Source organism: Oncorhynchus masou, chromosome 9 (genome assembly GCF_036934945.1).
Source record: "Oncorhynchus masou masou isolate Uvic2021 chromosome 9, UVic_Omas_1.1, whole genome shotgun sequence".
NCBI lineage: Eukaryota > Metazoa > Chordata > Actinopteri > Salmoniformes > Salmonidae > Oncorhynchus > Oncorhynchus masou.
The window spans coordinates 78,009,160-78,153,338 of record NC_088220.1 but is presented as its reverse complement, the minus strand read 5'-3'; the positions used below and the strand labels follow the sequence as shown (position 1 = coordinate 78,153,338).

Here is a 144,179-nt window from a genome sequence, read left to right as displayed (position 1 = left end):
GCCGTCTTTCAGATGGGACGTTAAACGGGTGTCCTGACTCTCTGTGGTCATGAAAGATCCCATGGCACTTATTATTCAAGTATGGGTGTTCACCCTGGTGTCCAGTCTGAATTCCCAATCTGGCCCTCATACCATCACGGTCACCTAATCATCCAGGTTAGAGTTGGCTCATTCATCCCACCTCCTCTTCCTTGTAACTATTCCCCAGATCATTGCTGTAAATGAGAATGTGTTCTCAGTCAACTTATCTGGTAAAATAATAAAATACTGCAAACAATGTGGCGAGGTGCAATTAACTTTTTGTTCTGAATACAAAGTGTTATGTTTGGGACAATTCCAATACAACACATTATGTGGACTATGAATATGTGGACAACTAAAAATACCTAGGTGTCTGGCTAGACTGTAAACTCTCCTTCCAGACTCATATCAAACATCTCCAATCCAAAATCAAATCTAGAATCGGCTATCTATTTCGCAACAAAGCCTCCTTCACTCTCAGCTGGCCCTAGCTACATATTCGTCGCCAGACCCACTGGCTCCAGGTCATCTATAAGTCTATGCTAGGTAAAGCTCCACCTTACCTCACCGGTCACGATTACAACACCCACCCGTAGCACGCGCTCCAGCAGGTAGATCTCACTGGTCACTGGTTCCCAAAGCCAACACCTCCTTTGGCCACCTTTCCTTCCAGTTCTCTGCTGCCAATGACTGGAACAAATTGCAAAAATTGCTGAAGTTGGAGACTTACATTTCCCTCACTAACTTTAAACATCAGCTATCTGAGCAGCTAACCGATCGCTGCAGCTGTACATAGTCCATCTGTAAATAGCCCACCCAATCTACCTACCTCATCTCCATATTGTTTTTTATTTACTTTTCTGTTCTTTTGCACACCAGTATCACTACTTGCACAACATCATTTGCTCATCTATCACTCCAGTGTTAATCTGCAAAATTGTAATTACTTCACTACTGTAATGGGTTTCTTCCAACTCCTCCTCTGACGCAGAGGTGGAACAAGGATCGGACCAAAATGCAGCGTGGTTCGTTAGATCCATCTTTAATGATGAAGAAAACACAAACAATACAAAACAACAAACGTCGAAAACTGAAACAGCCCTGACTGGTGCAACAAACACAGAGACAGGAACAATCACCCACAAACACACAGTGAAATCCAGGCTACCTAAATATGGTTCCCAATCAGAGACAACGATAATCACCTGACTCTGATTGAGAACCGCCTCAGGCAGCCATAGACTAATCTATATACCCCACACAACCCCAAGACGAAACACACTACAAATAAACCCATGTCACACCCTGGCCTGACCCAATAAATGAAGATAACATAATAAATATAGACCAGGGCGTGACAGAACCCCCTCCCTAAGGTGCGGACTCCCGGACGCACATCAAAACAATAGGGAGGGTCCGGGTGGGCGTCTGTCCATGGTGGCGGCTCCGGCTCGGGACGTGGAACCCACTCTATGAATGTCTTAGTCCCCCCTCCTCGCGTCCTAGGATTGTCCACCCTCGCCGCCGACCATGGCCTAGTAGTCCTCACCCAGAACCCCACTGGACTGAGGGGCAGCTCGGGACAGACGGGCAGCTCGGGACAGAGGGGCAGCTCGGGACAGAGGGGCAGCTCGGGACAGAGAGGCAGCTCGGGACAGAGAGGCAGCTCGGGACAGAGGGGCAGCTCGGGACAGAGGAAGCCAAGCACTGAGAGGAAGCCCAGCACTGAGAGGAAGCCCAGCACTGAGAGGAAGCCCAGCCAGGTAGTTGAATCCGGTAGATCCTGGCTGGCTGGCAGTTCTGGCAGATCCTGGCTGACTGACGGATCTGGAAGAGTCTGGTTGACTAGCAGATCTGGAAGAGTCTGGTTGACTAGCAGATCTGGAAGAGTCTGGTTGACTGGCAGATCTGGAAGAGTCTGGCTGACTGGCAGATCTGGAAGAGTTTGGCTGACTGGCAGATCCGGAAGAGTCTGGCTGACTGGCAGATCTGGAAGAGTCTGGCTGACTGACGGATCTGGCTGCTCCATGCTGACTGGCGGCTCTGGCGGCTCTATGTAGATTGACAGCTCTGGCGGCTTCTTGCAGACTGACAGCTCTGGCTGCTCCATGCAGACTGGAAGCTCCTTGCAGACTGACAGCTCCTTGCAGACTGACAGCACCTTGCAGACTTACAGCTCCATGCAGACTGACAGCTCCTTGCAGACTGACAGCTCCTTGCTGACTGACAGCTCCGGCTGCTCCATGCAGACTGGCAGCTCCGGCCGCGCTAAACAGGCGGGAGACTCCAGCAGCGCAGGAGAGTAGAAAGGCTCTGACAGCGCTGAACAGGCGGGAGGCTCCGGCTGCGCAGGAGAGGAGGAAGGCTTGGGCTGCGCTAAACAGGCAGGAGACTCCAGCAGCGCAGGAGAGGAGGAAGGCTCCGGCAGCGCTGGAGAGGCAAGGCGCACTGTAGGCCTGATGCGTGGTGCTGGCACTGGTGGTACTGGGCCGAGGACACGCACAGGAAGCCTGGTGCGGGGAGCTGCCACCGGAGGGCTGGGGTGTGGAGGTGGTACTGGGTAGACCGGACCGTGCAGGCGCACTGGAGCTCTTGAGCACCGAGCCTGCCCAACCTTACCTGTTTGAATACTCCCGGTCGCTCTGCCAGTGCGGCAAGGTGGAATAGCCCGCACTGTGCTATGCAGGCGAACCGGGGACACCGAGCGTAAGGCTGGTGCCATGTAAGCCGGCCCAAGGAGACGCACTGGGGACCAGATGCGTAGAGCCGGCTTCATGGCATTTGGCTCGACGCTAAATCTATACGCGGAGCTGAAATATACCGCACCGGGCTATGCACCCGCACTGGGGACACCTTGCGCACCACTGCATAACACGGTGCCTGCCCGGTCTCTCTAGCCCCCGGTAAGCACAGGGAGTTTGCGCAGGTCTCCTACCTGGCGTAGCCATACTCCCTGTAAGCCCCCCCCCCCAAGAAATTTTTGGGGCTGATTCCCGGGCTTCCATCCACGTCGCCGTGCTGCCTCCTCATACCAGCGCCTCTCCGCTTTATCCGCCTCTAGTTCCTCTTTGGGGCGGCGATATTCACCAGGCTGAGCCTAGGGTCCTTTTCCGTCCAGTTCTTCCTCCCATGTCCAATTCTCCAAGTGGTGCAGCCTCTCCCACTGAAGCTGCTTCTGTTGCCTCTCCTGTGGCTCCTGCCTGTTAACATGCTGCTCGGTCCGTGTGTGGTGGGTGATTCTGTAACAGCGTTCTTCGTTTGTCGAAAGAGAGTCGGACCGAAATGCAGCGTGTTGGTTACTCATGTTTTTAATGAATGAATCGCGGTACATGAAATAACTTATAAATACAAAAAACAACAAACGGAATGTGAAAAAACCTATACAGCCTGTCTGGTGAACACTAACACAGAGACAGGAACAATCACCCACGAAATACAAAGTGAAACCCAGGCTACCTAAATACGGTTCCCAATCAGAGACAACGAGAATCCCCTGACTCTGATTGAGAACCGCCTCAGGCAGCCAAGCCTATGCAACACCCCTACTCAACCGCAATCCCAATAACTACAAAACCCCAACACGAAATACAACAACATAAACCCATGTCACACCCTGGCCTGACCAACTAATTAACGAAAACACAAAATACTATGACCAAGGCGTGACAGTGTGCATGAGATAGCGCAGAGGCTGTTTAACCTAACAAATATCACTGTAATGCCTACCTCTGAAAATCCTCCCAGTAAAGCAAAAAAAATATAATTAATCTCAGAAAATTGCAAATAAAATGGTTTACATTAACATATGTAGCCTAAGAAACAAAGTTCATGAAATCGATAACTTGCTACTAAAAGATAACATTCATATCCTGACTATCTTAATTAAGCATTAAGGCCTGAGGAGGTGTGGTATATGGCCAATATGCCATGGCTAAGGGCTGTTCTCATGCACAACACATATCACAAACCCCTGAGGTGCCTTATTGCTATTCTAAACTGGTTACCAACGTAATTAGAGCAGAAAAAAATATTTTGGGGTCATATCCGTGGTATACGGTCTGATATACCATGGCTGTCAGCCAATCAGCATTCAGGGCTCGAACCACCCAGTTTATAAACTCACTTAGATAGTAAAATCTGTTAAATCTCTGTGGATGGTACAGATGAGAGGGGTGAGGCAAAAGGAATGGCAAATAATTCTGGCTGCATAGCCGATTGGCAAACAATGTTAACTGAGAAATCGTTATTATACTGAACAAAAAGTAGAAGAAACTGTACTATGAAACAAAGATATATGATTTAAAGGATTAATGCTAAAAAGCTTTGGAACACCTTAAATTACATTTTGGGCAAAAAGGCAAACTAAGCTCCATCCTTCATTGAATCAGATGACTCATTCATCACACAACCAACTGATATTCCCAACTACTTTAATAATTTTTTCGTCAGCAGGATTAGCAAATTTAGGAATGACATTCCAACAACAAATTCTGAACATACACATCCACGCATAACTGACAAAATTATGAAAGACAATCACTGTAATTTTGAATTCCAAAAAGTCGATTAGAATAGCAAAGCACACTTTACTGGCTCAAACAGCCGACCAATCCGCCAACCCTTAGTAAACCCCTACAGTCGATGTCGATGTCCATGGCCCCACGGTAATCAAATTAGCAAAATAAAAAATCCCCAGGAAAATGTGTCAGCTGTCATATACATGTCGACCCAGAGCATCCCAAATGTGCTCGATGGGTGACATGTCTAGTGAGTATGCAGGCCATGGAAGAACAGGGACATTTTCAGCTTCCAGAAATGGTGTACAGATCCTTGTGGCATTGGGCCGTGCATTATCATGTTGAAACATGAGTTGGTGGTGGATGAATGGCATGACAATGGGCCTCAGGATCTCGTCACGGTATCTCTGTGCATTCAAATTGCCATCGATTAAAATGCAATTGTGTTAGTTGTCAGTAGCTTATGCCTGCCCATACCATGACCCCACCGCCACCATGGGGAACTCTGTTCACAAAGCTGATATCAGCAAACCGCTCGCACACACAATGCCATACACACTGTCTGCCATCTGCCCGGTACAGTTAAAACCGGGATTCATCCGTGAAGAGCACGCTTCTCTAGCGTGCCAGTGGCCATCGAAGGTGAGCATTTGCCCACTGAAGTCGCATACGATGCCAAACTACAGTCAGGTCAAGACCCTGGTGAGGACGACGAGCACGCAGATGAGCTTCCCTGAGATGGTTTCTGACAGTTTGTGCAGAAATTATTCAGTTGTGCAAACCCACAGTTTCATCACCTGTCCAGGTGGCTGATATCAGACGATCCCGCAGGTGAAGTAGCTGGATGTGGAGGTCCTGGGCTGCCGTGGTTACACATGGTCTGCGGTTGTGAGGCCGGCTAGACGTACTACCAAATTCTCTAAAATGATGTTAGAGGCGGCTTATGGTAGAGAAATTAACATTAATTTAACTGGTAAGAGCTCTGGTGGACATTCCTGCAGTCAGCAGGCTAATTGCATGCTCCCTTAAAACATTGTGTTGTGTAATAAAACTTCACATTTTAGAGTGTCCCTTTATTGTCCAACGCAATGGATGGATTATCTTGGCAAAGGAAAAATAATCACTAATGGGGCTATAAATACATTTGTGCCCAGAATTTGAAAGAAATAAGCTTTTGGTGAGTATGTAGGAACGTTTCTTGCATCTTTTATTTCAGCTCATGAAACATGGAACACTTTACATGTTGCGTTTTTATTTTGTTCAGTGTATGAAGCTGTTATTGAATGCATTTATATGGGCTAAAAGCAGCAAGTACAAATTCAATGATTCATCAAATCATTTTGTCATAATTTTTGATACCTTAAGGGGTCCTAAAATTCCAAATGAACAACAGACTTTCAGCTAACAGGGAAGGGCATTCAACATGTACAGTACGGCACTTACACAAAGTGTTAACTGGCTGAGAGAAATTGAAAGTAATAAGATTTTGGGAACTTTTTTGTTACGACTTCAGTGCGGCTTTTGACATCGGTCATACTGCTTGAAAAACAAATGCGTTATGACTTTACATCCCCTGCTATATTGTGGATCAAGAGTTACCTGTCTAACAGAACACAAAGGGTGTTCTTTAATGGAAGCCTCTTCAACATAAATAATTTGATTTACAAAGGAGCGTATCTTTCTTTTATTTTGGAAGGCCTTAAAAATTGTCCCTAAAGCCCATGACATGTATTATCACATTCATGTGCAGTATTTCTTCTCATTTAACTGAAGATACCCTTCGTTTGCAGATACCCAGAATCATTTGTTGAATTTCTTTAGTTTTTAGACCATAAATGAGGAGATCCAGAATGGGTGGGAACACCATAACTGATACTCAAAAAGCCCTCCTCAGAGATGGAGCTGATTGATAAAATCAATGAGCTATCAAGGCTAAAGCAGGCATTGAACTCTAAGAATAACAACACTACCAGATGTGTACCACATGTCTGACTGGCCTTGCTCCGGGCATCGGTCGACTTATTCACAAAACAGGTGAGCTGGATCAGGATATATGTACATATAACCACTATCAACGTTACATCCTGAAAGACAGCTGTTATAAACAAACCATAGCAGTTGTTTATATGTGTGTCATCACGGTGTAATGACCAAGAGCCACTGGTCAAAACACTGACTGCGGTTCTGACCAATCCGTCGTTGGTGAGGCTCATTTGTTACGACACACGTATAAACAACTACCAATCATATCAAATCAAAATCCGGTGGTACCGAGTCAATGTGGGGGTAGAGTCAAGGTCATTTGTACATGTCGGTAGTGGTAAGGGTATAGATAGATAATAAGGGTATAGATAGATAATAAACAGCGAGTAGCAGCAGTGTCAAAACAAAGGGGGTGGTGTCAATGTAACCAATCCGGGAGGCCATTTGATAAATTGTTCAGCAGTCTTATAGCTTGGGGGTAGAAGCTGTTAAGGAGCCTTTTGGACCTAGACTTGACACTCCGTTACAGCTTGCTGTGTGGTAGCAAAGAGAACAGTCTATGACTTGGGTGACTGGAGTCTTTGACAATATTTTGGGCCTTCCTCTGACAACGCCTATAGGTCCTGGATGTCAGGAAGCTTGGCCCCAACCGTTCAGGATGCTCTCGATGGTGCAGCTTTAGACCTTTTTCAGGATCAGTGTCCCCCTCCCATTGTTTGGCATTCAATGATGATAATGATATGTTGTGAGTAGGTAAACTAAGCCACGTTTTCGGGTGCTGACTTTCATAATCTTTATACTTGCCAGTTATCTGTACATTTGAAATTTGTCAGAACTATCCTTTAAAACAGCCCAATGTGAGTGAAACCAGTATGCAAATGGGAGGGGGGGGGGTTGTCGTGCCCTCTTCACAACTGTCTTGGTGTGTTTGGACCATGATAGTTCATTGGTGATTTGAAACTCTCGACCCGCTCCTCCACTACAGCCCCGTCAATGTTAATGGGGGCCTGATCGGCCCTCCTTTTCCTGTAGTCCACAATCAGCTCCCTTGTCTTGCCCACATTGAGGGAGAGGTTGTTGTCCTGGTACCACACTCCCAGGTCTCTGACCTCCTCCCTATAGTCTGTTTCATTGTTGTCGGTGATCAGGCCTACCACTGTTGTGTTGTCAGCAAACGTAATGATGGTGTTGGAGTCGTATTTGGCCACGCAGTCATGGGTGAACAGGGAGTACAGGAGGAACTAAGCATGCACCCCCGAGGGGCCCCAGTGTTGAGGATCAGCTTACAGATGTGTTGTGGGCTTTGTGGGCACTATGGTGTTGAACGCTGAGCTGTAGTCAATGAACAGCAATCTCACATAGGTGTTCCTTTGTCCAGGTGGGAAAGGGCAGTGTGGAGTGCGATTGAGATCGCATTATCTGTGGATCTGTTGGGGCGGTATGCGAATTGGTGTGGGTCTATTGTTTCAGGGATGACGGTGTTGATAGGTAGGCCAGTTGAGAACAAGTTCTCCTTTACAACTGCGACCTGGCCAAGATAAAGCAAAGCAGTGCGACAAAAACAACAACACAGAGTTGCACATAAACAAATGTACAGTCAATAATGCAATAGAAAAATCTATGTACAGTGTGAGCAAATGTAGAAGAGTAGGGAGGTAAGGCAATAAATAGGCCATAGTAGTGAAATAATTTCAATTTAGTGTTAACACTGGAGTGATAGATGAGCAGATAATGATGTGCAAGTAGAGATACTGGAGTGCAAAAGAGCAACAGGATACATAACAATATGGGGATGAGGTAGTTGGGTGTGTTATTTACAGATTGGCTGTGTACAGGTACAGGGATTGGTAAGCTGTTCTGACAGCTGATGCTTAAAGTTAGAGGGAGATATAAGACTCCAGCTTCAGTGAGTTTTGCAATTCGTTCCAGTAAGTGGCAGCAGAGAACTGGAAGGAGAGGCGGCCAAAGTAAGTGTTGGCTTTGGGGACGACCAGTGAAATATACCTGCTGGAGCGTGTACTACAAGTGGGTGTTGCTATGGTGACCAGTGAGCTGAGATAAGGCGGGGCTTTACCTAACAAAGACTTATAGATAACTTGGAGCCAGTGGGTTTGCTGACAAATATGTAGTGAGGGCCACCCAACGAGAGCATACAGGTCGCAGTGGTGGGTAGTATGGGTGACGCAGTGGTGGGGCTTTGGTGACAAAACAGATGGCACTGTGATCGACTACATCCAGTTTGCTGAGTAGAGTTCTGGAGGCTATTTTGTAAATGACATCGCCGAAGTCAAGGATAGTCAGTTTTACAAGGGTATGTTTGGCATCATGAGTGAAGGAGGCTTTGTTACGAAATAGGAAGCCGATTATAGATTTAATTTTGGATTGGAGATGCTTAATTAATGTGAGTCTGGAAGGAGAGTTTACAGTCTAACCAGTTGACAGTCTAACCTAGTTATCTGTAGTTGTCCACATATTCTAAGTCAGAACTGTCCAGAGTAGTGATGCTAGTCAGATAGGCGGGTGCGGGCAACAATCGGTTGAAGAGCATGCATTTCGTTTTTCTAGCATTTAAAAGCAGTTGGAGGCCACGGAAGGAGTGTTGTATGACATTGAAGCTCGTTTGGAGGTTAGTTACCATAGTGTCCAAAGAAAGGCCAGAGGTATACAGAATGGTGTCGTCTGCGTAGAGGTGGATCAGAGAATCACCAGCAGCAAGAGCGACATCATTGATATATACAGAGAAAAGAGTCGGCCTGAGAATTGAACCCTGTGCCACCTCCATAGAGACTGCCAGAGGTCCGGACAACAGGCCCTCCGATTTGACACCCTGAACTCTACCTGAGAAGTATTTGGTGAACCAGGCGAGGCAGTCATTTGAGAATCCAAGGATTAGTCTGCCGATAAGAATGTGGTGATTGACAGTGTCGAGAGCCTTGGCCTGGTCGATGAAGACGGCTGCACAGTACTGTCTTTTATCGATGGCGGTTATGATATCGTTTTGGACCTTGAATGTGGCTGAGGTGCACCTATCACCCGCTCGGAAACCAGTTTGCATAGCGGAGAAGGTACGATGAGATTCGAAATGGTCGGTGATCTGTTTGTTAGCTTGGCTTTCGAAGACCTTAGAAAGGCGGGGTAGGATGATTAAGGTCTTTAACAGTTTGGGTCTAGAATGTCTCCCCTTTGAAGAGGGGGATGACTGCGGCAGCTTTCCAATCTTTTGGGATCTCAGACGATACGAAAGAGAGTTTGAACTGTCTAGTAATAGGGGTTGCAACAATTTCGGTGGATAATTTTAGGAAGAGAAATTCCAGATTGTCTAGCCCAGCTGAATTGCTGGGATCCAGATTTTGCAGTTCATTCAGAACTTCATCTGTCTGGATTCGGGTGAAGAAGAAGCGGGGGGGGGGGCTTGGGCAAGGTGCAGCAGGTGGTGCTGAGCTGTTGCCCGGGATAGGGATAGCCAGGTTGATAGCATGGCCAGCCGTAGAAAAATGCTTTTGAAATGATCGTAGATTTATTTGTGGTGATAGTGTTTCCTAGCCTCAGTGCAGTGGGCAGCTGGGAGAAGGTGCTCTTATTCTCCATGAACTTTACAGTGTCCCAACACTTTTTGGAATTAGTGCTACAGGATGCAAATTTCTGTTTGAAAAAGCTAGCCTTAACTTTACTAACTGACTGAGTATATTGGGTCCTGACTTCCCTGAAAAGTTGTATATTGTGGGGGCTATTCCATGCTAATGCAGAAAGCCAGATTATAGTTTGTTGCTGGTCAAGGGCAGTCAAGTCTGGGGTGAACCCAGGGATATATCTGTTCTTCGTTCTACATTTTTTGAATGGGGCATGCTTATTTACGATTGCGAGGAAAGCACTTTTAAAGAGCAACCAGGCATCCTTTACTGACGGGATGAGGTCAATATCCTTCTAGGATACCCGGGCCAGGTCATTTAGAAAGGCCTGCTTGCTCAAGTGTTTTAGGGAGCATTTGACATTGATCAGGGTGGTCGTTTGACCGCGGACCCATTACGCACGCAGGCAATGAGGCAGTGATCACTGAGGTCCTGGTTGAAGACAGCAGAGGTGTATTTGGAGGGCAAGTTGGTCAGGATGATATCTAAGAGGGTGCCCATGGTTATGAATTTATAGTTTCCCTGGTAGATTCCTTAATAATTTGTGTGAGATTGAGAGCATCTAGCTTAGATTGTAGGGCGGCATGTGTTACGCATATCCCAGGTTAGGTCACCTAGCAGTATGAACTCTGAAGATACTGTAGATGGGGGCAGTCATTTCATATATGGTGTCCAGGGCACAGCTGTGGGCTGAAGGGGTCAATAACTAGCGGCAATGGTGAGAGACTTATTTCTGGAAAGGTGGATTTTTAAAAGTAGAGCACAGACCTTGTTTGAGCACAGACCTGGATAGTGTGATAGAACTCTGCAGACTAATTCCACCACCTTTGGCAGTTTTGTCTTGTCGGAAGATGTTATGGTTAGGGATGGAAATTTAAGTATTTTTGGTGGCCTTCCTAAGCCATAATTCAGACATGGCTAGGACATCAGGGTTGGCAGAGTGTGCTCGAGTTAAAATGCATGTTAACATGCATGAAACCAAGGCTTTTATGGTTATCCTGGGGAATGGGAGTGGTGCTGGGTGCTTCCGGGCCTGGGTTAACCTCTACATCACCAGAGAAACAGGGGAGCAGTAGGATAAGGGTACGGCTAAAGGCTATAAGAACTGGTTGTCTAGTGCTTTCGGAACAGAGAGTAAAATGAGCAGATTTCTGGGCACGGAAGAATAGATACAAGGCATAATGTACAGACAAGGGTATGATAGGATGTGAGTACAGTGGAGGTAAACTTAGGCATTGAGTGACGATGAGAGAGGATTTGTCTCGCATGTGTGGGGGTGAAACAAAAAGTCTATCTAAGACATATTGGGCAGGGCTGGTGCTCTACAGTGAAATAAGACAATAATTACTAACCAAAACAGCAATAGACAAGGCATTATGACATTAGGGAGAGGCATGTGTAGCCAAGTGATGGCAGATGGGCATCCGGCGACGGCGCAACGAAAGAGCCTGTTAAAACCACCCCGGACCGTTACGTCGACAGACCAGTCGTGATGGAACGGCGGGGCTCTGTGTCGGCAATAAAGGGTCTAATTTCACAAAAGAGGTATTGTAGCCCAAGTATTGGCTGGTCCACCTCTTTGGTTAGCCGGGAAATGGCCCTAGCTCGAGGCGAGTAATGACCAGCCTGTCAAAGCACTTCATGGCTAAAGACATGAGTGCTACGGGGCGGTAGTCATTTAGGCAGGTTACCTTCGCTTTCTTGGACAGCAGATAGCGATATACCTGTCATAAGCCATGGCAGTCAGGATAGTGAAGGAGCCAGCTCCGTACAGGTGGATGAGCAGAGCCTGGGGGTAGCATACAGGGTAGGAGATAGACCTATTCTGAGCCAGGATGCTCACCACCAGCTGAGAGAAGAAAGCTGTAGCACTCAGGACCGAGTTTGGGGAACCCTGATCTAATTCATGATAACATTTTAAAACAACTGTATTGCAATATTAACAGTGCCTCCAGAAGGTATTTACACCCATTGACTTTTTCCAAATGTTGTTGTTTTACAAGATGGGATTCAAATGGATTTAAATTTATTTTTGCCAACGTTTTACACATTTTTGTCAACAATTTACATAAAATACTCTGTAATGTCAAAGTTGAAGAAAAATGTTTTTGTTTTTTTATAATTAAAGAAAAATAAAACACTAATATATCATGATTGCGTAAGTATTCAACCCCCTGAGAAAATACATTTTGTAAACTGGGTTGTTTGAATCGTGAATGCTGATTGGCTGACAGATATGGTATATCAGATACCACTGGTATGACAAACCATTATTTTTACTGCTCTAATTACGTTGTTAATCATTTTATAATAGCGATAAGGCAGCTCAGGGGTTTGTGATATATAGCCAATACCGCAGCTAAGGGCTGTGTCCAGGCACGTGCCAATGGTATATTGGCCATATACCACACCCCCTTTGGTCTTATTGCTTTGGCACCTTTCTGGGTAAGTCTATACACACCCGGAACTTTTTTAAGTTGGTTGTTGATCATTGCTATACAGACATTTTAATGTCTTGCCATAGATTTTCAAGACGATTTAAGCCAACACTGTAACTAGGCCACTCATGAACATTCAATGTCCTCTTGGTAAGCAGCTCCAGTTTATATTTGGCCTTGTGGTTTAGGTTATTGTCCTGCTGTGCTGAAAGGTGAATTTCCCAGTGTATGTTGGAAAGCAGATTGAACCAGGTTTTCCTCTAGGATTTTGCCTGTGCTTAGCTCTAATCAGTTTATTTTTATCATGAGAAAACTCCTTAGTCTTTGCTGATGACAAGCATACCCTAAACATGATGCAGCCACCATCATGCTTGAAAATACAAAGAGTGGTACTCAGTGAAGTGTTGAATTTCCCCCATACATAACACTTTGTACTCAGGACATAAAGTTCCTTTCTTTCCAACAATTTTTGCAGTTTTATGTTAGTGCCACACATGTTCTACTGCTTGATCTCCTGTTCCTTTTTTAGAATATTAGCTCAAAAGTATTGTGGAGTTCCTGCACCTAAATATAAACAGTACCGGCACCCAAAATGAGCACCGGCACCTATTTCAGTCAAAGTCAAGCACTGGTTCTACCCCTCCCATTGTTTGGCATTCAATGATGATAGTGATATGTTGTGAGTAGGTAAACTAAGCCACGTTTTCAGGGGTGCTGACTTTCATAATCTATATATTTGCCAGTTATCTGTACAGATTTGAAATTTGTCTGAACTATCCTTTTAAAACAGCCCAATGTGAGTGAAAGCAGTATGCAAATCGGTAGACCAAGCTCTGACTGTTTAAGCTCAAAGTACTGTGGTGATTATAGATACAGCCCCGGAAGACAGGTAAACTGTGACAGAAAGACTAAAGGAAGTCCCCTTGGGTTTCCATGGTGCTGCTGTCCCGGTTGTGGAGTACAGCTGTCGCCACACATGCCCCCTAACAGTCACAACTCCTAAAGGAACAGTATACAACCACAAGGCCTTCCAAATGCCTTACTTAAAGGTCCAATGCAGCTGTTTTTATCTCAATATCAAATCATACATGGGTAACAATTAAGTACCATGTTGTGTTTGTTTTCAATTAAAATGGTCAAAAAGAAACAAAAATAGCAACGAGCAATTTCTCAATCAAGAATTTTGCAGAGTTTTCTTAGTGGGGAGGGAAAAACTGAAAATTAGCTGTTATTGGCAGAGATGTTTGAAACTATTTCTTATTGGTCTTTTACCGAATTTACTGCCTGGTGACCAAAACTCCATCACACCAAAACAGGCTGAAATGTTTTCGAACATGCCTTACACTAAAAGGGCATTACCATAATTGTCACAATTTCACATTATTAAGTGTGGAAATATATATAAAACACAGAAAATCACATTTTTGACTGCACTGGGCCTTTACGTCATTGGGACTGTGTAAACCATAAAGCTGTCTAAAGGCCTTATCTAAAATCATTGGGACTGGGTAAGATGACCAATGACACATACAGCTGTCTCATAGTCTGCTCGAGTACAATGACATAAGAGACTTGTATAGACTGATGCAGTTCATTTTCAATTTAATAATTCGTAATCACATTCACATTCCTAATGCCACTTATTGATAATATGTCATAGGGTTTCTTGGCTGATTGAACAATATAATACAGGACCAAGTGGTTCAGTCTGGGTGGCTTGGGAAATTGCTGGACTACTCATTCACATGACAGAATTTTCCACACTGAGGTCACCTTGCAATATATCAATTTATATGAAACAACTTTATGCATATATTAAGATATCCCATAAAATACATGAGTAAAACATACCTTTAAAAAGGCCACTGCCTAACATGTCCAGTTTACAAAATGCGATTGAATTGTATTCTCAAAACAAGTCAAGGAAGAAAGGTATTAAACAGATGTTAGGTATTTTACTATGACAGGGGATTGATCGGCCTACACTACATCAGCAGAGTAAGTGGATGTTGCCCCAAAACAGATTCATTTTCCATGTGATTAGCGGAGATATACGCATGAGCCCTAAGACACACAGGAAACCTGTATGTAGCTGACATATATGAAATATTCACTTGAACGCTATCTTTTTCTTCCTCACCACCATGAAAAATGCTTTTCTGATGTCCTTTGTTTTCATCCCGTATATAATGGGATTAATAATTGGTAAGAGCAGGTAGATCATCATACCACACAGTTTCTGTGTATTAGGAGGTATGTTCTGGAAGCGATATGACAGTATTACAAAGGTGGAAGTCAATTCAAAAAGAAGAAATGTCACTAGCTGAGCAACACAGGTGTTTACAGCCTTGCTCTTGGTGTCAGATTGTTGATTAATTATGCATATTACAATAATGTTAATATAGGAAAATAGCTGAATACTAATACTCATAATCTGCATAACCACTGTCATAGCCAAACCATAAATGTTGTTAGCTGTGACATCTTCTCCACATGAGAGGCGAAGTAGAGAGGGGTTGTCACAGTAGATATTTAGTATGTAAGCCTTGCACCTCTTAACTCGGGACTGAAGAGCAAACAGGGTCAATATCATGGCCATGTCCAGGCCCCAAGCAGCCGATATAATGACACATAGTGTAAAAGGTGTCATGATCGAGTGGTATTGCAGTGGTTTGCAAATGGCAAAATATCTATCAATTGACATCGCTGCAAGTACAAAAAGCACACCACCCCCGTACAGGTGGCAAAGAAAAGCTTGAAAAACACATGTAGGGTAGTACACAGAGTGAGTCTGTGTCACGATGTCTGACAACACCCTGGGTAGCATAGAGCTGATTCCTACCAGGTCATTCAGGGGGAGACTGAAGAGGATGTAAAACATGGGCTTGTGGAGAGTCTGCTGTGTGATGATCAACAGCATGATGGTCAGGTTACAGAAAACAGAGAACAGATAGAGCAGGAGACCCATGATGAACACAGGGTAGGTCATTGGGGTAGGGATGTCAAAACTGGCAATCTGCAAGTGGTAACTGAATGTCTGATTAAGAGTCTGGACCGACATAATCAAATACCTGTAAAGGAAGAAAAGCAAATCTAATGTACACATTTTAAAGTACTATTAAACTAATTGGTATGCAAATCTGACTCAATACTAGCAAAACATGTATCTTAAGCTAGTTAGCTCCAGTCTAGCTTAATGTAAGGTTCTTATTAACATATTTACTGAATTATCAGATTGGTTATATTCAGTCACTGTAGATGGTGAATTGAAATGTAATCATATTGTAGTTTATAATTGTAAACATATATTGCCTTTATCTTACTCTTACTCTGCATTAAAGCAATGTGTAAGTAAGTATACGGAATGTCATTCAGATGAGTGGTATAGCTTACCTGAGGGTTTACCTGTCTGTCACGTTTTGTCTAAGAGCAAACAATTCCCTGCTATGATGTTGCCAGTCTTTCTGAACTAGTTTGGACAGAGCTGCGGCACTAGCAGAAATATTACCCCAACTCGTTGTACAGTAGTGAGTTATTTAAAGGAAACCGATTCATGTGCTTGTAATCCCAGAGAACCACTCACACATTCTGACGTAACTCAAGACTATGTCATTGGTTGTTGGGATGATTGCATGTTGATGTATTAATTACTGTATTGAAATACATGATGATGTCATGGTGTAGTAAATTACAGTGTAGGTATAACATTGGCTATATTTTAAACGTTAACACAAATAAAATGTCAATTTCTTTCTGAATTCAGTAATGACCTATGAAAAGGCTTTATTGTAAAATCACAACATCAGCACATATTAACTACAACACTTTTAACATTGCCCAAAACTACAATGGGCTCTATTCAATCAATACCAGTGAAGTTCAGCTTTACTGTGTGATTGAAAATGAAAGGCAATGTTTTCTCTTTAGCGGAGACAGCATTCACAGTAAATGCTGCCTGCATACAGTGTGACGGCTGTATTGGAAAAGTACTTTTACATTTATATCGCAGAATCTGTTATGTTTCAGCTTTACAGATTGAATTGAGTCCAATGTAGAAAATAAATTGCACATTTAGAAAACAATAAAAGATTAAATACAAATGTTATGGGGAACAATACAAGCAAAATTACTCCTTGTGCTATACAAATCAAGGGCAAAAAATAGTATTTATACTATTTACTTTTAAGGGGCAATCTGCAGCTCAAACAATAACAAAGTGACAACTCACCACTGTTTTGGTAAACAGCCAACTTGCAGATGTTGTTATCCAAAGCCACTTATAGTCATACTGTCCTGGAAATCAAACCCACTATGCCGGTGTTACAAACACCATGCTTTACCAACTGAGCTAGAAAATGGGCTGGATAACTGTAAGCTTTCTCACATGTATAGACAGAGCTATAGATGCAAGACGTGACCATCCATGATATGAAAATGATAGTTTTAACCATGAGTGTTTGTTTACAATGGAGTGAAACAAGCGTATATGTTGGGTCCTGATGAGGGTACTACACTTGAACTAAGATAATGAGGCATTTATAATTATACTGTATTCTTCAAGAACCAATGGGTATTGTTAATTCATTTTAAAGTCCAAAAATGGATGTACCAATCCCAGATTAGACCTTAACATATATTTTTAAGTGTTCCCTCCCATATTTTTCCTTAATGTTTAACTTTGTATGTTTCCCTCTGGAAACACATGTAAATGCTTTCTGATGATGAAAATAAATAAATAAATACAAACAAAAAATACCAAGAAACCTTGAGATGTAAATAAAGATAAGGTAAAGGGAAACAACTTAAAAGCACAATCTCTAATTTCAACTACCAGTCACTTCCAGGGATTCAGGGACGCCAGTCCATGAGGTTGAAATGATAGTTTGATGAATGATTTGAAGCTATGTTATACTTTAGCAATAAGGCCAGAAGGGGTGTGGTGTATGGCCAATATATCACTGTTCTAACACACGACGCAACGCGGAGTGCCTGGATACAGCCCTTAGCCGTGGTATATTGCATTTCGCTACACCTGCAATAACATCTGCTAAACATGTTAAGTGACAGATAACATTTAATTTGATTGGAATTATACCACAAACTCCCGAGGTGCCTTGTTGCTATTATAAACTGGTTACCAATGTAATCAGAGCAGGAAGAATCAATATTTTGTTATACCCGTGGTGTACGGTTTGATATAACACAACCTTCAGCCATGGTATATCAGCATTCAGGGCTCGAACCACAACGTTTATAATGTGAAATGCTTACCAATACAAAGCACAGAAATAGTGATGAACTACCAATAGGAAGTATTACGTAACTATTCGTTTCATGTGTTCTGTGCAGAAACAATACACTGCCCCACATCTGGCTAAATTCTTACTGTAAACCACCATCATCACACCATGTTTATAATTGGTTCAGACTGATACTTTGTTGAGAAATACTTTCAGTAGGGTGATTCGTATTTCACTTGCATTCAGCCCGTATACAATTGGATTCAGAAGTGGAGATACTAGAAAGATGAGCATGCCCATAATCTTTTGCAAGTCAGCTGAGACAATCTTGAATCTGTGTGATAAAATTGTGAAGGTTCCTACAACCTCAAATATGAAGAATATGACCAACTGTGCCACACAGGTGTTCAAAGCCTTACTCTTAGCGTCAGACTTTCTTGTAACCAAGCAAGTGATCAGAATCTTCACATAGGAAAAAATCTGAATGGAGACACTTATAACCTGCATGACTGCAGTGTTAAACAGTCCTACGACATTATTCAGTGTAGTATTACCACAGGTGAGTTTAAGAAGGGAGGGGTTATCACAAAACACATTCATTATGGAGGATCTACACCGGGGAAGCTTTACCTGCAGAGAGAACAGCAGTAGGATCAAGAGGAGGTCAAGACCCCAAACCAGTAAAATAATGACCGCCACATTCCTGGGTGTCATAATAGTACTGTACCTCAACGGCTGGCAGATGGCAACATAACGATCAAAGGCCATAGCCGCAAGAATAAGGAGAACCGCGCCTCCGTACATGTGGAGCAGAAACCCCTGAATAACACAGAGGGGGTAAAAGACCGTGTTTGTCTCAGTCACAATGTCTGACAGCACCTTTGGGAGCATCGCAGTGATTCCTATCAGATCGTTGAGAGGAAGACTGAAGAGAATAAAATACATGGGTTTGTGAAGGTTCCTTTGCATGACGATGACGGACAGTAAAGTCAGGTTGCAGAATGCACAAAATGAATAGATAGCAATGCCCAGGAAAAAGATGGGATACTTTCCACCAGGTGGAATAAAAAATGGGTCCAGAGTTAACTTATAGCTGACGCTGAAGGATTCGTTCTCCATCAGAGCTCACCAGAGTGGTGCTAGAAACCTAGAGAGAACAATGTTAACAATGAGTCTAAGAACTATGTACTTGAAATTGGATAAATGTTTAATATACAATACAATGCATCACCTTCCAGGAACAGCACAGCATGAATCTTGGGAAGATGTAGGTGCCTCCAGGGTGGAGCACTGCTTTGTACCTATTGGACTTTGAAGAGTTCTTTTATTGCTGCCTTCTGACTGCTATGAGTCAGTCTTAGAATCCCATGAGATAGTGGAGCTTTGATTGCAAAATTAAAGGGATCAACTTAGCACGGGTTCAACATAAATTATAATAACTGAATGAATGAATTGAAATGAATCAGGGTTAGGGTTAAGGGCTTTACAGACAGGATGCGGCGCCATGGTTGCCCATTCATTTTCATTGTAGTGATCGGCAGTGCTCATGCACGTGATTTATACAATATTTTTTTGTATTATCCAGTAGTGAAAAAGGTGCTCAACTTTCATACTTGAGTAAAAGTAAAGATACCTTAATGGAAAATGATTAAATTAAAAGGGAAAGTCACCCAGTAAATTAGTACTTGAGTAAAAATCTAAAACTATCTGGTTAAAATGTATTTAAGTAGAGTGGGGGGAAAGTACTCAATTGTCATACTTAAGTCAAAAGTACGAGTAAATTCTATACCGCACATCAAAATCCTTTAATTAAGCAAACCAGACGGCACAACAAAAACATTTTACAGACAGACGGACAGACGGACACACTCCAACACTCAGACATCATTTACAGACAAACGGACAGACGGACAGACTCCAACACTCAGACATCATTTACAGACAGACGGACAGACGGACACACTCCAACACTCAGACATCATTTACAAACACAGTATTGGTTTTTAGTGTGTCCACCAGATCAGAAGCAGTAGGGGTGACATTGCTTTATATTGATAGGTGTGTGAATTGGGGGATGTTGCTGTCCAACCTAAGCATTCGAAATGTAACGAGTACTTTTGGGTGTCAGGGTAGTAAAAAGTACATATTTTCTTTAGAAATGTAGTGAAAAAGTTGTAAAAAATATAAATAGTAAAGTCCAGATACCCTTAAAAAAAACCTAAGTAGTACTTTAAAGTATTTTTACTTAAGTATTTTACACCACTGGTATTATCAACTATAAACTGTGAAATACAAAACACATTTCCCCTCAATGAATTTCATTAATTCATCCATTCATTAATTAATCCATCCATCCATTCATTAATTCATTTATTCATTCACTCGTTAATTGATTCATTCATTCATTACGATTACAGTAACATTTACTTTTTTACAGTACAATTCACTCAAAGTGAGAATTATACCATGACATTCAGGAGCGCCTCTACTGGGTGCACACACACACACTTTTTTATGGACCTAACAGCCAAACATATCAATAAAAAATTCAATATGGACCTAATAGTAAAGACATGTCAATAAAGCAAAAATATATATTGACCTAATATTAAAGACATGACAATTAAACAAAAATACATATTGACCTAATAGTAAAGACATGACAATTAAACAAAAATATATATTGACCTGATAGTAAAGACATGACAATTAAACAAAAATATATATTGACCTAATAGTAAAGACATGACAATTAAACAAAAATATATATTGACCTAATAGTAAAGACATGACAATTAAACAAAAATATAAATTGACCTAATAGTAAAGTCATGACAATTAAACAAAAATATATATTGACCTAATAGTAAAGACATGACAATTAAACAAAAATACATATTGACCTAATAGTAAAGACATGACAATTAAACAAAAATATATATTGACCTAATAGTAAAGACATGACAATTAAACAAAAATATATATTGACCTAATAGTAAAGACATGACAATTAAACAAAAATACATATTGACCTAATAGTAAAGACATGTCAATTAAACAAAAATATATATTGACCTAATAGTAAAGACATGTCAATTAAACAAAAATACATATTGACCTAATAGTAAAGACATGACAATTAAACAAAAATATATATTGACCTAATAGTAAAGTCATTACAATTAAACAAAAATATATATTGACCTAATAGTAAAGACATGACAATTAAACAAAAATACATATTGACCTAATAGTAAAGACATGACAATTAAACAAAAATACATATTGACCTAATAGTAAAGACATGTCAATTAAACAAAAATATATATTGACCTAATAGTAAAGACATGACAATTAAACAAAAATATATATTGACCTAATAGTAAAGACATGACAATTAAACAAAAATATATATTGACCTAATAGTAAAGACATGACAATTAAACAAAAATACATATTGACCTAATAGTAAAGACATGTCAATTAAACAAAAATACATATTGACCTAATAGTAAAGACATGACAATTAAACAAAAATATATATTGACCTAATAGTAAAGACATGTCAATTAAACAAAAATACATATTGACCTAATAGTAAAGACATGTCAATTAAACAAGAATATATATTGACCTAATAGTAAAGACATGTCAATTAAACAAAAATACATATTGACCTAATAGTAAAGACATGACAATTAAACGAAAATATATATTGGCCTAATAGTAAAGACATGACAGCAGAATACCACCCTGTATCCCACTGCTGGCTTGCTTCTAACGCTGAGCAGGGCTGGTCCTGGTCAGTCCCTGGATGGGAGACCAGATGCTGCTGGAAGTGGTGTTGGAGGGCCAGTAGGAGGCCCACTTTCCTCTGGTCTAAAAAAATATCCCAATACCCCATGACACTTATCGTAAGAGTAGGGGTGTTAACCCTGGTGTCCTGGCTAAATTCCCAACCTGGCCCTCATATCATCACGGCCACCTAATCATCCCCAGTTTACAATTGGCTCATTCATCCGCATCCTCTCCCCTGTAACTCTTCCCCAGGTTGTTGCTGTACATGAGTGTGTTCTCAGTCAACTTATATGGTAAAATAAGGGTAAAATAAAATGTAATAAATAAAAATGTATGGGCCTAATAGTAAAGATAGGTAGCCTAGTGGTTAGAGTGTTGGGCCAGTAACCACTAGGTAGCCTAGGTAGCCTAGTGGTTAGAGTGTTGGGCCAGTAACCACTAGGTAGCCGAGTGGTTAGAGCATTGGGCCAGTAACCACTAGGTAGACTAATGGTTAGAGTGTTGGTAGCCTAGTGGTTAGAGCATTGGGCCAGTAACCACTAGGTAGCCTAGTCGTTAGAGAGTTGGGCCAGTAACCACTAGGTAGCCTAGTGGTTAGAGTGTTGGGCCAGTAACCACTAGGTAGCCTAGTATCCACTAGGTAGCCTATTGGTTAGAGTGTTGGGCCAGTAACCTAGTGGTTAGAGTGTTGGGCCAGTAACCACTGGGTAGCCTAGTGGTTAGAGCATTGGGCCAGTAACCTAGTGGTTAGAGTGTTGGGCCAGTAACCACTAGGTAGCCTAGTGGTTAGAGTGTTGGGCCAGTTACCACTAGGTAGAATTGTGGTTAGAGTGTTGGGCCAGTAACCACTAGTTAGCCTAGTGCTTAGAATGTTGGGCCAGTAACCACTAGGTAGCTTAGTGGTTAGAGCGTTGGGCCAGTATCCACTAGTTAGCCTAGTGGTTAGAGTGTTGGGCCAGTAACCACTAGGTAGCCTCGTGGTTAGAGTGTTGGGCAAGTAACCACTAGGTAGCCTAGTGGTTAGAGTGTTGGGCCAGTAACCACTAGGTAGCCTAGTATCCACTAGGTAGTCTATTGGTTAGAGTGTTGGGCCAGTAACCTAGTGGTTAGAGTGTTGGGCCAGTAACCACTAGGTAGCCTAGTGGTTAGAGCGTTGGGCCAGTAACCACTAGGTAGCCTAGTGGTTAGAGCGTAGGGCCAGTAACCACTAGGTAGCCTAGTATCCACTAGGTAGCCTATTGGTTAGAGTGTTGGGCCAGTAACCTAGTGGTTAGAGTGTTGGGCCAGTAACCACTAGGTAGCCTAGTGGTTAGAGCGTTGGGCCAGTAACCACTAGGTAGCCTAGTGGTTAGAGCGTTGGGCCAGTAACCACTAGGTAGCCTAGTATCCACTAGGTAGCCTATTGGTTAGAGTGTTGGGCCAGTAACCACTAGGTAGCCTAGTGGTTAGAGCGTTGGGCCAGTAACCACTAGGTAGCCTAGTGGTTCGAGTGTTGGGCCAGTTACCACTAGGTAGAATTGTGATTAGAGTGTTGGGCCAGTAACCACTAGTTAGCCTAGTGCTTAGAATGTTGGGCCAGTAACCACTAGGTAGCTTAGTGGTTAGAGCGTTGGGCCAGTATCCACTAGGTAGCCTAGTGGTTAGAGTGTTGGGCCAGTAACCACTAGGTAGCCTCGTGGTTAGAGTGTTGGGCAAGTAAACACTAGGTAGCCTAGTGGTTAGAGCGTTGGGCCAGTAACCACTAGGTAGCCTAGTGGTTAGAGTGTTGGGCCAGTAACCACTAGGTAGCCTAGTATCCACTAGGTAGCCTATTGGTTAGAGTGTTGGGCCAGTAACCACTAGGTAGCCTAGTGGTTAGAGCGTTGGGCCAGTAACCACTAGGTAGCCTAGTGGTTAGTGCGTTGGGCCAGTAACCACTAGGTAGCCTAGTATCCACTAGGTAGCCTATTGGTTAGAGTGTTGGGCCAGTAACCACTAGGTAGCCTAGTGGTTAGAGCGTTGGGCCAGTAACCACTAGGTAGCCTAGTGGTTCGAGTGTTGGGCCAGTTACCACTAGGTAGAATTGTGGTTAGAGTGTTGGGCCAGTAACCACTAGGTAGCCTAGTGCTTAGAGTGTTGGGCTAGTAACCACTAGGTAGCTTAGTGGTTAGAGCGTTGGGCCAGTATCCACTAGGTAGCCTAGTGGTTAGAGTGTTGGGCAAGTAACCACTAGGTAGCCTAGTGGTTAGAGTGTTGGGCCAGTAACCACTAGGTAGCCTAGTGGTTAGAGTGTTGGCCAGTATCCACTAGGTAGCCTAGTGGTTAGAGTGTTGGGCCAGTAACCTAGTGGTTAGAGTGTTGGGCCAGTAACCACTAGGTAGCTTAGTGGTTAGAGCATTGGCCCAGTAACCACTAGGTAGCCTAGTGGTTAGAGCGTTGGGCCAGTAACCACTAGGTAGCCTAGTATCCACTAGGTAGCCTATTTGTTAGAGTGTTGGGCCAGTAACCTAGTGGTTAGAGTGTTGGGCCAGTAACCACTAGGTAGCCTAGTGGTTAGAGCATTGGCCCAGTAACCACTAGGTAGCCTAGTATCCACTAGGTAGCCTATTTGTTAGAGTGTTGGGCCAGTAACCTGGTGGTTAGAGTGCTGCGCCAGTAACCACTAGATAGCCTAGTGGTTAGAGCGTTGGGCCAGTAACCTGGTGGTTAGAGTGTTGGGCCAGTAACCACTAGGTAGCCTAGTGGTTAGAGCGTTGGGCCAGTAACCACTAGGTAGCCTAGTGGTTCGAGTGTTGGGCCAGTTACCACTAGGTAGAATTGTGATTAGAGTGTTGGGCCAGTAACCACTAGTTAGCCTAGTGCTTAGAATGTTGGGCCAGTAACCACTAGGTAGCTTAGTGGTTAGAGCGTTGGGCCAGTATCCACTAGGTAGCCTAGTGGTTAGAGTGTTGGGCAAGTAAACACTAGGTAGCCTAGTGGTTAGAGCGTTGGGCCAGTAACCACTAGGTAGCCTAGTGGTTAGAGTGTTGGGCCAGTATCCACTAGGTAGCCTAGTATCCACTAGGTAGCCTATTGGTTAGAGTGTTGGGCCAGTAACCACTAGGTAGCCTAGTGGTTAGAGCGTTGGGCCAGTAACCACTAGGTAGCCTAGTGGTTAGAGCGTTGGGCCAGTAACCACTAGGTAGCCTAGTATCCACTAGGTAGCCTATTGGTTAGAGTGTTGGGCCAGTAACCACTAGGTAGCCTAGTGGTTAGAGCGTTGGGCCAGTAACCACTAGGTAGCCTAGTGGTTCGAGTGTTGGGCCAGTTACCACTAGGTAGAATTGTGGTTAGAGTGTTGGGCCAGTAACCACTAGGTAGCCTAGTGCTTAGAGTGTTGGGCCAGTAACCACTAGGTAGCTTAGTGGTTAGAGCGTTGGGCCAGTATCCACTAGGTAGCCTAGTGGTTAGAGTGTTGGGCAAGTAACCACTAGGTAGCCTAGTGGTTAGAGTGTTGGGCCAGTAACCACTAGGTAGCCTAGTGGTTAGAGTGTTGGGCCAGTATCCACTAGGTAGCCTAGTGGTTAGAGTGTTGGGCCAGTAACCTAGTGGTTAGAGTGTTGGGCCAGTAACCACTAGGTAGCTTAGTGGTTAGAGCATTGGCCCAGTAACCACTAGGTAGCCTAGTGGTTAGAGCGTTGGGCCAGTAACCACTAGGTAGCCTAGTATCCACTAGGTAGCCTATTTGTTAGAGTGTTGGGCCAGTAACCTAGTGGTTAGAGTGTTGGGCCAGTAACCACTAGGTAGCCTAGTGGTTAGAGCATTGGCCCAGTAACCACTAGGTAGCCTAGTATCCACTAGGTAGCCTATTTGTTAGAGTGTTGGGCCAGTAACCTGGTGGTTAGAGTGCTGCGCCAGTAACCACTAGGTAGCCTAGTGGTTAGAGCGTTGGGCCAGTAACCTGGTGGTTAGAGTGCTGGGTCAGTAACCACTAGGTAGCCTAGTGGTTAGAGTGTTGGGCCAGTATCCACTAGGTAGCCTAGTGGTTAGAGTGTTGGGCCAGTAACCACTAGGTAGCCTAGTGGTTAGAGTGTTGAGCCAGTAACCACTAGGTAGCCTAGTGGTTAGAGTTTTGGGCCAGTAACCACTAGTTAGCCTAGTGGTTCGAGTGTTGGGCCAGTAACCTAGTGGTTAGAGTGTTGGGCCAGTAACCACTAGGTAGCCTAGTGGTTAGAGCATTGGCCCAGTAACCACTAGGTAGCCTAGTGGTTAGAGCGTTGGGCCAGTAACCACTAGGTAGCCTAGTATCCACTAGGTAGCCTATTTGTTAGAGTGTTGGGCCAGTAACCTAGTGGTTAGAGTGTTGGGCCAGTAACCACTAGGTAGCCTAGTGGTTAGAGCATTGGCCCAGTAACCACTAGGTAGCCTAGTATCCACTAGGTAGCCTATTTGTTAGAGTGTTGGGCCAGTAACCTGGTGGTTAGAGTGCTGGGTCAGTAACCACTAGGTAGCCTAGTGGTTAGAGCGTTGGGCCAGTAACCACTAGGTAGCCTAGTGGTTAGAGCATTGGCCCAGTAACCACTAGGTAGCCTAGTATCCACTAGGTAGCCTATTTGTTAGAGTGTTGGGCCAGTTACCTGGTGGTTAGAGTGCTGGGTCAGTAACCAGTAGGTAGCCTAGTGGTTAGAGTGTTGGGCCAGTAACCTGGTGGTTAGAGTGCTGCGCCAGTAACCACTAGGTAGCCTAGTGGTTAGAGCGTTGGGCCAGTAACCAAAAAGTTGCTAGATTGAATCCCAGAGCTGACAAGGTAACAATCACCTGAACAAGGCAGTTAACCCATGGTTCCTAGGCCATCATTGTAAATAAGAATTTCTTCTTAACTGACTTGTCTAGTTAAATAAAGGTTACATAAAAAAATAAAGACATGTCAATTAACATCTCTGTCAAATGATCAATATGAAGAGATACCACCCCAGTGTTTTGTTACCTGTGGGGGAGCTCATTTCTCATTCAGATGCCTTATACAATATCCAATACAGTAAGATGTAGTTTATTTTTAAATATCATTGACATCTAAAAACAAGTTATTGATATATGTTTTATAATTATAATACTCTGTTACAAGTCAGGATGTCTCTTTTTAACTTTTACTGTCTTATAAAGGCCCCATCTCGTATTCTGTGTTTTGACCAGTATTCATCTAATACAGTTCACTGTGGCTACTTCATTCCATGATTACATCAGCTAGACGAGACTGTGTCATCTTGGTGTAAAAAACATGTATTAATGAACACCGTAGAGAGCTGATTAAATGATGTCTCATTAACTGTCTCTTGTTGTAATTAATCCATTGGGACTTCAGAAACCTCTTGCCAGTTATTGGAGTCTCTCGCTAATGAAGCATGTTAATAAAAAATACCACTGAGGCACAAGTTCAAATTAGACCTCTGCCTTGTAGTTTGGTAGCCTTACACATATGTCAATGAGATAAATCATAATGATGATATCTCAAATGTCCAATGCATTTCAATAGAGAGAAATGTATCTGCAGAAATGTGTCTGCAAATCTGCTAATCATAACAGTGTCTTATTGAATTATCCATGCCTGTAGCCCAGGCATGCTCTAACCATAGTATCCATGTTGATGCTCCTTCAGAACAGATATCTAATCATATGTTAAAAGTGAATATTGAAAATCTGCTCGTCTCTATTCCCCCTTCCTTCCTGACGTGTCAGGATGTCAGCAGAGAGAAACATTTATTAAGTTTCTATTAAAACTAGAGGGGATAAGGGAATATGTGGACACTGACCGATGGGATTGCAGTGGAGACAAGCGGGACTCTTTACCAAAGTGCTGTATAGAACTGGGGAATGGTCAGAAGGGATAGGTTAATCATCCCACCCAGGAGAGAGAGAGCTCTATTAGACAGGGAGGTGGTTAATTAGTTGAATCAAGCTCTGGTCATTGTTAGTGGATGAATGAGTTACGGCGAGGCCACCAGAACCTCTCTCATGACTGGGGGAGTACTGTAGGATCATGAGGGATGGAAGACTCCATGCCACTGACTAACTATCCTCACTTTACCCACTGCTAGAGCATCAATCACAAACACACTGAATTGGTGAGGAATTACTTCTTCAAAAACATATATTCAAACCCCTTGACTTTTCCACATTTTGCTGTGTTACTGCCTGCATTTAAAATCAATTAAATTTAGATATTTTTTTTGTCAATGACCTACACACAATACCCCATAATTTCTAAATTATGATTGTTTTATTAATGAAAAACTTAATTACTTGAGTCAATAGGTATTCAACCCATTTGTTATGGCAAGCATAAATAAGTTCAGTAGTAAAAATGTGCTTAACAAGTCACATAAGTTGTATGGACTTGGGTTTTGAATGACTACCTCATCTCTGCACCCCACACATACAATTATCTCTAAGGTCTCTCAGTCAAGCAGTGAATTTCAAACACAGATTCAACCACAAAGACCAGGGAGGTTTTCCAATGCTTAACAAAGAAGGGCACCTACAGTGCCTTGCGAAAGTATTCGGCCCCCTTGAACTTTGCGACCTTTTGCCACATTTCAGGCTTCAAACATAAAGATATAAAACTGTATTTTTTGTGAAGAATCAACAACAAGTGGGGCACAATCATGAAGTGGAACAACATTTATTGGATATTTCAAACTTTTTTAACAAATCAAAAACTGAAAAATTGGGCGTGCAAAATTATTCAGCCCCCTTAAGTTAATACTTTGTAGCGCCACCTTTTGCTGCGATTACAGCTGTAAGTCACTTGGAGTATGTCTATCAGTTTTGCACATCGAGAGACTGAAATTTTTTCCCATTCCTCCTTGCAAAACAGCTCGAGCTCAGTGAGGTTGGATGGAGAGCATTTGTGAACAGCAGTTTTCAGTTCTTTCCACAGATTCTCGATTCGATTCAGGTCTGGACTTTGACTTGGCCATTCTAACACCTGGATATGTTTATTTTTGAAACATTCCATTGTAGATTTTGCTTTATGTTTTGGATCATTGTCTTGTTGGAAGACAAATCTCCGTCCCAGTCTCAGGTCTTTTGCAGACTCCATCAGGTTTTCTTCCAGAATGGTCCTGTATTTGGCTCCATCCATCTTCCCATCAATTTTAACCATCTTCCCTGTCCCTGCTGAAGAAAAGCAGGCCCAAACCATGATGCTGCCACCACCATGTTTGACAGTGGAGATGGTGTGTTCAGGGTGATGAGCTGTGTTGCTTTTACGCCAAACATAACGTTTTGCATTGTTGCCAAAAAGTTCAATTTTGGTTTCATCTGACCAGAGCACCTTCTTCCACATGTTTGGTGTGTCTCCCAGGTGGCTTGTGGCAAACTTTAAACAACACTTTTTATGGATATCTTTAAGAAATGGCTTTCTTCTTGCCACTCTTCCATAAAGGCCAGATTTGTGCAATATACGACTGATTGTTGTCCTATGGACAGAGTCTCCCACCTCAGCTGTAGATCTCTGCAGTTCATCCAGAGTGATCATGGGCCTCTTGGCTGCATCTCCGATCAGTCTTCTCCTTGTATGAGCTGAAAGTTTAGAGGGACGGCCAGGTCTTGGTAGATTTGCAGTGGTCTGATACTCCTTCCATTTCAATATTATCGCTTGCACAGTGCTCCTTGCGATGTTTAAAGCTTGGGAAATCTTTCTGTATCCAAATCCGGCTTTAAACTTCTTCACACCAGTATCTCGGACCTGCCTGGTGTGTTCCTTGTTCTTCATGATGCTCTCTGCGCTTTTAACGGACCTCTGAGACTATCACAGTGCAGGTGCATTTATACGGAGACTTGATTACACACAGGTGGATTGTATTTATCATCATTAGTCATTTAGGTCAACATTGGATCATTCAGAGATCCTCACTGAACTTCTGGAGAGAGTTTGCTGCACTGAAAGTAAAGAGGCTGAATAATTTTGCACGCCCAATTTTTCAGTTTTTGATTTGTTAAAAAAGTTTGAAATATCCAATAAATGTCGTTCCACTTCATGATTGTGTCCCACTTGTTGTTGATTCTTCACAAAAAAATACAGTTTTATATCTTTATGTTTGAAGCCTAAAATGTGGCAAAAGGTCGCAAAGTTCAAGGGGGCCGAATACTTTCGCAAGGCACTGTATTGGTAGATGGGTAAAAAAATTAAAAAGCAGACAATGAATATCCCTTTGATCATGATGAAGTAATTAATTACACTTTGGATGGTGTACCAGTCGTTACAAAGAAGCAGGCGTCCTTCCTAATGCAGTTGCCGGCGATGAAGGAAACCGCTCGGGATTTCACCATGAGGCCAACGGTGGCTTTAAAACAGTTACAGAGTTTAATAGCTGTGATACAGTGCCTTGCAAAAGTATTCATCCCCCACGGCAGTTTTCCTACTTTGTTGCATTACAACCTGTAATTTAAATGGGATTTTATTGGGATTTCATGTAATGGACATACACAAAATAGTCCAAATTGGTGAAGTGAAATGAAAAAAATTACTTGTTTCGAAAAATGATTTATTTTATTTTATAAATGGTAAAGTGGTGAGTGCATATGTCTTCACCCTCTTTGCTATGAAGCCCCTAAATAAGATATGGTGCAACCAATTACATTCAGAAGTCACATAATTAGTTAGATTGCACACAGGTTGACGTTATATAAGTGTCACATGATCTGTCACATGATATCATTATATATACACCTGTTCTGAAAGGCCCCAGAGTCTGCATCACCACTAAGCAATGGGCACCACCAATCAAGCGGCACCATGAAGACCAAGGAGCTCTCCAAACAGGTCATGGACAAAGTTGTGGAGAAGGACAGATCAGGGTTGTGTTATAAAAAAAACATCATAAACTTTGAACATCCCACAGAGCACCATTAAATCTATTGTAAAAAAAAAAAGAATATGGCACCAGAACAAACATCCCAAGAGAGGGCCCGCCCACTAAAACTCACAGACCGGGCAAGGAGGGCATCAATCAGAGAGACAACAAATAGACCAAAGCTACAAAGTTCCACAGCAGAGATTGGAGTATCTGTCCATAGGACCACTTTAAGCCGTACACTCCACAGAGCTGGGCTTCACGGAAGAGTGGCCAGAAAAAAAGCCATTGCTTAAAGAAAAAATAAGCAAACACATTTGGTGTTCCCCAAAAGGCATGTGGGAGACTCCCCAAACATATGAAAGAAGGTACTCTGGTCAGATGAGACGAAAATGTAGCTTTTTGGCCATCAAGGAAAACGCTATGCCTGGCGCAAACCCAACACCTCTCATCACCCCGAGAACACCCCATCCCAACAGTGAAGCATGGTGGTGGCAACATCATGCTGGGGGGACGTTTCATCGGCAGGGACTGGGAAACTGGTCAGAATTGAAGGAATGATGGATGGCGCTAAATGCAGGGAAATTCCTAAGGGAAACCTGTTTCAGCCTTCCAGAGATTTGAGACTGGGATGGAGGTTTACCTTCCAGCAGGACAATGACCCTAAGCATACTGCTAAAGCAACACTTGAGTGGTTTAAGGGGAAACATTTCAATGTCTTGAAATGGCCTAGTCAAAGCCCAGACCTCAATCCAGCTGATAATCTGTGCTATGACTTAAAGTTTGCTGTACACCAACGGAACCCATCCAACTTGAAGGAGCTGGAGCAGTTTTGCCTTGATGAATTGGAATAAATCGCAGTGCTAGATGTGCCAAGCTTATAGAAACTTACCCCAAGAGACTTGCAGCTGCAAAAGGTGGATCTACAAAGTATTGACTTTGGGATGTTGAATAGTTATGCATGCTCAAGTTAAAAAAAAATGTTTTGTCGTATTTCTAGTTTGTTTCACAATAATACATATTTTGCATCTTCAAAGTGGTAGGCATGTTGTGTAAATCAAATGATACAAACCACCAAAGAAAACACGCTTTCATTTCCATTTTGTAAGGCAACAAAATAGGAGAAATGCCAAGGGGGGTGAAGACTTTCACAAGCTGCTGCAGGAGAAAACTGAGGATGGATCAACAACATTATAGTTACTGAAAAATACTAACCTAAACAAGGCACTAAAGCAATGTTGCAATAAATGTTGCAAAGCAATTGACTTTTTGTCCTGAATACAACGTGTTGTGTTAGGGGAAAAATAATTTGGAGTGTACCACTCTCCATATTTTCAAGCATATTGGTGGCTGCATCATGTTTTGCGTATGCTTGTAATTGTTAAGGACGGGGGGAGTTAATCAAGATAAAAAAATAAACAGAATGTAGCTAAGAACAATCCTATAGGAAAAGCTGGTACAGTCTGCTTTCCACCAGACACGGGGAGATTAATTCACCTTTCAGCAGGACAATAACCTAAAACACAAGGCCAAATCTACACTGGAGTTGCTCACCAAGAAGACAGTGAATGTTCCTGAGTGTCCCATTTACAGTTGTGACTTAAATCTACTTGAAGATCTATGGCAAGACCTGAAAATGGTTGTCAAGCAATGATCAACAATCAATTTGACAGAATTCAGGCAGTAACGCAAAAAAAATGTGGAAGGGGTATGAATACTTTCTCAAGGCACTGTACTTGTCACGTTCTGACCTTTATTTCCTTTGTTTTTGTCTTTACTTAGTATGGTCAGGGCGTGAGTTGGGTGGGCAGTCTATGTTTGTTTGTTCTATATTTTGGGTATTTCTATGTTCGGCCTAGTATGGTTCTCAATCAGATGCAGGTGTCATTAGTTGTCTCTGATTGAGAATCATACTTAGGTAGCCTGGGTTTCACTGTGTGTTTGTGGGTGATTGTTCCTGTCTCTGTGTCTGCACCAGATAGGACTGTTTAGGGTTTTCACATTTCTCGTTTTTTTTGTAGTCAGTTGTTCATGTGTACATTACGTATTAAAAAGAACCATGGACACTTACCACGCCGCATATTGGTCCTCTGATCCTTTTCGCCTCCTTGGAAGAAAAGTAGGAAATCCCTTACAGTACTAAGCATTGCTTTATCGGGTTTTCTCAACAAGATGTTATGTTCTAGGTGACAGATCTGTTCTGATCTTTTACAGAACCATATTAGTTCAAGTAGAAATTCGCCCATCCACTGAGAAGAAGATACAAAGCCTTCAGTCGTGCTCAAAAGACAACATCAGGAGATTCTTCATAATTGTATGATTGAAAACATGAATACAACTAGATGTAAGTTCTTGTTAATTAATTCTAAAGGACTATCTGATTTAATGAGTGAAGGTTAAGAATCTGATTTTACAATCCTCTTTTGTTTTATTGTAGTAAATTGAGTCCCCGACTAAGTTCCCCCCAAAAATATGAAATAAAATATATTTTGGCCCGTGACGACTTATGTATGTAAAATATGTATACATTTTACATTTTTTTAGGAACTCAACTCTCTATTGAGAGTTAGAGAATTTGAATACACAAGGTGCAATTTTGAAATTTGGTAGTTCTTTTTATACATCTTTCAAAGAGATTCTCTGGCACTTTTGTATACTTTTTAGCCAGTAGTTCTGAAAGTAGCAAGCCAAAAGTGGTCTACTAAAATTGCATACTACGTCACATTATGTGCAGATATGTGCACCACGTTTATGCTCTCTCTTTCCCTCTCCTGTCCGTGCTTGATGTTCCTCTTACTAGCTGTCACTCATATGGCAAGCTCGTTGGTCAAACTCAAATTGCCAGGGGGTTGGCCCACATGGGGGAATAAGGAAGGGAAAGTGGCACCACACAGCTTCCTGAAAAACGGTTTATCAAACTAGGGATTTTGTGGGTATTGACGTAAGACAGTGATTCTGCTAAAATATTATTATGCATATTTGAACTACTATACACGTTTACACATCCATACCAAACTGGGAGGTGTCAGGAAAAGACTTTGTAGTTGCCAAAGTTCCAGAGCATGGCATTAATACTGGTAATAAGAATGTGTTGTTAGGTGTCATGTTATACGGCTACAATTTACAGTGTGATTTTACGAATCCTTATTAAAAAGCTATTGTTTAAAAACCCTAAATAGGTATTGTTTATCTTTTATATTTCTAAATACATAATGTCTATTTGTTCGGCCCGTGGCCCACAAGCCCCAAAAGTTTGAGCACTTCGTTTTTTTATATAAAACAGTTTGGATAATGCACACCTACTTTTTTATACACAAAGTGTTGCTATACTAATTTGTTTTGACATCCACTAGTGTTTTCCTCTTCATTGCATCGTTCCTTTCCCTGGTGGGAATTAGAGTTTAGGGATCTTAGATACAGTAAAGAACCCTTTGTTATTAGCCTGATTTGTTCAACGTTACAGTACATAGTGATCAGGGCGCTCATTAGTTCCACTTGTCCTTGTACAGCTTGACCAACAACGGAAAACAATGTCAGGTCACTATCACTTGACCCGCTGTCCATATCAGAAGTATGCACTTGCTCCACTTGGGTAATTTACAGTGAAATGATATAATTCAAAGAGGGCTTGCAGGCAGGCGGAAACATTTGTCATTTCACTGATCGAGGGCACAACATGATAGATCTAAGGCATTGTTGAGAGTATACCAGTACGCCCCTATGGCACCAACCATAATATTGTTACATATTTATACACATTGAGCATAGAATGCACGGTCTAGGTTACCGATAATTAAACCCTATGTACCATAAGGACTGAATGCAGCAACCAATGTACATTATCTCAGACACATACTTGGCTACAGCAGGGTGAAGGCCAGAATAATTCAATCACTTACAGTATCAATATCAAATATCAGTATTTGATCTCACAGCTAGTCTGGTCCCAAAACGTTTTGTGCTGTCTATCCAACTCCTATATGGAGTAATTGTCACACCAACCAGCCATGTTGGCCTGCATGGTGAGTCAATGAAGACAGTGGAAACAGATCCAGGACCAGGCTAACAAACAGCTACACAATATCATTCAAAATCTAGTTGCCAGATGGCTTCCGTTAGCAATCCCTCATACAATATTTTCAAAATCTTTAATGCATGACAATTTCCTTCTCAAGAGCCTCAAGATGAGTTGTCATTTCAATCAGCCTGAGTATAGCTCGAGACTATGACGTGAAAATTCACATGGTGATAACAATGGAGGATCCTCAGAGGAGGAAAGGGAGCACCATCCTCCTCAGTGAGTTTCGCAAAAAAAAAAAAATAGTGAAATGTTAAAAACATTATCCTTTTCCGATAAAACTATACTAAATATATTCACGTCACCAAATAATTAATTAAAACTAACTGTTTTGCAATGAAGGTCTATAGTAGCCTCAACAGCACTCTGTTGGGTAGCACCATGGTGTAGCCGGAGGACAGCAAGTTTCCATCCTCCTCTGGGTACATTGACTTCAATACAAAACCTAAGAGGCTCATGGTTGTTATCCCATTCCACAGACTTACACAGTAATTATGACAACCTCCGCAGGACGTCCTCCAACCTGTCAGAGCTCTTGCTGCATGAAATGACATGTTGTCCACCCAATCAAAAGATCAGAAAATGAATCCAGTAGTAAAATTATAAGCTACAGCTAGCTAGCACTGCCCTGCATAAAATGTGGTGGGTAGCTGACTCAGAGGGAGAAAGACAGTAGTTGAACAGTTTTAAATGATTTAAAAAGGAGAATCAAGAGAGAGAGAGAGCGAGAGAGCTAGCTATATTTTATTGTATTTAGTTCACTTTCACCTACTTAGCTAGCGAATGCAGCTAGCTAGTTTAACCCACTCAAACACCAAACAGAGAGGGATGCTATGTTAGCTAGCTGGCTATGGCTATCCAACACTGGAACTGTTCCAAGTCAAGGTAAGCTTTTGGTTTTATGAATTTATTGCCACTGTGGCCCGCTGGTGTGCCTGCTAAACTGTTTGCTGACTGCATGATTGTAGTGGGTTTACTAACACGTTAGTTCTCGTAGTTATATTCACTGTGACGTCACTTTAGCTAATATGGTGACAACGATGTAGGCTGTGTGTAGTGGTTAGCTGATGTGACAGACAGCTGATGTCTGTATGGTATGGGGATAAACATACCTGAATTTGTCCAATAGAAACTTCTATTCGCAACAGTTGGACTAATAATTACACCCTATATCAGCTATATGCAAGAGTGTGCAAGGCGGTACTGAATGTGTCACTGTCTATCACCTTGATTACACTCATTCTTCTCTTGACCTGTGCACCATTTACATTTACATTTAAGTCATTTAGCAGACCTACGTTGTAAACTTTCATTCATAGGCTAGGTTGTAGCAACCTCATGATGGGTATAGGGAAAATTAGAGTATCATGTAGTAGCCTAAACCTATCGATGTTACATTGAGCTAGGTGAATGGAATATGAATCACAGTCATCCAATATGCTGTAATAGAAATAAATGGCCCCGACCGCCATTGGTTGATAATCACGTGACTTGATTGACATCAAATTAAGGATGTGTTTTAGATAAAAAGGATGTGGCCGATGCCTGTGGCAGGATTCTCACTCTCTTCAGCAAGGTAAAGGTATGGCTTTAGAGGACAATCTTTCTATAGGTTTTCCTCTTGACTGATTGCAGCTGTGGTATTCTTACTAACTCTGTCAAATGCATTATTGAGGTATTCAAAATCACTAGCAGCATTAAAAAAAGGAGACAAACAGCATGTGCTAAAAGCTGTATTTACAATTGCTGCCTATAATAATAATTGTTATATATATTTGTATGTCTTCTTTTTCCAGGTTCGCCCTGCGTTGCTAACAGGATGGACAACAACGTGTCATTTCCAAGCCATATCCTTCAAATCCAGGGTTTTGAATTCTCACAGACATTCATGTATCCAATTTTTTTCTCCATGCTGTTTGTTTATCTCTCCCTCCTTTTGTCTAACATTGGTGTCCTGGTAGTCATCATCAAAGAAAGAAATTTGCACCAACCAATGTACATCCTCTTCTGTAACCTGTCTGTAAATGATCTGATTGGCAACACTGTCTTGTTGCCTCGCCTCATGGCTGACATTGTTTCAACTGAGAGGTTTATCACGTACAGTCAATGTGTTGCTCAGGCCTTTTTCAGTCACACGTTTGGATCAGCTTCACATATGATACTGATCATTATGGCCTTTGACAGGTATGTGGCCATATGTTACCCATTAAGGTACACGTCCATAATGACAACCAAAACTTTAGTTACGCTGTCTGTGTCTGCTTGGGGGGCTTCCCTTGTGTTAGTGTCTGTCCTACTGGGTCTCACCATGAGGCTTTCACGCTGCAGTTCAATCATTCAGAATGCTTATTGTGACAATGCTTCATTGTTCAAGCTATCCTGTGAGAACGTTTCAATCAACAACATCTATGGACTCTTTTTCACTGTGCTGCTCTTTACTTCATCAATGGGAAGCATCGCTGTCACTTATATCAGGATTGCTGTGATTTGCTGGACCAAGAAAAGCAAGGAGCTGAACAACAGAGCGTTGCAGACCTGTGCAAGCCACCTGGTGGTGTATCTCATTATGCTGTGGAGTGGGTTTCTAACCATCATACTGCATCGCTTTCCAGACTATCCATATTTGAGAAAACTGGCTTCTGTTCTATTTCATGTCGTCCCTGCTCATTTTAATCCCATTATCTACGGCTTGCAAACAAAGTCATTGAGGCAGAAAATTATACAAATACTCTGTCGGAAAGTTACACACTCATAATACAGATATTACTTTGTAAATCAAATCGACAGGCTTGATTATTCTGGTCCTAAAACCGCCAAAATTAAATGGTTCGTATTTCAACACATACAAGTCTTAAAAGCCGTGTTCAAGGTACTTTTCTAACATATTCATCATCTCTAGCCCAAAATCAACATACAGTATGTGAAAATGGAGCATTTCTATGTGTTGTAGTCAAAAAGATGGAACATAGGTGTTTCTGATGATGTCATCTCCTGTGTATCTTGTGATTTGAACCAATTATGTGCAGGCAATGAGCAGAAATAGTTGTGGCAGCAATTGCAATATTTCCCTCTAAAGGTTATGTTTTGCCATTTTCACATATTTTGATGTTGGGGTGGTGATGGAGATGATGAATATGAAGTTTAAATAATTGTTTTTATTACCCTTTAATGGTTATGTTCTGTCAGATATTAGGAGGTATGAATGAGGGAACCGTAAAGGTGATGATGAGCATACGTTGGTAATCAGGCTTTCCTGTCTGTGCTTAGTCGTTACCTTGTTGCCAGTCAAAGTGGTATCTCAATTGAGACCTCTTGTGTCTGTTAGCTGAAAACGCAGAGGGAAGTTGCAGGGATGCTCAAATCCAAGCCTGAAGGTCTGCAAATCCAAGCCTGAAGGTCTGCAAATCCAAGCCTGAAGGTCTGGTTTTCAGGTGAATTGAGAGATTGTCACTGATGGCCAGAAATTCCACTCACCTGTAACGGATTCACTCTATAGAGCCAACCTGGAACAGAGATACTGATAAAGAGCTTCCATCTTTAGTCTCCGCCCTGTCCCTAACTTTAGACACTGTCACTTATCGGCTACCAACAGGTACTCTACCCTGCACCTTAGAGACTGCTGCGCTATGTACATACAGTAGTCATTAAATAATGTAATAATGTTTACATACTTTATACTTTTAATATACAGGGCCTTCAGGAAGTACTCACGCCACTTGACTTTTTCCACATTTTGTTGTGTTAAAGCCTGAATTTAAAATAGATTCATTTGAGATTTGGTGTCACTAGCCTACACACAATACCCCATAATGTCAAACTGGAAATATGTTTTTAGAAATCTTTACATATGAATAAAAATAATATTCAAGCCCTTTGCTATGGCAAGCCTAAATAAGTTCACAAGTAAACATGAGCTTAACAGGTCACATAATAAGTTGCATCCACATTTCTCAAGTAAAGGTGAAAGTCAACCAGTAAAATACCACTTGAGTAAAAGTCTAAACGTACTTGGTTAAATGTACTTAAGTATCAGAAGTAAATGTAATTGCAAAAAATATATTTAAGTATCAAAAGTTAAATTCCTTATATTAAGCAAACCAGACGCCACCATTTTCTAGTTTGTTTTCATTTGCTGATTGGGGCACACTCCAACTCTCAGACATAATTTACAAAAAAAATATTTGTGTTTAGAGAGTCCGCCAGATCAGAGGCAGCAGGGATGTTCTCTTGACACGTGTGTGAATTGGACCATTTTCCTGTCCTGCCCAGCATTCAAAATGTAATACTTTTGGGTGTCAGTGAAAATGTATGGTGTAAAAAGTATATAATTTCCTTTAGGAGTCGAGTGCACTAAAAGTTGTCAAAAATATAAATAGTTACGTACAGACATGCTTTTTTTGGGGGGGGGGGTATGATGTTTGTGCATCTGTAACTTTCTCACTCATCATTATTCACGATTCATTCAGGATTATCCATAATCATCCACATTAATGTATCTAGAAACATATTATATTTCTATTTGCAATAAAAGTTACTCCAAAATTGCACAATACATTATTTTCCATTAATTTCTATTGGGCACAATAACATCTGAGACACATCTGAGAACCAAAGCAAACAGCAAATACATCCAACAAATTAGTAGAGTCACAAGATGGATGTCATTTTACATGCTATGAATATTGGACCAAATACTTAACTTTTGACTACTTTAATACACATATAAGTGAATTTAACCCAATACTTTTGGTCCCTTGAAATGTAGAAAAAGTGCTGTAATTTCTAAACGGTTCACCTGGTGTGGATGAAAATACCCTCAAAATAAAGCTGACGGTCTGCACTTTAACATCAGAGTCATCGTTTCAAATCCAAAGTACAGAGCCAAAACATAAAAAAATGTGTAATTTTCCCTAACTTTTGGAGCTCACTCTCTGTCCCTCTTGTGATGTTTTTGGTAAACAGACAGACATGAACATCATTTGCCTGGCTCTGCTTCTGTGAGAGGGATTACCAGAAGGACTGCAGGAACTGTGTCAGAGGAAAAGGCCCTGGATCACTGGTGCCTTTTGTATCTATATGACCATTATTTGATAGCCCAAGTAAAAATATTATTATATATTACAATGTATTCTGAAATGTACAAAAAAATCAAATAATATACACAACCGTTCAAAAGTTTGGGGTCAATAAGAAATGTCCTTGTTTTTGGAAGAAATGCACATTTTTTTAAATAAAATTAAAATAACATCAAATTGATCAGAAATACAGTATAGACATTGTTAATGTTGTAAATGACTACTGTAGCTGGAAATGGCTGATTTTTTAAATGGATATCTACATAGGCGTGCAGATGCCCATTGTCAGCAACTATCACTCCTGTGTTTCAATGGCACGTTGTGCTAGCTAATCCAAGTTTATCATTTTAAAAGGCTAATTGATCATTAGAAAACCCTTTTGCGTTTATGTTAGCACAGCTGAAAACTGTTTTGCTGATTAAAGAAGCAACAAAACTGTCCTTCTTTAGACTAGTTGAGTATCTGAAGCATCAGCATTTGTGGGTTCGATTACAGGCTCAAAATGGCCGGAATCAAAGAATTTTCTTCTGAAACTCGTCAGTCTATTCTTGTTCTGAGAAATGAAAGCTATTCCATGCGAGAGATTGCCAAGAAACTGAAAATCTCGTACAATGCTGTGTACTACTCCCTTCACAGAACAGCGCAAACTTGCTCTAACCAGAATAGAAAGAGTAGTGGGAGGCCCCGGTGCACAACTGAACATGAGGACAAGTACATTAGAGTGTCTAGTTTGAGAAACAAAAGCCTCACAAATCCTCAACTGGCAGCTTCATTAAATAGTACCCACAAAATACCAGTCTCATTGTCAACAGTGAAGAGGCGACTCCGCAATACTGGCCTTCGAGGCAGAGTTCCTCTGTCCAGTGTCTGTGTTCTTTTGCCCATCATAATCTTCTTGTTATTGGCCAGTCTGAGATATGGCTTTCTATTTGCAAATCTGCCTAAAAGGCCAGCATCATTAATTTTACTATATTCTACATTGTAGAATAATAGTGAAGACATCAAAACTATGAAATAACATGTATGGAATCATGTAGTAACCAAAAAAGTGTTAAACAAATCAAAATATATTTTAAATTCTTCGAAATAGCCACCCTTTGCCTTGATGACAGCTTTGTGCACTCTTGGCATTCTCTCAACCAGCTTCAAGAGGAATGCTTTTTTTTTTAGTTGTATGGCATTGAAGCTCGTCTGGAGGTTAGTTAACACAGTATCCAAAGAAGGGCCAGAGGTATACAGAATGGTGTCATCTGCGTAGAGGTGGATCAAAGAATCCCCAGCAGCAAGAGCGACATCATTGATGTATACAGAGAAAAGAGTCTGCCCGAGAATTGAACCCTATGGCACCCCCATAGAGACCGCGAGAGGTCCGGACAACAAGCGCTCCGATTTGACACACTGAACTCTATCAGAGAAGTAGTTGGTGAACTAGGCGAGGCAATCATTTGAGAAATCAAGGCTGTTGAGCCTGCCAATAAGAATGTTGTGATTGACAGAGTCGAAAGCCTTAGCCAGGTCGATGAATACGGCTGCACAGTAATGTCTCTTATCGATGGTAGTTATGATACCGTTTAGGACCTTGAGTGTGGCTGAGGTGCACCCATGACCAGCTGGAGAAGGTACGTGGGATTTGAAATGGTCAGTAATCTGTTTGTTAACTTGGCTTTCGAAGACCTTAGCAAGGTAGAATAGATATAGGTCTGCAGCAGTTTGGGTCTAAATCAAATCAAATCAAATTTATTTATATAGCCCTTCGTACATCAGCTTATATCTCAAAGTGCTGTACAGAAACCCAGCCTAAAACCCCAAACAGCAAGCAATGCAGGTGTAGAAGCACGGTGGCTAGGAAAAACTCCCTAGAAAAGCCAAAACCTAGGAAGAAACCTAGAGAGGAACCAGGCTATGTGGGGTGGCCAGTCCTCTTCTGGCTGTGCCGGGTAGAGATTATAACAGAACATGGCCAAGATGTTCAAATGTTCATAAATGACCAGCATGGTCGAATAATAATAAGGCAGAACAGTTGAAACTGGAGCAGCAGCACGGCCAGGTGGACTGGGGACAGCAAGGAGTCATCATGTCAAGTAGTCCTGGGGCATGGTCCTAGGGCTCAGGTCAGTTGAAACTGGAGCAGCAGCACGGCCAGGTGGACTGGGGACAGCAAGGAGTCATCATGTCAGGTAGTCCTGGGGCATGGTCCTAGGGCTCAGGTCCTCCGAGAGAGAGAAGGAGAGAATTAGAGAACGCACACTTAGATTCACACAGGACACCGAATTGGACAGGAGAAGTACTCCAGATATAACAAACTGACCCCAGCCCCCCGACACATAAACTACTGCAGCATAAATACTGGAGGCTGAGACAGGAGGGGTCAGGAGACACTGTGGCCCCACCCGAGGACACCCCCGGACAGGGCCAAACAGGAAGGATATAACCCCACCCACTTTGCCAAAGCACAGCCCCCACACCACTGGAGGGATATCTTCAACCACCAACTTACCATCCTGAGACAAAGCTGGTCTAGAGTGTCTCCCCCTTTGAAGAGGGGGATGAACACCGCAACCTTCCAATCTTTGGGAATCTCAGACGATATGAAAGAGAGGTTGAACAGGCTAGGGGTTGCAACAAGATTTTTGGGGACCTGTGGGCAGTCTTGATACAACATTTTGAACAGAAATACAATGCTTCTTTGTATCAGTCTAAAACGTTGCACAAACACTGCCACCATCTAGTGGCCAAGATCTAAATTGCACTATGGCTGGAATAATAAATTATGGCCTTTCTCTTGCGTTTCAAAGATGGTACAAAAAAATAATTTATATAATTATTTGAATTATCTTTCACCAGATCTAATGTGTTGAATTCTCCTACATCCATTTCACATTTCCACAATCATCAAAGTGTTTCTTTTCAAATGGTATTAAGAATATGCATATCCTTGCTTCAGGTCCTGAGCTACAGGCAGTTACAGATGAAGTCGGAAGTTTACATACACCTTAGCTGTCACGCCTTGGTCTTAGTATTTTGTGTTTTCGTTAATTATTTGGTCAGGCCAGGGTGTGACATGGGTTTATGTTGTTGTATTTCGTAGTGGGTTTTTTTAGTTATTGGGATTGCGGCTGAGTAGGGGTGTTGCATAGGTTTGGCTGCCTGAGGCGGTTCTCAATCAGAGTCAGGTGATTCTCGTTGTCTCTAATTGGGAACCGTATTTAGGTAGCCTGGGTTTCACTTTGTATTTCGTGGGTGATTGTTCCTGTCTCTGTGTAGTTTCACCAGATAGGCTGTAATTAGGTTTCACGTTCCGTTTTGTTGTTTTTGTATTTGTATCAGTTATTTCATGTACCGCGTTTGTTCCATTAAAAAACATGAGTAACCAACACGCTGCATTTCGGTCCGACTCTCTTTCGACAAACGAAGAACGTCGTTACATTAGCCAAATACATTTAAACACAGTTTTTCACAATTACTGACATTTAATCCTAGTAAATATTCCCTGTCTTAGGTCAGTTAGGATCACCACTTTAGAATGTAAAATGTTATTTCGTTCATCAAATTCCCAGTGGGTCAGAAGTTTACATACACTCAATTAGTGTTTGGTAGCATTGCCTTTTAAAACCTCTAGTGACTCCCCATCCCGCATGCAGGAGCGTAATCATCGACTGACACTAATTAGGATAACGCAACGAACATAAATATTCCTAGAAAATAAACCTATTCATAAAAATCACAAATGAAATGTATTGAGACACAGCTTAGCCTTTTGTTAATCACCCTGTCATCTCAGAATTTCAAAATATGCTTTACAGCCAAAGCTAGACAAGCATTTTTGTAACTTTATCGATAGGCTAGCATAGCATTTTGTCCAGCTAGCAGCAGGTAACTTGGTCACAGAAATCAGGAAAGCAATCAAATTAAATCGTTTACCTTTGATGAGCTTCAGATGTTTTCACTCACGAGACTCCCAGTTAGATAGCCAATGTTCCTTTTTACCAAAAATATGATTTTTGTAGGCGAAATAGCTCTGTTTGTTCTTCACGTTTGGCTGAGAAATCTCCAGGAAATTGCAGTCACGAAAACGCCGAACAATATTCCAAATTAGCTCCATAATATCGACAGAAACATGGCAAACGTTGTTTATAATCAATCCTCAAGGTGTTTTTCAAATATCTATTCGATAATATATCCACAGGTGGTGACCACAGACCACTTCTCAGTTCTTATGCTTCCTGGCTGATGTTTTGGTCACTTTTGATTGCTGGCGGTGCTTTCACTCTAGTGGTAGCATGAGAGAGTCTACAACCCACACAAGTGGCTCAGGTAGTGCAGCTAATCCAGGATAGCACATCAATGCGATCTGTGGCAAGAAGGTTTGCTGTGTCTGTCAGCGTAGTGTCCAGAGCATGGAGGCACTACCAGGAGACAGCACTGCCAGAGCCCTGCAAAATGACCTCCAGCAGGCCACAAATGTGCATGTGTCTGCTCAAACGGTCAGAAACAGACTCCATGAGGGTGGTATGAGGGCCCGACGTCCACAGGTGGGGGTTGTGCTTACAGCCCAACACCATGCAGGACGTTTGGCATTTGCCAGAGAACACCAAGATTGGCAAATTCGCCACTGGCGCCTTGTGCTCTTCACAGATGAAAGCAGGTTCACACTGAGCACATGTGAGCTCCTCCAGGTCTGGGAGGAGATCCCTCAGGAGACCATCCACCACCTCATCAGAAGCATGCCCAGGCATTGTAGAGAGGACATACAGGCACGCGGAGGCCACTCACACTACTGAGCCTCATTTTGACTTGTTTTAAGGACATTACATCAAAGTTGGATCAGCCTGTAGTGTGGTTTTCCACTTAAACTTTGAGTGTGACTACAAATCCAGACCTCCATGGGTTGATAAATTTGATTTCCATTGATAATTTTTGTGTGATTTTATTGTCAGCCCATTCAACTATGTAAAGAAAAAAGTATTTAATAAGAATATTTCATTCATTCAGATCTAGGATGTGTTATTTTAGTGTTCCCTTTATTTTTTGAGTGGTGTATATGGTAGGAGAAAATCCAAAGAAAAACCAACAGAAAAAAAATTGAGAGCCCATGCTCTTACAATGGAAAGTATAAGGAAATAATGATATCTACCTCCCAGGATGCAATTCCTATTGCTTCCACCTGGTGTCAGTAGTCTTTGGTCAAGGTTTCAGGCTTGTTTCTCCCAAAACAAGTAAGAAATATGAGTTTTTGTACAAGAACACTGTTGCTTGACATTAAGGTTTATTTTCTAATAGTGAATCTTGACTTAATTGAACATAAGAGGAGTCCTATTTCACTATCAACTGATTCCAAACAATTATTTGCTTTGGAATTTACAGTGTTGTCTAATGGTGAAACTTCTTTACCTGAACAACTATCAAACTAGCTCTTATATAATCCTCAGCCTTAAGAAAAGTCAATTATTTCATCATGTTATCATGTAACTTCAGTCACTCTTCAATTTAAAAAAAGTTTCACTATACACTGAGTATACCCCCCCCCCCTGCCCTCAGAACGACCTGAATTCGTTGGGCATGGACTCTACAAGGTGTCGGGTGTTCCACAGGGATGCTGGCCCATGTTGACTCCAATGTTTGGGTGGTGGACCATTTTTGATTCACACGGGAAACTGTTGATTGTGAAAATTCCAGCAGCGTTGCAGTTCTTGACACAAACCGTTGCGCCTGGCATCTACTACCATACCCCGTTCAAAGGCACTTAAATATTTTGGTCTTGCCCATTGACCCTCTGAATAGCACACATACACTACACAATCCATGTCTCCATTGTCTCAAGACTTAAATATCCTTCTTTAACCTGTCTCCCCACTTCACCTACACTGATTGAGGTTAATTTAACAAGTGACATCAATAAGGGATCATAGCTTTCCTCTGGATTCACCTGATCAGTCTATGTCATGGAAAAAGCAGGTGTTCTTAATGTTTTGTATTGTGTCTGTGTGTCTGTGTGTGTGTCTGTCTGTGTGTCTGTCTGTCTGTGTGTCTGTGTGCATGTGAAACTACTGCATACAGATGTTTGACATGTTCATAATAATGTCATAACAACTATACAACTTAACAATCTGTTCCTTTAAGTTACACTGTGTCCAACTATATGCTATGTAAATATATACCAGTATGTGTTTTAGACAGTGCTTCGTGGATGCATGCTCTTAGATGAAAATCTCATTCCTCTCATGATGTTTTTCAGACGTTTTCAGACGTTTTCAACCACTGGAGTTCAACGTGAGCCTGTTTTCAGATGTCCTGTTAGATGGACGGGAACTGGGTCTCAAGGAGATCTACACAGAGCTGGCCATCTTTCTTCTGTTGGTATACATCATGTTCGTCATCGGCAACAACATGTTCATCACTCTGGTGATCATCACTCCAAACTTCACACATCAGTGTGTATTTTCCTCTGTAATCTGTCTCTCACCAATTTTGTGATCACCACCAGTGTTCTACCTAAAATGATATCAGTGTGCTTGTGGATGTGTCCATTTCATTTGTAGGTCACTTCTTGCAGATACATACCTATTTGACATTTCAAACTACAGAGGGATTCCTTCTATGTGCTGTGACCTACGACTGCTATGTTGCTATCTGCAATCCTTTACGCCTCAACAGCATCATGACCATCGAGGTATATGTTCCTGGCCTCAACAACATGGGCTTCCAGCATTGAATGTCATTCTTGCATCAAAACTACCTTTCAGTAGTCATCAGATAATGTATTGGTTTTGTGATTATCCTCCGATTGCGACATTGTCAAGTTGGAAACAATATTTTTGATAGATTTAGTCCTCGCATGTGCTTTATTTGTGATGTACAGTATGTTCCATTCACTGTCATAATTTGGTTATATTGTAAAATCATCAAATCGTTTGCAAAATTGCCACATCTGAAGGGCTCCTCTCATCTCATTGCTGTCATTACCTTCTACGTTGATTATTCATGTGTCTACATCTGTGCTAAATCATATCATATTCATCTCAATGTCATCATCTTGATGTCTATTGTCAACTATGTTTTACCTCCTCTTGTGAATCCACGTGTTTACAGTTTCAGGGACAAACACAGGCTTCTGTCCTGAAACTCCTGTCTTCAATACAGTTATTCCATAATGCACCATGTTTACATCTCATTATTATTGACCCTGAGGAACATAGAGTGATGCCGAAACGTTGGTAAATACCAATGAGTTGCTGGGGGTTTGTATATGGAGTGTGCAACTTCCTTTATTTTGATAGTTTATAGATGTTATTATTTAACAATGAATGGGCAGGTCTGAATTGGAGAATATGATTCTGTTACTTAGACATGGTAAAAGGTTACTCCGCAAGGTAAAACCAATGTCTCTACATTTTGGGTAAAACCAAAGTCTCTACATTTTGGGTAAAACCAATGTCTCTACATTTTGGGTAAAACCAATGTCTCTACATTTTGGGTAAAACCAATGTCTATTCATTTTGGGTAAAACCAATGTCTCTACATTTTGGGTAAAACCAATGTCTATACATTTTGGGTAAAACCAATGTCTCTACATTTTGGGTAAAACCAAAGTCTCTACATTTTGGGTAAAACCAATGTCTCTACATTTTGGGTAAAACCAATGTCTCTACATTTTGGGTAAAACCAATGTCTCTACATTTTGGGTAAAACCAATGTCTCTACATTTTGGGTAAAAAAAACATTCAAACAAAATAACCAAAGTGAAAACGAAAGCGTACAGTTCTGTCAGGTAAAGACACTAAACAGAAAACAAGATCCCACAAAACCCAAACGGAAAACGACAACTTATATATGATCCCCAATCAGAGACAACGATAGATGGCTGCCTCTGACTGGGAACCACACTCGGCCAAAACAAAGAAATAGAAAACAGACTTTCCCACCCGAGTCACACCCTGACCTAACCAAACATAGAGAATAATAAGGATCTATAAGGTCAGGGCGTGACATCATTTAAAAGGACATGTACAACTCCCTGCTGGCAACACAACTGTTTGTTTTATATCAACATTTGCAGTTAATATCTAACTAGCCAATGGAGTTTGTTGAACATTTATCAATGCATATAGACATTTTAGAGGATCAAAATGAAGTGTTGGACATCATTAATCAGAAACAATGTGCTCCAGTCATAAGGGAAAGGAGGATACCTTCTCAGTTGTACAACTGAATGCATTCAGCTGAAATGTTTTTTCTGCATTTAACCCAAACCCCTCTCAATCAGAGGCATACATAATAATGCAACATGGGAAGGGCGGCATAGAATAAAGTAATTATTGCAGTCAGCCATGTACATTTTCCTCAGCCACCTGTCCCTCGTAGACACTGTGATATCGACCAGTGTTCTGCCTAAAATGATAGCAGTGAGTTTGTGGAATGACGTAACGATCTCCTACTCAGCGTGTTTCCTCCAGTTGTATGTGTATTTGTCATTTCAAACCGTCGAGAGCATGCTGCTGTGTGTCATGGCCTATGACCGCTATGTCGCCATCTCCAATCCCTTACGTTACAGCAGCATTATTTTAGAGACAGTGCAGTCTGTTGACTCCAGCGGCACGGGCATCTGGACTCAGTTTACCTGTCTTCTGTGTCATTTTCGCAGCACAATTGCCCTTCTGTAGCAACAAAATGCATTTTTGGTTCTGTGACCTTCCTCCTGTAGTTTCACTGTCCTGTTCGGACACAACCTTTTTGATCGACGTGGCTCTTGTGTGTGCTTAGCGATCTATTTCCCATTCACTGTCATTATTTGGTCCTACTTCAGAATCCTTGTAGCCGTCTGCAAGATTGCATCTTCAGAGGGCCGTATGAAAGCCTTCTCTACCTGCTCCGCACATCTCACTGTCGTCCTCACCTTCTACCTCGCTCACTCCTGCGTCTACATCAGTGCCAAATCTGAAAACATTCACTGTAAAGTTATAATCTTGATATCTATTGTTAACTGCTTCCTGACTAATGTTATAAATCCCATCATCTATAGTTTAAGAAACAAAGAGATAACGGCTGCGCTGAGAAGGCTCTGTTCTGGTAAGGGCGACTCTGATGGTGTACAACAGGGACACGTTTGAACCGTTGTGGGGATAAACAGTCAATTACAATATTCAGCTATACAAAATGCAGTAATTTGCCAGGAGACTTGCTGGATGTCTGAGCAGATCTAATGAAATATTTCTCTGTGGAGAGAGGTGAGATCAGTAAGGTATACAAGTTGGCACAACAAAGCAACGCATATAATTTACAGTTCAGGATCTGCACATACAGTTCAATCCACCATAAACTGTCAATAAAGACTGGTTTACATAACAGCTAATAATGAAAGTGATAATCTTTGTTTCTCTTAACAATATCATGTGCATGTTAAAGTTGAATTGTCACTTTTACTATATCAAACATACACTAAATGATGGTATGATGAGATATTGTTGGTGCTTAATTCCAGCCGAATCCTGACAGAACAGGATCCGGCACCTCTCCGTTTTGGACTATTTTGTTCCGGTACCTATTTGACCGGATCCGGTACCTCTCATGGCATGAAAAATAATTGGCACTTTTTTCAATGTAAAAATTACAATTAAATGCGGTCAAAGTTCATTCAAATCGTCTCTTCGTAAATTATCCTGTCCCAAAACAAATGCTATGTGAAAAAGTACATTTTCATCCCGGGCCTAATATTCTAGAGTAGTTTTGGGTCGGGCCGGTCAGGGTTTATGGTTTGCTCAACATTGTAAGCGATGTGTGAGACCAACGCTTGGCCGTGCCTATGTGAGAAGCGCACCTCTGTCTCTCACATAACTAGAATTAGAGTAACTTTCCATGCTCTCTCCATCTCTGATAGACATGAGCCTGCAACTCTCATCTCTCATGCACCTTATAATTGTTTCCTGATAGAACCATTGCCACGCGAATGGTTCTGAAGGAACTGCAGCACCCCCGATAAATACATTTGTCAAAATTATAGAATTACTGCTGTCTGTTAATGAAATAATTCAGAATAGCCTACTACACCACGAGAAGGCCTATAATCTAGCCACCAAGGATCAATAGCTTTTTTTTAAAATAGCCTAGCTGTGGATTGTAGCCCAGTAATAACGAATAATCTACAGTAGGGAACGCGAGGCATATCTGTCCGTGAAAAAACAGCATGCAGACAAAAACGTTTTTTCGCAATATTTCAAATACAGTCAAGGGGAAGCACAGGTTGGAAAGCAATTGGCTCCTGCCGAAAAGTGAACACTATGCTGCTGTAGGCTACCAAAATATTTGATCAACATCCAAATATTTTTTTACCAAAGAGAAAGAGCGAAACACTTGGCATGAGCGCATCATTGGTTCAGTCAGTGAAACTGGAAAGCATTTTTAGGAATTTCCTAGGCAAAGGTTGTTGATGGATTCAAGACAAGGTCGTTTTCACTGATCTCATATTCTCAGTTTGTCAGTGTCAAAGATTCTGTCAGTCATGCAAAATTACGTAGAATTGCATGAAATACGTTTATAAAAAGGCTACAAATAATTTTCCCAATGTGTGCAACTTTTGTAAGTGCCTCTACTCTACTGCTCTACGTCACTACGCACATGCGATAGTATGCATGCTGTGCTTTAATATAAAGGTGATTGTTTTTTCTTATTCGTTCTGGTACCTTAGAAATCCCCATGTCGCTCTCACTTTTTGTCCCGGAACCTCCCGATTTACAAATTAAGCACTGGATATTGTGATACTCTGATTATTTAAGTGTTTTTAAATGTCACAAACATAATTGATTTTCATGTGTTATTAAATGTTGATAAATTAACCAAAAAAGCTTAAATCAACTATTACTTTCTGTTTTATCATCCCTGCATGGGAATTTAAGGTGTTACCAGCAGGACCAACCAGGCAATACCAGCAGGACCAACCAGGCATTACCAGCAGGACCAATCAGGCATGACTAGCAGGACCAACCAGGCATGACTAGCAGGACCAACCAGGCATGACTAGCAGGATCAACCAGGCATGACTAGCAGGACAAGCCAGGCATGACTAGCAGGACCAACCAGGCATAACTAGCAGGACCAACCAAGCATGACTAGCAGGACCAACCAGGCATTATCAGCAGGACCAACCAGGCATGACTAGCAGGACTAGCAGAACTAGCAGAACTAGCAGGACTAGCAGAACTAGCAGAACTAGCCAAAGACACAAGAAAATCAATGGAAGAAGAGTGGACCGGTTATGAAAAGAGATAGCTATTTTAAGGGTTGACTCCACTTTGTTTCTGCATTTTATAACCTTGATGTTTTATTGTCACATAGGTGCAGTGAAATGTGTTGTTTTTCAGGCTCAGCAACAATTGTACAGCACTAGTGGAGCAGATTTGTGTTAAGTGCTTTGCTCAAGGGCACATCGACAGATGTTTCACCTTTTCGGATCGGCTATTCAAACTTGCGACCTTTCAGTTATTGGCTGAACACTAACCGCTAGGCTACCTGCCGCCAGTTACTTCCCAGATTCCCAGTACATACAGTAGTGTTTAAAAAGCAGAAAACGGCCAGAACACTCCCATGAATAAATGTCTTCAAGGAGTGTTCAGCTTGTGCCTTCAGACTGACAACAACGTTGATGTGTGGAATGGATTGTGGGAGCAACAGAGCTCAATACCAGTCCGACCTACTTGTTATAAAAGACAATATCAGGTCTCCATATATAACGACTGGGTATACGGATGGCATCAAGTCCATCATAATCATCTTTACTCCAGGTGAGGTATGAGTCTATCCACAAATATGCTGTCAAGATCTGGTTATGTTCATCCTGCAATAGAGGGAACATGGTGAACAATGGCTTCATTTCACTAGTTATTAACTTAGCACTTAGAATATGACGTCTATTTCAAATGCCAAATGTGAATGTATGAGGTTTTTTTCAGATATTTTTGTGAATCTCTTTATTATTGTTGTATTGCTGAAATAGCCATAGTTTAAACTTAAGAAAGCTGTTACCATGTCAATGATCTGTGAGAGGGTGATCTGCAGGATCACATTGAGGATGTTTTCTGTTTCCTCTACAGGTCTCAGGGCACTGGTGGTTAGTAAACCAATCATTCAGCAGCTTCTGGGCATACTTCCCATGAGCACTCCAACAGGCTAGGACAGGGCATAGAGAACAGTATCTGCTAAATGACTAAAATGACTAGTATGTCATTTAAAAATGTTTAAGAAAGAACATCATTCTCAGCTAAAAACCAAAACACAATCAATTTATTTTAATTTAGTGAGCACTACATAATTTTCATACATTTATTAAAAAATTACAATCTGTGACAACCTGATGTCAGCCAGAACAAAGTTAAATACAGGTAACTGACAAAATAAAGGAAACACCAACATAAAGTCTTAATAGCCGAGACACCTGAACAGCTTCAATGCGCCTTAGCATAGATTCTACAAGTGTCTGGAACTCTATTGGAGAAATGTATACCCATTCTTCCATTAGATATTCCATCCTTTGGTGTTTTGTTGACGGTGGTGGAAAATGCTCTCATGAGCCACTTCAGAACTTCCCATAAGTGTTCAATTGGGTTTAAATCTGGTGACACACACACACACACACACATATACAGAGAGACACATCCCACCATGCTTACATGACCCTAAGCATGATGGGGTGTTAATTGCTTAATTAACTCAGGAACAGCACCTGTGTGGAAGCACCTGCATACAATATACAGTAATTTGTATCCCTCATCTACTCATGTGTTTCCTTTATTTTGGCAGTTACCTGTTCATGGGTAAAAATCTTAGCGTGTCAGAGAACATGTGAACACATGGCAGAGGGTGCAGAACACTAGGACATAGGGGGATTTGGGAGTAGATTACGCTTCTGATGCTATAGTAAGAGATCAAGCAAAGCTTCCATTATGAGCCAGCAGATGCAGCTGAGGCATCTGTTGACCCCAAGCAGGGATAGGTTGATACACGCCCTAATCCATGGGACATTTGCCATATAATACCACCAGAGAAAATAAACACAGATAGGCTATAATACACTCTAATAGACATACTGTACCCTGTTCTTGTAGGTTAAATGCATGCATAAAAAAAAGTGTTTTTTTGTTGTCACATAAGTTGGATCGGTGCAGTGTAATGTGTTGTTTTACAGGGTCAGCCGTAGTAGCATGGCACCCCTGGAGCAAACTAGGGATCATTTCTAGCTCAAGGGTACATCAACAGATTTTTCACCTTGTTTGCATGGGTATTCGAATCAGCAACCTTTTGGTTATCGGCCCAATGCTCTAAATGCTAGGCTACCTGCCACCCTAAAGTCCTTTATGCTGATTTTTTCCCTACATTTGTATAGAAAGATCAAATAATATTTGGATGAGTTTTCAACAAAATACAGCAATCATCTGCATACTTGGAATTTACTGTACCGTTTCATTTTCTCTCCAATCTTTGATCCTGTTTCTTTGTATTATTATGTTGTTATGAGAATATATGGTTTTCCCATGTATTAAATGATGTTGTTTTTTTTGTTGAGAGAATTCATTTCAAATTCTTGACAAACATAATTGAGTTCAGAACACTGCCAGAAGCAACTGATTACAGTGATCTCAGTGGATTTGGGTGATCCAGATGTTACCCTGCTTCACTGTTTCAATAAAGCCTTTTGAGGAGGCCGTAGAAAAGGGCCACAGGATTAATGTACAGTACCAGTAAACAGTTTGGACACACCTACTCATTCCAGAGTTTTTCTTTATTTTTACTATTTTCTACATTGTAGAAAGTGAAGACATCAAAACTATAACATATGATAAAATATTCCACAATTTAATTTTTAACAAGGCACACCTGTTCATTGAAATGCATTCCAGGTGACTACTTCATGAAGTTGGTTGAGAGAATGCCAAGAGTGTGCAAATCTGTCATCAAGGCAAAGGGTGGCTACTTTGAAGAATCTCAAATATGAAATATATTTTGATTTGTTGAACACTTTTTTGGTTACTACATGATTCCATATGTGTTATTTCATAGTTTTGATGTCTTCGCTATTATTCAACAATGTAGAAAATGGTAAAAAAAAAACAAAAAAAACAACACCTTGAATGAGTCAGTGTGTCCAGAGTTTTGACTGGTACTGTGAATAAGATGATACCTAAACAACTGGCAGGGAGATCCTGCCTCCTGCCTGGGAAACAGATGTGAGGGTTATCTAATCAGAATCTGACTGGGACAGAGGAAATAATCAACCACTGTAGATGTCACAATGATTCATCATTAAGAGACCATTAATAATGCAGTTTACATCAGGTACTTCAGTAACTCTTAATGTAATACAAATCCAACAAGCTATCTGTCGAGGCTACTCTAAACCAGTCATGAAACCATTTAACTCACCAATTGCCTGATGTTGACTGAAAAAACAAAATGAGAAACAATCATTGCGACTGGACTGTAAGTGTGTGTTGATATAGACACTAAACATAGCGTATACATTTCTAAATATGTACATTGGGAATTTACCATTTTCAACTGTACATAGTTCAGCAAAAGAGAGAATATATAGCCTACCTGGAATAATATTCAAGCAGAAAATAAAACTCATCGAAGCTCGAAATCCACGTAGATTCATTTTGCTGTTACAGGTTACACTTATCTATATCCAAAAATATACCAGATGATCATTTCAATTACGTTTAAGTTCCCGGATGGATAGCCGTAGACTGCTCTTGTGCCTTGACAAAGATGATTGTTAGCGTGAGATGACTGGGGTTAGAGGCTAGGTGGAGGCTCATCATGACGTACTGAGCACTATTAGAATTTACACATAATATATTTGAATAAGACGCGTGGGACTTATCCATTGACCAAAAATCATCATCCTCAACAACAAAAACATTGACTTGAGTTTTTTCCAAATACCCCCATTTTCTCAAAGTATGTATATGGTTATTTCCTGAGGCAACTTGCAATGCCAGGCTGTCAAAGATAAGGCTACAGTATTTGGTGATGCGCAAGAACAGCACCACGGACAGCTCCCGTGATATAAAGTTGGCTTATCAATGAATTCAATTTCTTACACTTCCTCGTGACACTTCAGCCACCAATGATTTTTCAGTATAGACACATCGTGTAACATGACTGGTTCTTGATGTGACGACGTTTTTTATAGGCTACTCCCATCCGGTCACTACTGAGCCAGTACCTTGCTATCTCTTCCGGGTATCGCAATACATTTTATTCCGATCTCTTCAATACTTTTTTCGCATTGCATTGGTTCATTTATTTTCAAACATTATTGTAGATATTTATAAAATGGCAGCTGGGAGAGGATTCAGGCTAAAAGCTTATTCTGCATCGCGTTGATGATGCTCAGTGTTCATGTTGAGCTGGGCTGAAGGGAACATGAACAGATGCTAATGAATTAGAGACCACATTACAAATTTGTGAAATACCTGATCAAGATAAATCTGAACATAGTCAGTAGCCTATATGCGACGATGCACCGGCGTTTGTGGTGACAGTTCAATTCAAGCCAACAAAAGCCATTTCATTCTCTGACTATGCAATAGCTATATCTGTAAACAATTGACCTAGCTGAAGCCTACAAATAGGAGGTATGGAATCATATTCAGATCATTTTTATGCATGTTTCTGATCAAACTTATATATAGTCCTGCCTTAATGTCACTGAAAACAGCAGCATGATTTTGCAGGAGGCATGTCAAACTCTCAAACCTAGGTATGAAATCCAGAATTAGCCTATATCATTATTATACATTATTTTGTTCATATCTGGACATTCTCAGTTAAAATGCTTATTTAGTGATAAATATGGCCCTGATGTCCCAGTCTAGGATGCTGCAGGGTCCACATGTCCTGGGTCATGACAAGCCTCTGATCAGACTATCATTCACGTCCTGTGTTGTGGGCACCGTCAGCCTGCCACTGCTTGGCTTAATTACCTGCATCTCCATCTCCTCCGTGTTCCATTTCCAGGACTCCACTGACACACATTGCAAGGTAATCAATCCTGTCCTTTATTAAGAATGTAGCATGCATGCAAATAAATGGTCTGACTGTCTTTTTTGGGGGTGGGTGGGGGGGTTTAGGTTACCAATTATCTGCCCTCCATTAGTGCCTCCATAAGCCTGAGCCCAGAGTGCCATATCTGGCGCTTCTGCATTGGCCTGCACTCTGCTCCCAGGTTCCTGGTGGCCGTGGCCTATTTTAACTTCTATAAGGGCCGCTTCTCCACAAGGTTCCTGGAATGGCTGCTCAGCTGCCTCAACTTTATCTGTGCCATCACTGAGAACTTTGGCCTCTTGCTGCTCACCTACGTGTCATCCAATGAGACTTACCGTGAGTGACCTTTGACAATTAGTCAGCTGGGAATAAATTGGCATAAGGCCTGCCCTACAGCATAATAGGCTGCTCATTTACATGTACATACAGTGTGGAGAACAAGTATTTGATACACTGCTGATTTTGCAGGTGTTCCTACTTACAAAGCATGTTGAGGTCTGTCATTTTTATCATAGGTACACTTCAACTGTGAGAGACGGAATCTAAAACAAAAAATCCAGAAAATCACATTGTATGATTTTTAAGTAATTAATTTGCATTTCATTGCATGCCATAAGTATTTGATCACCTACCAACCAGCAAGAATTCCGGCTCTCACAGACCTGTTTAAGAAGCCCTCCTGTTCTCCACTCATTACCTGTATTAACTACACCTGTTTGAACTCGTTACCTGTATAAAAGACACCTGTACACACACTCAATCAAACAGACTCCAACCTCTCCACCAAGGCCAAGACCAGGGAGCTGTGTAAGGACATCATGGATAAATTGTAGACCTGCACAAGGCTGGGATGGGCTACAGGACAATAGGCAAGCAGCTTGGTGAGAAGGCAACAACTGTTGGCACAATTATTAGAAAATGGAAGAAGTTCAAGATGACGGTCAATCACCCTCGGTCTGGGGCTCCATGCAAGATCTCACCTCGTGGGGCATAAATGATCATGGGGAACATGAGGGATCAGCCCAGAACTACACGGCAGGACCTGGTCAATGACCTGAAGAGAGCTGGGACTACAGTCTCAAAGCAAACCATTAGTAACACTACGCCGTCATGGATTAAAATTCTGCAGAGCACGCAAGGTCCCCTTGCTTAAGCCAGCGCATGTCCAGGCCTGTCTGAAGTTTGCCAATGACCATCTGGATGATCCAGAGAAGGAATGGGAGAAGGTCATGTGGTCTGATGAGACAAAAATAGAGCTTTTTGGTCTAAACTCCACTCGCCGTGTTTGGAGGAAGAAGAAGGATGAGTACAACCCTAAGAACACCATCCCAACCGTGAAGCATGGAGGTGGAAACACCATTCTTTGTAGATGCTTTTCTGCAAAGGGGACAGGACGACTGCACCGTATTGAGGGGAGGATGGATGGGGCCATGTATCGCGAGATCTTGGCCAACAACCTCCTTCCCTCAGTAAGAGTATTGCAGATGGGTCGTGGCTGGGTCTTCCAGCATGACAACGACCCGAAACACACAGCCAGGGCAACTAAGGAGTGGCTCCGTAAGAAACATCTCAAGGTCCTGGAGTGGCCTAGCCAGTCTCCAGACCTGAACCCAATAGAAAATCTTTGGAGGGAGCTGAAAGTCCGTATTGCCCAGTGACAGCCCCAAAACCTGAAGGATCTGGAGAAGGTCTGTATGGAGGAGTGGGCCAAAATCCCTGCTGCAGTGTGTGCAAACCTGGTCAAGAACTACAGGAAACGTATGATCTCTGTAATTGCAAACAAAGGTTTCTGTACCAAATATTAAGTTCTGCTTTTCTGATGTATCAAATACTTATGTCATGCAATAAAATGCAAATTAATTACTTAAAAATCATACAATGTGATTTTCTGGATTTTCTCTCACAGTTGAAGTGTACCTATGATAAAAATGACAGACCTCTACGTGCTTTGTAACAAAATCGGCAGTGTATCAAATACTTGTTCTCCCCACTGTATATGCTGCATGATATCAAATTATGTTTTTGAACAAATGACAGAATTTCATTTGCCTATTTCTTGCGGTTATAAATAAGGCCCTGAGTTTTTCCAGATACATGACCCGACCAGGAAAACTATGGACCCTAGTTATAAACCATATAACCTGTATCAGTGAGTGTTATGACTAATACAGTTGTACTTGTATGCTTTTAGCTTTCATATCCTTCTTTGTCCCATAGTTGTCCATAAAGAAGGTTTTGTCCTGTTCATTGCCAGTTCTGTTATCCACATGGTGTTAACCTGTCGGCTGTGGATGGTTATAAAGAAGTACTCACTGATTCCTGAGGTAAGGCATCGTTTCTTCCCTTCAGCCCTATACTTGATCAGCATATGTTGAAATTGCCTGAAAGACAGAAATGTAAAGGGAAGTTAGTTGTTCAATCAACTGAATGAAGAAGTGAACTAACTATTTTGGTGGTATGATGCAGTTTCCTGGTGAAGCAGGCAGTATAGTGTAGTTCCTGTTAGTAGAGGGGCTTTTGGTGACTTTGTCTGCAATGTCGACAATTTTGACACTAGACCCCTCTAGAGTAGAAGCCAACTACTGCAGCCTGATGAAACAGCATTGTCAAGTTCAGTTCAAAGCTGTGGGGAGATTCTCAAATGGTTTAGCTTGACTCTTCGCATCCTCTTCTCCGTCCTCTCCTTAACACCTGTCGAAACCTGTCAAAGGTAATCGAGGAGAGTAAGTGAAGGAGAGGAAACATGGAAACAAATGCACTTGTATGAAATTAAACTCTTCTTTTCCACTAGCACGTTTGCAAGGGTGGAATCCTAAAAGAAATACCTAAAGTAGAACAAATTATTTTAGCTAGTTGTCTGAGACATTTTATAGATAAAAGGGTAATTCGTGTATAAAACATTTTTCTCCTTTGAGAATACAACAGCTGATTCAAAGGGGATGCAGCAGATTTGAAAACACTTTGCACTACACATGAGTATCTTCGACTGTAGGAGGCAATTGAGGAGAGAAGCAAAGTTCTCTGTTCACCTATTATTGAGTTGACACACTCGACCACTTATCGGTTTCCGGGTCACGGAGGAGAGGAGGACAGAATCTCCCTGTGTCCTTTCCTTTCACTCACACTGATGCCTGGTGACTGAGCCTGTAGTGCTCCAGTCTATTGCATTTACCCATGTCAATCGTTATAGCTATATCTTATTTATTTAGTCTCTCATTTTAAGTTGTCACTATATGGTTGAGGGACTTGAAGCGCTGTTATTCTGTGTTAGGACTCTAGGAGAAATAACAGCATGTTGATCCCAACCAGATCGGTGGTATAGGCTGTTACTGAGGGTTTGATCAGTCAGACTTGAAAGAAGCCTCTGGCTGTGTTTACACTGTCAGTGCCTGGACCTCTGTTTTGGAGGAACAGCTGTTTCCTGACCCAGTCTGGGGCTGTGACCAACACACCCCTCCACACAACTTATTGGGAGTGTAGGCTGTCATGTGCACCACACATGCACACACGCAGAGGTTGTAGCAAGCACAAACACATGAACCGTGCTCGAACTTGGCTTGCACACTTACACTGGCACATCATGTATTCAATGCATATGGCCTATACTTGCCTCGCCTGAGTACCGGTATCTTCATCTTACATTCCACCCCTTACCACTCATTGTCAATGCCGAAGAGACTCTCTTTCTGCCATCTTAAAATATGAACATTCTCGAGAACAGAGGAGCTGATCCTGGTTGATAACCCTCACAGTTATCCTCCAATCACAACGATTATCCAAATATTGGAACTCGTGTATCACTTTTTTTCTCCACGGAACACATGGTTAGTAGTTATTTTTTGGTCCAGACAAAACAAGTCTGTCAAAACTTGCTAGCTCACGTATAAATTCTCAAACAAAATACATACTGTAGCAACTTCAATTCCAAACACACAACCTCTTTGCTTTGATATTAAGCTTCAACATACAAAAACTTGCTTAGATAACGGCAAAATATTTGTTTTTGATTCTAATTATATATTTTTTGAGGATCCACATGTTGTCATGGAAAATATTAATAACAATGAGCAACTCCGTAAATCCAGCTGCATTGCCAAAAGGCCAGCCTCTTGGTCGTCACTAGTCACCAAAGCCACAAAGTCATAAACCCCGCCTATTTCTACTTTTACCTTCTTAAATCAGTTTTTGAACCTAACCTTTTTCCTAACACTAACCTTAAATTAAGACCAAAAAGCACATTTTTATTTTTCTGATTTATTTTGATGTAGCCAATGTTTACTTTGTGGCTGTGGTAACTAGTGGAAATCCAGTCTGATTTGGCAATGATATCATATCAAATCAAATCAAATTTTATTTGTCACATACACATGGTTAGCAGATGTTAATGCGAGTGTAGCGAAATGCTTGTGCTTCTAGTTCCGACAATGCAGTAATAACCAACAAGTAATCTAACTAACAATTCCTGAACTACTGTCTTATACACAGTGTAAGGGGATAAAGAATATGTACATAAGGATATATGAATGAGTGATGGTACAGAGCAGCATAGGCAAGATACAGTAGATGGTATCGAGTACAGTATATACATATGAGATGAGTATGTAAACAAAGTGGCATAGTTAAAGTGGCTAGTGATACATGTATTACATAAGGATGCAGTCGATGATATAGAGTACAGTATATACGTATGCATATGAGATGAATAATGTAGGGTAAGTAACATTATATAAGGTAGCATTGTTTAAAGTGGCTAGTGATATATTTACATAATTTCCCATCAATTCCCATTATTAAAGTGGCTGGAGTTGAGTCAGTGTCAGTGTGTTGGCAGCAGCCACTCAATGTTAGTGGTGGCTGTTTAACAGTCTGATGGCCTTGAGATAGAAGCTGTTTTTCAGTCTCTCGGTCCCAGCTTTGATGCACCTGTACTGACCTCGCCTTCTGGATGATAGCGGGGTGAACAGGCAGTGGCTCGGGTGGTTGATGTCCTTGATGATCTTTATGGCCTTCCTGTAACATCGGGTGGTGTAGGTGTCCTGGAGGGCAGGTAGTTTGCCCCGGTGATGCGTTGTGCAGACCTCACTACCCTCTGGAGAGCCTTACGGTTGAGGGCGGAGCAGTTGCCGTACCAGGCGGTGATACAGCCCGCCAGGATGCTCTCGATAGTGCATCTGTAGAAGTTTGTGAGTGCTTTTGGTGACAAGCCGAATTTCTTCAGCCTCCTGAGGTTGAAGAGGCGCTGCTGCGCCTTCTTCACGATGCTGTCTGTGTGAGTGGACCAATTCAGTTTGTCTGTGATGTGTATGCCGAGGAACTTAAAACTTGCTACTCTCTCCACTACTGTTCCATCGATGTGGATAGGGGGGTGTTCCCTCTGCTGTTTCCTGAAGTCCACATATGGAGTGGCAAGGAGTGGAATGTTAGCTAAAAATACTGGTTCCTGTAAGGGCTGCTGGACATGCTGGACATGCTACATACAGCGGTGGAGGCTCCTCAGAGGAGGAAGGGGAGGACCATCCTCAGTGAATTTCATAAAGATAAAAATAGTGAAACATTAAAAAAGTTCTCCATTTAAGATATCTATACTAAATATATACACGTCACCAAATGATTGATTTAAACACACTGCTTTGCAATGAAGGTCTACAGTGGACTCAGCAGCACTCTGTAGTGTAGCACCATGGTGTAGCCGGAGGACAGCTAGCTTCTGTCCTCCTCTGAGTACATAGACTTCAATACAAAACCTCGGAGGCTCATGGTTCTCCCCCCCCTTCCATAGACTTACACAGTAATTATGACTACTTCCAGAGGACGTCCTCCTACCTATCAGAGCTCTTGCAGGATGAACTGACATGTTGTCCACCCAATCAAAAGACCAGCGAATGAATCTAGTACTACAAGCTACAGCTAGCTAGCACTGCAGTGCATAAAATGTGATGACTAGTTGACTCAAAGAGAGAGAAAGACAATAGTTGAACAGTTTTGAACAAATTAATTTCTTCCAAAATTAAGGAGAAGAGAGAGAGAGAGAGAGATTTGGTTGTATTTTGTTTTTCTTTCACTTATCTGGTAATGCAGTTAGCTTAGCCTACTCAAACACCTGGCAAAAACAAAAATTAATGCTATGTTAGCTAGCTGGCTATAGCTATCCAACACTGGAACTCTTCCAAGTCAAGGCAAGCTTTTGATTTGTATTAATTTATTGCCACGACTGTGTAACTGCTAAACTGCTTTCGGACTGTACATTGTACTGCATGATTCTAGCGGGTTTACTAACGAGTTAGTTCTAGTATCTATGATGACTAAGACTTGACAACAATCTAGGCTGTGTGAAACATTAGGGATGGAAGGGTAGTGGTTAGAGTGTTGGACTAGTAACCGGAAGGTTGCAAGTTCAAACCCCCAATCTGACAAGGTACAAATCTGTCATTCTGCCCCTGAACAGGTAGTTAACCCACTGCTCCTAGGCCGTCATTGAAAATAAGAATTTGTTCTCAACTGACTTGCCTAGTTAAATAAAGGTAAAATAAATCATTAGCGGGCATGATATGAAGGTTTGGCTTTTTCGCCTGGTCTCAGACAGCTGATGTGTTATGCACTGAAGTCCCCAAGCGAAAGGGAAAGGTGAGAGGAGGAGAGCGCGTAGATAGTTGCAAGAAGGAACTATGTATAGAATGAGCAAAGTGATCATGCTGTTTGTATGTGGCTGCTATGAAATTGAACTGTATTTGCATGTGCTCAGGGGTGTATTCATTCCGCCGATTCTGTTGGAAGTAAACGTAACGAAACGGGATAAAAGTACCAGAGTGTACAATGAGGTATTGAATGCGTCACTGTCTGTCACCTTGATTACTCTAATTACTCTAGACCTGTGCACCGACATGTAGCCTAAACCTGTCGATGTTACATTGAGCTGGGTGAATGGAATTTGAATGACAATCGTCCAATAAGCTGTAATAGAAATACATCTTCCCTGATCATGAACGGCACCGACCGCCACTGACCTGCAGTAGTATTAGGCTGCCACTCTGTCATACCATTTTTATGGGCAATTGCTGTTTGGATATTGATTTGATATGGGGCTTGTAATCGTGTGTCATGATAATCTATTGTGGGCATTTAAGGGTGGGACCAGTAAATAGAGAACATGCTTTTGCTTGAGACACATGCTGCCAGTGATCTGCAGTATAAATAGTATTTGTGGAAGGATGTGGCTGAAACAGTTTTTACACCAGCTGCAATGTGTTACTGATGTCTCATCTCAAGAGTTTCTCAGATGGGGCTTGATTAAGCCTGCTCATTGTGTTCCTCAACCTAGATAAATTAAATGTTTTTAATTGTTCAATTTATAAAGTAGGCCATTGCATTCGCATAGTACAAATACACAGTAGTTAAGTACAATATCATTTTTTAGTATTGCAATCTTTCTCTATCAAATCGCTCTTTCTTTTTTCATAAACAGGACGTGAAATCTTTCCACTGGAAAATCCGCTGCTTGATCCTCAACATCGCTTTCTGCTGCTTGGCTGCTTACTTTTACTGGAAACACAACATGTACTGTGAACAAGGGAGTAAGTATATTGTAGCATCAGAATGTTAGAGGGCATGAGCAGTCATTCTGAAAAGTACTTTTTCTCTCATGGCTAACTACCATGAAGTTTGAAAAGACAGGGTGAGTGGGCGGGGAGATTATATTCATGAGCTCACATCGACTGACAGCTCTTTGAAACACCTATGTTAATTAAGCAACTTGGATGCAGTGACCAGTGTTGCAGTAAAATCATCTAAAGGAAATTTGGTGATACACAAAGCAACTCAAACATCATTGAAGTTGCATCAATGATATCCTTGTTACAGTTGGAAGTGGGAAGTTTACATACACTTAGGTTGGAGTCATTAAAACTCATTTTTCTGCCACTCAACACATTTCTTGTTAACAATCTACAGTTTTGCATGTTGGTTTAGTTAGGACATCTACTTTGTGCATGACACAAGTCATTTTTCCAACAGTTCTTTACAGACAGATTATTTCACTTATAATTTACTGTATCACACTTTCAGTCGGTCAGAAGTTTACCTACACTAAGTTGACTGTGCCTTTAAACAGCTTGGAAAATTCCAGAAAATGATGTCATGGCTTTAGAAGCTTATGATGGGCTAATTGACATCATTTGAGTCAATTGGAGGTGTACCTGTGGATGTGTTTCAAGGCCAAACTTCAAACTCATGGCCTCTTTGCTTGACAACATGAGAAAATCAAAAGAAATCAGCCAAGACCTCAGAAAGAAATGTAGACCTCCACAAGTCTGGTTCATTCTTGGGAGCAATTTCCAAATGCCTGAAGGTACCACGTCCTTCTGTACAAACAATAGTACGCAAGTATTAACACCATGGGACCACGCAGCCGTCATACCGCTCAGGAAGGAGACGTGTTCTGTCTCCTAGAGATTAACGTGCTCTGGTGCGAAAAGTGCAAATCAATCCCAGAACAACAGCAAAGGACCTTGTGAAGATGCTAGAGGAAACGGGTACAAAAGTATCTATATCCACAGTTAAACGAGTCCTATATTGACATAACCTGAAAGGCCACTCAGCAAGGAAGAAGCCACTGCTCCAAACCTCCATAAAAAAGCCAGACTGCGGGTTTAACTGCACATGGGGACAGTACTTTTTGGAGAAATGTCCTCTGGTCTGATGGAGGAAAAAGGGGGAGGCTTGCAACCCGAAGAACACCATCCCAACCGTGAAGCACAGGGGTGGCAGCATCATGTTCTGGGGGTGCTTTACTGCAGGAGGGACTGGTGCACTTTGCAAAATAGATGGCGTCATGAGGCATGAAAATTATGTGGATATATTGAAGCAACATCTCAAGACATCAGTCAGGAAGTTAAAGCTTGGTCACAAATGGGTCCTCTAAATGGACAATGACCCCAAGCATACTTCCAAAGTTGTGGCAAAATGGCTTAAGGACAACAAGTCAAGGTATTGGAGTGGCCATCACAAAGCCCTGACCTCAATCCCATAGAACATTTGTGGGCAGAACTGCAAAAGCGTGTGCGAGCAAGGAGGCCTACAAACCTGACTCAGTTACACCTGCTCTGTCAGGAGGAATGGGACAAAATTCACCCAACTTATTTTGAGAAGCTTGTAGAAGGCTTCCCGAAACGTTTGACCCAAGTTAAACAATTTAAAGGGTGTGCAAAGCTGTCATCAAGGCAAAGGGTGGCTATTTGAATAATCTCAAATATATAATTTGTTTGGATTTGTTTAACACTTTTTTGCTTACTACAATGATTCCATATGTGTTATTTCATAGTTTTTATATATGTGTGTATATGTATATATACACCATTTGGCGGGGCTCTTGTGATGCAGATCACAGCAGCACTGACCGATGTGTTGACCTGTCAACTGCGTCTGTGTTTTGAACAACCCACTCCCACCTTTTGTTCCATGCTGGCTGAACACCTAGCTGGCCAGTAACTGCTGACACAGATGAAAAGGGAAACATATACATATCGTTGCCATAGATGAATAGGGTCAACTTGTAATTATGTTTGCTGACACCCTACAGTAAAATTTTGGCATCAGTAGAGTAGCTATCTAGCTATATAAACAACACCTCTCTGCAAACACAAACACGGCTTCTCCGATGTTGGTTACAAGGCGGTACTTATAAAAGTATATTGTGTTAAAATTGGTGTATTAAAATGAAAGTTTAGGTGATGTCACCTTGTCCCCTGAATAATGAATCCTAGTGTTTTACATGGGGGAGAGGACCAGTAACTTTGTGATCAAACGTTATCAATGAAGAAGCAACAGCCATTTTTCATACTTTCATCTGGTTTCCTTCAGATATCAGCAATTTTCATGAAAAACATGATTTTGACTGTTCATAACCTTTAAGCATTTTATGATACAAAAGTATATTTTAATTTTACATTGTTTGTTAAAGTGTTCATAAAAGTCTCCTGTCTTTCCTAACCTCCACAGGCTACACCTTTTTCGCCCTCTTTGAGTATTGTGTGGTGTTCTCCAACATGGCCTTCCACCTAACAGCCTTCTGGGACTTTAAGAGCAGAGAGATGGTGGTCATCTCACCAGAGGAGGGTAAAGACTTCTGACTGGGAAACAGAGGGTCAGGTGACAGGTGTTCAACCACTCAGAACACACCTAGCGGAGATGATGCTGTTGCAGAGGAGGAGGAGCAGGAAGAGAGCGCCTTCTTCCATATATTTACATGATGGCGGATGTCATGACTGTAAATAATCACTTTATTTATCTGGACTGTTCAACCTGAAAGTCAATCCTACTGTACCAACATTTTGATAGAGTTGATATTAACATACTGTATGATACATGACAGACTTCGTCCTCTATGATTTGGGACAGTGGGGCAACTTCGACTTGATCACCTTGACTTAAGAGTGTGTCCTTCTTTAGTCATGCTCACGTGTCTATGACTTATCACTTGTGAAATTCGGGAAATGCTGACTGTTGCCAATGATGTGATCCGAAGAGAGTGTATTCAGCTCTTTGTAGAAAGTATTTTTAAATGCATCAAGAACTGTAGATAAACGCAAATATGATTTTGTATATTCTCAAGTAGAGAGAGACATCTTAAAGGTATTAATAAGCTAAAAGTGTTTTTTTTTTTGTGTAAACATTAAGCTTCATTAAACAATTATTTCTGAACTTTTGAGCTATTTACCATAACATGCTTATTCTTAGTGAGTCAGTCAGTCAGTGAGGTCCACAACCTAAATTAAGGAAGTTACAAATAAATGTTCTTCCTCGTTTGTAAAGACAGAGAGAGGGACAGAGAGAGAGACAGAGAGAGAGAGAGGGAGAGACAGAGAGAGAGAGAGACACAGAGAGAGAGAGAGACAGAGAGAGAGAGAGACAGAGAGAGTGAAAGAGACAGAGAAAGAGAGAGACAGAGAGAGACTGAGAGTGAGAGAGAGAGAGAGAGAGAGAGAGAGAGAGAGAGAATGAGATGGAGAGGTAGATCCAGATAGTACTAGAGTGGGTGTTGTATACAGTCACATACAGTATATACTATACTAAAACTGTAAGGACATCTATCTGTATGTCCCTACACTGCTCTCACACAAAGAAGTGTCTGTTATCCAGCAGGCAGAGCAGAGGCACTGAGGCCTTATTTCACTGTCAAATGAGTCCAGTGGCCTGAGGTATGGGAGAGGACAGTGATTGTACAACAAATGAAAATATATGTTTCACAACTCTGTAACAGCAAGCTGGATCATTTCACTTCCAAATGATTCTCAGGCAAATCAGGGACGTCATCGTTGTTTAGCATGCTGGTTTCTATCACATCCCATGACTCCATTGGAAAGGGTTTGTCATTCTTGAGGTATTAATTTAATTGTATGCATTGATCAACACATTTATTTGCTGTTCCTGATGATGAGAATAAAGACATGTCAAAGTAATCTACACTACAGTTTGCACACAATTTCCATCTCTCGTTTACAACAGTACAGATGTAATAATAATAATAATATTTTGGTGGGTGCTTATGTTTGAATTGGAAATGTGTTTTTTGCCTTTCCCAACCCCGAGACACCCTCGAAGAGTGGGGTCATGGCCTTCTCAAAATAGTTACACAACATTAAAACATCTAGAACCCCAACTTAACTGAAATATATAATAAGCTAAGGACTTTCAGAGGGGTTTCAACCAGGTTCCATTTCTCTCTCCTCTCCCGTCTCTCTCCTCTCCTCTCCCGTCTCTCTCCTCTCATCTATCACACACACACACACACACACACACACACACACACACACACACTGACTAATGACCTTCGATAGGAAAATCAGCCTATGCATATCTTATCAAAAACTTCTCTCTGCATTTCCTCTTTTGTGTCCAGCATTCAACACATTCAAACAAAGTTGAATAGCACTAGCAAAAAACCTGATGGTGTAAAAATACATACTTCTATGATACAACAAAAGATTTGTAAAAAAAACAACAACTATTAATTACGGGAGTATGGATATTTAAATTCCTGATATTTTTTAATTATTTTTGTAAAGGCCATACATGTCAAAATGTGACAACAATACAAGCACTGATAAATGAGAGAATGTATCTCCTCATCAGAAAGTCTCAGGTCTTTTTGGTTAATTGCTATAAAGGAAGAGGGAAAAATAATGGATATACAAAAGTAAGGATTCTTGCAGACAGCATTTGACCCAGGCCCGTCTTGCCTACCTAACATTGGCTCAGCTTTGAGGCATCCATCTTGAGCCAATGGCTCTGCCTCAATGATCCCCTTGTCTCAAGGACGTCTTGATATGGCAGTGTTTGTTATCAGCAGTACAACAAAAACATATTTCACAATAAAATCAACTCCAATGGTTTACACACATTCAATTAATTAATATTGTTCTGTTTGATTTGCATACGTGATAGTATCTCTACTGCCTTTACAATAGCACACAGGGTTTCTTGGTGGCGACAGGTTGTGGGTTGAGAAAGGCTCGCACACCCTCAGCGAACACCTCTTTGATTCCGTCTTGGTTGAGGGCAGAGCATTCGAGGTACTTGATGGCTTGGATCTGCCTGGCCAGGGCGGTGCCCTGCTGTTGGGTGATGGTCATCTGGTTCTGATCTTTAAGCTTCTTCAACACCTCCGGGTCATTACGCAGGTCCTTCTTGGTGCCCACCAGCAGAATGGGTGTATTGGGACAGTGGTGGGTGACCTCTGGGTGCCACTTGTGCTTGACGTTCTCAAAGGAGGGGGGGCTGGCAACAGAGAAGCAGATGAGAAACACGTTGGTCTGGGGGTAGGAGAGGGTGCGCAGGCGGTCGTACTCCTCCTGGCCTGCTGTGTCCCACAGGTTGAGGCTAATAGTCCTGCTGTCCACTGTCACTTGGGCGCTGTAGTTGTCAAACACAGTGGGGATGTACTCCTTGGGGAAGGCGTTGGTGGTGTAGGAGATGAGGAGGCAGGTCTTCCCCACTGCACCGTCTCCTACCACCACACACTTGATGCTCTGCATTCTGGCCCCTTCACTGTCTCAGACACCTGGACATGAGAAACACAGGTAGAAATGCACTTTAGGCTACAATGTTCACCAAAAGAGAGACACTGGCTCGGGCCCAACAAATGTAAACTGTTGAAAGTGATGTTTGTGGTTTAAATAGCTCTCACACTTCATCGGGTACGAACATCATCTCACACCCTCATTTACACAGTACAGTTTGACACTATCTATTTATATCCATCTTTGTTAATCTACTGGCTTTCATTTCAACTTGAACATTATGTTAATCTGTGGGCCTACTTCATTTATAGTTACTGTACATAAGGCCTGTGTTCCCCAATGAATTCAAGTGTGAACACTGAAACTTCAACATATGGGTGGAGACTGGAGTTTGAAATACATGCAGTAATTGTAATTCATTGTGAGAGAGGAGAGCTGGACTCTTCCCACAGCTCTCTTAGAATGTTGGAGAAAACGTGAATATGGCTAAACCCAGTCTACAGGGACCCGAGCCTGGGAGCACTGAAATGTACATCAAATCCAATGAACCTTTGTATGCCTACCACCACTGATGCATACCTTTGGCCTATCCACTGAATATCTATGATAGGTGATTTTCACTCATTTTAGGCCATCAACAAGGCCATAGCATTCTGATCATGTACATTTCTCATTTCATTCACCTAGATTATTAAGAAAAGGGCTATGTGTTAATAGGGCCCAATAGTAACCCTGAAATGAGAAAAAGAGTTCAACATAAATTACCGTAAAGGTTTTTCACCATTATCATCATTTTAAAGAAAAAGAGACGACTATAGTCAGCAGAGCAAGTTATAACTTTAAAGGTGCTAAGTGAAACACAAAACAACTGTCACATATAAATATTGCAATTGTGGATTTTAACATTGCATGCCATATCGTAGGCCTACAGAGTTTTGATATAGAATAGCGCCTACCAACATTATAACGGCAGTGGGCTACCTCGCCTTATGGTGCGTCACCCAAGGGCTTCCGTAGGATTATGTGTTACAGCCTACATATCTATTATACAGTAGTAGTACATCATTACAACAATTTGACAACAAAAACATGCAAAGGTTAAAAACAAGTCAGACTCACCAAACATACTATCTTTAATGGCAGGTTTTGTATGAACATATAGCTTACAATCTGTCCCGGAGCGTCAAAGCAGTCAAGCAAAGTGTTGCTGTAGTGGAGGAAGTGTGTGTGTGTTCTCTAAAGAGGAAGCCACTCGAGAAATAATGGCTCTGTGAGGAAGTGTACTGTCTCCCCACCACGACAGCCTGAGCTATTGTTTTAAGTATACGTTGCTGGTAGAATATTAAACAGCATTTTTAAATAAAATTGTTACCCAATGAATTATCTTATTTGACATTCAAATGTACAGAATAGGAATAACCACATCGTTGTTAGGCCCAGTGCAGACAAAATTCAGTGTTTCCTGTGTTTTATATCATATTGCACAACAGATGATGAAACTAACACTGTAGAAGAGGGAAGAAAAGGGATCAGTGTTATTCCTAATTGTTGCTGGTTGAAAATATATTCTACAAAAGAACATCTAATCCTCAGGTTTGCAATGGGCGGGAGTTTTGGCTTGCCTGGTGACAATAGACCAATAAACCCCTACAACTCATCCAGAACGCCGCAGCCCGTCTGGTGTTCAACCTTCCCAAGTTCTCTCACGTCACCCCGCTCCTCCGCTCTCTCCACTGGCTTCCAGTTGAAGCTCGCATCCGCTACAAGACCATGGTGCTTGCCTACGGAGCTGTGAGGGGAACGGCACCGCAGTACCTCCAGGCTCTGATCAGGCCCTACACCCAAGCAAGGGCACTGCGTTCATCCTCCTCTGGCCTGCTCGCCTCCCTGCCATTGAGGAAGTACAGTTCCCGCTCAGCCCAGTCAAAACTGTTCGCTGCTCTGGCCCCCCAATGGTGGAACAAACTCCCTCACGACGCCAGGACAGCGGAGTCAATCACCACCTTCCGGAGACACCTGAAACCCCACCTCTTCAAGGAATACCTAGGATAGGATAAGTAATCCTTCTCACCCCCCCCCCTTAATGACTTAGATGCACTATTGTAAAGTGGCTGTTCCACTGGATGTCAGAAGGTGAATTCACCAATTTGTAAGTCGCTCTGGATAAGAGCGTCTGCTAAATGACTTAAATGTAAATGTAAATGTGAGATCCAAACCTCTCTGACAATAACAGCTAGTTTTCAGTTTTCTTCTCCACACTCAGACCACTCCCAGACAGTCCAAGCAAAATTCTTGCTTGAGAAATATTTTATTGCTAAAAACGCTATTTTGGTCAAATTTAATGGAAAACTATTAAAATATGGTACCTAACTGTTACCCAGAAATGATTTGATATTGATATAAACATGGCTGCAATGGGCCTTTAAACTAAGAATTGATCATTTAGCATTAGTTTATGATACAGTATATTACCAGATCAAGTTGTATCATACACCTTTATTACAAGAAGTTGGGATTTATCATGATAAGGCCTACATGATAAGGCCTCCATGATAAGGCCTCCATGATAAGGCCTCCATGATAAGGCCTCCATGATAAGGCCTACATGATAAGGCCTACATGATAAGGCCTATCCCATTGAGGCTCAAATCTGCTCTGATGGGGGGCATCAGGTCCATCAGAAGATGCCCCCCTCTTTTTCCCCATCACATCTCCTCCCCTTTTATTGCTAGTGTTGTGTAGCCTACAGCCTCAAGGTGGCAGACTTGAGCTTAGTTGTGTGGGACTGATGAGTCGAGGAGCTCCACTGTTCCTTTGTTCTGATAGCCTACATAGATTTAGAAAGACACCACCATTTTATTGTATCTGTCCTTTTGAGAGCACAGGCAGTGCCATTGAGACCATCTCCATTTTGAAGTAGTCCATTTTCTTCTTTAACGACATTGAACAAAAAATATAAAACATAAATATCAACCATTTCAAATATTTTACTGAGTTACAGTTCATATAGGAAATCAGTCCTTTTAAATAAATTCCATAGGCCCTAATCTATGGATTTCACACAACTGGGAATGCAGATATGCATCTATTGGTCACAGATACCTTTAAAAAAAAGGTGGGGGTGGATCAGAAAACCAGTCAGTATCTGGTGTGACCACCATTTGCCTCATGCAGCACAACACATCTTCTTGATCAGGCTGTTGATTGTGGCCTGTGGAATGTTGTCCCACTCCTCTTCAAGGGCTTTGTGAAGTTGCTGGATATTGGAGGGAACTTGAACACGCTTTTGTATACGTCAATCCAGATCATCCCAAACATGCTCAATGTGTGACTTGTCTAGTGAGTATGGAGATAATAGAAGAACTGGGACATTTTCAGCTACCAGAAATTGTGTACAGATCCTTGCGACATGGGGCCGTGCATTATAATGCTGAAACATGAGGTGATGGCAGATTAATGGCACGATGATGGGCCTCAGGATCTCATCAAGGTATGTCTGTGCATTCAAATTGCTATCGCTAAAATGTTATTGTAGTTGTTGTCTGTAGCGTATGTCTGACTATACCATAACCCCATTGCCACCACGGGGCACTCTGTTCACAGCGTTGACATCATCAAACCGCTTGGCCGCACAACCCCATACAAGCTGTCTACAATCTGCAAGGTACTGTTGAAACCGAGATTCATCCGTGAAGAATATACTTCTCGAGTTTACCAGTGGCTATTGAAAATTAGCTTTTGCCCACTGAGTTAGGTTACAACCCTGAACTGCAGTCAGGTCAAGATCCTGGTGAGGAAGACGAGCACATACTTGAGCTTCCCTGAAACAGTTCCTGACAGTTTGTGCAGAACTTCTTTGGTTGTGCAAACCCACAGTTTCATCAGTTGTCCAGGTGGCTGGTCTAAGATGATCCCACAGGTGAAGGAGCCGGATTTAAAGGCCCAGAGCTGGCGTGGTTACACGTGGTCTGCGGTTGTGAGGCCAGTTGAACATACAGTCAAATTCTCTAAAACAACGTTAGAGGTGGCTTATGGTAGTGAAATTAACATTTAATTATCTGGCAACAACTCTGGTGAACATTCCTGCAGTCCGCATGCAAATTGCACGCTCCCTCAAAACGTATGTTTTTTTAGTGTTCCCTTTTATTTTTTTGAGCAGTGTACAAAGGCTAAGGGCTGTTGTTATTATCTACGACGCAACGTGTAGTGCCTGGATACAACCCTTAGCGGTGGTATACTGGCCATATATCACAAACCCCCGAGGTGACTTATTGCTTTAATAAACTGGTTACTAACGTAAATAGAGCTGTACAATTAAATGTTTTGTCATACCCTGAATACTGATTGGCTGACAGCCGTGGTATTTCAGACCATATACTACGGGTATGAGAAATCATGTATTTTTACTGCAAAAATTAGGTTGGTACCCAGTTCATAATACAAATAAGGCACCTCGGGGGTTTGTGATATCTGGCCAATATACTTCGGCTTAGGGCTGTTCTTAGGAACGACGGGCCTTATTGCTTAAATATATAATAACAGTAACATAATTAGATATCCGGATATATTTTTTATTCAATAGTTCAAGCTGTACAATTATTTTGAAGGAAGATAAAAAAAAACTGAACAGGAAGTGATTCGTTAATATTGCTGGATTCACATGGGTGAAGCAACCCAGTCTGAAGATTATTTTTTTTTTTGTGTGTGGGGGAAACCGGCTGTAGCGGACATGTAGCTAGTGCATTACGACCGCTCTGTGTTTGAATCAATCATACATTTTTTTTATTACTTGAGTGTATCTTATCCAGTAAATTGACGTAAAAGGACGAGGTTGCTAAGTTGCTCGCGTTCTATCACTGTAGCTAGTTCGTGTGCGATGATTTTGTCGGTTTAGCCATCTTCCTAGCTGCTGACAGTGGTCTGAAGGCTGCTGTTCTGTTGCGGTGGTGAGCTACCCGAAGAAGCGGCCCTGACCATAACGTTAACTAGCTGGCTTTATCCAAGTGTCTGTTAGTCGACGAACTCGGACGTTGCATTGGATTGTCTGCGCATTGCTGGCTGGCTAGCTAGCTACCTAACTTCAGCTGGCTAAACAGAGCGGAAAGGCATCTGTCATATGCAGATATGACAGCCAACTAGCTAGCTAGCCAGCTACCTTCGCTTTTTATCCATGGAATACAAATGGGTTTCTTTTTGGAGTATGGACCTACGATTGATGGCGTGCCTTTGAGTCTACGGTAACCCACGATAGTTGTAATAAGAAAAGCATCGAATGCAAAAGTATTGAAAGGTAACTAACTAGCTACTATACATTTAATGGCTACCTAGAAAATCGTGAAACGACTTACTTGATTATGATAGCTATTCAGGCCGGGCTGTCAAGCTCCCAGCTGTCACTTTTTTGTTTTTATAACGTTGGTTAGCCAGACATGTATTTTAGCTACTGACTGGTAACGTTAGCTATGATTACTTGTTATCCATGTGCAGCTAATATAGGCGTGTAATGTAATATAATGATTTTATTGATGGTAAAATTGTTTGCTAGTAGTGTTATGGTTTAGCATTAGCCAACCACTGATTTTTGTGAGAGCCTGTATTATCTGACTTAGCCCTATGTGACTTCTATACTATGTCTGATGATATTTGGCTTGTAAAGCTCTGATGTGATCTCATTTGATGCTTAAGTCCTTTTAGATTGTAATAATCATGCAGTGTCATTGTTTGAAATCTGAAGTTTGCATAGTAAAATCATTAGGCTAGTAGCTAACATTGTAGCTATTAATGTGTGATGTCCCTCTTAACGTTTCCTCTCCATCCCCTTCCTAGCAAACCTCCATTATGGATTTCAGCAAATCGTTGACCTTGTGGATTGCATGCTTATGCCTCCTGGGGGAAAGCTGGATGGTACAAGCCAGCTCAGACCACCATATTGATAATGGTGTGTCAGGTATGTAAATATCATTCAGAAAGTTCTGAACGTTATGACACAGATGTCATCATTCAGCCCATATGCCAGCATGTGTATATTCATACAGTACTCCATACACAATGTGATCAAAATTGGACACATTGTAGACATTTGTTGCATTATCACTGTTCTAGAACCTCCTCTACCATTCCTGTATTTAGGAATGGTGCTGGCTCTAAATGTAGCCATGCTGAGAATAGTTAGGGTATGCAATCTCCATTAAGCTCTGTCCTCGGGTGGTCATGGCACACTGTCAAGTCAGGGAGTCGTGCATCTTCGTAGTGAGTTTGTTTTGTTACCTATTGACAAGTCAGTCAAAACATTTTTCACTCATCTTCACTAGTTTTGCCACAGCATTCAGTGTCAGAACAAAACGGAATACGTGAAAGGATTGTCATAGATTTTGTTTAAACTAAACTACATGGCACTGAGCATTTTTGAGACTTAGCAAAAATGTAAGGAACATCATATAGGTGCCTAAGCCTCATGTCAGCTACAATAGCAGACTAGACCTAGCCTATTCATTGTTAGTTTTCGACTGGATCAGACCCCTAGATTTATGTAAATGTTAGCTATGTTGATTGCGAATGGACAATTGTGGGAATGTCCTAACGAGTCTCTTCTGGCGTTCCCTTTTTGGTGGGTATGGATCACGCATTGTCATGTCATATTTATACAGCTGCCGACTACTGAAGTGCCTGCCCATCATTTTATCATCACTGTTTATACACTTGAACAGTGTTGATGTTGAACTTGTGGAATTCATAATTTATCATGTAGTGCCAAGCTTCCTGTCTAAGGGGCCCTTAACTAATGTAGGCCTATTCCTGAAACAATTGAGACGTTTAGAAATGAATAACAATATCTTTGAAGACCACTCTCGGGCCAGACTTCTGTAAGTAAGTCTATTCTATACCACTTACAGTAATTGTACCTCTACTTGTAAGATCTTTGATTTGACATCATGCATTGAGGCCAGACTGTGTAAAGGCTTGGACAGGGGCCCAGTCATGGAGTGATACAACATGTTTGGCTATCACAGTGACCCATCTCCAATAGAGATTGTATTTGGTGTAAAACATTACACGGTTTAGTGTTTGTTCTGGACCTGTTGGTGGTGAGATATTCATTGAATGTGGCCTAGCCACATGCATAATGTATAGGTTAGTGTCTGTGCTCAGCAACAGTTGAACTAGCTCGTGGCGTTTGTGTGATGAAGAGGCTCGGTGCCTGGAGAGGGTTGACTACTACAGACTACTGCCTACTACAGTAAGCCTGGTTGGGCATCCTGGAGTCAGGATGGGAAACAGTAATTACACCGGCAGTGAAGTGGAATGTTCCAGAGGGCAAGTGCGTGTTCAATCTTCTACAGGCACACATACAGAGAGAGTGTTACATAACTTAAAGCTTTTGAAAAGGTAGTCTAGTATGTAAATATCTGATCTCCAGACCCAGAAATTTTGCAAACCAAATGAAAAAGAGTGTGTGAGTGAGAATAGCAGGTGATAAACATCGTCATGCTTTTCATAATGGCAGTGTTTTCTGAAGAAGCACTGGGCTGGAGTTCTGGAATGTAGACCCACTAGTATTTTCAAATACCCAAAACAACGGCCTAAAAGTAAAAAAATTTAACCACCACCATCACACACGTGGGTTGTAGACTTAACCCTTATCTAGTAGGCTAGCAGTGTTCAGCACACTGACTTGGGTTGTAGACTTAACCCTTATCTAGTAGGCTAGCAGTGTTCAGCACACTAACTTGGGCTGTAGACTTAACCCTTATCTAGTAGGCTAGCAGTGTTCAGCACACTAACTTGGGCTGTAGACTTAACCCTTATCTAGTAGGCTAGCAGTGTTCAGCACACTAGCTTGGGCTGTAGACTTAACCCTTATCTAGTAGGCTAGCAGTGTTCAGCACACTGACTTGGGTTGTAGACTTAACTCGTATCTAGTAGGCTAGCAGTGTTCAGCACACTGACCTGGGCTGTAGACTTAATCCTTATCTAGTAGGCTAGCAGTGTTCAGCACACTGACTTGGGTTGTAGACTTAACCCTTATCTAGTAGGCTAGCAGTGTTCAGCACACTGACTTGGGTTGTAGACTTAACTAGTATCTAGTAGGCTAGCAGTGTTCAGCACACTGACTTGCGTGGGTTGATTTGGAGCCCCCAGCGAGATTTATGCTTTTAGGTTGCTGACTTTAAATAATAGTTTGACCTGGAATGGATTTGTCAGTCAGTTATCTGGAGCCATATTAGCCAGGAAGCTTTCATTTTGAGCTGCATTGTTATTGTCAAACTGCCACTATAGATGGGGTTTGAGATTTGGTGCCTTCCATTGCAGCTGTACAGCCTAGTTAAGGCAGAGGAAATACTGTTTTTGATCAGAAATGCTCCACCCCACTTTCTGCTGCAGTGCAGTGGCACATTTTTGTGGCACATGCTACTGCCTTTATGCTTGTGCTGAAGAGAAGGCTTTCTAATCATCGAATGTTAGCATGTCTTAACAAGCAGCTCCAGAAAACCTGACAGGAAGTCAGTTGATGGATTAGCAGCTTGTTCTATTTAGCCTATTTACACTGTTAAAAAAAATATATTTTTTCTTTTTAGAGTTCTGAATGAAGTGGGAGGGTGTTTGACAAAGATGTATGTTTCCTCGTGCACATAAAGGCTTCTTGAAGTCAGGAACAGTTTTACTCAAATAGAGAATTTATTTGAATAAATGGATAAATACAACAGTTAAAATCAGGATATAAGTTCAAAAGGTAAGATTTATGCTCTCCTCTGTCCTTGTTTTCAGCAACTCACACTGCCTCTGTCCCACAAACACATAAACCCTTCTGTTCAACCAACTCAGTTTGGTTGGAGGGGCAACAATCCTGACTCAACGCACATTCCTCACATATATAATTACACACTTAACTGTAGCAGACTAAATGTTTGACTGGAAGGATATGAAAAATGACTGAAACAGGGCCTTTAACAAATTAACATTAACACAGTCACACTCACACACAATGGGGAATGTATGAGTCTTTAGGTGAGGAAGTGCCATCATCCTCACAGGGTGTCAGCTGTGATGGTGGTGGTTGTTGATATGCCTGGATATTGTAGAATTGATTCCACATTTGCCACCTGTCACAGCTAGGGCTGGGCAATATGGCCAAAATGTTCAACCACGGTTTTGAAAAAAAAAAATTGGACAGTAATTTGACTATTTTAGTTTTGAATAATAAAAATTGTACATTTGCTTAATGAGTAGTGAGTGATTCTAGTGCTTTGTAGTGAGTGATCCTAGTGCTTTATGAGTAGTGAGTGATCCTAGTGCTTTATGAGTAGTGAGTGATCCTAGTGCTTTATGAGTAGTGAGTGATCCTAGTGCTTTATGAGTAGTGAGTGATCCTAGTGCTTTATGAGTAGTGAGTGATCCTAGTGCTTTATGAGTAGTGAGTGATTTCAATGAGTTCTGATTGTTTTATACTGTTCAATTCATCTTCAACCAAAACAAATTTCATCACTTTTTATAATTTCTACATTTCCTGCACTCAATAGCAATGGTGGAAAAAGTACCCAATTGTCATACTTGAGTTAAAGTAAAGATACGTTAATAGAACATTACTCAAGTGAAAGTCACCTAGTAAAGTACTACTTGAGTAAATAAGTATCAAATGTTTAAGTATCAAAAGTAAAGGTATAAATAATTTCAAATTCCTTATATTAAGCAAAGCAGATGGCACCATTTTCTTGTTTTTTTTTTAAATTTACGGACAGCCAGGGGCACGATCCAACGCTCAGACATCATTTACAGATAGCCAGGGGCACGATCCAACGCTCAGACATAATTTACAAACAAAGCATTTGTGTTTAGTGAGTCCTCCATATCAGAGGCAGTAGATGACCAGGGATGTTCTATTGGCAAGTGTGTGAATTGGACTATTTTCCTGTCCAGCTATGCATTCATGTAATGAGTACTTTTAGGTGTCAGGGAAAATGTATGGAGTTAAAAAGTACAGTACATTCTTTAGGAATGTATTGAAGTAAAAGTTGTCAAAAAATAAAAAATAGTCAAGTACAGATACCAAAAAACGACTTAAGTAGTACTTGAAAGTATTTTTTACTTTAGTACTTTACACTACTGCTCAATAGAGATCACTTCCACACTGCCACGTAGGCCTGCACGATATTGGCAGTTAATCTAGGACTTATTTTTAACCAAATGTTGCAATTGCGAATTAGAGCAAAACTGTTGGAATCATGGAAATATGACTTTTCTATAATTAGAATATAATAGTGGGCACTTTGAATACAGTATTGTTTAAAATGCCATGGAGGAGTTATTGTGACAGGGTAGGAACTAAAGTGTTGGTAAGTGTTTCCTAGGGGACCCTATAAGCTTTGGCTACATTGCATGTTTTCTCTTAGCTACTTCATGTAGCTAACATTCTTGCTTTGCATATTCCTCTGATTTAGAAGATACTGTTGCACAAACAACAGGCTGATTTAGACCATCACTGGTATCAGGCTGTATTAGACCATCACTGCTAGCTATGTTTGATCTTACTCAGTGCATTTATTAGCTAGCTAACAATTAGCGTCTCACAAGATTTAGGGCAACTTGATAAGACTAGACAAAGTAGCTGTTTGCTGATGTAAGAAACACAAACTAATAGTGTCATCATAGAACTCTAGTGGATTTATGTGTCCTGTGTGGCTCAGTCGGTAGAGCATGGCGCTTGCAACGCCAAGCGTCGTGGGTTCGATTCCCGCTAGGGCCACCCATATGTAAAAGTAGTGGCCCCAGCCGACTTGTAAGTCGCTTTGGACAAAAGCGTCTGCTAAATGGGATATATATATATATAAGACACAACGTGAACAGCGTTGTTGTCATCAACATTGTTGCATGTGCTGCATTGACCATGCAGACTGAACACAAGTGTTTCATGGTTGAGGAACATCAAATGCGCTCCTTGAGTGACAGGCCATGCCTAGGTCTGTGTGGAAAGCGGCACGGAGAGAAAGAGTAGAGAGACTCAAGTAGCGATGTAAACTATAAAAATTGACATTACACATGGTGTATCACATTTAACAAACCAACATTCAAATACCGTTCTGAAGGTAAAGTAAAAACCTGAACCGGTCCCTGCATCAATACCGGTATATCATAAAATACGGTATACCGTCCAGCCCAAGCCACAGCCTCTGGCTAGCTTGCTCTAGCTCTTGACAGGTCAGGGTTTGGTGACTTTTGTGGCTCCAAAGAAGTTGAATCATTTGTCCCTATGCTGTTGCCTACAGCTAGACTGCTTGATATAATGCGATTCCATATCTTCACTTTTCTGGCCTCATTGCCATTTTCTGTGCAGCACTTGCTACCTTAATTTCCCTATTTCTTTGAAGTCTTTGTCATAAATAAAGCTGCAGTAGGATTCCATGGCAGAGAAGCTCCTGCCTGCCCTGTGCTGTGCTATAATTTTCACTCTGAATGGGCTAATCGGGGAAAGTTACTTACAGGTCTTGTCTAGTGTTGTAATACTACGAGATACATTGTGCAGCAAATGGGAGAGCAAGCAGGAGGTAAACACACATGGACACTTGCTGTTGTGTGCTTCCTCATGATAAATATCATCACACAGGAAGATGCCTGATATCACATTTCTTAGTGTGAAATATGATGACATTGCACTAATGTAGGCATTTCCCTATTTACATTATTTTTTAATTACAATGATGGCCTGGCAAAAGGCCTCCTGCGGGGACGGGGACTGAGATAAAAAAATATAGGACAAAACGCATCACGACGAGACACCACAACACTACATAAAGATAGTTCTATGACGACAACACAGCATGGTAGCAACACCACATGACGACAACATGGCAGCAGCACAATATGGTAGCTGCACAAAACATGGTACAAACATTATTGTGCACAGACAAACCACAAAGGCAAGAAGGTAGACAACAATACATTGTGTGAAGCAGCCACAACTGTCAGTAAGAGTGTCCATGATTGATTCTATTTCATTTGTGTTTTGGTCAGGTTTCTGGGCAGGATAAGCCACACAGTCGTACAAGCAAAACATTTTTGCACAGACTTCGCTTTGATCCATCTGGTCAGCTCTTTCCCTTTTACGGACTGTTGGCTAGGACTTCTTTCAGCCATTTTGCCTGTATTTTTACCCTGCTGTTTCATTATGAAGACTCCATTCTTTTGACCTGAGATTGTATATTTAACTTTGAACATTGAAGCTTTCTGAAATGACACTTGGCTACACTGCAGATCTCTGTGGCTTAAAGGCAGCCTTGGTTACCCTCCTGCATACAGCCCAGAATGTCTGCAGACTGCAGCTCAGACCAAACAATGTTTTCCTCTGAGTTGACGCGAGGCCTTGTCTGTGATCTGCTGCTGCAGAGGTTTTCTAATCCCTCAGGAGAGAGGGGAAGACTGCAGGCCAGGCAGACACACAGCATAATATACAGCCTAGCCAGATGGTTTCCTGACCATGACTACAGCCAGAGGTACTCCCGGCATGTGACACCATTCATGCAACTATTTTTTTTCAAACAACTGAATTGGAATGGCTGCATAGCTGGAATTCTTGAGGTGAAAGTGAACACACTTCTTACTAACTATAGACCTCTATGTACGTGCTATTATGCTGACGTGTAATAATGTATGCTCAGATAGCGGGTCGTTCCACGAATAGAGTACATTTTGGGTAGCGTAACTTGGTAAAATAAAAATATATAACGGTCTGTCATAAAGAGCACACTTCATAAAGATGTTTAATAGAGGTCGACCGATTAATCGGAATGGCCGATTTCAAGTTTTCATAACAATCGGTAATCGGCATTTTTGGACAACGATCGCGGCCGACCGACTACCTGTTATGCGAGCGCAGCAAGGAGCCAAGGTAAGGTACTAGCTAGCATTAAACGTATCTTATAAAAAACAATCTTAACTAGTTAACTACACATGGTTGATGATATTACTAGTTTACCTAGCTTGTCCTGCTTTGCATTTAATCGACGCCGTACCTGTTAATTTATCATTGAATCACAGCCTACTTCACCAAACGGGTGATTTAACAAGCGCATTCATGAAAAAAGCACTGTCGTTGCACCAATGTGTACCTAACCATAAACATCAACGCCTTTCTTAAAGTCAATACACAAGTATATATTTTTAAACCTCATATTTAGTTAATATTGCCTGCTAACATGAATTTATTTTAACTAGGGAAATTGTGTCACTTCTCTTGCGTTCATTGCAGGCAGAGTCAGGGTATATGCAACAGTTTGGGCCGCCTGTCTCGTTGCGAACTAATTTGCCAGAATTTTACATAATTATGACATAACATTGAAGGTTGTGCAATGTAACAGGAATATTTAGATTTATGGATGCCACCTGTTAGATAAAATACGGAACGGTTCTGTATTTCACTGAAAGAATAAATGTCTTGTTTTCCCGATGATAGTTTCCGGATTTGACCATATTAATGACCTGTGGCTCGTATTTCTGTGTGTTATTATGTTATAATTAAGTCAGACTGCTCTATCAAATATCAAATCAAACTGAGCGGTGGTAGGCAGCAGCAGGCTCGTAAGCATTAATTCAAACAGCACTTTCATGTGTTTGACAGCAGCTCTTAGCTGTGCTTCAAGCATTGAACTGTTTATGACTTCAAGCCTATCAACTTCTGAGATCAGGCTGGTGTAACCGTTGTGAAATGGCTAGCTAGTTAGCAGGGTGCGCACTAATAGCATTTCAATCGGTGACATCACTTGCTCTGAGACCCTGAAGTAGTTGTTCCCCTTGCTCTGCAAGGGCCGTGGCTCTTGTGGAGCGATGGGTAACAATGCTTCGAGGGTGACTGTTGTCGATGTGTTCCTGGTTCGAGCACAGGTAGGGGCGAGGAGAGGGAAGGAAGCTATACTGTTACACTGGTAATACTAAAGTGCCTATTAGAACATCCAATAGTCAAAGGTATATGAAATACAAATGGTATAGAGAGAAATAGTCCTATAATAACGACAACCTAAAACTTCTTACTTGGGAATATTGAAGACTCATGTTAAAAGGAACACCACCACTGTTCTCATGTTCTGAGCAAGAAACTTAAACTAGCTTCTTTTTTTTTTACATGGCACATATTGCACTTTTACTTTCTTCTCCAACACTTTGTGATTTGAGGCTACATTTATTTTATTTGTGTATTAAGTTAAAATAAGTGTTCATTCAGTATTGTTGTAATTGTCATTATTACAAATAAATAAATAATTTTAAAAATTGGCCAATTTAATCGGTAATGGCTTTTTTTTGTCCTCCAATAATCGGCATTGAAAAATCATAATCGGTCGACCTCTAATCTTTTATCATCTCAAGGGGGTAACAACAAGACTATAGTACATGCCAATAACGTGCCATTAAAGTAACGGTTGACCATAACAAGGTTGAAGTTTTCATCTTAATTAGCCATTAATTAGCCCTTGTGATATGGAGAATGGAAGCTTTGTGCAACAGGGAAGGGCAATTCAATGCAAGCTTCACATTTTTTTAATTGTTAAAACATTTCTAGCTCATCTATTAGTAACAGGGTGTTATGCTTAGTTTTCCATCACTAAACACCAGAAAAGAGGATTAAATACTATAATTTGACTATTATATTTCAATGTTTCTTAAATGTTTTTTAAATAAAGGAATATAGTTTTACTATATTAAATAAAATGAGAGTTCAGTTGACGTAACAGGGTTGACCTTAAGAATGATGAACAGGACTAAATTAATCACTAATCATATTAAATAAATAATCATCTTCAGAAAGGACAATCAAAGCAACAACATAACTAGGGCTTTACAATGATGGTGAAAACCTGAAGAAGTGTTGGGGTTCGATCTTCCCAGGAAAGTTGGAAAAATATGATGAGGGACATGTCAAAATGCAGATTATTTTTTTTATTCATATAAAAAACCTTATTTATAGAAATGTCCATGTGGTATATATTAAAAGGCACTTCATTAAATGTACTACTAGCAGTAGGCTTTATTCCATACTAAGTAAAGGAAAATAACATTAGGCTAGTAAGGATTTGGATGTTTTGAACCCATAGTTCCCTCTGGTCTTTGACTTCTCCCTCACCACAACTCTACTTCCCTACACACGTGTTGCACTGGGATTGATGACATAACATCAGCACCCTTGTCATTCTGAGTGTTGACAACAATGTGTTGACAACACTCAGGTTACACTGTTGAAAAGAAAGCAGCTACCCCCCCACAACACAGCCTGGTTATAAATAGCCTCTTGCGAGGTTTAGTTAATGTTCTGCTACATTTAACACCCCTGTGGTTTTCTGCGGTGAGCAGCAAAGTTCCTAGGCCACAGTGTGGATTTGAACAAATGGCTTGCTTTGGTTTCAAGGTGGACATCATTTTGGCTGTTGTTAGCCTACCCATAAGCTGAAGTGTGTTACAAGCTGATTGTCACTAGACTAGGGCTGACCCCATTTAGTTGACTGGTCGATTGTTTGTTTGGGTCAATAGGCTGTTTGTTCACCAAGATTTTTTTGGGGGGAGCAGTGGCAAATATAAAAAAATGATTTATGGCACACGAGACACCTGTCTGATTCATACCTGTCTGAGTGGACTAATCCATTGTGGAGGCCTGTCTGGGTGGACTAATCCATTGCGGAGGCCTGTCTGGGTGGACTAATCCATTGTGGAGGCCTGTGAGTGGACTAATCCATTGCGGAGGCCTGTCTGAGTGGACTAATCCATTGCGGAGGCTGTGGGGATGGCACACCAGTATCACCAGTAGTACAATTACTGTTAATTTCCATTTCTCATCTACAATGTTTGTTTGTTATGGTAATTTCTGTTAATTTATTTGATTTATTATTATAGTCTTACTGTTGTCATTGTAGGAGTGGACACGTTGTTTGCAGAGAGCACAACTTAGGCTACACTTGTTAGAAAAAAAATGTTTTATTTCATTCCATTTACAAGTTGTCAAATTATTCATTTTCTTTTGTTTTGCAGCTCTCTTGTCAATCATTTACATTACATTACATTTAAGTCATTTAGCAGACGCTCTTATCCAGAGCGACTTACAAATTGGTGAATTCACCTTCTGACATCCAGTGGAACAGCCACTTTACAATCTTGAGTAAGGACATGCACCTGATTATGCATGGAAGGAGGCCTAGGCTACCTGGCCTACCTGCAAATATAGGCCTATAAATGTGCCCATTTGATACTATTTCTGATTGTCTTAACCATCACAAAGGAGCTTTTCAAAGAAAACATTTATTCCCATCAAACAGCAAGTAAATAAAGTGTGTTTTTACATCCATAGAGAATGACAGTAGTTCCTCAATGTAGCTTACTTTATACATGTTTTTGCGTCTCTCTATCGATTACCACTCCACATGAAAAGAGGAAAAAATGTCATGCTCTGATCAGGTGTAAAAGTCTTAAAATAGGCCTACCTAATTACTTCTTATCCCTTGCGCAAATAGTCTACAACTGTGTCTGTGGCAGGGGAAACTGAGCGCACAGAATATTTTATGCAATGTTGCAAGTTTGCTTGCACTAGTTTTGGGACATACCAAGTTAATAGTTGATACAATGTTTCAAGTTTCTTGCAGACAGGCCATGCATAGCCAATGTGATTTATAGGATATTTATTTTTATCAGGATATTCTCTATCTGCAGGCTGCAATGTTTTTATTTGTTGGCTTTAAGTAGGCTATTTTTACGTAGATTGCAATACAAGTTACTTTTATATTTGTATCATTTTCATTTCGATAGAATTTTGATTAACCACATGACATTGATTTTGAGATATGAAGACTTTATTATACATGAAATGAAATGTTCCACAGAAATGTACATGTAAAACTGGCACATGGATTAGTAGAAATCATAGGAAAGCTTGGCACTCCAAATGGAAAAGGTTGCCGACTGCTGTTGTGGCCTTCAGCAGCCTAATGGCAGAATCTGCAAAGGCAGCAGCGGGTAGGAGGAGAGAATATTTTTTTTCTGTTTTTTTTTCTGGGTAGGCTATATTCTCCCTCTTTAGTAATTTGTGTGTCTTCATTTTGAATCACAGTGCATCAGACAAGCTCAGTAGCCTACATATAGTTGATTTTATTCAAACATAGGGTGTGTCTATATTTGGGAAAATACAAGTTTAAAAATGTAGACCAAATTGATTGGTCGAAAGAACAGACGGCTCTTGGTCAACCAAGTTTTTTGTTGTGGACAACCCTACATTAGACCTACTGTGTTGTATCCAGATACCTTCAAAATGTTCCTGTACCATACTGGGGTATACGGTATTACTGGCAGTGCACACAAAGGGCGCTAATTTCTTTCCAAAAAAACCCCCAACATTATTCTTTTGACACACAAAACAAATTATGGCAGCAGGAATCTTGATCCAGTAGGAGATTGTATCTGCTCTAAGGAGCTTGATCTTGCAAGCCAGCCACTTAGCCAGCCACTTAGCCAACAACTTAGCCAGCCACTTAGCTAGCCACTTAGCTAGTGCGTTAGCAAACCAAATGCATAGGTGGAGCCCTGAGTTGGAAATAATTTATTTGGCATATCTTTGATAGTGTAACTTATAGTTACAAGCAGTGGCGTAGCTTTAGGGTGCCCCAAACTGTTGGAAATTTTTACCGGTATACAATATATATGATTTTCCGCCCAAGTTCAGGTATTGTTGGGAGCCCTGTACAATTGCTGGCCCTGTACAACTGTTGACTCAAGTTGAACTTGTCTTTTCTCTCTCAGAACTCTGTCGCATCGATGAGCCTCGGTGCCACGATGAAAATACCATCCTCAGCTTCGAGGCCATCCGCAGTATCCACAAGCAGATGGATGACGATGCTAATGGCAATGTGGATGTGTCAGAGACGGACGGGGTGAGTAGTACCACCAGGTTTCCTACACAATGTGGGTGTGTCAGAGAAGGATTGGGTGAGTAGTACCACCAGGTTCCCTACACAATGTGGGTGTGTCAAAGAAGGATTGGGTGAGTAGCACCACCAGGTTCCCTACTTCAATACATTTCAATAGCATTTGATAGATTACAGGTGTTTTCAGTTTTCACATTGTGATGTGTTGGAGAGGATGTCACTACTGTCCTGCATGGCACCAGTCAAACCTGTCTATGTGAGTCACAGTAAAGTGGCCAGACGGTATCAGTACTTTAATCCCCTGTCATCCACCAGCAGGGATTCCTTCCGAAGATGGCCACAGATAATGAGATTAGTTAATGGCTGCTCGGTAATGGCTTTTACTTTGCTATTGAAGTAAGTGGTGGATTTGTGCTCCTCCTGCTTCTCATGTTGTAGTGCTGTGCTTGAGTTCACTGAGTAGAAACCCCTGCTGGTTGTTACTATGTCGCTGGAGGAGTTGGCTCCTGTTTTACAGGCTCCTAACCAATTGCTATTTTGTGTGTTTTTTTGCGTGTTGTTTAACTTATTTTTTTACATAATGTTTCTGCCACAGTCTCTTATGACAGAAAAGAGCTTCTGGATATCAGCACAGCGATTACTCACCTCGAGCAAGACAAAGATTTTTTCTTTAATGAGTCAGACGCGAAGGATTTACTGCTGATACCTGACCAGGCCCAAATTCCCATGAAGAAGATACGCTGATACAGGTCCGGGTGCCTTGTGAGAATTCGTTGGCGAGTGAATAACCCTCCTCTACCATCCGTCCTATTGGCCAACGTGCAATCATTGTTGAATGAACTGGATGAGCTCCGTTCAAGTCTTTCCTACCTGGGACTAAGCTTTCTGCCATCCGAGGCCCTAAGAATTGCCAAAGACTACAGCCACCCTAGTTATAGGCTGTTCTCTGCTAACACACGGCATGCGATACCTGAGTGCCGAGTCTAGGTCCAAAAGGCTTTTTAACAGTGTCTACCTCCAAGCCATAAGACTGCTGAACAGTAAATCAAATGTCCACCCAGACTATTTGCATTGACCCCCCCCCCCCCCCCCCCAACTCAATTACCTTGACAATCCTGTACCTCCGCCTATTGACCTGGTACCGGTGGCCCCTGTATATAGCCTTGTTATTGTTATTTTATTGTTACTCTTCTTTTTTTAAAACTGCATTGTTAGTTAAGGCCTTGTAAGTAAGCATTTCACAGTAAGGTCTTTACCAGGGAGTGTTGGGATAAGGCCCCTCCTCTCTGCTGTGTAACCGGTGTCCTGGGCCTCATCTTAGACTGGAAGAGCTTAGCAAGGCAGCCACAGGCAGCACAGCATTGCCAGGCCAGTCCAGGCATTCAGTCAGGGCTGCAAAAATGACACCTGTGTGGCCTGACCTCGCCTCCCCTCCCCGTATCAGACTTCCTTTCACACTGCAACCATTAGTAGAGCAGCCACGACCCGGCTGGGAGAGGAGAGGCCTGTAGGGCAGCCGCGACCAGGCTGGGAGGGGAGAGGCCTGTATGGCAGCCGCGACCCGGCTGGGAGAGGAGAGGCCTGTAGGGCAGCCGCGACCAGGCTGGGAGAGGAGAGGCCCGTGGGGCAGCCGCGACCAGGCTGGGAGAGGAGAGGCCTGTAGGGCAGCCGCGACCAGGCTGGGAGAGGAGAGGCCTGTAGGGCAGCCGCCACCAGGCTGGGAGAGGAGAGGCCTGTAGGGCAGCCGCGACCAGGCTGGGAGAGGAGAGGCCTGTAGGGCAGCCGCCACCAGGCTGGGAGAGGAGAGGCCTGTAGGGCAGCCACGACCCGGCTGGGAGAGGAGAGGCCCGTGGGGCAGCCGCGACCAGGCTGGGAGAGGGGAGGCCTGTAGGGCAGCCGCGACCAGGCTGGGAGAGGAGAGGCCCGTGGGGCAGCCGCGACCAGGCTGGGAGAGGAGAGGCCCGTGGGGCAGCCGCGACCAGGCTGGGAGAGGAGAGGCCCGTAGGGCAGCCGCGACCCGGCTGGGAGAGGAGAGGCCCGTAGGGCAGCCGCGACCCGGCTGGGAGAGGAGAGGCCCGTAGGGCAGCCGCGACCAGGCTGGGAGAGGAGAGGCCCGTAGGGCAGCCGCGACCAGGCTGGGAGAGGAGAGGCCTGTAAGGCAGCCGCGACCAGGCTGGGAGAGGAGAGGCCTGTAGGGCAGTCGCGACCAGGCTGGGAGAGGAGAGGCCTGTAGGGCAGCCGCGACCAGGCTGGGAGAGGAGAGGCCCGTGGGGCAGCCGCGACCAGGCTGGGAGAGGAGAGGCCCGTGGGGCAGCCGCGACCAGGCTGGGAGAGGAGAGGCCCGTGGGGCAGCCGCGACCAGGCTGGGAGAGGAGAGGCCCGTGGGGCAGCCGCGACCAGGCTGGGAGAGGAGAGGCCCGTGGGGCAGCCGCGACCAGGCTGGGAGAGGAGAGGCCCGTGGGGCAGCCGCGACCAGGCTGGGAGAGGAGAGGCCCGTGGGGCAGCCGCGACCAGGCTGGGAGAAGAGAGGCCCGTGGGGCAGCCGCGACCAGGCTGGGAGAGGAGAGGCCCGTGGGGCAGCCGCGACCAGGCTGGGAGAGGAGAGGCCCGTGGGGCAGCCGCGACCAGGCTGGGAGAGGAGAGGCCCGTGGGGCAGCCGCGACCAGGCTGGGAGAGGAGGGCCCCCCTCAGGAGGCTCTGGGCGAGAGCTGTCTTCCACTGCAGCGTCTTCTGCAGGGGCTATGCAGTTTGAGAAGGAAACACTGGCTCTGCAGACATCCCTGAAGCAGCCAGCCTGTGAATTAAGCACATCTCCAGTGTCAGTCCTGGCTCAGAGCCGACACTGAGAAAAGCTGAACAAGACATGTAGAGTGCTTGGACTGAAACAGCTCTGATGCCTGGGATCTTCTTAGAGAAACAAAAATGTTATGATCATGTTTCATCATTTTTGGGGGGTATTTTATTAGGATCTCCATTAGCTGTTGCAAAAGCAGACGCTACTCTTCATGGAGTCGACACAAAACATGAAACATCATAATACAGAATATTAATAGACAAGAACAGCTCAAGGACAGAACTACATACATTTAAAGTGGCGCAGTGGTCTAAGGCAGTGCTTGAAGCGTCACTACAGGACACCCTGTTTCCATTCCAGGCTGTATCACAACCGGTTGTGATTGGGAGTCCCGTAGGGCAGAGCACAATTGGCCCAGCGTCGTCTGGGTTTGGCCGGTGTAGGCCGTCATTGTAAAAAATAATTTGTTCTTAACTGACTTGCCTAGTTAAATAAAAATCTAAAGCTAAGATGATTGAAACAGCATGTTGCAGCTAAAAAACACCCCGGACCAGGATTTTCTTTAAACATCAGCTATTTTGCTACATTGTCAAAGAAACGGTATGATTTATTGCCTGATTGATTGTGAATGTCCGCCCTGTAGTGAAAACCACCCACACTAAGCTCTGAAGAAGGAAAATCAGCATCATGGCTTGTCCTGCGCCCATGTTCTTTGAGATGTTCTTTGTGGGGGCGTGTGTGTCGTACAGCAGCCAAGCTTCTTCCTCCCAGTGTTAACAGCATGGGGGCTGGCTAGCGATGGAGGAAACAGAATGTCATCTCAGCCCTTTTGCTGTGCTTCTATGTTGTTGCTCAAGTGAACTGGAGACACTTAATGTGTCTGATATTACTTAGAGTAGGCTCATTAGATTGAAAGATTGGTGAGTGTTTAGAGTAGAGGAGGAACACCTGATTTCCTGTTTGTGTTCCTCATCAAATAATGATCTATTGTCCACTGCTGTTAGAACTGGAGTTGTATATAGGTTTGTACTTTCATCACAGGATCTCAGGCCAGTAAAGCTTCCGTGTAAAATATTGTACATGGCCAAACGTATAGATCTTGATTGACATTCACTTGGTAAGACCATGTCTAAATCTTAATTGTCAGTCCGTAGCAAAAGGCCATTTGTTTTCTAGCCTCTTCTCCGCGTGTGTGGTGTGAATAAAGCACAATGTTCCTGGCTGTTCCATTAATGCTATAGGCTCCTCTCTACTGCACACTGTACTACAGTAACAGGGCTGGGTGCACACAGTGAAGTGAGCCCGGTCTGCTGCAGTAAGCTTAGCTGTCTGACTCTGCAGGCTGGGGAAGGCTCAGGGCATGCCTCTGTTGGTTATTCTCTGAGCACACCGTACGGAGATCTTTTTATCCTTCCCTGGTATAGCTGACACTTTGCAGTCTCTTAGGTCTACCTCAGCCTTGATGTAACGGTTTGATTCCATCATCTATAAGTGACAGGCCACACAATCGTTTTGGCTGATTTGATTGATACATCCCCTGTTCTTTCTTCACTTCTCTCTTACCTGCTCTCTGTCTTCCCTTCTGTTTCCCTCCATGTGACCCTGGCGACCTCCAGTTCCTGAGGGAGGACCTGAACTACCACGATCCCAAAGCCAAGCACAACAGTTTCCATGGAGACGACCAGTTCATCAGTGTGGAAGACTTGTGGAATACCTGGAAGGGTTCTAAAGGTGCTGGAACTACGCTGTAACTAACACCGTGGTGTTACAGGAGCCTCCCGCTCTGTCACTGCTCTCTACAGGCTAGCAGTACAAACCAGTCTCCCCTCCAGGCACGCTGCCCCACTTAGTGCATCCGTGTGCATATAGGAGAGTCTCAGACGATGAATCTCTTTCAGTACACTGTGTTCTGTGTTCTCCTCTGAGAGCGCTGCTCTGTCCGTCCAGCCCTCCTCGTTTGAGGTCTCACTGCTGACTGACACCATGTTAGCTACAGAACCAGTCAAAAGTTTAGACATACCTACTCATTTCAGAGTTCTTCCTTTTTTCTTTTTTATTACTGTTTTCAACATTGTAGAATAATAGTGAAGACATCAAAACTATGAAATAACACATGGAATAATGTAACCAAAAAAGTGATAAACAAATCAAAATATATTTATATTTGAGATTCTTCAAAGTATTCACCCTTTCCCTTTATGGCAGCTTTGCACACTTTTGGCATTCTCTCAACCAGCTTCATGAAGTAGTCACCTGGAATGCATTTCAATTAACAGGTGTGCCTTAACATTTTATTTGTGAAATGTCTTTCCTTAATGCATTTGAGACAATCAGTTGTTGTGACAAGGTAAGGGTGGTATTCAGAAGATAGCCCTGTTTGGTACAATTCCATATTATGGCAAGAACAGCTCAAAGAAAAACAACTGTCCATCATTAGTTTAAGACATGAAGGTCAGTCAATCCGGAAAATTTCAGTACAGTCGCAAAAACCATCAAGCGCTATGATGAAACGGGATCTCATGAGTACCGCCACAGGAAAGGAAGACCCAGAGTTACCTCTGCTGCAGAGTATAAGTTCATTAGACTTGCCTCAGAAATTGCAGCCCAAATAAATGCTTCAGAGTTCAAGTAACAGACACATCTCAACATCAATTGTTCAGGGGAGACTGTGTGAATCAGGCCTTCATGGTTGAATTGCTGCAAATAAACCACCACTAAAGGACACCAATAAGAAGAAGAAGAGACTTGCTTTGGCCATGAAACACAAGCAATGGACACAAGCAATTAGACTGGTGGGAATCTGTCCTTTTGGTCTGATGTGTCCAAATTTGAGATTTCTGGTTCCAAATGCTGTGTCTTTGTGAGACGCAGATGACGTGAACAGATGATCTCTGCATGTGTGGTTCCCACAGTGAAGCATGGAGGAGGAGTTGTGGGGGTGCTTTGCTGGTGACAAAGTGATTTATTTAGAATTCAAAGCACACTTAACCAGCATGGCTACCACAGCATTCTGCAGTGATACGCCATCCCATCTGGTTTGCGCTTAGTGGGACTATCATTTGTTTTTTCAACAGGACAATGAACCAACACACCTCCAGCCTGTGTAAGGGCTATTTGACCAAGGAGAGTGATATAGTGCTACAACAGATGACCTGGCCTGCACAATCACCTGACCTCAATCCAAGTGAGATGAGTTGGGCCACAGAGTGAAGGAAAAGCAGCTAATAAGTGCTCAGCATATGTGGGAACTCCTTCAAGATTGTTAGAAAAGCATTCCAGGTGAAGTTGGTTGAGAGAATGTTACGAGTGTGCAAAGCTGTCATCAAGGTAAAGGCTGGCAACTTTGAGGAATCCAAAATCTACAATATATTTTGATTTAACACTTTTGGTTACTGCAGGATTCCATATGTGTTATTTCATAGTGTTGATGTCTAAACTATTATTCTACAATGGAGAAAATAGTAAAAATAAAGAATCCCTTGAATGAGTAGGTGTGTCTACACTTTTGACTGGTACTGTATATCAGAAACCTTCCCTGCTGTTCTGAGCCTCCCTGTGCTTTGTACTGTCTGTTTTTAAAGCACTGCGTTGTTTTTACATTTGTCTCATCAGTAATTCGATTTGGATTTAAAGCTTAGATGTTCTGTCTGGTTACTGTTTAGGTAAGGGAGAATATTTTATCAGCTTCTCTGCAGTTAGGCTGCCCAGACAGAGTTGTCAAATATATCAGTTGATATGTCATCATTGTCAAGTGAAGTGCAGACCACTTAGCAGCTCAAGCATCCTGGCAGAGGGTGACCAGTGTACCTGTCATCAGAACGTACACACAGATAACAACCATCCACACTGACGTACCAGCTACGCCTCCCTCTCCTTGACCTGCTGGCATTACACTCACTACTCTTTGTCCCTTACCCCTCCTTCCTCCCTCTCTCTTTATCTGTCTCTCTCATTCCACCCTCCCCTCTCCCTACCTCTCTTCTGTCCCCCATCTCTCCAAACCCCCCCCCCGTTTCCCTCTCTGGTTGTGTCAGAGTCTCTGCATTGCAGCTTCCTGTCAGGGTTTGCTCAGAGCGGAGGTTTGGAGCCAGGAAACTGCAGAAGCACATTAACCCAGCTAGCTAGTCAGCCTGAGCCCACACCAAACCTCACTGCTGCTGACTCCCTGCCAGTCCCGTCTCCCTTTGGCTTTTATTGAGAGATGGCCAACATGTGTAGCTACATTTAAGTGTGTTATGATAGGGGATACCGCTAAGGGTTTTTGGATACACTCGTCTCACGGCGACGCTCATAAATTATAAAGCCGTGTCAAATGTTCTCTCTCTGTGTGAGGGTCTGCGTTGCCTCAACGTTGGCATATAACCAGTGATGGAGATTACTGAGGCTGAAACGGTCTTTAGAGAGAGTTGAGCAGCAAGGATAGTGTGGTAATATCATGTTTGTGTATTGCAGTGTACAATTGGACAGTGGACGATGTGGTGTTGTGGCTCACCCACGTGGAGCTGCCGCAGTATGTGGATGCCTTCCGCAAGATGCACTTCAACGGCACGATCATGCCCAGGTAAGTTAACCCACAGGGTCCTTCCTACCAACCCTCCTATTCTCTCTCTTCCCCAATCTTCCTTTAACTGCACTGTAGAGTCTCAATCTGTCTGTCTGTTTCCTTCAGGCTGGCTGTGAAGAACGCCACTCTGACGGTGTCCATTCTGAAGATGCTGGATCGTAGCCATGTTCAGAAGCTGCAGCTCAAGGCCTTGGACACTGTGCTGTTTGGAGCCCCACTCAGTAAGTGGATTTCCTTCTCTCTCTTTTTTTACAATTACAATACATTACCTATTAGTGTTTAGTAGTGTGTTTATCTTTCACCCAGACCGATAAAGGAGGATTTCTGTTGGATACTGAAGCGACTTTGTGAATGTAATTTTATGAGGAAGAACAGTGTCTGCTCTGTTTGTCTCTCCAAAGGGAGACAGTTGGTAAAAGAAAACAACTCCAAAATGTGTTCATTAGTCTCAAGCAGCAGCTTGGCAGTGCTGGAAAATCTGTTCTTATCAAGTTTTAATGTCACATGCACAAGTTAAATGTCGTTATTGCAAGCTATAAACCCAACAATGCAGAAATCAAGAACAACGTAATACTAAAAATAACATAAGATGGAAGAAAAATAAGAAAAAAGCCCCTCCCCCTATATGTTTTAGTTAATGATTTGGATGACCTGCAGTCAGCCTTCTTGCTGCAGCACAGAATACAGTGAATCAGTATGATCCATTTCAATTCTGCTACAATGTCCTCTGATAAATAACATACTTGTATGAGTATCAGCAGGGTTACTCTGAGGCCAGAAACCACCATGCTTTCCCCTTAAAGTAAGTGAAGCCCTCTTTAGAAATGCTATACTGTGGTGCTCTGTGCCATACCAAAAGCTTTTCCAGCCTCAGCAGAGAGAGAGCACTGCTATGGAAGAGGAAGTGAGTTCATGCTCAGGCTGAGCTACTCTGTATTCTAGGCACACACCTCTGGCGCACTGAGACAAACACATCACACCTCTAGGACCCTATAAAACCACACCTCTGGCGCACTGAGACAAACCCATCACACCTCTAGGACCCTATAAAACCACACCTCTGGCACACTGACAAACCCATCACACCTCTAGGACCCTATAAAACCACACCTCTGGCGCACTGAGACAAACCCATCACACCTCTAGGACCCTATAAAACCACACCTCTGGCGCACTGAGACAAACCCATCACACCTCTAGGACCCTATAAAACCACACCTCTGGCGCACTGAGACAAACCCATCACACCTCTAGGACCCTGGCGCATGAGACAAAAAACCTAGGACCCACCTCTGGCGCACTGAGACAAACCCATCACACCTCTAGGACCCTATAAAACCACACCTCTGGCGCACTGAGACAAACCCATCACACCTCTAGGACCCTATAAAACCACACTCTGGCGCACTGAGACAAACCCATCACACCTCTAGGACCCAAACACATGGCGCACTGAGACAAACCATCACACCTCTAGGACCCTATAAAACCACACCTCTGGCGCACTGAGACAAACCCATCACACCTCTAGGACCCTATAAAACCACACCTCTGGCGCACTGAGACAAACCCATCACACCTCTAGGACCCTATAAAACCACACCTCTGGCGCACTGAGACAAACCCATCACACCTCTAGGACCCTATAAAACCACTCCTCTGGCGCACTGAGACAAACCCATCACACCTCTAGGACCCTATAAAACCACACCTCTGGCGCACTGAGACAAACCCATCACACCTCTAGGACCCTATAAAACCACACCTCTGGCGCACTGAGACAAACCCATCACACCTCTAGGACCCTATAAAACCACACCTCTGGCGCACTGAGACAAACCCATCACACCTCTAGGACCCTATAAAACCACACCTCTGGCGCACTGAGACAAACCCATCACACCTCTAGGACCCTATAAAACCACTCCTCTGGCGCACTGAGACAAACCCATCACACCTCTAGGACCCTATAAAACCACTCCTCTGGCGCACTGAGACAAACACAAACCACACCTCTGGCGCACTGAGACAAACCCATCACACCTCTAGGACCCTATAAAACCACACCTCTGGCGCACTGAGACAAACCCATCACACCTCTAGGACCCTATAAAACCACACCTCTGGCGCACTGAGACAAACCCATCACACCTCTAGGACCCTATAAAACCACACCTCTGGCGCACTGAGACAAACACATCACACCTCTAGGACCCTATAAAACCACTCCTCTGGCGCACTGAGACAAACCCATCACACCTCTAGGACCCTATAAAACCACTCCTCTGGCGCACTGAGACAAACCCATCACACCTCTAGGACCCTATAAAACCACACCTCTGGCGCACTGAGACAAACCCATCACACCTCTAGGACCCTATAAAACCACTCCTCTGGCGCACTGAGACAAACCCATCACACCTAGGACCCTATAAAACCACACCTCTGGCGCACTGAGACAAACCCATCACACCTCTAGGACCCTATAAAACCACTCCTCTGGCGCACTGAGACAAACCCATCACACCTCTAGGACCCTATAAAACCACACCTCTGGCGCACTGAGACAAACCCATCACGCCTCTAGGACCCTATAAAACCACACCTCTGGCGCACTGAGACAAACCCATCACACCTCTAGGACCCTATAAAACCACACCTCTGGCGCACTGAGACAAACACATCACCCCTCTAGGACCCTATAAAACCACACCTCTGGCGCACTGAGACAAACCCATCACACCTAGGACCCTATAAAACCACACCTCTGGCGCACTGAGACAAACCCATCATACCTCTAGGACCCTATAAAACCACACCTCTGGCGCACTGAGACAAACCCATCACACCTCTAGGACCCTATAAAACCACACCTCTGGCGCACTGAGACAAACCCATCACACCTCTAGGACCCTATAAAACCACACCTCTGGCGCACTGAGACAAACCCATCATCACCTCTAGGACCCTATAAAACCACTCCTCTGGCGCACTGAGACAAACCCATCACACCTCTAGGACCCTATAAAACCACACCTCTGGCGCACTGAGACAAACCCATCACACCTCTAGGACCCTATAAAACCACACCTCTGGCGCACTGAGACAAACCCATCACACCTCTAGGACCCTATAAAACCACACCTCTGGCGCACTGAGACAAACCCATCACACCTCTAGGACCCTATAAAACCACACCTCTGCGCACTGAGACAAACCCATCACACCTCTAGGACCCTATAAAACCACACCTCTGGCGCACTGAGACAAACACATCACACCTCTAGGACCCTATAAAACCACTCCTCTGGCGCACTGAGACAAACCCATCACACCTCTAGGACCCTATAAAACCACACCTCTGGCGCACTGAGACAAACACATCACACCTCTAGGACCCTATAAAACCACACCTCTGGCGCACTGAGACAAACCCATCACACCTCTAGGACCCTATAAAACCACTCCTCTGGCGCACTGAGACAAACACATCACACCTCTAGGACCCTATAAAACCACTCCTCTGGCTCACTGAGACAAACCCATCACACCTCTAGGACCCTATAAAACCACTCCTCTGGTGCACTGAGACAAACCCATCACACCTCTAGGACCCTATAAAACCACTCCTCTGGCTCACTGAGACAAACACATCACATCTCTAGGACCCTATAAAACCACTCCTCTGGCGCACTGAGACAAACCCATCACACCTCTAGGACCCTATAAAACCACTCCTCTGGCTCACTGAGACAAACACATCACACCTCTAGGACCCTATAAAACCACTCCTCTGGCTCACTGAGACAAACACATCACACCTCTAGGACCCTATAAAACCACTCCTCTGGCGCACTGAGACAAACACATCACACCTCTAGGACCCTATAAAACCACTCCTCTGGCACACTGAGACAAACATACCACACCTCTAGGACTCTATAAAATCACACCTAGGACCCTATAAAACCACTCCTCTAGGACTCTATAAAATCACACCTCTGGGGCACTGAGACAAACACACCACACCTCTAGGACCCTATAAAACCACACCTCTAGGACCCTATAAAACCACACCTCTAGGACCCTATAAAACCACACCTCTAGGACCCTATAAAACCACTGTGGACAGAATCATTGAATGCAGACATTAAAATGGAACTCAATGATAAATGTATTGAACTTATTATAAACAAATTTGCCCACGATAATCATAAGACAAAATGCATCAGTGATTAGATATATTCCTGTAACCTTTTGAAACGGCACAGGAATTCCCCTGTCTGTGTGTCTACTTTGTGTAGCCGTTAGCGGTGATGCTAACGATAACTATCTTCTGGTAGAGATGGAAAGGCTTTCCTATAGACCTTCTATATTAAATGTTAACTACAAAGTAGCCCACCTGCAGAATGAGATCAGGATTATTTTCCTCAATCCACTGGCCATTTGGGCGGCAGGGAGCCTAGTGGTTAGAGCGTTGGACTAGTAACCGAAAGGTTGCAAGTTCAAACCCCCGAGCTGACAAGGTACAAATCTGTCGTTCTGCCCCTGAACAGGCAGTTAACCCACTGTTCCTAGGCTGTCATTGAAAATAAGAATTTGTTCTTAACTGACTTGCCTAAAAATGTTTTGCCAACTCTGCAATCACATGAGTGATACTGGAACATTGCTCACCAAACAACAGTCTCTTGCTTGTGTGCACTTTCATTAACGAGGTGCATGTCCCAACCTGGCACTAAGTTCTACCAGTTATGGAGTTAAAAGCACCTGCACTGTGTGAAAGCTGTTAGACAGGACAGGAAACAGATCATTTCTGTTTTAGTTATGTGGATCACGATTAGTCGTTTCCACAGCAACCCTGGGCCTGGTGAAGCAGGAAACACGCAGCAGTTGGTTCCTGACAGCTATCTCACAGTGACATACTTCATGTTGTAACAGCCTCTAGTCCCCAGAGGCTGCTGCTGTATCAGTGGTTGGACACCAGTTTCCCCCAATTTTGTTTACCTACTGGAAATGTGTGGCATTTTGTTGGTCATTCCCCGTCAGACTGGCCCTGTGGCTTTGGAGAACCTGCTGATGTCATGTCACCACCAGACGAGGTGGTTCCTGGGAATCTTACCAGTGGCTTAGTCCAGGGGAGGGAAGGAGAACCTGATGGCTCACATTCTGGGGCTGCAGTGTGTGTGTGCACGTGTGTTTCACTATACTTGTGGGGACCAGAAGTCTTCACAAGAATAGTCAACAAACACCAATTTGGGAAAATAAGAGATTGACTGGGACTGAATTGTGTGTCCACACAAGGTTAGTTATACAAAACAGTTTTTTTGCCTGATTACGATTTCTCAGTTTTCCCCCAGTTAAATTTTTTTATTTGATTTATTGTCTGTTTTTTCTCTCTCAAAATCATACTTAAAAAAACATCCAATGTTGTTGTTTTTCTAACTCTACAACAAGGCTTAAACCACATCAGGGGACCACCTTTAAGGTCTGTGAAAAATATAATAAATGTATATTTTTGGGTGTAGAACAAGAATCCCTGGTCTGATTATGTAAGGAAACCAGAATATGAATGTGCCCTAGTCCTTCCTCTGGCCTTGAAGTTCTGTCTGCTCTGCTCTCCATAATAGAGAAAGAAGAGGACACTGTGCAGAGAGGGGGAAGAAAGAGTCGGGGGGGGGGGGGTGTTAGGGGAAAAAGGCAGGGGGGGGGAGAATTTGGTTGTTTTATAGGAAGGTTGCAACAGGATAAGGGAGAGTTAGGGATCTGTGTCTGGCATGTATCATTGTGCGTGTGTTTAGTGAAGAGTCTCAGCTGGAGGAAGAGAGGAGGTCGTCTGGAGATGACAGCCTGAGCCTAAAGCCACAGGTCCTGCTGATCGTCCCACAGACTGGCTGTGCACAGCAGCAGCACTTCAAGACACCTTTCACAATGGGCCCCATCAAAAATGGACACTTGTCCTTCTCTTAATGGCTGACGCATTTATCAAAGTGTACCCATTCCCCTGCCTTTTTCACAACCTATTAGATGCAACTGGACTGTTCACCTGAAGGAGAACCGAGAAAGACCGGTTTGAGCCAAGTTGTTCCCAGTCTAATGATCAGTTCGGCATGTCACTTTGGACTTTCTAGCCAACATTCCTGCTAATCAGCGACGTGTTTTCAGGCAAAGAAAAGGCCAATGGATTGTGTTAGCTAGAGGAAAAGACCTACGGGTATCTGCCAAAAATTCCATCATTTGATGGTGTTGGTGGAAGACTGTCTCAGGCGCCGCTCCAGAATCTCCCACAAGTGTTCAATTGTGTTGAGATCTGGTGACTGAGACACACACACACCTTAATGAGACCAGCCTTTCAAAGTCACTGAGATCTCTTCTATCCATAGTAGACAAAATAATGGGAACTGGGCATTTATATACAAGACCCTAAGCATAATGTAATGTTAACTGCTTATTTAACTCAGGACCTATTACCCGTTTTATTCTGGCAGTTACCCGTTTTTATTCTGGCTGTTTTATTCTGGCTGTTACCCGTTTTATTCTGGCAGTTACCCGTTTTATTCTGGCAGTTACCCGTTTTATTCTGGCAGTTAGCTGTGCCTGTTTGTGTGTTGAACTGGTTCTATTCAACGACCAGTAATTGAACTGTAGCAACAGGAGATGCACATGATTTAGTAGAGGATGTCCATAGGGATCAGATATTTCTCTGTCTGGTCTTCCACAGACAAAGAGTAGGATTCTAATGCTGCAGACCCAAGACAAATTGATAGCGAAGACGCTGAAAGCAATGCTGAAAGCAATGCGAGAGGGAGTTGTTTTCCTGTGGGAGGGAACGGATGATTGGCCTGATGTATATTAAATAATAATAATAATAATAATAATATTAGAAACCATGTTATCTCTCCTGTGTGTTGGAGATAAGACTGTAAAATCAACATCAAATCAGCATAGTGATTTTTACTCTATGAAAATCTGTTCCCAAGTATTAAATAGAGGGATATGTGATTGTATCCCATTGTAATCAAGGTTTGAAATAGTTCAGTTTTGATCAAATACTATATCTGTTTGAGATTATAGTGGTAAATTTGCAGCGTACAAATGATTTAGAACTATGTTCCGGTCCCCTAACATCTGCTCAAGGAAACATTGTCCCAGGACTGAGTGTAATTGGAGACCCCTGCCCTAGAGCTTTATAAGGGAAAGGGCTAGGCCACCGGCATGTGGTTCACCTTGTTTCTGTAATACTGGTCTGACACCAGTCTAGTCATAAATGTTCTTCACTATCCGGCCAAGTTCTGCTGTTAATGGCCAACTGTGTTTGTACTGGATTGTGTAGACGAGGCTACAAGAGCCCACACACACAGCTCTTGACTGATGACAGAGGGCAAGAAAACATTGCTGGCCTAATGAGCACATTACCATGCATCATTACTCTACATCAATAACCTGTGTCGGTGTCTGCGTGGAGGTTGTTTTTCTGTGAGGCGAAGGGAGGTCTTTTGTTCCTTGTCAATAACAGCCAGCCGAGAGAGCTTAGTGTGTATGGCTTATTTGTAAGTTGGCACGCCCTCTATGCGCCTGTATAAAGAGATGCCAGGCCCAGGCTTTAGCTGACACTCCACTTCCTGTTTTGTTTCCCTCCAGGACATAAGTGCTGTGCTTGCTGAGAGATCATGTGTTAGCTCAGATCTGGTCCCTTTAAGGCCCTACGACGTGAATGGCCTTTGTAGTCTTCACCTGTCTGTTCTTTAAGGATGATGGATGGATCACGTCTAAGGCCTCTTGGCTGATTTTACATGAGTGTTGGTTGCTGCCTGCCTGGTTGGCGTGCTGGCAGTGACTGTGAGGAATGGGACTGTTCTGAATCCATTAGGATGGTAACATTATGACAGAGGACATTCACACCTCTCTCCACGGGCCGAACCCCTCGCCTCCAGAGGACAGGAAGGGCAAGACCGAGGCTGCCGGGGCTTTGATTCGTCGCCTCATGTAAATAGTGTGTTAATCTGCCTTTACCTTGGTCTTTTAGCCTGGTGCCTCCTCAACGCATCCCAACTACTACCGCACATCTCTCTTGGAGAGACCTCGCCACTGTACCATGACTTGAGTCCATTCACTTTCACAACATTAGTTCACCACCAATGAGTTTTGTTGGATGAAGGAACAATCCGAAAACGATATGTACTGTTTTTATGTCTCTGCATCCAGTATGAAGGAGGTTAAAGAGTTTCGCGAGCCATTGCTAAATAGCATTAGCGCAATGACTGGAAGCCTATGGTATCTGTTAGCATACTAGCTGTTACCATAAACGTACAATCTTTGCACTAACGCTATGGGAAGGACATAAAGGTCTTCATTGCCAAAATCCTGAAGTATACCTTTTAACCTAACACTTCTCTCTCTCCCCAGTGAACACTCATAACCACCTGAAGGACTTCATGCTGGTGGTGTCCATCGTGATCGGCATTGGAGGCTGCTGGTTCGCCTACATCCAGAACCGTTACTCCAAGGACCACATGAAGAAGATGATGACGGACCTGGATGGTCTACAGAGGGCTGAGCAGAGTCTGCATGATCTTCAGAAGAAGTGAGTTTGTCTTTCACGTCAACCACTGTACCTGAGGAAGCAGGCCCATAGAAGTAGTGACTCTGAATGATTGACGTCGTGGTGGCTTGACGAAGGGATGGCTTGACGAGAACTTGGGGCCAGTCAGTGTTCATTTGGTCAGGAATTGGCAGATTAAATACGTTTTTCAGGTGCGTCATGTTGAAGCCACTCCATGATACAACAGAAACAGGAAGTGAAGGTTTAACTGGTCTGAAGCCATCAGTTGAGTTCCTCATTCAGAGCTCATTCTAGAGATTGCTGTAGTAATTATGCAAGTGGGCAAAATATCCTTTCCTCACATTGTGGAACTGTTCTCTATGGAATATCATTGAAGTTTCTCTGAAGTAAGTCTCACAGCTGATCACAAGAGGGACTTGGTATCAACTGTCCATGGAAATTATTTTCTTATGATTATTCCGCAAACACCTTTTGAAATCTGAGCTAGCATATGGCTAGCTTCTGTCCTGGTTCTGTCACTACAGAGTTCAACTCCCCTTCGTCCTCTGTGGCCCTCTCTCTCTCTCTGTCTTGGTTCTGTCACTACAGAGCTCAACTCCCCTTCTTCCTCTGTGGCCCCTCTCTCTCTCTCTTGGTTCTGTCACTACAGAGTTCAACTCCCCTTCTTCCTCTGTGGCTCTCTCTCTCTGTCTTGGTTCTGTCACTACAGAGCTCAACTCCCCTTCTTCCTCTGTGGTTCTGTCCTACAGAGTTCAACTCCCCTCTCTCTCTCTCTCTCTCTCTCTCTCTCTCTCTCTCTCTCTCTCTCTCTCTGTCCTGGTTGTCACTACAGAGCTCAACTCCCCTTCCTCCTCTGTGGCCCTCTCTATCCTGGTTCTGTCACTAGAGCTCAACTCCCCTTCCTCCTCTGTCACTACAGTATCACGTCTGTCTCCCACTAGTATTATGGTATACCTCACAGCTGCTTTGGTGGGGGGTTTGTGTTTTGTAACGGTGGAGCAGAGAGCATATCTCGCAGCACGGTGTATTGTTCCTGTTGAATATGGCGACAAGCCAGGAGGTTCAAATTCTCCTCCCCCCTGGCAGACAGACTGCTTTGCTGACCACACCTTTTTAATGCTGTAGTCTCGGCTTGGGCAATACCACGGTATACGATATAAACTCTTTATTTCGAAATACCGACGGTATGTTTTTCAATACCATTTAAAAATGTGCTATGTCACGTATACATATAAATATAAGATTTGACAAAATAAATGATATCCAGCTCAGGGCTCAAGCTATTCATTTGGTTTGATAATTGGCTAGATGTCTGCTATTCACTTGGTTTGATAAGTGGCGAGATGTCTGCTATTCACTTGGTTTGATAAGTGGCGAGATGTCTGCTATTCACTTGGTTTGATAATGCGAGATGTCTGCTATTCACTTGGTTTGATAAGTGGCGAGATGTCTGCTATTCACTTGGTTTGATAAGTGGCGAGATGTCTGCTATTCACTTGGTTTGATAAGTGGCGAGATGTCTGCTATTCACTTGGTTTGATAAGTGGCGAGATGTCTGCTATTCACTTGGTTTGATAAGTGGCGAGATGTCTGCTATTCACTTGGTTTGATAAGTGGCGAGATGTCTGCTATTCACTTGGTTTGATAAGTGGCGAGATGTCTGCTATTCACTTGGTTTGATAAGTGGCGAGATGTCTGCTATTCACTTGGTTTGATAAGTGGCGAGATGTCTGCTATTCACTTGGTTTGATAAGTGGCGAGATGTCTGCTATTCACTTGGTTTGATAAGTGGCAAGTGGAGATGTCTGCTATTCACTTGGTTTGACAAGTGGCTAGATGTCTGCTATTCACTTGGTTTGACAAGTGGCGAGATGTCTGCTATTCACTTGGTTTGATAAGTGGCTAGATGTCTGCAATTCACTTGGTTTGATAAGTGGCTAGATGTCTGCTATGCATTTTCTTGGTTTCAGCAGAGACATTCAATCCCCTCCTGGATCAAGATCCCTGTTTCCTAAATAGTTTTTAGAAGTAGTGCCTCTTGTGTAATACCAAATACCCCAGTATGATACAGAACAGTATGGCTGTATGACACCTGGATACCATCGTACTGTAGTCTTGCCTTGTCATTTCTGCCGGAAGCTTGGAGGTGGGTTACTTTCACATCCTCCCGCTCATCTATGGTTCAGTCATGCTGACTCATACACACACAGTGTCTAGGTCTCTATCCCTGACACACGTTCCCACTACAACTAACTGACTCCTGTGACCTACATCAAGGACACTGACTTTAGGAGGCTGCTGAGCGGAGTACGGCTCATAATGATGTCCTGAATGGAGCGATAGAATGGCATCCATGTGAAACCGTGCACTTCATGTATTTGATACCATTCTGCTCCAGACGTTATCACGAGCCTGTCCTCCCCAATTAAGGTGCCACCAGCCTCCTGTGATGTAGATCTATTCATCCACCACCTTAGCTTAGCCATAAAGAGGCACCATCTGCTGTCCTTGCTACCAGGAGGTCAGTTACCTTGAATGAGCGTCCTGTGTGTGTTTCACAGCCTTGCTAGCTGAGAGCGTTACCGGGGCTGTGTCCTCTGCTGAGGGGAGAGGAGAGGGGAGAGGAGAGGGGAGAGGGAGGGAGAGGGGAGAGGGAGAGGGAGAGGGAGAGGGAGGGAGGGGAGGGGAGAGGAGAGGGGAGGGAGAGAGAGGGGAGAGGAGAGGGGAGAGGAGAGGGGAGAGGGGAGGAGGGGGAGGAGAGGGGAGAGGAGGGAGAGGGGAGGGGAGAGGAGGAGAGGGAGGGGAGGGGGAGGGGAGGGGGAGGGGGAGGGGGAGGGAGAGGAGAGGGAGGAGGAGAGGAGAGGGAGGGGAGAGGAGAGAGGGGGGAGGGGGGAGGGGGAGAGGGAGGGGAGGGGGGAGAGGGGGAGAGGGGAGAGGAGAGGGGGAGGAGAGGAGAGGAGGGGGAGGAGAGAGGGAGGAGAGGAGAGGGGGGGAGGGAGAGGAGGAGAGGAGGGGGAGAGGAGAGGGGAGGGAGGGGAGAGGAGAGGGGAGGGGAGGGGAGGGGGAGGGGGAGGAGAGGGGAGGAGAGGGAGGAGAGGGGAGGAGAGGGGAGGGGAGAGGAGAGGAGAGGGGAGGGGAGAGGAGAGGAGAGGGGAGGGGAGAGGGAGGGAGAGGGGGAGAGGGAGGGGAGAGGGGAGGAGAGGGGGAGGGGAGGGGAGAGGGAGGGGGGGGGGAGGGGAGAGGGAGGGGGAGAGGAGAGGGAGAGAGGAGAGGGAGGGGGGAGGGGGAGGGAGAGAGGGGAGGAGAGGGGAGGGGAGGGGAGGGGGGGAGGGGAGGGGGAGAGGAGAGGGGGGAGAGAGGAGAGGAGAGAGGGGGGAGAGGGGAGAGGAGAGGAGAGAGGGGGAGAGGGGAGAGGAGAGGAGAGCGGCCTTGGAACAGAGTCCTGTTATGCCTTTATTGACATCCCTCTCTCCCCAGACAGGAACTTTGAATATCACATCCTGTCAGTCGGTTAGGGGTTAGTCATGCCCTCCTTGTTCATTCACTGTGATAGTAAAACATGTCTGCCATTCCTCACGCCCTGCTGCTGTGGGACATGCAGGTGAGGCTGGGATATCCATCTACTCTGCTGCAACTCTCTGAAACACCTAGTGAACATCCACTGACACTAAATGAGAATGTGAAATGACAATTGATATTTTTTTTATAGAGGATTGCAACATCTCATGCATACTAACTAATGTGCATGCAGTTTTGTATTGTTGCTGTTTTGTGGTTTGTTACCTATGGGGTTATAGACCTTCGTCTACAGTTGTTATACCACAGTAAACCAGAGCATTGACATTGAGATGCTTGCTACCCTCCTGTTAAACACTTATTACTGTAACAGTGAATAGGAGCATACAGACTGACTGTGTGGGACTGGTGGGACAGGCCAACATGCCTCCTATGTGAGCCCTGTAATGGAGGCAGGGGAAGAGAACATGCAAGACAGGGTGACTCAGTGTGACGACGTGGACAGGCTGGCGTGTCTCCTGTGCTCTCTGGGAGCTGAAGGACAGAGGGGTCATGTCCTCTGTCTGTAGCCGTCCCTTCTTCCTGCTGGGGCCCAGCTGTAGGACTATTTCACCCTGTTTACTCTGGGTGCCTTTTACGACACCAGCTGGTGTCAGGCATTACCTCTTTACATGTCACCTCCACCGCTTACTCACTCTCATGTGGTGTAGAAGACAGGCCTCTACTAAACGTAATCATGTGGACGGAGGTGTTGGGTGTATGCAGGAGAAGACAGGCCTCTACTAAATGTAATCATGTGGACAGAGGTGTGGTGTTGTGGGTGTATGCAGGAGAAGACAGGTCTCCACTAAACGTAATCATGTGGACAGAGGTGTGGTGTTGTGGGTGTATGCAGGAGAAGACAGGTCTCCACTAAACGTAATCATGTGGACAGAGGTGTAGTGGGGTGTATGCAGGAGAAGACAGGCCTCTACTAAATGTAATCATGTGGACAGAGGTGTGGTGTTGTGGGTGTATGCAGGAGAAGACAGGTCTCCACTAAACGTAATCATGTGGACAGAGGTGTAGTGGGGTGTATGCAGGAGAAGACAGGCCTCTACTAAATGTAATCATGTGGACAGAGGTGTGGTGTTGTGGGTGTATGCAGGAGAAGACAGGTCTCCACTAAACGTAATCATGTGGACAGAGGTGTGGTGTTGTGGGTGTATGCAGGAGAAGACAGGCCTCTACTAAACGTAATCATGTGGACGGAGGTGTGGGGTGTATGCAGGAGAAGACAGGTCTCTACTAAACGTAATCATGTGGACAGAGGTGGGGTGTAGTGGGTGTATGCAGGAGAAGACAGGTCTCTACTAAACGTAATCATGTGGACAGAGGTGGGGTGTAGTGGGTGTATGCAGGAGAAGACAGGTCTCTACTAAACGTAATCATGTGGACAGAGGTGTGGTGTAGTGGGTGTATGCAGGAGAAGACAGGTCTCTACTAAACGTAATCATGTGGACAGAGGTGGTGGGTGTAGTGGGACTAAACGTAATCATGTGGACAGAGGTGGGGTGTAGTGGGTGAAGGAGAAGACAGGTCTCTACTAAACGTAATCATGTGGACAGAGGTGTGGTGTAGTGGGTGTATGCAGGAGAAGATGCAGGAGAAGACAGGTCTCTACTAAACGTAATCATGTGGACAGAGGTGTGGTGTAGTGGGTGTATGCAGGAGAAGACAGGTCTCTACTAAACGTAATCATGTGGACAGAGGTGTGGTGTAGTGGGTGTATGCAGGAGAAGACAGGTCTCTACTAAACGTAATCATGTGGACAGAGGTGTAGTGGGGTGTATGCAGGAGAAGACAGGTCTCTACTAAACGTAATCATGTGGACAGAGGTGGGGTGTAGTGGGTGTATGCAGGAGAAGACAGGTCTCTACTAAACATAATCATGTGGACAGAGGTGTGGTGTGTGGGTGTATGCAGGAGAAGACAGGTCTCTACTAAACGTAATCATGTGGACAGAGGTGTGGTGTTGTGGGTGTATGCAGGAGAAGACAGGTCTCTCCGTAATCATGTGGACAGAGGTAATCATGTGGACAGAGGTGTGGTGTGTTGTGGGTGTATGCAGGAGAAGACAGGTCTCTACTAAACGTAATCATGTGGACAGAGGTGGGGTGTAGTGGGTGTATGAAGGAGAAGACAGGTCTCTACTAAACGTGGTCAATAGATGATGTAATGGATGGATATGGAATTCATACACCTGGATAGGTATATACAGTGCATCTGGAAAGTATTCCGACCACTTGACATTACAGCCTTTCTCTAAAATTGATTACATTGTTTGTTTTTTCTCTTCTCATTAATCTACACATTTTCCCAACCTACACACAGTACCCCATAATGACAAAGCAAAAACAGTGTTGTTTTTTGTGTGTGCAAATTTAGAGTGGGCCACTCAAGGAAATTCAGAGACTTGTACCAAAGCCACTCCTGCGTTGTCTTGGCTTAGGGTCGTTGTCCTGTTGGAAGGTGAACCTTCATCCCAGTCTGAGGTCCTGAGCAGGCTTTCATCAAGGATCTCTCTGTACTTTGCTTCGTTCATCTTTCCCTCTATCTTGACTAGTCTCCCAGTCCCTACCGTTAAAAAACTTCCCCACAGCATGTTGGTGCCAGGTTTCATCCAGACGTGATGCTTGGCATTTGGGCCAAATAGTTCAGTCTTGGTTTTATCAGACCAGCGAATCTTGTTTATCATGGTCTGAGAGTCCTTTAGGTGCCTTTTGGCAAACTCCAAGCCAGCTGTCATATGCCTTTTACTGAGGAGTGGAATCCATCTGGCCTCTCTACCATAAAGGCCTGATTGGTGGAGCGCTGCAGAGATTGTTGTCCTTTTGGAAGTTTCTCCCATCTCCACAGAGGAATTCTGGAGTTCTGTCCAATTGACCATCGGGTTCATGGTCACCTCCCTGACCAAGGCCCTTCTCCCCCGATTGCTCAGTTTGGCAGGGCAGCCAGCTCTAAGAAGAATCTTGTTGGTTCCAAACTTATTCCATTTAAGAACGATGGAGGCCACTTTGTTCATGGGGACCTTCAATGCTGCAGAAATGTTTTGGTACCCTTCCCCAGATCTGTGCCTCAATACAATCCTGACTCCGAGCTCTACGGACAATTCCTTCAACTTCGTGGCTTAGGTTTTTGCTCTGACATGCACTGTCAGCTGTGGAACCTTACAAAGACCAGTGCCTTTCCAAATCATGTCCAATCAATTAAATTTACCACAGGTGGACTTCAATCAAGTTGTCGAAACATGTTAGGAAACAGGATGCACCTAAACTCAATTTCGAGTCTCATAGCAAAGTGTCTGAATACTTATGTAAATACGGTATTTCTGTTTTGTATTTTTTTATAAATTTGCAAAAATGTCTAAAACCTGTTTTCCCTTTGTCATTATGGGGTATTGTGTGTAGATTGAGGAATTGTTTTTATTTATTACATTTTAGAATAAGACTAATGTAACAACGTGGAAAAAGTCAAGGGGTCTGAATATTTTCTGAATGCTCTATACTTGATCCACATTCTGCTGCTGCTCATATTCCAGTTACTCATAAATGATATTGATATAGTCTCACTCGTAGGAATGCTATTCATACAAATCTATAACAGCCCAGTCAGCCTGGAGCTACTGTGCCGGTGCTGCAAATAGGCTTTGATGTTGTTTGCTTGTACCCTGCAGTGCAGTGGGGCTGAGCGTCTGCAGTGCTGTGTGCCTGCCCTGCCCTGCTGTTGTTGCTGCTGAAGCTGTGGCTAGTGAATGGTAGAGGTCAGGGTCAAGAGCATTAGTGGGAGGACCCACTGCCCACATTTTCCATCCTCAGCCCCCCGGATCACTTTTCACTGTTGCCTGGCTACCCATCCACATCACTCTGACATTTCTTCTCCACCAGGAGTCTGGATTTGCCTCCCTCCCTGACGATATCTAGAATGTGAACACATTCTGACCGTTCTGATTCGTCCCAGAAACCGATGGGTTGGGTCTGAGCTGAACCTGCATGATGACATTGTCAACTCTGATATGGTGACTGGTTGGATTTGTTAGACGATCCATTCGCTGATGAATTTATTTTGTACAATGCGCCCCGTCATTTTGAAATGAAGTCACACAAACAACTTGTCGGATGGCGGATTCAATAGAGGAGCGGAATTGAATTCGGGGTGATACTTCAGGCTACTCATGACTGCAGCCCTCTGCCTTCTCCTCTTCCTCTGGTGGGATGAGGCTGCTCTCTGGTGATGTAAAACAGCATTACACTTCCTGCCTCCTTTCTCATCTCAACCTCAATTCGCCCTGTAATACCTGCTCTCAAAATTACTGATGTATTGTTTTAACTCATGCGGGTATTTCATGGATTCAGGTTCATTTATATTAATTGAAATGCTGTTCATAATTTCAATGTACCAATTCTCATCAGATAATCTCATACATATGCTGTGACCCCTTTTAAAACATTGCAAACTAGGCTGTGTACAAGCTAAAGCAGTGTCCTTGTAGATTTTACATGAATATCTATAGTCCTATTTCTCCCAGTGGGCCTTCTGTGTGTTTGAACTGTGGTCTTGTGACCGACCTCACAGGATGGCGTGACACGTACTAACCCAGCATGACACAGCCACCCATCCCACAAATGGGCTCCTTGTTGGGCGTTTATATAGTCATGTCTGAGGCACTGGGGACATTATACTGTGGCAGAAAAAGAGCACCATGATCCCAATACAGAACGGCCATAGAGTACTGGGCTCTCTGTCACCACTGGGGCCTTGACATCATTCAGTACTGTGACAGCTGCCTCTGCCCTCTACACATTAGCCATTGTTTTCAGCCACATACTGTAAGATGCAAGCCCCTCATGCTATCTTTACACCCCCCTCACTCACATTCTTAGCCTACTATAAAGCTGGTGTTTAGCCAATGGCATTGTCTACAGAGCAAGTAGTATAAAGTAGTCACTTTCATTAACTCTATTTACATGTACATACTAGAGGTCAACCGATGAATCGGCAAGGCAGATAAAGTGGGGCCGATTTCAAGTTTTCATAACAATCAGTAATTGACCTTTTTGGACGCTGATTACACGAGGAAACTGCGTGGCATGCTGACGAGAGGTCGACTGATTATGATTTTTCAACACCGATACCGATTATTGAAGGACCAAAAAAAGCCGATACCGATTTAATCGGCCGATTTTTAAAATGTATTTGTAATAATGACAATTACAACAATACTGAATGAACACTTATTTTAACTTAATATAATACATCAATAAAATCAATTCAGCCTCAAATAAATAATGAAACATGTTCAATTTGGTTTAAATAATGCAAAAACAAAGTGTTGGAGAAGAAAGTAAAAGTGCAATATGTGCCATGTAAAAAAAAAAAAAAAAATACAAAATTCCTTGGTCAGAACATGAGAACATATGAAAGCTGGTGGTTCAATATTCCAAGTGAAGAGGTTTTTGGTTGTAGTTATTATAGGAATTCTGACACTAATTCTGACACTTTCTCTCTATACCATTTGTATCTCATATACCTTTGACTATTGGATATATATATATATATATATATATATATATATATATAAAAAAACTCGGCCAATCGCATTTCACTAAGATCTACACCTGTTGTATTCAGCGCATGTGACGAATTAAATTTGATTCGATTTGGAGAAGACACTCGCTTGACTGTATGATCTGTGCTCTCGGTTGCTTTAGTTTCACTGAATAACGTATTTATGTTTTTCAAGAATATCTGGTCAGTTATGTGTAAAATGTAAAGCGTGGAAGTTCTCTGAATCCCTGTGATCGGCTTACAGTCCGGAACTACATTTACATTTAAGTCATTTGGCAGACGCTCTTATCCAGAGCGACTTACAAATTGGTGAATTCACCTATGACATCCACAGACTAGTGCTCAACTGTTTGATGTAGTTACAAGTCAACAGGCTGCTACAGTCAGTGTACTTCCTCCTACTGTAGTTAGCGCTTGAAACCGGACCCTGCCTGGAAAACAAACCATCTTTATCTCTGTCCAGGGAATCTCAACTACATGTAGCATATATATATCAGAAAATGAGGGATCCCTGGCTTCCTTGGGCTCTATAGTGGTCATTCTTTATAGCAAGGAGCAACAAGATCCAAAGACAGCTGGTTGGAGGATACTATGTGGACATGCCAGGCTCCCTGGAATCTAGTAGTAAAATTATACAGGCACTTCTATTGTTTGCCCCTGATGAGTCACTGATTATGAGCACCTGTAATAAGGCCCCAAAATTCTTCCTGGTCATGCCATGTGATCAGGAAAAGAACAGATCACATCTCATGCTTTTCCTTGTCTGATTCTCTTTTTCTCTCTCTCACGCTCTCGCTCAATTCAAGGTGCATTATTGGCATGGGACATATGTTTACATTGCCAAAGCAAGTGAAATAGATAATATACAAAAGTTAAATAAACAATGAAAATGTACAGGAAACATTACACTCACAAGTTTCAAAGTAATAGAGGCGTGTTATAACGATGTGCAAATACAAAAGGAAAAATAAATATGGGTGTATTTACAACGGTGTTCTTCACTGGTTGCCCATTTCTTGTGGTAACAGGTCACAAATAATTGCTGCTGTGATTGCATGGTATTTCACCGAATATATATGGGAGTTTATTAAAATCAAATTTGTTTTCAAATTCTTTGTGGGTCTGAGGGAAATTGTCTCTAATGTGGTCATAAATTTGTCAGGAGGTTAGGAAGTGCAGCTTAGTTTCCACCTAATTTTGTGGACATTGTGCACATAGCCTGTCTTCTCTTGAGAGCCAGGTCTAATTAGCGGGTATCGGCCTAATTCTGCTCTGCATGCATTATTTGGTGTTTTAGGTTGTACACAGAGGATGTTTTTGCAGAATTCTGCATGCAGTCTCAATTTGGTGTTTGTCCCATTTTGTGAGTTATTGGTTTGTGAGTGGACCCCAGACCTCACAACTAGAGGTCGACCGATTTAATCAGAATGGCTGATTTAATTCGGGCCGATTTCAAGTTTTCATAACAATCTGAAATCTGTATTATTTTTGGCTCGGATTTCCTATTTTTATATATATATCTTTATTTAACTAGGCAAGTCAGTTAAGAACACATTCTTATTTTTAATGACGGCCAAGGAACGGTGGGTTAACAGCCTTGTTCAGGGGCAGAACGGCAGAGCCTGCCTGTTACGCGAATGCAGTAAGTCAAGGTTGTTGCTAGCATTAAACTTATCTTATAAAAAAACAATGAATCAATCATAATCACTAGTTATAACTACTAATCCAGGTTAGCAGGCAATATTAACCAGGTGAAATTGTCATACCGTACGGTTCCGTATTTCCCTGAAATAATAAACGTATTGTTTTCTAAATAATAGTTTCCAGATTTGACCATCTTAATGACCAAAGGCTCATATTTCTGTGTGTTATTATGTTATAATTAAGTCTGATTTGATAGAGCAGTCGGACTGAGCAGCAGCAGGCTCGTAATCATTAATTCAAACAGCACTTTCGTGCGTTTTGCCAGCAGCTCTTCGCAAGCACAGCGCTGTTTATGACTTCAACCTTATCAGCCTAATGGCTGGTGCAACCGATGTGAAATGGTTCGCTGGGTGTGCGCTACTAGCGTTTCAAACGTAACTCGCTCTGAGACTTGGAGTAGTTATTCCCCTTGCAGAGGGGCTTTTGTGGAGTGATGGGTAACGATTCTTCGAGTGTGGCTTTTGTCGATGTGTCCCTGGTTTGAGCCCAGGTAGGGGCGAGGAGAGGGACGGAAGCTATACTGTTACACTGGCAATACTATAGTGCCTATAAGAACATCCAATAGTCAAATTTTAATGAAATACAAATGGTATAGAGGGAAATAGTCCTATAATTCCTATAATAACTACAACCTAAAACCTCTTACCTTGGAATATTGAAGTATCATGTTAAAAGGAACCACAAGCTTTCATATGTTCTCATGTTCTGAGCAAGGAACTGAAACGTTAGCTTTCTTACATGGCACATATTGCACTTTTACTTTCTTCTCCAACACTTTGTTTTTGCATTATTTAAACCAAATTGAACATGTTTCATTATTTATTTGAGGCTAAATTGCTTTTATTGATGTATTATATTAAGTTAAAATAAGTGTTCATTCAGTACTGTTGTAATTGTCATTATTACAAATAAATGTAAAAAAGTTGGCCGATTTTTAAATCGGTATCGCCTTTTTTGGTCCTCCAATAATCGGTATCGGCTTTTTTTGGTCCTCCAATAATCGGTATCGGCGTTGAAAAATCATAATCTGTCAACCTCTACTCACAACCACAAAGGGCAATAGGGTTCTATAAATTATTCAAGTATTTTTAGGTTGAGGTTGGTATAGTTTGTTGTGTGCCCTAGGTCAACAGTGTATAGATGGAATTTGTGTTTGTGGTCCTGGCAAATGGACCAGTATTTTTGTCTAACTGAGATTTACTGTCAAGGCCCAGGTCTGACAGAATCTGTGCAGAATATCTAGGTGCTACTGTAGGCCCTCCTTGGGTGGGGACAGAAGCACAAGCATCAGCAAATAGTCGGCATTTGACTTCAGATTCTAGTAGGGTGAGGCCAGGTGCTGCAGACTGTTCTACTGCTCTCGCCAATTAGTTGATATATACAGTGCCTTGAAACAGTATTCACTCCCCTTGGTGTTTTTCCTATGTTGTTGCATTCCAACATGTCATTTAAATTGTTTTTTTTTATTTGAATTTCATGTAACAGACATACACAAAATAGTCCAAATTGGTGAATTGAAATGGAAAAAATAACTTGTTTCAAAAAATGCAAAACCAATTCAAACAGAAAAGTGGTGTGTGCATACAGTTGAAGACTGAAGTTTACATACCTTAGCCAAATACATATGTATATACAGTTGAAGGCTGAAGTTTACATACCTTAGCCAAATACATATGTATATACAGTTACAGTTGATATGTATATACAGTTGAAGACTTTACATATACCAAATACATATGCCAAATACATATGTATATACAGTTGAAGGCTGAAGTTTACATACCTTAGCCAAATACATATGTATATACAGTTGAAGGCTGAAGTTTACATACCTTAGCCAAATACATATGTATATACAGTTGAAGGCTGAAGTTTACATACCTTAGCCAAATACATATGTATATACAGTTGAAGGCTGAAGTCTACATACCTTAGCCAAATACATATGTATATACAGTTGAAGGCTGAAGTCTACATACCTTAGCCAAATACATATGTATATACAGTTGAAGGCTGAAGTTTACATACCTTAGCCAAATACATATGTATATACAGTTGAAGGCTGAAGTTTACATACCTTAGCCAAATACATTTAAACTCAGTTTTTCACAATTACTGACCTTTAATCCTGTTTTTTTTTTTAAATCCCCTTTTTTAGGGCAGTTAGGATCATTACTTTATTTTAAGAATGTGAGATGTCAGAATAATAGTAGAGATAATTATTTCAGATTTAATTTCTTTCATCACATTCCCAGTGGGTCAGAAGTTAACATACACTCAATTAGTGTTTGGTAGCATTACCTTTAAATTATTTAACTTTGGTCTAATGTTACGGGTTGCGTTCCACACGCTTCCCACAATAAGTTGGGTAAATGTTTTGGCCCATTCCTCCTCACACCCTGTGTAACTGAGTCAGGTTTGTAGGCCTCCTTGCTCACACATGCTTTTTCAGTTCTGCCAACAAATTGTCTATGGGATTGAGGTCAGGGCTTTGTGATGGCCACTCCAATGTCTTGACGAAGTTGTCCTTAAACTTTGTAAGTATGCTTGGGGTCATTGTCCATTTGGAATACCCATTTGCGACCAAGCTTTATTCATTCATATATCTTTATGGACATATTTTTATCCCTTTACACTTGTGTGTGTGTATAAGGTAGTAGTTGTGGAATTGTTAGTTAGATTACTCGTTGGTTATTACTGCATTGTCGGAACTAGAACCACAAGCATTTCGCTACACTCGCATTAACATCTGCTAAACATGTGTATGTGACAAATACAATTTGATTTGATTGAACCTCCTGACTGATGTCTTGAGATGTTGCTTCAATATATCCACAATTTTTCTACCTCATGATGCCATCTATTTTGTGAAGTGCACCAGTTCCTCTTGCAGCAAAGCACCCCCACAATGTGATGCTGCCACCCCCGTGCTTCACGGTTGGGATGGTGTTCTTTGGCTTGCAAGCCTCCCCTTTTTCCTCCAAACATAACGATGGTAATTATGGCCAAACAGTTCTATATTTGTTTCATCAGACCAGAGGACATTTCTCCAAAAAGTACGTATAGTCTGCTCTATACCAAATTAGCATACCTCCTGAGTCTCTTCCCTGTTTCACACCTGGTAGTTTGGTGGATGGGACTACCACCTCTGTAACCTAGAGGGCAACCAGTGGGTCTGACTCCTCTATAACATGTTTCTTGTAGGATAACAATGTCTGTATTTCCAATGTCTTTAAATCTGGGCTCCTGCTCTTTAGGCCAAAGGCAGATGACCTCAGACCTTGTATATTCCAGAATGAGAGAGTAAAAGATTCTCTCGCTCTCAGGCTGCAGATAGCCCAGGAGGAGCACCGTACAGTAGAGGTGGAGAAGGTGAACCTGGAACAGAAGCTGAGGGATGAGATCAACTGTGCCAAGCAGGAGGCCCAGCGGCTGAAGGAGCTCCGCGAGGGCACCGAGAACGAGCTGAGTCGGCAGAAATACGCCGAGGAGGAGCTGGACCAGGTACTTGACTGTACCACTTTGGGGAGGGACAGGTGTGGAGAACAAATGCATGTGGATGAGAGAGGGGGAATTATTCTAGCGGGGTACTTGTTGAGAAACAAGTTGTGGTTGAGGCCAGTAACATGATCCTGTAGATTAATTCCAGAGAGGGGAGACTTGACTGAACCCTGTTAACCACTCTATATTCTAGGGAGCCAGCTAAACATTTAGATGGATCAGATGCAGAATGCTATCAGTAGGCCTAACTCCCACTCAGCTCTTTGCCCATCAGGGAAATGGCATGAAAAGAAGCAGCGGTCGGCCCACACAGGGCAGCTGAGCAGAGGGCTCATGTTGTGTACTCTTCATTCTACTACGATCACTATGGTCTCCTGAGAACACTGTCGTATGCTGGAGGAAGCAATAGTCACTCCTTTATCTGATTTCAGTTCTCAAGATATGACTAGAGATAGATAGCTCCTTCCTTTTCAGCATACATGCCTACAAAGAGCGTGTGTGTGTGTGTGTGTGTGTGTGTGTGTATGGCTTGTCAGTGATTCAGTCTAAGGGTGGGTGGATGCCTCTTTGGCTCTGGGCTCATTTGCACAGCTCTTAATGAGGATGTCTGGAGACAAAGAGTGCTAGTTTTCACACGCCAATGAGATCACATTTCCCTCTCCCACCTCCCCATCCACATTTACTCCATGGTCCAGAGGGACACTGTGGGAATGATTCATTTGTGTTTAACCACTTTGACTTTTGGCATTGAGACTTTAGTGTGTTCTTTTCCCTGCTGTTTTGAGTCAGAAGAAGTTAAATGCTGTAGGTTGACTTCTGGTCTGTGTGACGTGTGTGTATTTTTGCAGGTGCGCATGGCCCTGAAGAAAGCCGAGAAGGAGCTGGAGTCTCGCTGCAGCTGGTCCCCACCAGAGTCCCTCCAGAAGTGGCTCCAGCTCACCCATGAGGTGGAGGTGCAGTACTACAACATCAAGAAGCAGAACGCTGAGAAGCAGCTACTGGTGGCGAAAGAAGGGGTGAGATGCCACAGGACTAGAGATACACACACCGCATGAGGACTAGAGATACACACACCGCATGAGGACTAGAGATACACACACCGCATGAGGACTAGAGATACACACACCGCATGAGGACTAGAGATACACACACCGCATGAGGACTAGAGATACACACCGCATGAGGACTAGAGATACACACCGCATGAGGACTAGAGATACACACCGCATGAGGACTAGAGCATGAGGACTAGAGATACACACCGCATGAGGACTAGAGATACACACCGCATGAGGACTAGAGATACACACACCGCATGAGGACTAGAGATACACACACCGCATGAGGACTAGAGATACACACACCGCATGAGGACTAGAGATACACACACCGCATGAGGACTAGAGATACACACACCGCATGAGGACTAGAGATACACACACACCGCATGAGGAGATACACACACCGCATGAGGACTAGAGATACACACACCGCATGAGGACTAGAGATGAGGACACACACCGCATGAGGACGCATAGAGATACACACACCGCATGAGGACTAGAGATACACAGATACACACACCGCATGAGGACTAGAGATGAGGACACACACCGCATGAGGACTAGAGATACACACACCGCATGAGGACTAGAGAGATACACACCGCATGAGGACTAGAGAGATACACACCGCATGAGGACTAGAGAGATACACACCGCATGAGGACTAGAGAGATACACACCGCATGAGGACTAGAGAGATACACACCGCATGAGGACTAGAGATACACAGTGGGGCAAAACCGTATTTAGTCAGCCACCAATTGTGCAAGTTCTCCCACTTAAAAAGATGAGGCCTGTAATTTTCATCATACGTACACTTCAACTATGACAGACAAAATGAGAAAAAAAATCAAGAAAGTCACATTGTAGGATTTGTAATGAATTCATTTGCAAATTATGGTGGAAAATAAGTATTTGGTCACCTACAAACAAGCAAGATTTCTGGCTCTCACAGACCTGTAACTTCTTCTTTAAGAGGCTCCTCTGTCCTCCACTCGTTACCTGTATTATTGGCACCTGTTTGAATTTGCTATCAGTATAAAAGACTCCTGTCCACAACCTCAAACAGTCACACTCCAAACTCCACTATGGCCAAGACCAAAGAGCTGTCAAAGGATACCATAAACAAAATTGTAGACCTGCACCAGGCTGGGAAGACTGAATCTGCTATAGGTAAGCAGCTTGGTTTGAAGAAATCAACTGTGGGAGCAATTATTAGGAAATGGAAGACATACAAGCCCACTGTTAATCTCCCTCGATCTGGGGCTCCACGCAAGATCTTACCCCGTGGGGTCAAAATGATCACAAGAACGGTGAGCAAAAATCCTAGAACCACACGGGGGGACCTAGTGAATGACCTGCAGAGAGCTGGGACCAAAGTAACAAAGTCTACCATCAGGAACACACTACGCCGCCAGGGACTCAAATCCTGCAGTGCCAGACGTGTCTCCCTGCTTAAGCCAGTACATGTCCAGGCCCGTCTGAAGTTTGCTAGAGAGAATTTGGAGGATCCAGAAGAAGATTGGGAGAATGTCATATGGTCAGATGAAACCAAAATATAACTTTTTGGCAAAAACTCAACTCGTCGTGTTTGGAGGACAAAGAATGCTGAGTTGCATGTGGGTGGAAACATCATGCTTTGGGGCTGTTTTTATGCAAAGGGACCAGGACAACTGATCCGTGTAAAAGAAAAAATGAATGGGGCCATGTATCGTGATATTTTGAGTGAAAACCTCCTTCCATCAGCAAGGGCAGTGAAGATGAAACGTGGCTGGGTCTTTCAGCATGACAATGATCCCAAACACACCGCCCGGGCAACGAAGGAGTGGCTTCATAAGAAGCATTTCAAGGTCCTGGAGTGGCCTTGCCAGTCTCCAGATCTCAACCCATAGAATATCTTTGGAGGGAGTTAAAAGTCCGTGTTGCCCAGCAACAGCCCCAAAACATCACTGCTCTAGAGGAGATCTGCATGGAGGAATGGGCCAAAATACAGCAACAGTGTGTGAAAACCTTGTGAAGACTTACAGAAAAATGTTTGACCTCTGTCATTGCAAACAAAGGGTATATAACAAAGTATTGAGAAACTTTTGTTATTGACCAAATACTTATTTTCCACCATAATTTGCAAATAAATTCATTAAAAATCCTACAATGTGACTTTCTGGATTTTTTTTTCTTCTCATTTTGTCTGTCATAGTTGAAGTGTACCTATGATGAAAATTACAGGCCTCTTTTTAAGTGGGAGAACTTGCACAATTGGTGCCTGACTAAATACTTTTTTGCCCCACTATATGTGCCGTATGAGGACTAAATATAAACTCGGCAACAACAAAAAATGTCCTCTCTGCCATCTGCGTTTATTTTCAGCAAACTTAACGTGTAAATATTTGTATGAACATAACGAGACAACAACTGAACCATAAACTGAACAAGTTCCACAAATATGTGACTAACAGAAATTGAATAATTTCTCCATGAACAAAGCGAGGGGGTCAAAATCAAGTTGGTCAGTATCTGGCGTGGCCACCAGCTGCATTAACTTCTTTCGTCGAGCAATCCGGGATTCTATTCATAGCCTCAAGCTCATTAGCATAACGCAACGTTAACTATTAATGAAAATCGCAAATGAAATGAAATAAATATATTTGCTCTCAAGCTTAGACTTTTGTTAACAAAACTGTCATCTCAGATTTTCAAAATATGCTTTTCAACCATAGCTAAACAAGCATTTGTGTAAGAGTATTGATAGCTAGCATAGCTATAAGCCTAGAATTCAGCCAGCACCATTTTCACAAAAACAAGAAAATCATTCAAATAAAATCATTTACCTTTGAAGAACTTCAGATGTTTTCAATGAGGAGACTCTCAGTTAGATAGCAAATGTTCAGTTTAAAAAAATATATATATTATTTGTGTAGGACAAATCGCTCCGTTTTGTTCACGTTTGGCTATGAAAAAACCTATATCCAGTTATAGCCTCAAGCCATTAGCATAACGTAACGTTAACTATTTATGAAAATTGCAAATGAAATGAAATGAATGTGCTAGCTCTCAAGCTTAGCCTTTTCTTAACAACACTGTCATCTCAGATTTTCAAAATATGCTTTTGAACCATAGCAAATCAAGCATTTGTGTAAGAGTATTGGAAGCTAGCTTAGCATTTTGCGCAGCATTTAGCACGCAACATTTTCACAAAAACCAGATAACCAAATAAATAAAATCATTTACCTTTGAAGAACTTCGGATGTTTTCAATGAGGAGACTCTCAGTTACGTAGCAAATGTTCAGTTTTTCCTGAAAGAATCTTTGTGTAGGAGAAATCGCTCCGTTTTGTACATCACATTTGGCTACCGAAACTAACCGAAAATTCAGTCACCAAAACGTCAAACTTTTTCCGAATTAACTCCATAATATCGACCGAAACATGGCAAACGTTGTTTAGAATCAATCCTCAGGGTGTTTTTTCACATATCTCTTCATTGATATGCCGTTCGTGGAAGCCTGCTTTCCCCTCAGAATCCCATGGAAAAATACCAGCAGCTGAAAATGACGCACCAATTTCGACGGAGGACACCGGGCGGACACCTGGAAAATGTAGTCTATTATGGTCAATCTTCCAATGATATGCCTACAAATACGTCACAATGCTGCAGACACCTTGGGGAAACGATAGATAGGGCAGGCTCATTCCTGTCGCATTAAAAGCCATATAAGGAGACAATGGAAAACAGAGCCTCAAAAATCCTGCTCATTTCCTGGTTGCCGTTTCATCTTGGTTTTGCCTGTAGCTCCTGTTCTAGGGCACTCACAGACAATATCTTTGCAGTTCTGGAAAATTCAGTGTTTTCTTTCCAAAGCTATCAATTATATGCATAGTCGAGCATCTTTTTGTGACAAAATATCTTGTTTAAAACGGGAATGTTTTTCATCCAAAAATGAAATGGCGCCCCCAGAGTTTCAAGAGGTTAAGTACTGCAGTGAATCTCCTCCTCATGAACTGCACCAGATTTGCCTGTTCTTGCTGTGAGATGTTACCCCACTCTTCCACTAAGGCACCTGCAAGTTCCTGGACATTTCTGGGAGGAATGGCCCTAGCCCTCACCCTCCGATCCAACAGGTCCCAGACATGCTCAAAGGGATGGAGATCCGGGCTCTTCGCTGGCCATGGCAGAGCATTGACATTCCTGTCTTGCAGGAAATCACGCACAGAATGAGCAGTATGGCTGGTGGCATTGATATGCTGGAGAGTCATGCCAGGATGAGCCTGCAGGAAGGGTACCACATGAGGAGGATGTCTTCCCTGTATCGCACAGCGTTGAGATTGCCTGCAGTGACAACAAGCGCGGTCTGATGATGCTTTGACACCGTCCCAGACGGACTCTCTGCCTCCAAATCGATCCCGCTCCAGAGTACAGGCCTCAGTGTAACTCTCATTCCTTCAACGACAAACGCGAAACCGACCATTACCCTAGGAGAGACAAAACCGCGACTCGTCAGTGAAGAGCACTTTTTGCCAGTCCTGTCTGGTCCAGCGACGGTGGGTTTGTGCCCATAGGTGACGTTGTTGCCGGTGATATCTGGTGAGGATCTGTCTTAAAACAGGCCTAAAAGCCCTCAGTCTAGGCTCTCTCAGCCTATTGCGGACACTCTGAGCACTGATGGAGGGATTGTGCATTCCTGGTGTAACTCAGGCAGTTTTTGTTGCCATCCTGTACCTGTCCCGCTGGTGTGATGTTCGGATGTACCGATCCTGTGCAGGTGTTACACGTGGTCTGCCACTGCGAGGGCGATCAGCTGTCCATCCGGTCTCCCTGTTTCGCTGTCTTAGGCGTCTCACAGTACAGACATTGCAATTTATTGCCCTGGCCACATCTGCATTCCTCATGCCTTCTTGCAGCATGCCTAAGGCACATTCATGCAGATAAGCAGGGAACCTGGGCATCTTTCTTTGGTGTTTTTCAGAGTCGGTAGAAAGGCATCTTTTGTGTCCTAAGTTTTCATTACTGTGACCTTAGTTGCCTATCGTCTGTAAGCTGTTAGTGTCTCAACGACCGTTCCAATCTTCCGGTTACTAGTCCAACGCTCTAACCACTAGGCTACCCTGCCACCCATCCTTTGTATGTAATTCTGTGTGATTATTTAGCTATTTAGTAAATACATAATTAAGCCTATTTTTGTATTACTGATTCAACTTGTTAGCCAGAGTTTGAAGATAACCAAGAACTTTACGTCTTTCATATGAGACTGAATAAGGTGACAATGAGTAATTGACTGCTATTGATATATAATCACGTAATCAATCAAATATTAGGTAATCGATTTGATAAAATAGCCTGTCCATATAATTTAATCAGCCAGAGACACGACAACCGTATGAGTAGGTCCAGGAGATTTCCCGGTCCATGTGAGCAGGAGAAACTCTGGACCCTTAGAGTGACAGAACGGGAGAGTAATGTTTTATCTTGTGTGTGTGACTGCAGGCAGAGAAGATCAAGAAGAAGAGGAACACCATATTTGGGACCTTCCATGTGGCACACAGCTCCTGTCTGGATAATGTGGATCACCAAATTCTGACAGCCAAGTGAGTTTAATTAAAGTTTGGGATTTGTCTAAGCCAATATCTCCTATAACTATGTTGACATTGTGATCTGTGCTTGTTTCCCTGTGTCCTCCTCCTCCCCTTCTCCCTCTCCTCTCCTCCGGTCCAGACAAGCCCTGGGTGAGGTGACTGCTGCTCTGAGGGAGAGGCTGCACCGCTGGCAGCAGATTGAGATTCTGACTGGGTTCACCATCGTCAACAACCCTGGGCTGTCCTCCCTGGCCTCCACCCTGAACCTTGACCCCAGCATCATGGGTGGCCGGGCCACGCCCCAGCACTTCATTATGTCTGATGACATGGATGACATGGACGAGGACATCATATCGCCCGGAACTCTGCAATGTAAGGGCTCGTCCGACTCCCTCGGCTTCACTGTGGGACCCGGTAGCAAAATACCCCCTAAATACACCAAGGGCCTCCTGGGGAAATCCAAAAATCAGCTCTCATATGAAAATTAGCATACAGCCACAAAGTATTATCATTAACGATTTATCAACCATTCTATGAATTTACTAAATGAGCAGCCTTGTTGGTGAAGGGATTCAGGGTGTTTGTCTGTGATCTGAGGATGTTGTGTGTTTGCAAGTCTATAATATATGAATTGTAATTTCACCTGTTTTTTTAATATGTTTTCAGTTGGTTATTTCATTTTGGAAGTTAGTGTTGCCTTGATATATGGGAATTTCACTTCTGGGATGGAGTGTAAGATGAGAACAAGGTGCACAATGTTGATATCCCATGCTGTGAAAATTTAACCTCTGAAAAAATACATGCTTCATGACACCAAATCTTTGTGCTGATCTATTTTTAGCAGTTGTCTCCTAGTCTGACCAATGGAATGTGCTTAACATGAAGTAATAGTAAACAATATGAAAGGCTGTTGTACTCCTGTAAGCTTTATAAGGCTTTAGCTTTGGTCTCGGCCTATATTTGGAAAAGAAGGCGGCACAATGGCCTTGTTGTGCTGCCTGGAAGACCATTTGTTTTACTTTCTCACATAGCCTTGCCTTATATTGTCATTCCCCTGTGGGTACATGTTATACTCCATTCAGAAAGTATTCAGACCCCTTTCCCACATTTTTTTAAGTTAAAATTGATTAAACAGTCCCCCCCCCCCCTCCCCATCAATCTACACAGTCTATCCCAAATGACAAAGCAAAAATAGGTTTTTAGATTTTTGGGCAAGTGTATAAAATTTGACATACATTTGACATTTACATAAGTATTCAGACCTTTTACTCAGTACTGTAACCAACTTTGGCAGTGATTACAGCCTCGACTCTTCTTAGGTATGACACTACAGGCTTGCCACACCTGTATTTGGGGAGTTTCTCCCATTCTTCTCTCCAGATCCTCTCAAGCTCTGTCAGGTTGGATGGGGGAGCGTTGCTGCACAGATATTTTCAGGTCTCTCCAGAGATGTTCGATCGCGTTCAAGTCTTGAGTCTTGTTGGGCCACTCGGGGACATTCAGAGACTTGTCCCAAAGCCACTCCTGCGTTGTCTTGGTTGTGTGCTTAGGGTCATTGTCCTGTTGGAAGTTCCTGGGCGCTTTGGAGACGGTTTTCATCAAGGATCTCTCTGTAATTTGCTCCATTCATCTTTCCCTCACTCCTGACTAGTCTCCCAGTATCTGCCGCGGAAAAAACATCCCCACATCATGATGCTGCCACCACCATGCTTCACCGTAGGGATGGTGCCAGTTTTCCTCCAGACGTGACACTTGGCATTCAGGCCAAGGAGTTCAATCTTGGTTTCATCAGACCAAAGCATATTGTTTCTCATGGTCTGGGAGAGTCCTTTAAGTGCATTTTGGCAAATCCAAGAGTCTTGGTGGTTTCAAACTGCTTCCATTTAATAATGATGGAGGCCACTGTGTTCTTGAGTACCTTCAATGCTGCATAATGTTTTTGTTGTCCTGTGCCTCGACACAATCCTGTCTCGGAGCTCTATGGACAATTCCTTTGACCTGATGGCTTGGTTATACATTTGCAAAAAAATGTGAAAAACCTGTTTTTGCTTTGTCTTTATGGGGTAATGTGTGTAGATTTAGGATTTTATTTATTATCCATTTTAGAATAAGGCTGTAATGTAACAAAATGTGGAAAAAGTCTAGGGGTCTGAATGCACTTTATCACTTTTTTTCAGCCACTAAGGAATTACATACTCAGGGTTTCTTCTTTTGAATTGAGAATTACAGCTTTTATTTACCAGTTACGGTCTCAAAGGAGTTATGATGCGAACAACATACTTTACTTCTTATGTCTATTTCTCGTCTTTTGGCAACCTAAATATATTATATTTGTCACAACATAATGTTGACATATAAAGTCAATCAATGTGTACTGGTCTCCTGGTACCCAGCTCTGAGCTCTACTGGGCAGTATTTGGGTTATGATTATAGCAGACCCAGAGAGAGAGACTGATACTGTATGGGTTTATGATTATAGCAGACCCAGAGAGAGAGACTGATACTGTATGGGTTTATGATTATAGCAGACCCAGAGAGAGACTGACTGATACTGTATGGGTTTATGATTATACCCAGACCCAGAGAGAGAGACTGATACTGTATGGGTTTATGATTATAGCAGACCCAGAGAGAGAGACTGATACTGTATGGGTTTATGATTATAGCAGACCCAGAGAGAGAGACTGATACTGTATGGGTTTATGATTATAGCAGCTGATACTGTATGGGTTTATGATTATAGCAGACCCAGAGAGAGAGACTGATACTGTATGGGTTTATGATTATAGCAGACCCAGAGAGAGAGACTGATACTGTATGGGTTTATGATTATAGCAGACCCAGAGATGAGGGCTGATACTGTATGGGTTTATGATTATAGCAGACCCAGAGATAAGGGCTGATACTGTATGGGTTTATGATTATAGCAGACCCAGAGAGAGAGACTGATACTGTATGGGTTTATGATTATAGCAGACCCAGAGAGAGAGACTGATACTGTATGGGTTTATGATTATAGCAGACCCAGAGAGAGAGACTGATACTGTATGGGTTTATGATTATAGCAGACCCAGAGAGAGAGACTGATACTGTATGGGTTTATGATTATAGCAGACCCAGAGAGAGAGACTGATACTGTATGGGTTTATGATTGATAGCAGACCCAGAGAGAGAGACTGATACTGTATGGGTTTATGATTATAGCAGACCCAGAGAGAGACCAGTTTATGATTATAGCAGACCCAGAGAGAGACTGATACTGTATGGGTTTATGATTATAGCAGAGAGATACTGTACTGATACTGTATGGGTTTATGATTATAGCAGACCCAGAGAGAGACTGATACTGTATGGGTTTATGATTATAGCAGACCCAGAGATACTGTATGGGTTTATGATTATAGCAGACCCAGAGAGAGAGACTGATACTGTATGGGTTTATGATTATAGCAGACCCAGAGAGAGAGACTGATACTGTATGGGTTTATGATTATAGCAGACCCCCAGGTTTATGATTATAGCAGACCCAGAGAGAGAGACTGATACTGTATGGGTTTATGATTATAGCAGACCCAGAGAGAGAGACTGATACTGTATGGGTTTATGATTATAGCAGACCCAGAGAGAGAGACTGATACTGTATGGGTTTATGATTATAGCAGACCCAGAGAGAGAGACTGATACTGTATGGGTTTATGATTATAGCAGACCCAGAGAGAGAGACTGATACTGTATGGGTTTATGATTATAGCAGACCCAGAGAGAGAGACTGATACTGTATGGGTTTATGATTATAGCAGACCCAGAGAGAGACTGACTGATACTGATACTGTATGGGTTTATGATTAGCAGCAGACCCAGACCCAGAGAGAGAGACTGATACTGTATGGGTTTATGATTATAGCAGACCCAGAGAGAGAGACTGATACTGTATGGGTTTATGATTATAGCAGACCCAGAGATAAGGGCTGATACTGTATGGGTTTATGATTATAGCAGACCCAGAGAGAGAGACTGATACTGTATGGGTTTATGATTATAGCAGACCCAGAGAGAGAGACTGATACTGTATGGGTTTATGATTATAGCAGACCCAGAGAGAGAGACTGATACTGTATGGGTTTATGATTATAGCAGACCCAGACTGATACTGTATGGGTTTATGATTATAGCAGACCCAGAGAGAGACTGATACTGTATGGGTTTATGATTATAGCAGACCCAGAGAGAGAGACTGATACTGTATGGGTTTATGATTATAGCAGACCCAGAGAGAGAGACTGATACTGTATGGGTTTATGATTATAGCAGACAGAGAGAGAGACTGATACTGTATGGGTTTATGATTATAGCAGACCCAGAGAGAGATTGATACTGTATGGGTTTATGATTATAGCAGACCCAGAGAGAGAGACTGATACTGTATGGGTTTATGATTATAGCAGACCCAGAGAGAGAGACTGATACTGTATGGGTTTATGATTATAGCAGACCCAGAGAGAGAGACTGATACTGTATGGGTTTATGATTATAGCAGACCCAGAGAGAGACTGATACTGATACTGTATGGGTTTATGATTATAGCAGACCCAGAGAGAGAGACTGATACTGTATGGGTTTATGATTATAGCAGACCCAGAGAGAGAGACTGATACTGGGTTTATGATTATAGCAGACTGATACTGTATGGGTTTATGATTATAGCAGACCCAGAGAGAGACTGATACTGTATGGGTTTATGATTATAGCAGACCCAGAGAGAGAGACTGATACTGTATGGGTTTATGATTATAGCAGACCCAGGAGAGAGACTGATACTGATGGGTTTATGATTATAGCAGACCCAGAGAGAGAGACTGATACTGTATGGGTTTATGATTATAGCAGACCCAGAGAGAGAGACTGATACTGTATGGGTTTATGATTATAGCAGACCCAGAGAGAGAGACTGATACTGTATGGGTTTATGATTATAGCAGACCCAGAGAGAGAGACTGATACTGTATGGGTTTATGATTATAGCAGACCCAGAGAGAGAGACTGATACTGTATGGGTTTATGATTATAGCAGACCCAGAGAGAGAGACTGATACTGTATGGGTTTATGATTATAGCAGACCCAGAGAGAGAGACTGATACTGTATGGGTTTATGATTATAGCAGACCCAGAGAGAGAGACTGATACTGTATGGGTTTATGATTATTTATGATTATAGCAGACCCAGAGATTATAGCAGAGAGAGACTGATACTGTATGGGTTTATGATTATAGCAGACCCAGAGAGAGAGACTGATACTGTATGGGTTTATGATTATAGCAGACCCAGAGAGAGAGACTGATACTGTATGGGTTTATGATTATAGCAGACCCAGAGAGAGAGACTGATACTGTATGGGTTTATGATTATAGCAGACCCAGAGAGAGAGACTGATACTGTATGGGTTTATGATTATAGCAGACCCAGAGAGAGAGACTGATACTGTATGGGTTTATGATTATAGCAGACCCAGAGAGAGGACTGATTTATGGGTTTATGATTATAGCAGACCCAGATACCCAGAGATTATAGAGACCCTGATATGGGTTTATGATTTACTGCAGTGATACTTACTGCAGTGGTAATCTGAGCTCTGGTGCTGCAGTCTCCTTCTAGAGCTCTGTCACTACAGTTCTCTAGTAAGTCTTCTAATCCACATTAATTACATGTTCCCTCCTCCCTCACTTCCTCTCTCTCCTCCCACCAACACTGTCTCTTTGGTTTTTGGCTGCGGCTGCCGTTCGTGTCTCTGGTCCACCCACAGACACCAACTGCCTCAAGGACCGGCGAGCCAGTGATCTGTGGTCCATGGGTTCTGGCAGCCAGTCCCTCAGGAAATACTCTGGTTGGCCTGTTAGCTACTTATACCCCTTTGTCCTGACCTCAACGCTCTCTCTCCTTAAGTCACACACCCCTATCAAAGCCTCACAGAGCAGATGGATATAGCTGTAACACTGGCCTGGGACAGGGACTGTAGATGGATATAGCTGTAACACTCTGGCCTGGGACAGGGACTGTAGATGGATATAGCTGTAACACGCTGGCCTGGGACATGGACTGTAGATGGATAGAGCTGTAACACGCTGGCCTGGGACAGGGACTGTAGATGGATATAGCTGTAACACGCTGGCCTGGGACAGGGACTGTAGATGGATATAGCTGTAACACTCTGGCCTGGGACAGGGACTGTAGATGGATATAGCTGTAACACGCTGGCCTGGGACAGGGACTGTAGATGGATAGAGCTGTAACACTCTGGCCTGGGACAGGGACTGTAGATGGATATAGCTGTAACACGCTGGCCTGGGACATGGACTGTATATGGATATAGCTGTAACACCCTGGCCTGGGACAGGGACTGTAGATGGATATAGCTGTAACACGCTGGCCTGGGACATGGACTGTAGATGGATATAGCTGTAACACTGGCCTGGGACAGGGACTGTAGATGGATATAGCTGTAACACTCTGGCCTGGGACAGGGACTGTAGATGGATATAGCTGTAACACTGGCCTGGGACAGGGACTGTAGATGGATATAGCTGTAACACTCTGGCCTGGGACAGGGACTGTAGATGGATATAGCTGTAACACGCTGGCCTGGGACATGGACTGTATATGGATATAGCTGTAACACGCTGGCCTGGGACAGGGACTGTAGATGGATATAGCTGTAACACCCTGGCCTGGGACAGGGACTGTAGATGGATATAGCTGTAACACGCTGGCCTGGGACAGGGACTGTAGATGGATAGAGCTGTAACACTCTGGCCTGGGACAGGGACTGTAGGTGGATATAGCTGTAACACGCTGGCCTGGGATAGGGCCTGTAGATGGATCGAGCTGTAACACTCTGGCCTGGGACAGGGACTGTAGATGGATAGAGCTGTAACACTCTGGCCTGGGACAGGGACTGTAGATGGATATAGCTGTAACACGCTGGCCTGGGACAGGGACTGTAGATGGATATAGCTGTAACACGCTGGCCTGGGACAGGGCCTGTAGATGGATATAGCTGTAACACGCTGGCCTGGGACAGGGCCTGTAGATGGAGAAGGAAAACTGTCTATGCTGTGGCCATGTACCCCTGGCCTTATTGTCTCAAGCTCTCCAATGACTTGCTCTTCTTTCTCTGATCCTCATCACCCAGAGAACTCGTAGACCCTCTCACAACACACAGCACTGTCTGATTTTACACATGAAGGATTAGTTATGATGAAATATTTAACTTTTGTACTCCCTGCAAAAATCCTCACCAGTCACCAGCCAAACGTCTCACCAGACAGTGCCATCCCTCATTTTCTCTTGTTTAATGCTATGGCATAGCTAAGGCCCAGGTAATTGAACAGCCATCACTTGCCTTCCTCACAACCAAACATTACTGAAGTGCTCAGAACAGAGGTCAAGAACACCAATTCAGTACTGAAATATCACCAACACCCATGTCTGCTACTGCCCTCCCAGTCTAATTCCAACCTACTGTTTTCCCTCACCCTGTGTGTTGTGTATAATCAGACTTTGGTTGTTGATAATGGTATTGTTCTGTGTTGTGTCAGCAGCTCCCAGTATGATGTCCCTGCGTCAGCGCCACATGGACTCCCAGCTGGCCATGGGCTCTCAGAGGTTGGTAGAGACCTGCCTGTTGGCGGGGCAGCAGGGAGACTGCACCTCTTACCCATCCAGGTCTAGGGCCACCCTCCAACAGTCACACAGCCAGTCCTTCCAACAGTTTGAGGCTCTCCCCCTGCCTCCCCTGTCCTCGGCTGTCTCGCACCCCTCGATCATCTGCTCCTCTCCACCTCCTCCTTACCGTCAGCCCCACTCCTTCCACTCCTCCTCCTCCTTACATGCCTCCGCTCCTCATTCCTCCCATGTCTATCACTCGTCTTATTTTCAGCCCATGGACACCATCCCAGACTTCCAGCGCAGCAGCAGCTTCGGGTACCACTCTGCTCTCTTCCCTCCACACGCACCGCATGCTCGTTGGCTTTTCTCCCATTCATTTCCCCTGTAGTATATTCCATTGTTTTCCATATCTGTGTTCATTGTCATTAACGAATAGTTTCCTCTGACTATAACTCACCCATTTTGCAACCTGTGCATTAATACTTTTCTTTGAAAATCCATTTGGTTGTTTATTCTTTCATATTTGAGTTTTTTACATCCACTCCCAACCCGTGTCTATCCTGGTTGCCCAAACTACCCTGACCCCTGCCTGCAATACTAACAGGAGTGGAGTTCCAGTTTCTGAGTAGTGCCCACAGTGTCCTGTTGGCGAGTAGTGCCCACAGTGTCCTGTTGGCGAGTAGTGCCCACAGTGTCCTGTTGGCGAGTAGTGCCCACAGTGTCCTGTTGGCGAGTAGTGCCCACAGTGTCCTGTTGGCGAGTAGTGCCCACAGTGTCCTGTTGGCGAGTAGTGCCCACAGTGTCCTGTTGGCGAGTAGTGCCCACAGTGTCCTGTTGGCGAGTAGTGCCCACAGTGTCCTGTTGGCGAGTAGTGCCCACAGTGTCCTGTTGGCGAGTAGTGCCCACAGTGTCCTGTTGGCGAGTAGTGCCCACAGTGTCCTGTTGGCGAGTAGTGCCCACAGTGTCCTGTTGGCGAGTAGTGCCCACAGTGTCCTGTTGGCGAGTAGTGCCCACAGTGTCCTGTTGGCGAGTAGTGCCCACAGTGTCCTGTTGGCGAGTAGTGCCCACAGTGTCCTTGGCTTTACATGCATTGGATAGATTACCTGCATGCAGTGCTTTAGCTTGGATCCCCTTTTCAGTCAGGTCCAGTGCAGAAACAATTCCTAGCCTCTACCCCATAGTTCTGAAAGGATTATAAAGGTATAAGCATTCCATCTATTGGTAAAACATCCACCTAGCCTATCAGAGGGGGAAATGGAGCTACTGCCATTGCTTATATCTGTCCAGTTCTTTCAGATCTACCTGAAGTGCCTAGGTGGTAGAGGCGATAGAATGTCTCTGGACCGTACCTCACTGTCCCTCTCTTCCTCCACCGACTCTCTTCTGTTCTTCCACAGGGATCTGAACCGCTCAGACTCAGACTCCTCCCTGTCCCTCTCCCAAATCGGTGATCGTCTGTCCGCCTACAGCTCCAAGGGCCACCTGGTGAAACCCACCCCCTTACTGTATGGTCCCCCTGTCCGCTCCGCCTCCGACGAGCCCTCCCTGCATGCCCACACACCTAATGGAGGGAACCGTGTCCACGAGGGAGGAGCCCAGACCGAGCCAGTCCCCGAGAGCCCCATCCTGATGAAGAAGGTGTACAGCATCGAGAAATCAGCCAGCCTGGGAGAGATGGACGTTGGCCTCATCGGTATGACCATGTCAGAGTCCTCCTGCTCCCTCAGCCTCAACTCCACCGATGCCGACACCCCCTCCCCCACGGGGGGCCAGCCTGGGGCTGCAGGGGCCAAGGGAAGCAGCCGTATCCCTCAACTCTCCTCCAAGAAGAGCCCTCTGGAGGAAGACAGCGGCTCCACGGGAGAAGACACAGACTCCGTCGCCAGTCGTAAGAAACACACCTTCAAGATCTTCAAAAAACAGAAGAAATAATGACAAGGGTTACTGAAGACTTTTAAAGAGCGATTAAAGGTGTTGCACTTATTATTATTTCTGTTTTGGAAAACTTGTTTTGGGTTGTTCACTGGTCACAAGCGATGGTGCAAATCTTTGCCTTTAGGGTTTTCTAGGTACTTTCTCTGAGGCACTGTGGGAGCAAGCAGCTATTCGGTGATGTTTGCAATGGGTGGTGTTGTACAGTGGAATGTAAGCACTATTTATTTAGCAGGAAAGTGTGCCAGTCGCTCAGAGGGAAACAAGTCTCCTGGGTGGATGTCTTCTGTTTTACTTCAACCTGTATCAGTTTGCATGTCTTCACCTTTGTTTGACTGATATTTTCTGGATTCTCTTAGGTGTGTGCTTGGTTCTTGTCCTTATTCTGCTTAGACAACACTTAAAAACTCAGCTGTTTCTTGTCGTTAATCCCCGACCAACTCCTTGTTATGTGTCAGATGGACATTGAGCACTTAATGCCAGTCAGTGTTGGTCAATGGTGAGGGGATGGGGGGGGGGCTGAAAAGGGCTGAACAATACTTGCAAAAACTTCTCGAGTCAATTGTGCTAACAAGAAATCTAGTAGTCAATGTTATCACAACTCTTCCAGTACAGCTGCAGACACAGCAAGACGCACACTAGGCAAACATTTCCCTGGGATAGAGCACCTTTGCGCGGAAGTGCTAACTTGATTTAATCCCCTTGAACACAAAGCTAGGTAGCTGGTGTAACTGCCTTGTCTATTTGTCCCAATCATAGCCCTGATCTAAGTTCCCTAATAGAGGTTATTAAAATGACTACTTGAACTATATAAATTTCGTATCAATGTATGTTTATTGAAGTAAACCTCTACATTTGCAAATTGCCTACCATATCAATCTATGTTGTAATTGTAGGAGATATCACGTGAATCGTTAGGAGTGCTGTAGGAGACGCTAATCTTTTGAAGTGCCAAAACAAAGACTCTGGTCCAGTGGCCTTTATTCTTGTCAACAACTATATATGTACTGTCTGTTGTAAGTGAGAGGCAGCTTTCGAATGAGTAGCACTGCCTTCTGTTTTTATCTGGGGACTAAAATCAGGTGATCAATTTGACATGGTCACCCACAACATTTCAAGCAGGGAGTTGCAGGCAGCATTTGTAATTCGAAGACTCCCAAGTTGTGTGTTGAGCATTTTTGAGGTGTTTGCTACTTTAGCTTGGACTGTAGACTACCCAGATCACCTAGATCCACATTATACAGCTCCAGAGTCAATGCACACAGTAATGGTATCTATAGGTCACCATTATAAACTCACTTGCCATTATTGGTTTTGTGAAAGCACAAATGGTTTAGAAACAGATGTCACAATGCATGCTGGTAGTAGGGACTCTCCTAATAACTTCCTAAACAATTGATCTGCTCGACTGCTCCTGAATCTGATAACCAAAGCAGTGCTGCTAATGACACCATTGCCCCCCAATGGAGGCCTCACACAAGCGAGATTGATGGTATGGATGAAAAAGAAATGTCATATTCTTTCATTGATCAGTTGAAAACATGAACTTCCTATTGGTACTTTTTAAAGTGTAGTTTGTACCTCTTCTGCACGATGAAGCTGTAGTATGGATTATGATGTCTGTCTGTTGCCAGGATACTGCACTGAGTTGTTTTGATGCATGTCAGCTACTGTATTAACGTCTGTAATGGGCTTGAGGCAGAGGTCAGCTCGAGCATCATCTCTGTTCACCCCTACTTACACCCCAACTTCTCATTTTGAGCTTCTATTTATGAATACATATATTTGTACAGAGAAAAACAAATATTTTGCATCTTCTGTGGCGTTCTCTCGACTTTTATGGCACTCCTGCATGATAGCAATAAACTATTTTGAATGAAAGACATGGACTGTGTTTATCAGATACGTCTTTGTTTGGGGGGAAATGATGCCAGCACATAACAGCACGTACCTTGCTACTGTTTTATCACAGAGTAATTGGCACTGCATAATGAACAGACATGATATACCGGGATTTGTCATTTATTATATATGCATTTTATTTGTTAACTTATCCCTCTAGTTCACAAGAAATCACAAACGCAATATGTATTAAATGTGTGATTATTTTTGAATTCCGTAACAAATTCAGAGCGAATTTTTGGTTGATTTGACTGGACCCCGTCTCTCAAATAATCCCTCAATCTATTGGTCACGTGACGCGTCTGATTGCTTAGTGCTAACGGGGACAGATCTGCATTATTTACTTAAGCACTTGTTTCGCTGGTGGACAAAGCAGGATGCAGTGGTGGGAAGAGTACCTGACTTGTTTCGCTGCTGGACAAAGCAGGATGCAGTGATGGGAAGAGTACCCGACTTGTTCCGCTGGTGGACAAAGCAGGATGCAGTGGTGGGAAGAGTACCTGACTTGTTTCGCTGCTGGACAAAGCAGGATGCAGTGGTGGGAAGATTACCTGACTTGTTCCGCTGGTGGACAAAGCAGGATGCAGTGGTGGGAAGAGTACCTGACTTGTTTTGCTGCTGGACAAAGCATGATGCGGTGGTGGGAAGAGTACCTGACTTGTTTTGCTGCTGGACAAAGCAGGATGCGGTGGTGGGAAGAGTACTTGACTTGTTTCGCTGGTGGACAAAGCAGGATGCAGTGGTGGGAAGAGTACCCGACTTGTTCCGCTGGTGGACAAAGCAGGATGCAGTGGTGGGAAGAGTACCTGACTTGTTTTGCTGGTGGACAAAGCAGGATGCAGTGGTGGGAAGAGTACCTGACTTGTTTTGCTGCTGGACAAAGCAGGATGCGGTGGTGGGAAGAGTACCTGACTTGTTTCGCTGGTGGACAAAGCAGGATGCAGTGGTGGGAAGAGTACCTGACTTGTTTCACTGGTGGACAAAGCAGGATGCAGTGGTGGGAAGAGTACCCGATTGTCATACTTGAGTAAAAGTAAAGATGCCTTCATAGAAAATGACTCAAGTGAAAGTCACCCAGTAAAATACTACTTGAGTAAAAGTATTTGGTTTTAAATATGCTTAATTATCATAAGTAAATGCAATTGCTGAAATATCCTTATGTATTACATGTATAAATCATTTCAAATTCCTTATATTACGCAAACCAGACAGCATAATTTTCTTTTTTTAAATGTATTCACGGATAGCCAGGGGCATGCTCTAACACCCAGACATAATTTACAAACGAAGCATGTGTTTAGTGAGTGTTAGATCAGGGGCAGAAGGGATGACCAGGTATGTTGTCTTTATACTGTGTGTGAATTAGACCATGTTCCTGTCCTGCTAAGCATTCCAAATGTAACGAGTACTTTCGGGTGTCATAGAAAATGTATGGTGTAAAAAGTACATTACTTTCTTTAGAAATGTATTGAAGTAAAATTAAAAGTTGCCAAAAATCTAAATAGTAAAGTAAGGATACTCCCCCCCCCCAAAAAAAATACTTAAGCAGTACTTTAAAGTATTTTTACATAAGTACTTTTCACCTTTGGGAGGGTGTTAGTCCGGGTTCTTGTGATTGGAACTTTTTCCCAGGTTTCTACCATTTCAAAAGGACAGCAAACATAGCTTTTGTAAACTAGATTTGACTATATGTCCCTTTTTATTTGTTTATCTACTGGTAACCTTTTAATTTGACTGATTTTAGTGTTTGTCTTTCGTATGCTTAAAATCATTTAAACCTACTTTTTATTGAGCAGCCATCTTAAACAAATGAAACATCCCCACATTTGGACCATGAACCAGCATTACTTGGATAGGTGTTTATTCCTGTTTCTCGTCACCACGGTATTCCAGAGACACTGGAACTGTGAGCCGGTGTACCTCCCTGACTGGCTGGTGTACCTGACTGACTGACTGGTGTACCTGCCTGACTGACTGACTGGTGTACCTGCCTGACTGACTGACTGGTGTACCTGCCTGCCTGACTGACTGACTGACTGACTGGTGTACCTGACTGACTGGTGTACCTGACTGACTGACTGACTGGTGTACCTGACTGGTGTACCTCCCTAACTGACTGACTGGTGTACCTGACTGACTGACTGGTGTACCTCCCTGACTGACTGGTGTACCTCCCTGACTGACTGGTGTACCTCCCTGACTGACTGACTGACTGGTGTACCTGACTGACTGACTGACTGACTGGTGTACCTCCCTAACTGACTGACTGGTGTACCTGACTGACTGACTGACTGGTGTACCTCCCTAACTGACTGACTGGTGTACCTGACTGACTGACTGGTGTACCTCCCTAACTGACTGACTGGTGTACCTGCCTGACTGACTGGTGTACCTGCCTGACTGACTGGTGTACCTGACTGACTGACTGGTGTACCTGCCTGACTGACTGACTGGTGTACCTGCCTGACTGACTGACTGGTGTACCTGCCTGACTGACTGACTGGTGTACCTGACTGACTGACTGACTGGTGTACCTGCCTACCTGACTGACTGGTGTACCTGACTGACTGACTGACTGGTGTACCTGCCTGACTGACTGACTGACTGACTGACTGGTGTACCTGCCTGACTGACTGACTGACTGGTGTACCTGCCTGACTGACTGGTGTACCTCCCTAACTGACTGACTGGTGTATCTCCCTAACTGACTGGTGTACCTCCCTGACTGACTGACTGGTGTACCTCCCTGACTGACTGGTGTACCTCCGACTGACTGACTGACTGGTGTACCTCCCTAACTGACTGACTGGTGTACCTGACTGACTGACTTGTGTACCTGACTGACTGACTGGTGTACCTGACTGACTGACTGGTGTACCTGACTGACTGACTGGTGTACCTGCCTGACTGACTGACTGGTGTACCTGCCTGACTGACTGACTGACTGGTGTACCTGCCTGCCTGACTGACTGACTGACTGGTGTACCTGCCTACCTGACTGACTGGTGTACCTGCCTGACTGACTGACTAACTGACTGGTGTACCTGCCTGACTGACTGACTGGTGTACCTGCCTGACTGACTGACTGACTGACTGGTGTACCTGCCTGACTGACTGACTGACTGGTGTACCTGCCTGACTGACTGACTGGTGTGCCTGACTGACTGACTGACTGACTGACTGGTGTACCTGCCTGACTGACTGACTGGTGTACCTGCCTGACTGACTGACTGACTGACTGAATGGTGTACCTGCCTGACTGACTGACTGACTGGTGTACCTGCCTGACTGACTGACTGGGTTGTGCCTGACACTCATTGGCATGATGTGTGCCTGTGTGAGTAAGGAGGGATCTGAGGACAGTTACATGTCAGCCCAGGATACTGCAGTGGTCAGCTTGCAGCCCACACCCCTTCTCAGTCTCCCCCTGAAGCAGCATCAACTCTGCCCTGGCTGGGCTACACAGATGTTGTGGCTTGGACCACCATCTCGCAATGCCCTGTGGAACAAGGGAATTACTGTAGTGTAGTTGGCGAGTTCAAAAAATGTCAGTCCAGAATGATATAATAGTTCACAATACAAAATGAAGATATTTGCAGTAAAATCACGTTGTGGACCACTCAAATAGTTTTGAGACTAAAATCAGTCCAAGTCAAGCAAGGTACTGTACTATCAGCAATTCATTTTCAACATATTTAGGCTATGAACCATAACAAACGTAATGAAAACCTTTATATCCTAGCATTTCTCATTTTATCACAAAATAATCTCCCATTTAGAGACGGACCATTTGTTGTCGTCCATGTTTGCCTCAACTGGAGAGAAGTTTGGCATCACCGAGATGTTAAATGACTGTAGTAACGAGGTCCTGGAGTACTTGCGGCTCCAATCTATAAGATGTGGGCTTTGTGTTGGGTGATATTAATATAGGATGATATTTTCGACTTTTATTCTCCCCTGTTGCCAGGTTTGTGTCCTCCATCTGGTTAGTCCTGACCCAACCCTGCCAGGAAAACATGTATGGCGTCTTTCACCACGGAGGCGACCAAACAAACTGACACTCACAATTTATTACTCAAAAGTTCAGGTAACATAATGCTCTTCCGTCCTCACTTCTCAAACATTTTATTGCCTATTTCTTTATTAAAATATATATTTTTGTAGGTGTAGATCAGCTTTACAATTGCAGATAGATTGTGGTTTCCATGAATGTTATTGTCTGCATCATTTCCAATCCCCCATATATTTATTTTTGTAAATATGTATATATTTATATAGACAATACCAGTCAAAGGTTTGGACACACCTACTCATTCAAGGGGTTTTCTTTATTTTTTACTATTTCTATACTGTAGACTAATAGTGAAGACATCAAAACTATGAAAAACACCATGTAGTATCCAAAAAAGCAACAATCAAAATTTAATTCTTCAAAGTCGCCACCCTTTGCCTTGGTATATTAAAAGCTTTACACACTCTTGGCATTCGGTTCATACTGCAGAACACAGGTAAGAATGAACCTGATCAAAGAAAGAGCACTAAAGTATTTTGAATATGTAAAGGGGAAGGGGGAGACCTAGTCAGTTGTACAATTGAATGTATTCAACTGAAATGTGTCTTCTGCATTTAATCCAACCCCTCTGAATCAGAGATATGTGGGGGTCTGGCTTACTCGATATCCACGTCTTCAGCGCCTGGGGAACAGTGTGTTAACTGCCCGGGGAACAGTGGGTTAACTGCCTGGGGAACAGTGGGTTAACTGCCCGGGGAACAGTGGGTTAACTGCCCGGGGAACAGTGGGTTAACTGCCTGGGGAACAGTGGGTTAACTGCCTGGGGAACAGTGGGTTAACTGCCCGGGGAACAGTGGGTTAACTGCCTGGGGAACAGTGGGTTAACTGCCTGGGGAACAGTGGGTTAACTGTCTGGGGAACAGTGGGTTAACTGTCTGGGGAACAGTGGGTTAACTGCCTGGGGAACAGTGGGTTAACTGCCTGGGGAACAGTGGGTTAACTGCCTGGGGAACAGTGGGTTAACTGCCCGGGGAACAGTGGGTTAACTGCCTGGGGAACAGTGGGTTAACTGCCTGGGGAACAGTGGGTTAACTGCCTGGGGAACAGTGGGTTAACTGCCTGGGGAACAGTGGGTTAACTGTCTGGGGAACAGTGGGTTAACTGCCCCGGGGAACAGTGGGTTAACTGCCTGGGGAACAGTGGGTTAACTGCCTGGGGAACAGTGGGTTAACTGCCTGGGGAACAGTGGGTTAACTGCCTGGGGAACAGTGGGTTAACTGCCCGGGGAACAGTGGGTTAACTGCCTGGGGAACAGTGGGTTAACTGCCCGGGGAACAGTGGGTTAACTGCCCGGGGAACAGTGGGTTAACTGCCCGGGGAACAGTGGGTTAACTGCCCGGGGAACAGTGGGTTAACTGCCTGGGGAACAGTGGGTTAACTGTCTGGGGAACAGTGGGTTAACTGCCTGGGGAACAGTGGGTTAACTGCCTGGGGAACAGTGGGTTAACTGCCTGGGGAACAGTGGGTTAACTGCCTGGGGAACAGTGGGTTAACTGCCTGGGGAACAGTGGGTTAACTGCCCGGGGAACAGTGGGTTAACTGCCTGGGGAACAGTGGGTTAACTGCCTGGGGAACAGTGGGTTAACTGCCTGGGGAACAGTGGGTTAACTGCCTGGGGAACAGTGGGTTAACTGTCTGGGGAACAGTGGGTTAACTGCCCGGGGAACAGTGGGTTAACTGCCTGGGGAACAGTGGGTTAACTGCCTGGGGAACAGTGGGTTAACTGCCTGGGGAACAGTGGGTTAACTGCCTGGGGAACAGTGGGTTAACTGCCTGGGGAACAGTGGGTTAACTGCCCTGGGGAACAGTGGGTTAACTGCCTGGGGAACAGTGGGTTAACTGCCCGGGAACAGTGGGTTAACTGGGGAACAGTGGGTTAACTGCCCGGGGAACAGTGGGTTAACTGCCCGGGAACAGTGGGTTAACTGCCTGGGGAACAGTGGGTTAACTGCCTGGGGAACAGTGGGTTAACTGCCTGGGGAACAGTGGGTTAACTGCCTGGGGAACAGTGGGTTAACTGCCTGGGGAACAGTGTGTTAACTGCCTGGGGAACAGTGGGTTAACTGCCCGGGAACAGTGGGTTAACTGCCCGGGAACAGTGTGTTAACTGCCTGGGGAACAGTGGGTTAACTGCCTGGGGAACAGTGGGTTAACTGCCTGGGGAACAGTGGGTTAACTGCCTGGGGAACAGTGGGTTAACTGCCTGGGGAACAGTGGGTTAACTGTCTGGGGAACAGTGGGTTAACTGCCTGGGGAACAGTGGGTTAACTGCCCGGGGAACAGTGGGTTAACTGCCCGGGAACAGTGGGTTAACTGCCCGGAGAACAGTGGGTTAACTGCCCAGAACAGTGGGTTAACTGCCCGGGGAACAGTGGGTTAACTGCCTGGGGAACAGTGGGTTAACTGCCTGGGGAACAGTGGGTTAACTGCCTGGGGAACAGTGGGTTAACTGCCTGGGGAACAGTGGGTTAACTGCCTGGGGAACAGTGGGTTAACTGTCTGGGGGACAGTGGGTTAACTGCCTGGGGAACAGTGGGTTAACTGCCTGGGGAACAGTGGGTTAACTGCCCGGGAACAGTGGGTTAACTGTCTGGGGAACAGTGGGTTAACTGCCCGGGGAACAGTGGGTTAACTGCCCGGGAACAGTGGGTTAACTGCCTGGGGAACAGTGGGTTAACTGCCCGGGAACAGTGGGTTAACTGCCCGGGAACAGTGGGTTAACTGCCTGGGGAACAGTGGGTTAACTGCCTGGGGAACAGTGGGTTAACTGTCTGGGGAACAGTGGGTTAACTGTCTGGGGAACAGTGGGTTAACTGCCCGGGGAACAGTGGGTTAACTGCCCGGGGAACAGTGGGTTAACTGCCCGGGGAACAGTGGGTTAACTGCCTGGGGAACAGTGGGTTAACTGCCTGGGGAACAGTGGGTTAACTGCCTGGGGAACAGTGCGTTAACTGCCTGGGGAACAGTGGGTTAACTGCCCGGGGAACAGTGGGTTAACTGCCTGGGGAACAGTGGGTTAACTGCCTTGATCAGGGGCAGAACGACAGATTTTTACCTTGTCGGCTCGGGGGATTCCATCCAGCAAGAACTGGTTTCTTACAGGTTCTGAGATCCTATACACCTGTGTGACACGGACGGCTACTTTGTGGTCAGTGGAGGTCAGTTTATGAGATGAATTTTTGGATTTTATGGACCGTTGGTGTAGTATCGTAACATAATAACTGACTTCAGGATGGTAAGAATCACAGTCAGACACATTCAAATCCATCTTTAATTAAACAACATGTTATACCTGTATTCACTCGTCTCCCACAGTCTGAAGTCGTTGTTCCAGACCATATTAAGAGTCTGAAATTGACTGGTTGGCTACAGTCCTGTCAGGAGTTTCAGTTGGAGCTTTCATGTCAAGTTGACTGGATATTTATTGAGAGCCAGACAGAAATAAGAGTCTGGTAATGATGTGTAATATCCACTAGATGGCATGATGGTGTATAAAATATTTAGTGGCTCACAAAGTTAATGTCACTCCATCCAAACTGACACAACCTCTGTTTTCCAGAGAACTGTATGGATGCTTATCATGAGCAGACATTAAATATCATCTAGCTGTGACACCACACTGTGAACCCTGGGAGACACCCAGTGCCCCTTAAAGACATTGTGCAGTATGACTGCCAAAGCTACTGACCTCCAAGCACGGTAAGTAAGAGCTGGTTATAATGATAAATTCAACTATTTTTACCTCTGAAAGTGTCACACCAGCTAACACCATTAACACCATTTAATGAGGATGTTGAAATCTCTAATGTTATTGTTTATCCTTTATATCCAGGGGGCAGAAAGGTTGATCTGGCATCAGTGGGAAGAGCTCTGTACTCCTTGTCTCTTGTTTTAACTGTGTTAAGAGCACTGGATCCACTCGACTAGTTAACAGGATAATGGCCCTTCTGCTGCAAGCTGGCTGTCTGAGGAACAACAGAGCTCTACACCTCATCCGTGCTCTACAGCAGTGGTGCTGAAGTGGAGAGGCAGGCCAATAAGGTGGGTGAATGAGTTTGGCTATTCAGGTGTCTGTCTTGATGACTAGAGCCAGGAGTTTATTTATACTTTATCCCTACTATTTTATTTATTTATACTTTCTACTTTATCCCTACTACATTCTACTACATTCTCTTACCAGCACAACCCCTCACCCCTCACCTCAGCAGGTAGGCCTTCGTGCTTGAATCGATATCATCTCGGCAGTGTGTATTACACAATCCTAAAACGGGTCATTTAATGAAAACTACTCCTCCTCTGCTCTGTCTGTATTGTAGATGTTTGTAGAATGTATTTACTTGAAGGAGGAAGTGCTGATGTTCCAAATCAAAGGAAACCATGATATCTCCCACTGGCTAAGACTCCAGACAATGGAGCCGCAGATGCAGAGGTTCTATTCATCTGTCTGATGGTTTTCAGTATTAAACATCATCTGACCAAATCTTTGTGATAATGGTTGAACTGCTCTTCTATAGCAAGCTGTGGCCCGTATGCTGTTCTGGGGCCAGCAGGGCGTGTCTCCAGACATCCAGACTGCTGTGAGACACTATGAGAGCAGAGTTGTCTGTCTGCGGGGACCCAGTGTCCGTGTAAAACTAGGCCATAGTCCTCCTGCAGGTCCGAGGTGAAACACTCAGTTTGATGACACAGTCATCAGTCTCTGTAGTCATTCTAAGTTCAATGATAGTAATGTCTTTTGACAATACCATCATTACATTTAAGGGCCAAGGAGTCAAGAAAGACATTCTAAGGGCAGTCACTTTCCTGAAGAAGCAGTAGAGCAGGTTGGTCCAAATTATGTTCTGAACGTTATCATTATGCATGGGCTGTAGGACTACAATGACACCTTCACAATTGCTCATCATACCATTCTATTCCACAGGGTTTCACGCCAGCGATCAACGCCCTTGGCTGGTGCTATGAGCAGTTTGAGAAGGACTGCTATTTTTGCAAATTTATTTTAAATAAATAAATAAATTAACTATCACATGTACATAAGTATTCAGGCCCTTTACTCAGTACTTTGCTGAATCACCTTTACAGCGATATCAGCCGTGAGTCTTCCTTGGTATGACGCTACAAGTTTGGCAAACCTGTATTTGGGGAGTTTCTCCCATTCTTCTCTGCAGATCCTCTCAAGCTCTGTCAGGTTGGATGGGG

General features: G+C 43.3%; 6 protein-coding genes, 2 long non-coding RNA genes and 1 pseudogene across 16 annotated transcripts in view; 5 read left to right on the top strand and 4 right to left on the bottom strand.

The window, feature by feature from the left end:
• Positions 1-6,428: 6,428 nt before the first annotated feature.
• Positions 6,429-15,649, bottom strand: LOC135545093 (olfactory receptor 1N2-like). The gene is given in 3 exon segments (XM_064972734.1): positions 6,429-6,461; positions 6,464-6,678; positions 15,082-15,649. Coding segments are annotated over 3 exon segments (816 nt in total).
• A 2,362-nt stretch (positions 15,650-18,011) lies between these two features.
• LOC135545313 (putative gustatory receptor clone PTE01) lies at positions 18,012-18,947 on the bottom strand. The gene has a single exon (XM_064972931.1). The coding sequence runs from the start codon at positions 18,945-18,947 to the stop codon at positions 18,012-18,014; it is 936 nt and encodes a 311-aa protein (XP_064829003.1).
• A 17,389-nt stretch (positions 18,948-36,336) lies between these two features.
• Positions 36,337-37,272, top strand: LOC135546645 (olfactory receptor 52E4-like). The gene has a single exon (XM_064975241.1). It carries the CDS (start codon positions 36,337-36,339, stop codon positions 37,270-37,272), a length of 936 nt encoding a protein of 311 aa, XP_064831313.1.
• A 924-nt stretch (positions 37,273-38,196) lies between these two features.
• LOC135546646 (uncharacterized) lies at positions 38,197-54,623 on the bottom strand. 2 transcript variants are annotated; one of them, XR_010456605.1, is made up of 3 exons: positions 54,176-54,623; positions 51,608-51,751; positions 38,197-41,802 (listed from the first exon to the last, which is right to left on the bottom strand). It is a non-coding gene; the product is annotated as an uncharacterized LOC135546646 (long non-coding RNA). The 2 variants fall into 2 exon arrangements; XR_010456606.1 differs by lacking the exon at positions 38,197-41,802 and adding an exon at positions 49,612-51,419.
• On the top strand, positions 43,228-48,699 carry LOC135545383 (olfactory receptor 10J1-like; annotated as a pseudogene).
• A 178-nt stretch (positions 54,624-54,801) lies between the features above and the next one.
• On the top strand, positions 54,802-67,087 carry LOC135546643 (post-GPI attachment to proteins factor 2-like). 4 transcript variants are annotated; one of them, XM_064975236.1, is made up of 6 exons: positions 54,802-55,221; positions 55,462-55,627; positions 55,717-55,966; positions 57,848-57,954; positions 63,093-63,201; positions 65,624-67,087. In XM_064975236.1, the coding sequence occupies exons 2-6, from the start codon at positions 55,463-55,465 to the stop codon at positions 65,752-65,754; spliced, it is 762 nt and encodes a 253-aa protein (XP_064831308.1). In that variant the 5' UTR covers positions 54,802-55,221; position 55,462; the 3' UTR covers positions 65,755-67,087. The 4 variants fall into 4 exon arrangements, with proteins under 4 accessions (XP_064831308.1, XP_064831307.1, XP_064831310.1 ...); XM_064975235.1 differs by having other exon boundaries at positions 55,457-55,627; XM_064975238.1 differs by lacking the exon at positions 54,802-55,221 and adding an exon at positions 55,230-55,346 and having other exon boundaries at positions 55,457-55,627.
• A 548-nt stretch (positions 67,088-67,635) lies between these two features.
• On the bottom strand, positions 67,636-69,896 carry LOC135546644 (rho-related GTP-binding protein RhoG-like). 2 transcript variants are annotated; one of them, XM_064975239.1, is made up of 2 exons: positions 69,763-69,896; positions 67,636-68,684 (listed from the first exon to the last, which is right to left on the bottom strand). In XM_064975239.1, exon 2 carries the CDS (start codon positions 68,656-68,658, stop codon positions 68,083-68,085), a length of 576 nt encoding a protein of 191 aa, XP_064831311.1. In that variant the 5' UTR covers positions 68,659-68,684; positions 69,763-69,896; the 3' UTR covers positions 67,636-68,082. The 2 variants fall into 2 exon arrangements, with proteins under 2 accessions (XP_064831311.1, XP_064831312.1); XM_064975240.1 differs by having other exon boundaries at positions 69,811-69,895.
• A 3,417-nt stretch (positions 69,897-73,313) lies between these two features.
• On the top strand, positions 73,314-134,891 carry LOC135546642 (stromal interaction molecule 1-like). 3 transcript variants are annotated; one of them, XM_064975233.1, is made up of 14 exons: positions 73,314-73,933; positions 74,470-74,590; positions 86,407-86,537; positions 90,942-91,056; positions 93,778-93,886; positions 93,995-94,110; positions 102,293-102,470; positions 116,603-116,780; positions 117,626-117,793; positions 123,322-123,422; positions 123,550-123,782; positions 129,213-129,293; positions 131,008-131,071; positions 132,472-134,891. In XM_064975233.1, exons 2-14 carry the CDS (start codon positions 74,482-74,484, stop codon positions 133,004-133,006), a joined length of 2,118 nt encoding a protein of 705 aa, XP_064831305.1. In that variant the 5' UTR covers positions 73,314-73,933; positions 74,470-74,481; the 3' UTR covers positions 133,007-134,891. The 3 variants fall into 3 exon arrangements, with proteins under 3 accessions (XP_064831305.1, XP_064831304.1, XP_064831303.1); XM_064975232.1 differs by lacking the exon at positions 129,213-129,293 and having other exon boundaries at positions 73,315-73,933; XM_064975231.1 differs by lacking the exon at positions 129,213-129,293 and having other exon boundaries at positions 73,315-73,933; positions 131,005-131,071.
• A 3,987-nt stretch (positions 134,892-138,878) lies between these two features.
• Positions 138,879-144,179, top strand: part of LOC135545312 (uncharacterized) — an 8,179-nt gene continuing 2,878 nt past the window's right edge. Inside the window, exons 1-3 of one of the 2 annotated variants that reach the window (XR_010456453.1) lie at positions 138,879-138,995; positions 142,540-142,679; positions 142,813-143,021. This is a non-coding gene — a long non-coding RNA (uncharacterized LOC135545312). Of the gene's footprint in view, positions 138,996-141,883; positions 142,680-142,812; positions 143,022-144,179 lie in introns of those variants that run through there. The other variant, XR_010456452.1, reaches the window with a different exon arrangement.

What these genes read in the sequence shown, in the direction of transcription:
- LOC135545313 (XM_064972931.1), bottom strand. Translation starts at nt 18,947, where the DNA reads ATGGAGAACGAATCCTTCAGCGTCAGCTATAAGTTAACTCTGGACCCA.
- LOC135546645 (XM_064975241.1), top strand. Translation starts at nt 36,337, where the DNA reads ATGGACAACAACGTGTCATTTCCAAGCCATATCCTTCAAATCCAGGGT.
- LOC135546643 (XM_064975234.1), top strand. Translation starts at nt 55,448, where the DNA reads ATGTCCCAGTCTAGGATGCTGCAGGGTCCACATGTCCTGGGTCATGAC. An exon ending in GTCATCCAATGAGACTTACC is followed by an intron (nt 55,967 to 57,847) that starts GTGAGTGACCTT and finishes TTTGTCCCATAG; the next exon opens with TTGTCCATAAAGAAGGTTTT. An exon ending in CATGTACTGTGAACAAGGGA is followed by an intron (nt 63,202 to 65,623) that starts GTAAGTATATTG and finishes TAACCTCCACAG; the next exon opens with GCTACACCTTTTTCGCCCTC.
- LOC135546644 (XM_064975239.1), bottom strand. Translation starts at nt 68,658, where the DNA reads ATGCAGAGCATCAAGTGTGTGGTGGTAGGAGACGGTGCAGTGGGGAAG.
- LOC135546642 (XM_064975233.1), top strand. Translation starts at nt 74,482, where the DNA reads ATGGATTTCAGCAAATCGTTGACCTTGTGGATTGCATGCTTATGCCTC. An exon ending in TACCTGGAAGGGTTCTAAAG is followed by an intron (nt 91,057 to 93,777) that starts GTGCTGGAACTA and finishes TGTGTATTGCAG; the next exon opens with TGTACAATTGGACAGTGGAC. An exon ending in CCGAGGAGGAGCTGGACCAG is followed by an intron (nt 116,781 to 117,625) that starts GTACTTGACTGT and finishes GTATTTTTGCAG; the next exon opens with GTGCGCATGGCCCTGAAGAA.